This window comes from Alosa pseudoharengus, unplaced genomic scaffold, assembly GCF_046254945.1.
Source record: "Alosa pseudoharengus isolate Yale_2024_CS ecotype anadromous, Long Island Sound unplaced genomic scaffold, YU_APseudo_1.1 YU_APseudo_1.1_scf_2, whole genome shotgun sequence".
Taxonomy (NCBI): Eukaryota; Metazoa; Chordata; class Actinopteri; order Clupeiformes; family Clupeidae; genus Alosa; species Alosa pseudoharengus.
In genome coordinates this window covers 32,823,946-32,961,565 of record NW_027468663.1, presented here as the reverse complement: position 1 = coordinate 32,961,565, position 137,620 = coordinate 32,823,946, and the positions used below count along the sequence as shown (strand labels likewise).

Genomic DNA, 137,620 nt, shown 5'->3' with positions numbered 1-137,620 from the left:
ATGCACAATGTCAGCCATGAGAAATACTGCTCAGCTTCCGAATCAGGCCCCTGTTATCTTAAATATCAGATATTAGCATCAGAAAACTCAACAGCAGTAATATTCACATCAACATTAGGCTCTACTACACCATAACCACCATAAAACTTTATATTAGGCCTACAACTCCTTCCTGTCTCCACTTCCTAGAGAACTACACCCATCCGTCCACCCACCTAATTCCAAGAATGGAAACACTGACCAAGTAATTTTCTCTTCCTCTTCCATAAAGAATGCTAGTAACCATGGGGGCCTGATTACACATGACTCATCCTTTGCAGAAGCTGTGCAACATTTAGCATTATGCTGTCCACAGATGAATCAGTTGCCATGACTCTTGACCTTATATCTTACACCCTGTTCTGAATTGTGACATTGTGTCTACCCTTTTTTTACATTGTGTTTCTGCACAAACATAGACAGAGTCATTACACTGTCAGACTAGGGTGTGTAAGGACAGCACATTTAACCCCTTGCATAATGTCTACATGCAATATGACACACTACACACAAAAAAAAGAGTCATTGTTTGGATAGGAACATGAAAAAAACACTCTTAAATCTTGATTGCTCAAGCAACACCCAGTTTGTTACAGTACAGGTATACAGAGCACTGTCACCCACTGAAACCAGCTTTTTAACTGTGATACATTTTCTAGTTTAATCCTTAGTATAAGATTTCACCATGACTTAATTTGTGTACAATTCTAGTGTTAGGGCCTACTGGGTCAATTGTCACACTGATAAACTAATAAACGTATATGGCAAAAAGTGTTTTCACCATGGCAACAAGCAATGTAGCTTTGGTAGCTATAGTTTAGTGAATATTTTTGCTTCTCGTTCAGCTTGAGGATACACTGTCGTCCATAACTATGCTCATGTCTTCCATTAGCTCATTCTTGGCAAGCTTCCAATAAATTATTTGAGGCGATAACACAGCCAGACAGTGCAACAACTGATTTGACAGTGCCAGCAATTTAAGATGGGGAGAGGAGAGGGAGTAAAGTGAGAGAAATATGAGTGGGGGAACCATACACAAGAGATATCGCTGACCAAAATGATGATAGTTACATTTCATGGAGAATTACTGAAACAGCTCTATCCAGTTATGCAATGCCAGCAGACATGTAAGAACAGCTATAAGAAAAGTTGGACTAGCATTGGTGATGCCTGTGTAGAAAAGCTGCCTCACAGCTCACAGTTAACAGCCTTATATCAGAATAGCAATATCCACATGGCACATCAGAGCTCCTCAACCTTTTGGGGGCTAAGGCATTCCAAAAGTAAAACCAAACCTCCACACCGACTGATGGTTTTTGAATATGAAAAATGTCACAAATATTATTATAGGCCATAACAGCTGGGTCTTCATTCTCATATACCTGTATTTTTCCATGAGCTGAGCAAAAGAAAGGCAAGTTAGACATTATTCACAGATTGGGAAAGGTGATTTTACTCTTGCCCAACAAGGGCACACAGCCATCTAAGAGTCGTGAGATGGATCTCAGCTTCACATCATAAAGTCAAACTGAGAAGGCTATGGTAGCCTACTAAAAACCACATAAAAAAGTTATAAATCTCTGACTATACTGAAATCCATTTTTAATTAAGAAGCTGTGTCATTGATGCATGTAAAAATGCCCCTCTTGCCTATATGAGCCTGTACAGAAATGCATTTGGTTCCTCAAAATTCAATGGCACACCTCACTTTGCCTCACAGCACACCAGTTGAGACTGGCATGCAAGACAATAAAACATTACTTTCACGGGCATCAACAAGATATATTAAACACCAATGTTACACAATGAGTCACGCTGACGGTCATCATTATGATTGAACACTCAGACAAGCTGGCATCAGGAAAATCACTCTTTTATGTTATACACAGGAAAGACGGTTGGGAAAAAGCCATAGTGGCCAATGAACAACAAATCCCAATTAACTCAGCATGGCACAGGATACTAACAGAATCGCACAAGTGGATGGTGACAGCTGCACCACGTGCCGTATACTGTATCAGATGTAAAGCCAATGTCAGCTGCCAGTCAACAACCTATAGTTTAATCAATGTAACACAGCAGGGCGCAGGATACAACAATGTACAACTAACTGATGAGAGCTGTAACACACGGGATCTGTATAGTGCACTCTGAAAAGTTAAAAACAATAACATGGCACAACACCTCCAGAAGGCTAAAAAGTAGTGTCTGGTATCCTGGATCCACCCCCTTCCACATTCATGATGGGTTAGAACACATTACTACCAAAGGCGCCAACAAATTCAACCAATAATATTTCATGCCGTTGTGTTATTTCAGGTTAATTTATGACCTCTAGTCTGTGTGTGCCTCAACATAACCTCAGCAGCCTCAGGCAACTCCTGAGCAGGTACCATCACACTGGTGTGACAAGGATGTTATAAACTGAACATTCTAAACAATATTTGGGTTCATCAGTTTTAGAATCTTTTGTGAGAATGTTCAAAACTCCCTTGAAGACTAGAAATAGCTAGGTTCTAGAATAAGCGTTAGGGTTGATTCAGCTACAAAGCCTCTACCACCAGCCATCTCCACCGCCCTTGTGTGTGCTTGGCAGCCTTCTGCTACCAATTCTGTATATTTGACCTTCTTCCTTTCAAAGCCTTCCTCCATCAGATCCTCAAAGGGAATTGTTAGCCCAATTAGTACACAATGTGCTCACACTCATACACCGTGTCTTGTCTCATAGCAGCTATAACAATACACTGTGGAGCCAAGTTTCAAATCCCAAGCTTTGCGCCATCTGCCTATATGGTCTTCATGTGCACATTATGCACTTCTCTGCCCAATGATTAATGATTTGCTTTAGACACTGCTTGTTGTCTAGTTTCCTCTACCTGATAACGGACAAAGCTGGTTAACATCCTGTGCTGTGATGTAGCCTTACCCTATGCTTTCCAGTTGGCACCACGATCAACCACTCTTCCACTCTATATCTGTGATGACCCTGTGTGCTGTACCAATGATAAAGTAATAATTTCAATTTCAATTGAATTGTACTTATAGAGCGCCAAAACATTACACATGTCTCATGGTGCTTTACAGAGTGTTAGACAATCAGGGAAAAGAAAAGAAAAGAAAAGAAAAGAAAAGAAAACAAGGCCCATGGGTAACAGGGGCGACGAAAACCTAGAATTGGAGATACATATACAGTATATATGCCTAGGGTCAGATACAGGACAGTAAAGTCTGTATACATGACAAAAACAAATAATCTCCCATGATACAGTACTGTTAACAGGGCTGCTGTGATAAACCTCCCAACTGATTCACAAAATGGGGAAAAGGAAGATATTTGGAATGGAAGATCTAACAACATTCATGTGGAATGTTGCTCAACATTCTCCAAACAACAGATGGGATTTACACATTGGAGATAGAGAGGGATTTTTGTTGACACGCCAAATCCTCCTGTTATCACCAGTCAACCAGCTTCAAACCTTTCTAACAGCACAGCCATAAACACAGCATAGCCTAAAAATCACCAACACTCTCTCACTCAGCATCCCTCATTTCCTTCAGCCCATATAGCCATAACAAACTCAGTTGTAATGTAATTTAACAACAATGTGCCTTTTGTACTCTTTTTGTGTCTTTTATTGTTCTCCTGAACGGTCACATGCAGCGTAATCTGTTTGGTAGCATGTTTGTGATGATCACAAGCTTCAAAAATAGAAATGCAAGGTTACAATTTGGTTTGAACTTCCGCCCAACTTTGTCCACAAGACCGTTAGTCATAGCAAATGGTCTCATCATTGAAAAAAAAAACTTTCTTCCCTAATTCATTGACATGCCATGTGCCAACTCTCTTTGCTGCTGACATTTTCATTTTGGTTTGAACTTCCGCCCAACTTTGTCCACAAGACCGTTAGTCATAGCAAATGGTCTCATCATTGAAAAAAAAAAACTTTCTTCCCTAATTCATTGACATGCCATGTGCCAACTCTCTTTGCTGCTGACATTTTCATTTGGTAAATATTGAATGCAATTGGGAGTGACCATCCAAAGGTTACAGAAGTGAATATGAGGCATGCTCTCACTTCTCTTGGTGATCATATTATGTAAAGCCAGGGGCGGACCTGCCATTAGGCATGGTCAGGCAATTGCCTGGGGCCTCGGCCACCAGGGGGCCTCGTCATCCCCGTATCGTACCTATTTCGTTTTTTTTTTTTAAATAAATGATCACCGCATCCAAACAATATATTCTAATCCATAATAAAGATTGAAAAAATATTTTGCCTCATGACTGCTCATAAACTCATCATAAAATCAAATGACTGCAGGTCCACTTTCTGTCACCATAGCAGCAACTAGCTATGAACGAGGTCTTGGTGAGGTGTGGAGTTGAGCGATTGACAGCAGCCATGAAACGTTTCCAGAGTGGAAGTGATAAAAGAAAAAGCGAGGAGGAAGAATTTAGAAAGAAATTGCCTAAATTAACCAACTTCCAGTCGAAGAATTCTTCCACGGAAGAAAGTAATTTGGATAGCTCTTGTAGCTTAGGCCTACTACATAGCCTATTCTTCTACTGATGATGATGATGATGATTATGATGTTGATCTAGGCCTAAGTGAAACAGTCGTGAGGGATCACTGTCACTGCTGTTGCTGTTGGTGCTGCTACGGACACCATTTCAGTAGCAGAAGCTTTGGGTGCAAACGAAACCAGTACGTGAGTAGCCCTAACACAATACCTAACACTAGGCTACCGTTATCAGTGACGACCCTGCGTTATGGCCAGACACCGTCAGAGATGCAGAGCGAGTTGAAATCGTTAAAAAAAAAGGCCCTGTGCAAATTAAGAACTTTGAATTCCCCAAAAATGCAGATAAACCACCCAGAAGATTCACGTTTGAACATTATTACATGACCATGAAAAATGGAGAAAAAAAAACAGAAAATGGCTAGTTTATTCGGTCAGTGCAGACGCTGTTTATTGTTTTGGATGTCGGCTTTTTGGAAGATCGAACACCTCATTTAGTTCGCACGCACACACTCACTCTCACTCTCTCTCTCTCCCTCTCTTCTACACATAGCCTACACGGACAGACTCTCATACAGTACATAGCTACATAGAGTATATATTCACACACAGAGACGCCAAACCCCTAGCCTACTCTCTCTCTCTCTCTCTCTCTCTCACACACACACACACACACACACACAGACCATTCATAATTGTAATAGGCTACTTTCAAAGGTTTTTACTAATGTTTTTTGATTGTCATCTATGGCAATAAATATTTGTTGTATTTGAGTATGCCTCAGCGTCCCATTATTACAGAAAAAAGTTTGTTTTAGTTTTAGGGTTGTGGTGTGTGTGTGTGTGTGTGTGTGTGTGGGGGCTGGGAGGGGCCTCAAAGTGTCCAGTACCGCCCCTGTGTAAAGCACAACAAGAACATGGTAACAGCACTGAGAAAACATAGTATGTTTATTTATTTAAGTAGATAAAATAGTCTCTGGATAGCTGGAATAATCCTCTGGGTCTCAGGAGACTTCGAGGGGCCAGCCACCCCTCTTGTTGGAATGCTGGACTATGCTGCACGAAGTGGCCATATGCCCTGGTGCTCTCGCTCTCCCACTCTCGAGATTGCTGCTACCTTGGTCCAGGTGAAACCGCTCCTTGCGTACCGTGTAGGCTAGCTGGCATGCCTGATGTCGTCCACTAACAGGGTCTGGAAAAAGTGTCTCGCAGCAAACGTGGAAATCCTCAATGAAAGCGCACTTCATTATGACAATTGGAGTGATAACACACAGCAATTCACACTTAATAGGCTGTTTGGACAAGTTACCAAGATCCTACAGGCGTTGGCGTTACGTCACGACGGCACCAAGTGGTTGAACCTGGGACAGGGCTGGGGGGAACAGCAGGGCATTATGGCAGTCCGAAGCACTAACCAGTAGGCCACTGCTGCCCAAATACGTCACTTGGCAAGAGATATGCACCAGTCCCTATGAGATGAATGAACGGAAATTTACTATTATCCTTCTTTCCTTTGACTTGGCTGTTCTGTTGCTGCTTGTGGGAAGACAAAGCTGAAAGCCATAGCAGGAAACTCACCCCTCCCCCACCCCTTTTCCCACCCTTTCTCCTCATAACACCACAGGAATCTGTCCTCTGTTTCTAAGAGTTAAGAAAACACTGATCAGGATGTGTATGTGTGTGTTGGACAGAACATTGCGTTATTTGAATGGTCTCATACTTTCAAAGATACAACATACAGCAGGGCTATTCAATTAGTTTGTAATGGGGGCCAGTTCATGAAAAGCATCACAACTGAGGGGCCGGAGAAATGCGGCTTGAAATATGAGTCACATTAACAGCTGTAGATACAATGAACAGCAGCAATATGGGTGTTCAAATGTTGTATTTTGTACATGCATAACAACATCATTAGCCAGTTGGTGGCTAATATCTGAAATCTGTGATAATAACAGTAATGGAATCTGTGCTTTGCGCAGTAACTGCTAGGTCCAAGATTTCCAGTGAGTACAAACAGGATTCAAACACTGTTCAGGTGAAATAATGTGTAATCAGTCGCATATGTAGCTCTTCTGACTTACTTGTTACATTTGACATTCCACCATTTAAATGAGATGACCGTGACCTCTAGATTTTTTTTAGCAGTGGGGGCAGGCCAGTCATAATAGCCTAATAATAATAACACGGGGATCCGGATTTTTTTTCTTTCTGGTTGCTAATCACACTATTTTAACATGTTTTGAGAGGGACAGGCCCATCTTTTTTCTGACGCACGTCACGGTACCCCATGCACAGGGGCGGACCTGGACACTTTGAGGCCCAAGGCAAAAGATCCCGAGGCCCCTCCCAGCCCCCCCCCCCCCCCGCCACACACACACACACACACCACAACCCTAAAACTAAAACAAACTTTTTTCTGTAATAATGGGACGCTGAGGCATACTCAAATACAACAAATATTTATTGCCATAGATGACAATCAAAAAACATTAGTAAAAACCTTTGAAAGTAGCCTATTACAATTATGAATGGTCTGTGTGTGTGTGTGTGTGTGAGAGAGAGAGAGAGAGAGAGAGAGAGAGAGAGAGAGAGAGAGAGAGAGTAGGCTAGGGGTTTGGCGTCTCTGTGTGTGAATATACTCTATGTAGCTATGTACAGAGCAGGGCTGCCAACTTTTCAAAAAACCTTGGAGTGAGATTTGGTGGGGCCAACCAAAATTTTGCTGCGGAAATTTTTGTTTGGGTCATTCAGCATTATACCGTACAGTAAAAAAAACGTACTGGGCCCACATGTATTAAGGGCTCCCCACTAATTGTCGCATATGTGGAAGGGGGGTTTGGGGTAACCTGACTCTCGCCAGATGAATTTCGTTCCGCCTAGCTCCACTCATCCATCTGGGACCAATGGAGTGTTTCTTCAGAAGGCTGGGCCTAATCAAAAAATGCTTGCATATGATTGAATAAGCCACTTGTCCGTCATCTATTGACGTGCTACTTCAACCACTCACATCGAAGCCAACCCGTGACGCTGATAACAGTCTCACAGTCGCTTCTACGCTATGTCACATCTATGAAACTCCCGCCCTGCGTCCTGATTGGCTGTACCATAAAATCGGGTGCAGAAATCACTCTCAATGGAAGAGGTCCCAAATGGATGTGAGTGAAGCTAGGCGGAGCTAAGCGGAACGAAATTCATCTGGCAAGAGTCAGGTTAGGTTTGGGGGTCCTCCCCCAGAATTTCTTTCATTTGTTTGATGTGATTTCCTGTATTCTGGTGCATTTTGGTAGCTTGGAAATCTAGACACACCCTAACGGCAGCAAATTACATTTGCTTCCAGGGCTAGTCTAGCAACTCTCTGTTGGCTTGTGAGTTCGAAAAATTAAACTTCTATCATGCCAATCAAATCGTCTATAGAGTCGTTAGGGGGGCATAATGATTGATGGCAGAGTTGCAACGGTTTGGCTTGAATTCCCTGCTACTTGAAAACAAAGAAGATGGATATTGCTGTTGGCCAACAGTGTGACACGAGTTAAGCTTGTTTTGAGATGGCAAAAGTTTGAACTAGCCAACTAGCTCCGCTGGTGGGAAAACGCATGGGACTCAGTGCTGTCCTATTGCATGCAGAGGGAATTTGAAAGACAACGGATTATCCCGCCCCTCGGACTGAGCACTGCGAACGGTGAGTGCCCAGACCCTACATTTTGATGTGGGTCTGGCTCGTCAGGCTAGCATTTTGGGGATGGCCAATACTAAATTCAATCAGATTCATAGCCTACATCCTGATTTGTTGATATTGAGGCAATGATTCCATGCAAAGTCTTGGGCTTCAGGGCCCCCTGACACCTTGGGCCCCTGCCCGTGCCCGACCAGGGTCCCAGAGTTAAATGAACATTGGTATCAAAGGGATCTAGCCTACTACTAGGACCATGGGCGTCGGAGGCATTGTGAAAGTGGGTGGGACATTTCAGAGGGGGGGTATGGGGGTCCTCCCCCAGAACATTTTTTTTTGGACTAGATGCAATTTCCTGAATTCTGGTACATTTTAACAGGTTATTTAGATACTTCTATATAACAAAATAAAGCCAGCCTACGAAATTAATAAGAAGTAAATCGTGCATAATTTAAAAATAACTCAATAGGCTACTTGGCTACGCAATAAGGTTTCCATTTAGCACCGCAGCCGTTCAATGAACGCATGAAAGCGGATGGTTTGTTTGAAATCCCGACACTCTTTCAACTATATGGAACGTAATAGTGATCATCAAATACCTCCCCAGATTTCAGTGCCTATCAGTCCCAACATTTAACAATATAATCAAACAGTCCAAAAGTAAATTAAATATCAAACTAAACCGTGAATCCAATGAAAATGACAATGAAGCACTAAACAGATGCTGAAAACAGCACTGGTATTTCGCACAGCAAAAGTGAGGGGGTCCAAACTAACAATTTTAAAAAGTGGATGGGTGTTTTGTAAGAATTTAAGAAATGTTTGTATATTTTAACTTTTAAATGCATCAATCAGGTGCACTTTCAAAATAAATTCAGAGGTCAGACTTGCTTATTTTTATGGAAATATTTGTGCTGTAGCCTAAGCTATTTTGCACTTCAGAATTATAACCATGCGCACACAGGTGGAATAGTTAAGGTGATATTGCAATAAGTTCACAACCACAAAAACATATGCTACATTTCACAGTTCAGAAATGTTCAAAAATGTGTGTATATTTCAGCACTCCATGAAATTATGCAGAAGTGGTCACCTGTGTTATTCAGCTAGTTTATTTAAGATAATATATTGGTCATTGTAATGGCCATAGCCTATAGCCTACATCCTTTTTCAGGATGTACCCATATCTGCATGATGTGAATGTTTGCATATGGCTTATGTCAGGCTTTATATCAATATTTGTGTCTCGTTATTGTGTCACTAGGAAGCATGCCAATATAAATATATTCATTTATCTGTAATGGGATTGGCTGGAACCTGACAATATAAGAACCATGATAGTCTATAATCTATGGCTGAGCAATTTACAAAAATGTATGTAGGCCTACTGACAAATAGTTTACATTAGAATACATTATAATTTCGCCCCAATGAGGCTATGTAGAAATGTGTTGCAATTTCAAAACCGGATTACTCAGGAACCACTTATTGCACAGAGACATGCTCGTATTCGGTACGGTTTGCTGTTTATTGTGATATTGGGTTTGCCACGTGTTGTGTGAAGGGTTAGTGAAATATTAAACCGAGAGTAATGGGTGTGCACTGTGTGCAAAATGCAAATATGATTAGCCTAAATAGCAACGTTGGTTCAATGTTAATTTTCTCGCGAACCATTTATCACAGCAACTTGGCGCTAATATCATTGGAAAGCTTAAATTCCGCACGTTCACCTGATGTGTGATATCATATGTATAGGTTAAGTTTAGTTGAACCTCATCTGCCAGGTACTTGACCTACCAGGTTGACACTTCAGCGTAAAAAATACTCAATACTCAAAGCATACCTGAAGCCGGGGAAATGCGGGGGGAATGCGCCTGGGCTTCTGAAGTAGCATCGCAAATGAGAGAAAATTTAGAAAATTCCACAGACAGGGGGTGCTCTTGAACCCTCTCACCGTCTCTGAAAGCATAACCGTGGCTCAACAGGTAGATCTATAGATAGGCTAAAGTGAGAGTGAGTGTGTGCGTGCGAACTAAATGAGGTGTTCGATCTTCCAAAAAGCCGACATCCAAAACAATAAACAGCGTCTGCACTGACCGAATAAACTAGCCATTTTCTGTTTTTCATGGTCATGAAATAAAGTTCAACCGTGAATCTTCTGGGTGGTTTATCTGCATTTTTGGGGAATTCAAAGTTCTTAATTTGCACAGGGCCTTTTTTTAACGATTTCAACTCGCTCTGCATCTCTTACGGTGTCTGGCCATAACACAGGGTCGTCACTGATAACGGTAGCCTAGTGCTAGGTATTGTGTTAGGGCTACTCACGTACTGGTTTCGTTTGCACCCAAAGCTTCTGCTACTGAAATGGTGTCCGTAGCAGCACCAACAGCAACAGTGCGGACTTCGGCAGTGACAGTGATCCCTCACGACTGTTTCACTTAGATCAACATCATAATCATCCATAGATATATACACTAGATGTCGCCTTCTGCTTCTCAGCATGCGTCAACACCGCCGCCATCATGGTACAGGGATCTGAAGCGCTAAACTAGTTATCCTGTATTGTCAGCGTTACCTATTTAGCGACGTTTGGCCATCCCCAGCGATAGAAAACCTTTTTAGCGATTAGCGACAAATTTGGGAACTTCTCACAATGATGGCAGATCGGCTTCTTTGTTGTTGAAACGTAAGAAAATCACCTTTCTCATGGCTTTGTCATTTATGAATTCAGCTACATCTCGTTTGCCCATGGCACTGACCCATGATTATAAAAGTAACGACTGGCGTAGCCTATGTAGTAGCAGAGGTACATTTTCTACAGATCTACAGCAACTTCTGGTGAGATTACAACTTACATGAGTAAACGAGAAGAGGGGTATGTGGCCTCAACCAGAGCCTGTCTACGAAGAGCCTGTTTACTTTCATTGTATCGAACCTGGTTGCAGTTTACTCATTGTTCCTCTAGGGGCCGCCGCTAGCTAGTGCAGAATGAATGGGAGTCTATGGGGCTAGACGGGTAAAATGTATCTTTATTATCGTCTTAAGCTTAGTTTTCTCTAGACTCAACCATAAATACATGCCTGTCAGTTGGAACAACCCCAAAAACTAGATAATTGCTTGAGATTTTGACGATTTAAGGTGATTTTATTTTCGCTAGATCTTTGCCCAGATTGACGCTAATGCATTATAGAGGAGTGGATCACTGAAGCAAGATGGCGTCTCGATCGACGCATTCGTTCCAATGAACAGCAGTAGTCAAGGCGACATCTAGTGTATATATCTATGATAATCATCATCATCATCAGTAGAAGAATAGGCTATGTAGTAGGCCTAGGCCTAAGCTATACCTATCCAAATTACTTTCTTCCGTGGAAGAATTCTTCGACTGGAAGAAGTTGGTTAATTTAGGCAATTTCTTTCTAAATTCTTCCTCCTCGCTTTTTCTTTTATCACTTCCACTGTGGAAACGTTTCATGGCTGCTGTCAATCGCTCAACTCCACACCTCACCAAGACCTCGTTCATAGCTAGTTGCTGCTATGGTGACAGAAAGCAGCTTGTATAACAGTGTAAATGTACTGTCCTCTCAAAATAACTCAACACACAGCCAATGTCTACTGTAAACTGCTGGCAACAAAAGTGAGTGCACCCCTACGTGAAAATGTTCAACATTTCCCTCCCCGGTGTCATGTGACTTGTGTTACAAACTCTCAGGTGTGAATGGGGAGCAAGTGTGTTAAATTTGGTGTTATCCCTCTCACACTCTCTCATACTGGTCACTGGAAGTTCAACATGGCACCTCATGGCAAAGAACTCTCTGAGGATCAGAAAAAAATAATTGTTTCTCTACATAAACATATTTACATAACCTAGGCCCTAAAGAAGATTGCCAAAACCCTGAAACTGAGCTGCAGCATAGTGGCCAAGACCATACAGCAGTTTAACAGGGCAGGTTCCACTCAGAGCAGGCCTCACGATGGTCGACCAAAGAAGTTGAATGCATGTGCTCAGCGTCATATCCAGAGGTTGTCTTTGGAAAATAGACGTATGAGTGCTGCCAGCATTGCTGCATTTCTGTATTATAACAAGGAGGTTATAATACAGAAATGTCAACCTTTTGAAAAGAAATGAATTAATCTGACTAATTTGACTTATCTAAAATAGTTCATTTATACACTACTTGTTCTGGCTGCTTTTGCACAATTTACTGCATCAGTGTGACGTAGTATGAAGCCTGTGGCACTGCTGAGGTGTTATGGAAGCCCAGCTTGCTTTGATAGTGACCTTAAGGTCATCTGTATTGTTGGGTCTGGTGTTTCATTTTTCCCTTGACAATAAACCATAGATTCTCTATGGGGTTCAGGACAGACGAGTTGTCTGGTCAATTAAGCACATTAATACCATGGTAAGCAAACCACTTACTAGGAGTTTGGGCACTGTGGCACTGTGGGAGGAGTCCTGCTGGAAAAGGAAATCAGGATCTCCATAAAGCTTGTTAGCAGGTGGAAGCATGAAGTGCACTAATTTCACCTGGTAGAGGGCTGCATTAACTCTGGACTTGATAAAACACAGTGGACCAATACCAGCAAATGACATGGCACCCCAAATCATCACTGACTGTGGAAACATCAAACTGGACTTCAAGCAACTTGGATTCTGTGCCTCACCACTCTTTCTCCAGACTCGTAGGACATTAATTGGACCCTGATATCCAAATGAAATGCAAATTCTGTTTTTATGTGAAAAGAGGAGTTTGGACCACTGAGCAAAGGTCCAGTTCTGACTCTTCTTAGCCAAGGTAAGACACTCTAACCTGGTCTCTGATTCAGGAGTGGCTTGACACTAGGAATATGCCACTTAGCCCATTTCCTGGATACGTCTGTGCATGGTGGCTCTTGATGCAGACTCCATAGTCCACTCCTTGTGAAGTTCCCCCAAGTTTTTGAATTTACTTTGCTTGACAATTCTCTCAAGGCTGCTGTCGTCCTTGTTGTTTGCACACCTTCTCCTACCACACTTTTCCATTCCAGTCAACTTTCCATAAATATGCAGCACTCCGTGAACATTCCGCCCACGTGGCTTACCCTCCCTGTGGGGGGTGTCCATGAGTGCCTTCTGGACAACTATCAAGTCTGCAGTCTTTCCCATGATTGTGGTTGTGTTTACTAAACCAGACTAAGAGTTTAACGGCTCAGGAAACCAACATTTCTGTATTATAACCTCTATATTCTAAAAATGGCTTGAAATATTTGACTTTATATCTAATGAATCTAGATATGAAAGATCCAGGTTTTTAACTAAATTAGGGGGACAAATTAACTTTTTCACCACATTCTAATTTTTTGAGACCCACCTGTACAGTACTGTATCAAGGTCATTAGAACTCTCTCCCTATATTGTTAAAATGGAGACAGCTCATAAGAGGCACAACATTAGGGAAAGAGGGAGGGATCCCTAAATGAAATGGGCACTGGTATATTTCTTGGTGGCGGCTGGTGGTTTGAAACACTGGCCAAAATGTGTTTCCCATAAAGAGCTTGCGTACAGTAATGCTGCAGATATGCCAATAAAAACCCATTTTTTCCACAGTGGGCAGCAGTGCATAAGGAATGTCCAAACATCACAGTTAGTTATGCTGACCTAAGGCAACATTGAGTCACCATGCCTCATCATGTCACTACTACAAAAACAGAAGAAGTATTTTGAGAGAGAAAATTAGCTGTTTATCAGTGAGAAGTGTTTTTCGTCAACAACATTCAGGGCCATGTCCATCATCTTCACCCCACAGGCCACACAGGGCAACCCCAACTTTTAGTTCAATAATAGTCCATCTCAGTCAAACATGATAATTATGTAACAGGTCAATTGATAATAAATACAAAATGGGGAGATGTATTTGTTTGAGATATGCACGTGTGCTTGTGAACAGATACTTGAGCAGTGAGTATGTGCAGTGTGTTTGTGTGACTGAAGTGTGATCAATAATACAACTGACTGAAAAGAAATGAAAGGATAGATAGAAAGATATGGAAAGGACATCCTGTGTGAGTGAGGGTTGCTATCAGTAATATTTAGAAGCACCTATTTCCAGCCCTCCACTTTGTCCCTCTGATCCAGCAGATAAAAAAGAGCTATTGTGAATGAGGGACAGGGAGGGGTGGAGGGATTTACAGTGATGAGAATGCTAGAGGCAGATTAGAAAGAGAGAAGCCCTTATTCAGAAACCAGAACCCACTGCGGAAGAGGGGAGACAGAGGAGAGAGTATTGCCCCCCCCCCCCCCCCCGGCAATACAACTATTCAAGCAGGTGAACAGTAGGATTCTAAGTGTATCTTGAAGCACGCAAAGATCTTGTTCAGGGAACTCTTATGACGGAGGTGCATTGTCTAAACTAGAGGTAACCTACTGCACAGCAGGAATATGGCGAACACATAGGTGTTGTCATAGAGAAAATAAAGCAGAATGTCCAACTCCTCTCCATCCCCTACTTCTGCAATCCCTTGTGAACAGCAAGTCTTACATAGCCTGACGAGCCAGACCCACATTAAAATGTAGGGTCTGGGCACTCACCGTTCGCAGTGCTCAGACCGAGGGGCGGGATAATCAGTTGTCTTTCAAATTCCCTCTGCACGCAATAGGACAGCGGCAGCTCTATGATCCCATGCGTTTCCCACCAGCGGAGTTGGCTAGTTCAAATGTTTGCCAACTTAATAAAAGCTTAACTCGTGTCACACTGTTCGCCAACAGCAACATCCATCTTATTTGTTTTCAAGTAGCAGGGAATTCAAGCCAAACCGTTGCAACTCTGCCATCAATCATTATGTTAAGTCCACCTAACGACTCTATACACCAGCGGTTCCCAAACTTTTTTCTCCGCGGACCACCTTCTACATCCTGACTCGGCTCGCGTACCCCCCATCCAACACATAAAAAAGTAACACGTTCTATTGACGCATTCCAGGCATCGTGTTTAATTAGCCGCCCTATATGATAACATGATAACATTCGTTTTCTTCGCAGTCTTTTCTGTCTCGTTCTTTCTTTTATCCCCCTGCGCTCCATCTCCACCTTCATTAGTCTGCCCCCCATCCCATCGTTACCTGTCTCCTGCTCTGTTTCTCTCGCTTCTCCTCTTCGATCGCTTTTATTAGGCCTTTTGGACAGTGTCCCCGTTTTTAGCCAGTTTTCCATGTTTACGCAGCCTTCTACCTAGCATATACTTCAACGAAACTAACGCACCAGATATTCTGGCTGCCCACAGAAAATCATATGTGTGTAGCTTATTTTTTAATGAAACATTATAGAGTTTACAAATGATTTCCTTTAATTTCACGTTTCCATATCATTATAACCCGATTCGAAATTATGTATTATTTATGAATTAATTTGATTATTAATTAATTAATCATTTTTAACTCCTTTCCGCCATTGCCCTTTTCATCTCGCGTACCCCCTAGTGGCATCTCGCGTACCACCGGGGGTACGCGTACCACAGTTTGGGAATCCCTGCTATACACGATTTCATTGGCCTGATTGAGTTTCGATTTCTGGAGCTCACAAGCCAACTGAGAGTTGCTAGACTAGCCCTCCCAGATAGCAAACATACACTGGGACGGAACTGGGCCACACCTACCACAACGTCCGGCACGGATCTGCATAATGGACCTGATCCGGCGTCCAAACGCACATCGGTCCAAAACTGGTCTGGATCCGTTTGACGGATCTGGTTCCAATAAGGGCTAAGACTGGCCCAGTTCCGTATGATAGTCTGTGTTAGGCTACTGACGTGTTCCAGATCTGCTTATCATATGCAATACGGGTCCGCTTATTGTGTGTGGTACGGACCCGTTTATCAGATATCAGCTGGCTTTATTTGACATGTGAAATGTGATTGGTAGGCCAATTAATTATCCTGAAAAATGTGTTTGCTACACATTTGCTAACAGGTTCGTTATAGGTTCACCCAGGCTTAAGTTCGTAACGTTTTCTCAACAGCTCAACTAATAAACATAAGCTAGGCTACAAACACACAAAAAAAAACTTTACAAATAAGCGTCTTATTATTTTTTTTATTCAACAACCTGGCTGTAGAAGTGCAATCCCAGACAAAGTTTAAGTTGTGTTAATTCCACTGTTCCCATCGATATTCAGGCTGTCTTCCTCAGTCATCTCCATGGTCAATCTGAAACAACACAAAATAAACATTAGCCATTTATTCCTTTTTGAAAATAGGTCACAATTACACTCGTTTTTCAGTTTTCAGTGATCCTGTTAGCGTTATCACTGTTTTTTCCAAAATAGGCTAGTTATTGTGATGGCTGTTTTGCTCAAGCTAAGCTAGTAGCCTATATTGCTGGAAAATAATAGTGTAAAGTTATCAATCGCTCGGCTGCTTGTTGTTGTAATGAATAAACCGAACAGAGATAAAAAGCAGATAGCTTACCTCCTAGTCCAACCCAGGCTGGCAAATCATGTCAAAAGGTTGATAGTGCGCAAACCAAAGACTGCTTGGACTTCTGCATGTGTGGCAAGAATATGGGGTTGTCTCATAGCACTGTTTGATCTGACAAACAACAATTGACTACTTTTGCCACTGGTAGGCCTAATAATAAAAATAATGAAACGAGCATATGATCAATATTGAGCCAACTATATCTTCTTTTCCAGCCTTACTGTAGAAATGAAGTGGCCATGGGAACATAGTGCACCCCATGGTTTCTAAATGTATGCCATTCCAAAATACCTTTTTTTTTCTTTAGCAGCCAGTTGACAATGAAGTAGGGAAAGGACAGTCAATTTAGCAGAATCAGCACCTTAATTAATATCATTACCACCTGGGTCTGCTGTGAAAAAATGGTCCTTCGGCCCATATCCGTATCACAGGTTTGGGCCAAGTGTTTTGTATTTTAAACGCATTTCCTGACTTCCAGTTGAGTTGCAGAAATCGGACCTGGGACAAATCTGTAAACCGGTGATAAAACAGCATTACTAGCAGAGCTGAAACCTCTATCAGGAGCAGATCTGGCCCACAGCCAGATACCGTATGTCCGCTACAGGCGGATCTAAAGGCTTTTATGCGGATCCGGCCCAAAGGAAATTGCTATCTGCTGGCAGCAAATGTCTAGATTTCTAGGCTAAGTCTTACATGCTCTCCCCTTATGATTGCTTAATAAGGCGTACAACAGTATACAGTAGTCTTAACTGTTTGCAGTGCTTTAAAACTGCAAAACAAATTACTATACATACTTAGGCTATACAATAATGCTTACCACAAAATGGTAAAGATGAGTGAAAATGGTGAATTAGCTTATTATTATATCACACTGAAAATGTCTGAAAACTCCTAATTCATTTTGAAGGGGAAAAAAACATCCCTCATATAGCAAATACGCCACAATTATTGTCACCCCTTGAAAATCTTATAAGCAAAATATTTCAATCAATGAATTTCTGTTTCACTAAGATATACATATTAAATAACATGTAGGCCAAACGCCCCTAGACCTTTAACATGGGAGAGACAAGATATATTTACATTCAAAATTTCAAATAAGGCAAAAGTGTAGTCTCCATAAATCAGACAATGACTATAAAAATGCTACTTATTATCTCAATCAAGTAGAATTGTGACAAACTTGCCTGGACAAGGATCACCAAACCCCACCCATACACAAAATTAAAGTTCAGATCGATACAACACACAACATAAATTAAGCATCTGCCATGGCCATGTCGGTCCAATCTTATGAGATGCTCCAGGATAGGCAGACATCAGTGAAGGAACCATGTTTCAGTGAATTCACTTCAAAAATATCTAGATATGTGCTACCTCAGTTCAAAGAATGCTGCAATAATGCATTCTGTGGGTGCATTTTTACACCAGATATCTGGATACATCAGTCTACTTACGTAGACAACTGATTAAATAAATGCTGTCTGTGAATTTTAATATATGTGTGGCCTTCCACACTTCAGATAAACCCTTGTGTAATGAAATCATTATCAAACAATTAAAGATATAATAAAGCTACCATGCATTAAGGCAATGCTATGGCCAGAGTTTAGCGAGAGTGGAGTGTCAAGCAACCCACAACACTTAGCAACAGATTTCAAAGCACTTATTTAGCAAAATATGCTTTATTTCAATGTAGAACAGTGGAATACACCATACAAAGGACAGCATCATCGAGAGGTTTAAGAAACCCAATAGAATGTACATGAACGGCTTCAATTTAGTCATACATTCCTTTATAGCCTTTTTATTTGATCACATTAGCTCACCACATTAAAAGAGTAAAGTAAATTAAGGCAGAGTGACATGAAAATGGTATGGAATTTATACTCTATTGCAATCTAGTTCACTGCTATAATGTTCTCAATGTTCTGTTCTTGTAATGCTATTACTATTCTTGCACATGGCCCACTGTGTGTGTGTGTGCGTGTGTGTGTGTGTGTGTTTGTGTTTAGGGAGTAAATCACAGTGCAAGAAAAATTGAGCACATGCTAAGAAGTGTTGTCAGGAGAACAACTCCACGAGAGCTCATCCACTGGGTGGAGGATCCAATGTCAGAGTCCGTTGTAGCCAAAGTAGTGTGAGCTGTTGGAGTAGCAACCCTGGGGGTGTGGGGGAGGGGGGGGGGGTGGAGAGATTGTGATGCACGTTTATAAAAACATCCTAAGACAAAGTGCACTCATAGACACATTATGCATCTGGCCCATCTGGCAGGACCAAACATGATGATTAACAAAAAATGTTTAGTCTTATACTGATGTAAAAGTGTAGCCTGGTATAACCACACACAAATTCAATAGCATTGCAGTGATTGGCTGCTCTCAAATGATCATAATTGAGATAATGGTGTACTTCAAATGCTTTAAGATGGCATATTGTACAATGCCAGAACAATGAACATGAATGAAGCTCCTCTCCCACATCAAAGATTACATAAATAAAAGATCAAAAATAATTTCGGTTTTGGATAGGGCAGCAGTCACTGTTGTCACAAACATTTCCTGTTTTGACTTACCTGGGGAATAGGTAACAATCGTGATCACTCTTGAATCCTAAGGAGGTCAACACAATCTCCCTATTGCAGTCTGTTTTACTCTTCACATCCACCACTTTAAACAGCTCCACTGGGGATATTAACATTGGTACTTCGTCTAAAGCACAGACACGGTTTTCCAAATTGATCAAAGAACACGTGGTGATGTTAAACAGGGTTCCACCATCAGTACAGCCCTCCTCTGTAAAGCTTCGGTCAGCATTTGCTGATACGAATGCCCCAAAACGCACCTCAGCTCCTTTTACTGCATTGATGTCATCAAAAGTGCTGGAATACACAGTTCTACAATTTGTCCCATTGTTTAGAAGGCGCATGGCGTCCATCATCAGGAAATGTAGGGACTTAAACTGGAACTTGTTGGTGTAGTCGTCGACATTTCCACCGTTGGTCTTAACAGCTCCATTGACTTTTTTAAACAATTTCCGAGAATTACTAAAACTTTGCAATGCCCGAGTATGCTCATGTTGACCTCCAGAGATCAACTTAACGCAGCCCTTGGAACCGTCCCACGCTGACTTAAATTCACTGCTGTTGTCGAGCTCTGTCTGAAGAATTCCTCCGTCTTTGGCCAAAATTTTTTGCAGCATCTGCTCTCGGCATGCAGAGTAGGCATCGTCTACTGCATTTGGTGCCAAATCCATCTCGAATGAATTTGAAGATACCTATGATGGACACCAAACAAGGTCTGATCAATGAAGCTATTCCAGCTGCTTGACACTCCTTCATTTCACATATATAACAGAATGTATGACATGAGAGTGATGCACCCAGCATGTAATATTGACACAAATGTATACTGGATACAATGTTCAAGCATACAAAATAGAAACATGAAAGTGAAAAGGGAGACTTACTTTATGAGTAACAGTAGCAAAGAGCACAAGTGAGGTATACCACATTTCCCACCCTGCCATTGTAACCCTGCATATGAGATTGTGGGAAAAGGACAGTGAAAAACAAAGAGAAATGTAAATAGACCCAGACACAAAATGCTTCATAAACTAAAACCACAAACTTAATATTGATGCATCAATTCACATTTCTTTGTTCGTTTATCAACACTTTAAAACCCCCCAAAAATGTTCAAATAGTACCTCATTTAGATTTAGAACAGTGCAAAAAAGAGATTAAGTTTAGATTAAGATTAAGTCAATCAACAGATTTTTTGAACAATTTACCAATAGAACTGAAGGACCATTTAAAGACAGAGTCGTTAGCTTATGTCCACTCTTCCCAAGAAATCATCTGGCATATGCTGGCATATCTTCAGTTACCATCACCTCTTCCTTCCTCCAACTGCTTACAGGAAATACCACAGGCGAGTTTTCAGACTCGCCATGTGACTAGTTTGTCAGAAGAGCTGATTCAATAGCATTTTCTCATGAAATATTATTATATATAATTATTATAAATTGGTATTATTATCTACACTGAATGAGTGAATGAATAGCCCTGGGCTAGTGATACACGACAGACTTAAGTTTTCAGTTTTAAAAAAAAGCTACAAATTGAACTAAGCCAGCAGTAACTTTCACCTTAGGCTGAACAATATACTCTAAATTGTGGTGGAGTTAAGTAGTCATATCAGATATCCCCATACAAAGGCCTAAAAACAGTGTTAAGCAGCCCTAATGATGAAATGCTGGAATAATTAGATCTGTCTGGGATATTTTCATTTAATAAATACGTTTCTTTGTATTGATATTATGTGTTTTCTAAATGTTTGTCTAACTTAAGTATCAAACATGCCATGGTTAACTTTCCTTACCACAAATGAGAACATTCACACACATTTCTCATTCGTCTTAAAAAATAGCCCAGTTTTATTTGTTGTTAAACCTCCGTTTTACCAGCAATGGCATTACATTCATTAAGTTCATTACATACACACACACACACACACACATTCATACAGGAGCATATATACATACTTCACTTTCAAAAGTACTGCACTGACGTTTTTTTACATTCTTAAACCCAATGAGATTCCTCAGTTAATATGCCTGACTGCAAATATCATCTGTGAATGTGATTTAACCATAACCATCTGAAGATAACAGAAGAGTCAAATCAACAGATGTAAAGCAAGGCAACATAGCATGCAGTCAGCTGTTTAATTCCTTCAGTCCTAAACATTCTAGCCTTTGTCTACAACTGCACAGAATAAGATTTTATGACAAAGAGATCAACTCGCTACTGAATTAAAAAGTATGAATCTTGACTTCTTACCAGGTCGCAGTAGTCTAGCACAATGTCTTACTTTTCGACCCTTCCGTCATATACAGAAAACAACTCTCACTACCCTCCCTCTTCAAAAAAAAAAAAGAGATCACATTGGACACCCCCATTGGTTGAACATTATGCAGAGATCATAGACTTTGGATGCCCTCTGGTGGCGCAAAGACCCATTACACCCAAATATTGAAAATATGAACTCAAACAGTCAAATAAATAAACACAGCTCAGATAGTGTCCTCGTGTGACATCATCAATGTTACTAAATTAGTGTACTAAATTAGTGTGCATGTAAACCGATTTGAAAAAAAAAAAACTCATTGATACCCTATTCTCTATATAAAAATAAAATACACTTTTTGTCTTAGAAAAAAGTAGTCATCAAGGCATTCTCCAAACAAGACCAATATTGCTGTGAAGTCTTTGGTGCTCTTTGTTCATGAAGACAGGAGGCGATGTCCAAGGTAGCTATGGTCACACTGATTTTCCGTAGCAGCAAAGCATCTGCCTCAGGTCATAATAAGATGGTCTTTACTGAGGCGTCATAGTTGCGATTGCACGACAGTATTGACAATTACACTTGCACGGCCATCGGTGCTACTGGTCCTTTCAGGCGGAGAGGATTGTCTCGTAGGCGCAGGAGTGAAGGGAAAGGTATGTGACTTTTTAATAATGGGGATTTGGACACCAGTATGGGTGCTGCTATGGGGCATGACATCGGGACTTGTGTGGGGACTGACATCAGGCCTGATCTGGAGACGCCTGTAGGAGCTTTTTTTGAGATCAAGACGGGGAGGACTACTATGGGGGTAAATTTGGGAACTGGTCTGCGGATGGACACTGGGACGGACATCGGGAGAGACGAGAAGACTGCTATGAAAAGGCCGTTGGCGACTTGTTTCAGGGAGCAAATGAGAGCCACTCTGTAGGACTATGTGAGGGCTGCTTGGGTAAAGCATATGAAGACCAGCTTGGGGAACGACTGGTGAGGGGATTTGGGAACTGGTTTGAATTGCCACAGAGGGATGTGTTTGAGGGCACACAGGGGAACTAGTTTGTGGCCGCAAGCGTGGACTGGTTTGGACAGGCACATGTGGACTCCTCTGAGGAAACATGTGAGAAATAGTTTGGGCACAAATATTGATACTGGTTTGGGTAGGCAGCAGGGTACTTCTGTGGAAACGCAGAGGCAGATCGATTTCAGAAGTCGCATTTGGAATGTTTTCAGGACGCTGAAAAGGACTGGTCTGGGGACGCATATGGGAGCTATATCGAGGGTTGGCTCTTGGGCCAGGGTACACTCTAGTGGGCATAGGCCTAGTTGTAAGGTGAGGTTTCCACCAGGGACGAACGTTGTAGGCAATCATGGGGGACTCCTCCTGACAACTGGTCACCTTAAAGTTGGTTTTCTCTGAGTTGAAAAAGGTAGACTTGCTGGGGGGTTTACAGGACGGGAATTTCAGTACAGAGCAGGTCATCTGGGGTTCTGAGAGGCACCGCATGTCCCATTCCTTTAAAGATAAAAATAAAAGAAATTCTGTAAATTCTTTTTCCATGAAACCATGTCTGATATTACTTTTTAGGATCCCAGTTGAAAATTAAAAAATAGTTCCAAAATAATATCTTCCCTAGATATAACACTCATATCAAAACTGGCTATGCAAATTAATTGGATTCCTTTGGTGTCTGCAAGACTATGCACTTCATGTGGTTTGTAAGCACACTATAACCAACCTCCTTGGAATCTTCATCGCTGTATTCACTTTCAGCATCACTCTCTGCAAGGTTTAACACAAAAAGACAGTGTATAAAATTAACTTTTTGGCTTGTCTGCCAAAGAAAAACATTGTCAGAGAAAATATATATATATATTTTTTTTATCGGCCACAAAACTGTCATTATCAAAAAAAGATGTAGACCTAACCTAAATCCATGTTGCTGCCCTGTCCTAGATCTTTTTGTACTGAGTTAGTTTTGAGATGCATAGGCTACTTTAAGTTAGTCCCTCGTTTCTGATTTAGTGCAGTAGTTTCGTCATCCACACCCTGTGACATGCCTGCTGACTGTCACATAATACAAATCATAATATCCGAAGCATGTGTGTAACTAACGGGAGAAACATAAAGAATTCCCCAAAATATCAGACGTAATTGCACACACTGTAAATCAATTAAGACAGTTTAGCCCCACGTTTCTCCTTACTTCATCCTCCTATAAAACACCTGCTAGTCAGAACATTCTAATAACACCATGTTCAAAACCTTGCTTAACGACACAGTAACGATTCCCCTAAAATATGTGACATTACAAATCAAACAACGTTGAGCTCTCCAGAATAAATGCAATCACGAAATGGCATTGCATTAATCTGATCTGACTGACTAATGTTACCGTTAACTAACATGCTCGTTTGCTCCGACTAATCTATCGCAGCTGTTTTCCACAGCAGAAAAACAAAATGTGTGCAACATCAAGTTTTGCCTGAAGATATAGCGATGGTAGACATTGTCATTTAAAGAATTGCAAAACATAGTCTACCAAATGATGTAATGTAGACAAAGTCCGTAAACTCTCTTTTGCGGTGCTAAAAGTTCACAGTGAATTAAACGTATGTCAGCAACCTGCTAGAGGTGAATGACCTTATTTATTTTACTTGCCAGTGCAGATTTTGACTTGCTTTTGGCGAGTGACAATTTTAAACCCTGCAAAAAAAATCATATTAAGTGCTCCAAAAATCATCCAAAAATCGTCATTTTAAACCAACTAAAAACACACCACTGACCAAGAAAAATCTGGTCTAAAGCGAAAAAAGGCATACAAGCACAGCTATTTTGGAGGCACACTGTCAGGAAATGAAGGCAGCCCTTAGTCCCAGGTAATGACTCATCCACAGGATGAATATCCTTTGGATTTTTATTCAGTCATTCGAACATTACTGGGGTAAGTTTAGCTTTTTTCAGGCTATGTTTTTAATTGTAACCCCTTGTCAGTCAATCGTGAAAGTAAATAACTAAGTGTAAAACTCTTTTGTCGTTGCCTATGAGACCACGGTGAAGTTTCCGTTTGGATGAGTTCAAATCATAGGTGAGTGCAGATGCATGTAGGCTATACTTTGCTAGAAACACACACGTTTTTGTAAAGCAAGGTTTGGTGTAATCCTGGTGTTGTATACACTGTCTGGCGTGCAAACAGATTCCTTCAGATGGCTGACTGTTAAAAATCCATCCGTTTCAGGCAGTGTGTTTCAGATCACTAAAATAGGGTCCTTAGTAAGTAAACTCCTTTTCTTAAACATTCCTGATTACTAGGCCACCCGTAACCCAACCTACCTCCACAAGATGAAATTGGAGAGACTTGCAAACGAGGGTAAACAGAGCTTGAGGTGACTGGTGGCACCTCTCTCTCAGTAGACACCTGGCTGTCCAAAACTCCCTCATGCTCAGTGGTCACCTCCACCACAGCACACACATCAGACATTTCACTTATCACCAAGTGGTCCTCAGCAGAATCCACATTGTCTGTAAGGTGGGGAAAACAGGAAATTACTCACTATATTAAAATGTTCTTTTCAGTCTGTACCATGTCATGTATGTTTCATTTTTGACTGAGCCATCACAAAACAGACAGCATTCTGGTGAAAACCTGCATTTAAAAGATTTATTTTAAGTATTTAAAGGATGACATGACCCTGAAGATATGACTAATAAAGCACAAATCCCCAATACTGTTTTTTTGAATTAACAAACCACTAACTGCATTTTAACCTTTACAGGTGTGACAAAATGAGCAACCTATATGTAGCAAAACCATCATACACAACCATGGCATGGAAAATATCTTATTACATTTACAAAGCAGCATCACATCTTGTAGCTGCTCCCTCAGATTTTACAAGAATTCAGGCCATATGGATCATGAACATATAGGGCAGGGGTCGCCAACTCATTGATCATGGTCGACCTGTAGATCTTTGGGACTTTCCCAGTAGATGCCGAGAATAGCAGGAAACATAAAAACAAAGTCACCAAATTCCTGCATGTTCGCCAAGGTTTACGGGGGTTAAATTTCAGCGCGGGATTGCAGGTAAATCGCATGATTTAGTTTAATCTTATTATTATTTAAAAGTCCCGCAACTCTATAGCCTAGAAATCTAGACGCACCCTAGCGGCAGCAAATTACATTTGCTTCCAGGGCTAGTCTAGCAACTCTCTGTTGGCTTGTGAGCTCGAAAAATTAAACTTCTATCAGGCCAATCAAATCGTGTATAGAGTCATTAGGCAGGCTTAACATAATGATTGATGGCAGAGTTGCAAAGGTTTGGCTTGAATTCCCTGCTACTTGAAAACAAATAAGATGGATGTTGCTGTTGGCAAACAGTGTGACATTTGTTAAACTTTTATTAAGTTGGCAAAAGTTTGAACTAGCCAACTAGCTCCGCTGGTGGGAAACGCATGGGACTCATAGAGCTGTCCTATTGCGTGCAGAGGGAATTTGAAAGACAACCGATTATCCCAAATTTGTCTGTTGAGGGTGGAGAACCCCAGGGATTGTGTGTGCATTGCCATTTTTCTTAAGATTTTCACAAGTTTTGCCAGGTTTAGCCTCAGTTATGAATTAAAATGTGTTTAATGCAATAAATATAAACTGTAGAGATGCAACCTGGTCATTAAAATGATTACAAATGGGATTTTTTTCCCAGGTTTTTTTTCTCTTTTTCTCCCCCTGCCCCTTTGGCGGCCCTCAGTTAATGTTGGGTTCCTGAATTGGCCCTCACCAATGAAAACTTTGAGAAACCCTGCGCTAGACCCCTCCTTAGGTCGTTAATTGCCACACCCCTTGGCGCATTGCTCTATAAAAGAGATGGGCATGGCAAAAAACTTGAGTGTGCGATAGGAATACGCTTTGCGTCGTGATGATTATACGCTTTGCGCCGGCGTTTTAGACCATCATGACTAGGGTTGCAAAATTCCAGGAATTTTCAAAGTTGGAAACTTTCCATGGGAATTAACGGGAATATATGGGAATTAACAGGAATAAACGGGAATTAATGGGAATAAACTGGGAATTTTTTATATGGCAAGTTAGTCTATAACAGGGAACTTAAATGTAATGGACAAAACCCCATCTTGCAGTTTAATATTAGTTAAAACAACCTGATTTAATGCAATTTCAGTCGAATTTCTACCCTGCACATATGTCAATCACATGCACACAGCAATCGCCATAGGCTGCTAGACATAAAGGAAACCTATGGTGCGTTCATATGCATGGGGAAAAAATGTTCCAACCAATCGGATTTTGTTGTTGAGTGGTATGGTGTGGTGTATCTTGGGCAGTTCAGTGTTGCTAGTTTAGCACACTAGTAAACCATAGGCAGAGAATGTGATTCCCGCTAGCATGCTAGCTAGCTTTGTATGCTAAGCTAAGCGAAAATACGAACATACAAATCATATTGCTTATTACGAAACAAAATGTTAATGTTTGTATATGAAACAGTTTGTATGAATTACCCAAAAATCCCAGTTAATTCCCGTAAATTCCCATAATTTCCTTTAATTCCATGAAAGTTTCCAATTTGGAATATTTTCAAAATTCCCCAGCTTAACTTCCCATGGTAAGTTTCCGGAAATTAACCGGAAATTTTCCACCCCTTTGCAACCCTAATCATGACACCTCAAACGATGGGAATCAGCCCGATCCGACAAAATTTTCAATCGGATTGAGAAAGGTGATGTATTCTATCTGATAATCCGATTGATTGAAAAATCCACCCATGTAAACGGGTCCTCTGATTGTTGGAGTACATTTCTTCTTTCTGTGCAGGTGCTCCCTATGTGGTAATATTGCAGTGACGTAAACAAATGATTTTCCATGGCGGCAATACAACTACGAGCTTCTATGATTAAATGCTTGTTCCAACGCAGATAAAATGCCAATCAGTTTATTTAACATTCATGAAAACAGTTAGGTTGAAATCATGAATCAGATTAATTTCAATCTGACTGAAAAAAATAAAATAACGTCCATATAAACGAGACTACTGATTCAACAGTTTTCCGTCATTCTCATTTAATTTCATCGATCAGACAACGAATGAATTAATCAAGAAAATAATCGAAAAATGTATCAATTATAAAAATAATTACATTTACAAAGCCTTAACTACAACGTTTTCAACAGTTATATAAAGTGATCAGAGACTGAAAATTAATCTGGAAAAAAAACAAGACCAGTGATGGCAACAAAAATATTACTTAGACATCCATGGACAAAAGCAAAACTAAAAGCTTAAAAGTCATAACTACACATTACTGCTTACCTATGGTAACTGTGCTATCAGCCTCATGCTCCACCTGGTCTTCCTCCTCAGCAACTGGTTCGTCAGATCCCTTAGAACTGCCATCGTCACCAGAGTTATGCTTCTGTGAGATGGCACAAGAAATCAGTGGAACTTTTAGGTTCTGAAAGACAGGATTCTTTTTCCTCCACAGCGCAAAACAGCCGACTTGTGGGTCAGACTAGAGGATTTTAAGAATGAGTCCCAGGCACTGTTTTGGCTTTGGCAGCTTATGCAATAGGCAAAACAATGTGAGAGGCATCTGCAGCAGGCACAGACATAGGCTAATGGCTTGTATTCACCTTGATTTATTATTTATTACTTATTATTAAGTGTCATGATGTACTGTAGTGATATGATGCTGACTGTGACTGCATGAGTTTTGAGAACAGTGTACATTAAAGGAACCTAGTGAGGTACCTGCAGAAGCAGCAGTATATCCTATTATTATGAACAGGTTATGACTATGTTTAAAGATAAATTCCAGTGTTTAATATTCCACAAAATTACAAATAGTTACTCAAATGGTTGACTGTAGGCTATAGCGCTCAACTTTGAATTTATTTAGGCTACTTATAGTAGGGAGGGCTACTTCACCATCAGAATTTCTATGCTCTGGGTGATACTGACTCAAGTGACTCAAAGGACTTAAGGCATACATGGGCAACATACGGCCCGCGGGCCACATCCGGCCCGTGGGCTTTCCCTGACCGGCCCGCGTAAGGTCCGTGAAAGAACAATAGTCAAGAGCCTAGCATAGATATAATGCATGCAAATCAATATCGTTGTTTTTAATTTTAAAAAATGACTGCTATTTGTACGCCCATACATTTGTGCGTGGATGCATACGACGTAAACACCCTCACTGATGTGCTGGTGAATAGAATTTATGCTTCTGCGTCGACACAATGCAGTTGCCTTTACGTCGGCGCAAACCTTTCAAAGTTTTGTGTCTCTTATGTCTGCGTCGCTCACCACAGCAAAGGTTGTTAGAACGAACTCCTACTGCTGCTCGTTGGCGATACGAAGTGTTCATTTCAAAACGTTACTGGCAGATAGACAGTTTACAATCGGATAACCCTGTAATTGTAACCAAAATATGTCTGAGTGTATTTGCAAAGCTTATGTTAGCGAACTAGTATGATGCTACTACCCACAGGTTGCTTGAAGCAGCCGGCTCAACACACAGAGCGAGTTGACCAATCACAGTTATGTGCATAAAGTTAAAGCAAAAACATAGCCTACATTTTTAAAATAGTTTTCTTTGTGCATGTTGATTAACTAATGACAGCCTACTATTGTCTGCTCCACATTTTCATAGTCTAATTCTGCAGAGTTAATTTAATGATGGCAATGATTTAATGATGAAATATTGCTGACTGTTGATGAAATGGTGGCACAGGCCTATCGGTTGTACTGACTCCTTCACATTTTCATGACCTAGCCTAATTATATAGATATTGTAGTACTTTTTTATATCAGTCTTTGAAAACTGAAAAAAATGTCAATGTCAAAAAATCATTTTTATGGAGGATTAAATACTGGACATAGATTCAATATTGCTGTTTTTCCTTTGTCTCCCTCACATTTTCATCTGTTCTTACGACTAGTAAACAAAACCATGATTTACTTAATGTTATACAAGAACAGAATAGAATTGAACAGAATTGAGTTCAGACTTGAGTTTGGTATTTTGGGTCCGGCCCTCCTTAACAGTCCCAGTTTGTCATGTGGCCCCTTGGGGAAATTAGTTGCCCACCCCTGACTTAAGGGGTCTGGATCTGTTTAATGAGTGATCCAGGATATCATGAGTCTGTAAAAGGAGTTGAGTTTACCAGCTATAATACAGAGTGTACTTCTTTGGGAAGAATAGATTTAGCAATTAAAAGTGAAGAAAGAAACTAACTTTTGCTTTATTTTGTCTCTTCTCCAACTTCTTTTTTTCTGAAAAAAGAGGAAAAACATTGTGAAATTGAGGGAAGGAATAAACTGGCAATGCAGGACAGGTAAATAAGGTGGCCTTAGGTTTAAACCAATTTGACCTATTTGACCAAAGAGAGTCAAATAGGTCAAACCAACTATTACACTATTGAAACCACTCTAATGGAATGTCACTCATTCATCCATTACTCTCGACCAATCACCTGCATTCACCTGTCTTATAACAACTGTGAAACATTCCTTTTTTTGTAAGTTGCTTTGAATAAAAACCTGCTCTGCTGCCTAATGATGTCCCCTCATTCCTCTCCACCAAAGACCTTTCGTTCTTTAAGTACCAGTAAATCTACATAATTTAAATTGTAAAATTCTCTGTGAATTAAACCTTGGAATCTTTCTGAAAGAACTACTTCTTTGTGACCTGGAAGATTTCCACAAACCAGCCTTTGTGAAGTAAAAAAGGTCAAACCTTTAATCACAGCCCGCTCAGCAGCCGATAACATCCTGTAAACTTTGAATGCATTGTTGCCTTTCTTAATACTCTTGTCCTTCACTTCTTCAATGTCAGGAAGAGAATTCATTGCACAACGGAAGTTAGCCTTCCATGTCTTTGGATCAGGCTGGTCAACTCCTGGATGGTATTTCCCTAAAACGAACAGGAAAATTGTTTGGAAGAATGACATTAGACATTATGGGAGTGTGGACAAAAAAGTTATTCAAGTATCTAAGGAAGAATGCTTAGCATCAATATCAGTACACAAAGAGCATGGATTTCAAGAGTAGGATGTGGTGTGATGTACTAATACTACCTTATAGATTGATGGATTTAATCATTAAGGATGTGTACAAATAAATGACACTTTCAAAATATAGCGTCAAGCGGTGATGTACTGAAGCACCTACAGTTCCACAACCCATGACAGTTTGTAATACAACAATAAAACTCTGAAGATCACCTACAAAAAGGACCCAAAAGCTGACACCTTTGGCCATATAAGGAGATCAGGGTACCCTCTTTGTCCATATAAGGAGATACAGATCTCTTTATATGGGCAAAGATGGCAGCATTGGGTCCTTTTTGTAGGCTCCAGAGGTCTCCACCCAATCAAACATGTAACACCACAAATCTTTGACACTACCATGCTGTGTCCACTATGTACTAGGGTTGCAACGGTACAGTGTGCCCATGGTTCGGTATGCATCACGGTTTTTGGGCCACGATTCACCGATTAACTATATATTTTGCCTATAGACAAAACAGTGTGTGTGTGACTGAATAGGCCTTGTTTATCTCTGGGGTATCTCTTATTTGTTTAAAATTTCTCTCACTAATGTTTTATACAATTCAAGAAGTTACTTTGCTGCCTAAATGTATGCAGAAGGGGACATTAAGGGGACAGCCTTCCTTGGAGATTAGGTTGTGTTTTTGGTGCTTTTTTGTTACTTTATCTTTCTGTAAAGACGACGGCAACCTACTGACCAATTTCCATGAAACTATTTCGAAAGAATTAAACTTAAAAGCAGATCCGACGTGTCATTTCACTTTCACTAAATTTGAGCGATGTGGGCCTTAGTAGCGAACAACGCTGCTTTGGTTTATTTTTATCACAAATTATTGCTGACAGGCAACAGAGAGACTGGCTTGTTTTCTCTAAGAAGCAGACTCTCGCTCTGCACTAGTAACAATGAATATACCAATATGTGACTAGGCTTAGGCTACATGAGTAATGGCATGATAATGGCATGTCTTGAGATATTAGTTGGAGCACCTCCTCTAGACAGAATTTCACATCACAAGAGCATGTTGGCTTTTGGCTGAATTTTAATTGGTCATTGGCGACCATTTTATTGAGTGAGAAAATGAAACTTAAGGAACTTTATGGGACAAGGTATTTCCTGCATATAGAGTACATGCACACTTAACCTGAAACAATCTGATGAAACAGGAATCGGATGAATTTGTGGAGAAGTACATCAAAATAAGTTCCAAAACCTGCAGTGTGTTGAACATTCATTGGGGCTGGCTCCAAGAGTGGGTGTGTAAATATAATCTGTTAAACTTTAGACAATATACTATGCAATAATACAGTTGTTGTAACAAACAATAATGTCTAATGTGATGTATGAGTTGTCTGTCAGCCAGATAGCCTATTAGCTTATGTCAGCTAGAATTCCAAACATAAGGGAATGCCATAGAATCCCCAGATCACACCCAGGACCAAGCCTTTGTCCCTGAGTACTCACTTAGATAACCAATGGGAAGTCTGATAGAATGAAACAAATCACAATAAGAAGAAACCTTACGCAAACGATACAGCTTTACACCTTCGGGGCAGGCCACAGCCGACACCACTTGGTCCTAGTAAAAATGGGGTGAAATGATTGCTAAGCTTAGAAATGTTAATCAAACCAATACCTGTGTGGATTGCCCAGTTCATAAACAAGGGTGCATCTTTATCAAGATCCCATCCGTGGCGTGCAGCATGCATCCATGGAATTTGGAAAATCTTCTTTTGCTGTTGGAAGAATGTTGCCGTTTCTGTAGTGTTTCATGACAGGCAATGTGCAATAACATATCATACATTAAAGTATGAAGGTTTGTCTATAAAAATAAAAATACTAAGGGCCATATTCTCCCATCTGGCATAAATTCTTTTTCAGCATTTCCAGTTACGCACATTTGAGTTACACACATTTTCCCTTGAGCATTCTGTTCAAGCTCATAGCATATAACTTCAGAATTGAGGTGGCCTTATGAAATAGGCATGATTTATTTAAGGTTGCCTCCACACTTGGTCCATTTAACTGGACCGAACCCGAGTGAGATTACTCCCCCAACCCTGCCCTGCCCCAGCTGGTCTCCCTTCACATTACATTTTTTTCATCATAGAAATGTATAGTTAGTTTATGTGCTGTTTTGTTAATATTTATGTCAACCTGGCATCAGTGTCAGTTAGGCACTTTCACTATGCCATGAGCGCGTAGTGTAGAATGAGAGTGATGAGGAGATCCATGCAGAGACAGGCTGTAATGAGAAATGAATGTGCAGCTTTGCTTACGGAGCTGGAACATATAGCCTATGTGTGCCCTCAAGGTGAGCAAGTTGTGTGGTTAAGCTATATCACACTACTGCAGTGTCTGTTCAAATATGCTATTCCTGTATAAAACATGTAGCCCATTTACATGCCTGCATGTAGGAAGCCTAACGGCTGTTGTGAGTTAAGTCTATATGTTTAGCCTTCTGAATAACTTGATGATAAACAAATCCTTTTGTGGAATGATACATCATCTGAAATGTACAATGATAGAACTTAAAAACAATCTTTTGTAGCCTACATCACGCTCTATCTGCCACTCATTGTCTATAGTTGATCAAAATGACATTAGCCTAAAACTTTGAGTTAAGGCTATGGGCCCTATCTTGGCGATCTAAAACTCAGTGCAAAGCGCATTGTTATCACGACGCAAAGCACATTCCTATCTTACACTCGCCATGCGCGTCTCTTTTATTGAACAATGCGCTCAGGGGTGTTGCAATTAACAACCTAAGGTGTGGCCTAGCGCATTATCTAAAAATAGCTATCTTACACTATCTAAAAAGCATTACGCCACTGACCAAGAAACCTGGTCTACAGCGAAAGGCGCATATGAAGCACAGCTAAAGACGTACTGTCACAAGATGTAAGCAGCAACTCCTCTGCAGAATATTTGTCCTTAGGATTTTTATTCAGTCATTCGAACATTATTGGGGTAAGTGTTGCTTTTTTCAGGCTGTTTGTTTTCGATGGTAACCCATTGTCAGTCAATAGTGAAAGCAATTAACTGTGTATAACTGTTTTGTTGTTGACTATGACACCACGGTGAAGTTAGTTTCACTTTGACAATGAGTTTAAATAATAGACGAGTGCAGATGCATGTAGGCTATTCTGCTAGGTTTTAGTAAAGCATGGTTTAGTGGAATACCTGTTCCATACGGACTCACGTGCAAGCAGATTCCTTCAAATGCGCCACTGACTATCAAAATACCGATACGCTGTTTGAAGTTGCGCTGTTTGCTGTTAAAGGTTCCCTGTGTACTGTTTTCAGTTGTTTGTTAAAGGAGAATTCCGGTGTGATTTTGACCTAAAGTGTGTTGAAACATGATACCGAGTGTGAACGTATGTCTCATAGCTCATCTCGGCTTGTCCCCTGCACTCAGAAATCTGGCGCTAGTTTTTCAACAGTTTTTCGATGGGTGTGCCTCGGGCATCGGCCTAGCCATGCAAATAAATCACTGTTTTACACCATTTACGAGGCTCAAAGTAGCTCCATACTTCATTGGTAGACTTCCGAGGGCCTTGACATTTAAAATGAGACATTGAGAACTTTGAAAAAGCACTGGTTGTTTATTTACAAGACGATTTATACAGACAGTACCATAAGGAATTTTACCGTTTGACGCCATCTTGAATTTAGTCACGATAAGTCGAGCGACGAGTACGAACGACAGGTATGATAAGGGATCAGATTCCAAAAATAATTCAGTGGAAATGCATGGACTCCAGTTGCTTCCAGTAGCAGCAACTGGAATCCATGCATTTCCACGGAATTATTTTTGGAATCTGATCTGAATCTTCATTTACATCTACATAGTGTGGGGACGACTCTCCATGTACGTGCACCATTTTAAAATAATGGTGGCCAGCAAGGTACATATGCGAAATACAGCTCAGTCTTTGCCGTCTGCATGCATAGAAAAAACATTAGCTTGGATTCATCTGCATAATTTCCCTACATTTAGCAATGTAAGTTACGAACCCATTTTCTACAAGCCACATGTCTTCCTAACATTCCGACATTGAAATTGTATTTTGTCGTCTGCTCTTTCTGGTAGTGTGCTTAGCAATAAGTCTCTAGCAACGTGCTAGACACACAGCTAATTTTTGTCCGATAGAGAACGCGTTCTTGAACTGGTTCCGTTCAGAATTCGTTGAACCTTGGTGCTATCATGTGAACCGGCCCGCATTTCCACCAGCTATACTTCTCTGCGTTCACCTGCGCACCCATTACTGTTGTTTGAATTACTCGCAAACCCGTGATCGCATGGAGATATGGATAAAGAGGAGACACAGGGCTATCCATTGGTACCATGTTTAACGATCACTTATAAAAACAGACGAAGTGACTGCAAAATTATAACGTCATGTACACAAACCAACGCTGCACACCCATTACTCTCGTTTGAATTACTCGCGGACCCGTGATCGGATAGATATGCCACGCATGTCAGATGAAAGAGGAGACTCAGAGCTATCATTTGATACCAAGTACATCCTTCTGGGTTATAAAACAGACGAAGTGACAGCAAAATAATAACTTCATATAGCTGGACTTACCCCACGTTTTTGTCTGTTCTTGTGGCAAAGCATGTTTATAATCCAACGCTATCGTGTGTTTCTCTATGGCAAAGCATGTTTATAATCCGGTTTTCAGATCCTAGCAAATTCCTGCATGGCATCCAATTCAAGGCTCACATTGAGTCCCAATTTGTTCAACAAAGAAACACCTTTTTTGCCTTTACTTTGTTCATGGCAATGCAGTAAAAAGTTGAGAATCAATATGACTGCATGCCATAGGCACGCAGGCTAACACGCAACCTCGGGTCAAGTCAGGTCAGATCAGCGTAGCCTATGCAGATTTAGCTTCGCTTCGCGGCAGTCATAAATATATACTTAAAATGTATCCTGACCCGAACATTATAGAAGGTTTGATGGCTGAATCTTTATGTCCCCCCTCAGATCTAAGCCCTGAACCCTCAAAGACTTAACTGATATCCATTGATAAGTGGTTGAGTTTGAGAGATTGTAAGGGTCCAACATGCAGGAATTAACAGGAATGGGACATCACCAAAAATGTATAGCCTCCCTTTGGATAACCATGTGTTTCATATCACATTTCTTATTAATTCTCTTGGGTAAATGGTAAATGGACTGCATTTTTATAGAGCTTTTTGACTCCTCTGAGCACTCAAAGCACTTTACATTGTCATGCCTCACATTCACACACCGATGGCTGAGGCTACCATCCAAGGCGCCAACCTGCTCATCTAGAACAATGGGGTTAAGGGCTCGATCTGACAACCTTCCAGCTGCTGGACGACTCCTCTACCTCCTGAGCCACTTCTGGTAAAATGCATAAATGCTGACTTATGGAAATGGCATGGAAAGGGTGAGAGTGAGCCCTCATTCACTTCACAATTTCACAGTGGGACAGCCCTAAGCCCTATCAAAGTTAGCGGGAATGTGCATCAAAGTCTGTGAGGGGGGACATTAAGATTCAGCCACTGTGTGTTAGCAGAACATTTAACTGGGGAACATAGGACCCTGGGAACATAGGTATGCTCCCTGTTAAATGCCAGTTAACGTCTGCAGTGTAGTGCTACTTGACTTGTTTTGTTTACTCATGGCAACAGTTGATATGGACCACTTTTAGCCTTCTCCCCTCTGAAGCTCCGAACCAAGGTTCCTCGTTCTGAACCGTTTTTTGTTTGGTCAATATCTTCCGAATGGTTCAAATGTTGGTTTGCGAACAGGAACGGGAACTGAACCAGTTGTCTGTCGGTGGAAAAACAGGGCTTATGACCATACACCTGCATGTGCCACTGGTCTGGACGAAAAAACTGTCGTCATAGTAATCATTCATATTCTCTCATTTTTTCTCTGTCTCTAGTTGTTTTCAGAGGGTGGCTGGTATTGTTGTGCTAACACAAAGCCATCATGGATATAAAACGTTTAAAAAAAAAACAGAAAGGATGGAAGCACCAAACTAGACGAGTTATCTCAGCTGGGCATTATCAAATAAAAAAAAACTATGACCTGACAGGATGCGATGCAAGCAAACATTAACGATAAAATCCAAAATCCAATTACATTGTTTTCAATTGGAGTGTGCTGACTGCAAGCAAGCGACCAGCGCGATGCAACGCAACGTTTTGAGAGAACTTTTGTCAGACGCCACGTTTCTATTTTCTCTCTGTCGCTCACGTTGCTCTGCTATTTTGAATGTGAAATGTGTCGAATAGAAGGATTTTAACGGATTCAGTGTAGACAGACATACAGTGTAGACAGACATACAAGACAATTGCTCGCTCGGATCCTATTAGGACATGTACACCGTGTTCCACTGCTGCCACTGTTAAAAAAAAATCTAGCGGAAACACTGGTCATACACATTATATTTTTGTTTTTCAATTAAACTCATGGATGGTATTGTGTCTCAGGGCTCTTTGGATCATTGAAATCAATATCAGACACCTCTGATAATTAGTTTGCCAGGTGAGCCCAATCAAAGGAAAACTACTTAAGAAGAAGGATCTCTCTGCTGCTGAAAAGCGTGAAATTGTGCACTACCTTGGACAAGGTATGAAAACATTGGATATTTCCCGAAAACTTATGTGTGATCATCGTGCTGTGAAGAAATGTGTCGCTGATTCAGAGCACAGACGGGTTCGTGCAGACAAAGGCATAATAAGGAAGGTTTCTGCCAGACAAATTCATAGGATTAAGAGAGCAGCTGCTAAAATGCCATTGCAAAGCCGCAAATAGGTATTTGAAGCCGCTGGTGCCTCTGAAGTCCCGCGAACCTCAAGGTGTAGGATCCTCAAGAAGTTTGCAAGTGTGCATAAACCTATTCGACCACCCCTAAACAATGCTCACAAGCAGAAACGGTTGCAGTGGGCTCAGGAATACATAAAAACTAATTTTCAAACAGTTTTGTTTATGGATGAGTGCCGTTCAACCCTAGATGGTCCAGATGGATGGAGTAATGGATGGTTGGTGAATGGCCACCATGTCCCAACAAGGATTAGACATCAGCAAGGAGGTGGCGGAGTCATGTTTTGGGCCGGAATCGTGGGGAGAGAGCTGGTAGGCCCCTTTAGGGTCCCTGACGGTGTGAAAATGACCTCGGCAAAGTATGTTGTTTCTGACTGACCACTTTCTTCCATGGTACAAAAAGAAGAACCGTGCCTTCCGTAGCAAAATCATCTTTATGCATGACAATTCACCATCTCATGCTGCAAAGAATACCCCTGGGTCATTGGCTGCTATGGGCATAAAAGGAGAGAAACTCATGGTGTGGCCCCCATCTTCCCCTGACCTCAACCCTATTGAGAACCTTTGGAGCATCAGCAAGCAAAATATCTATGAGGGTGGGAGGCAGTCCACATCCAAGCAGCAGCTCTGGGAGGCTATTCTGCAAAGACATTAATTCAATTCAATTTATTGTGCTTATAGAGCGCCAAAACATAACACATGTATCATGGCGCTTTACAGAATGTAGGCAATCAGAGAAAGAAGGAAAGAAAGGAAGAAAAGGAAAGCACCATGGGTAACAGGGGCGAGGAAAAACTCCCTAGAATTGGAGATATATATAGGAAGAAACCTCGAGCAGATCCACGACTCAAGGGCCTGACCCATCTGCCTAGGGTCAGTACATGACAGTAAGGTCTGTATACATGACAAATGCATATGATAGTCGGGATTAAAGCAGAAACTCTCCAAAAACGAACAAGTTCAATGGATGCAAGAATTGTGAAGGTGATATCAATGAAAGGGTATGTTAACATGTAACTTGGCCTGTTAAGATGTTTTTGATTGAAATAACGTTTGATTTAATTTATATCACCTCCTAATGCTGCAAATCCAACAAATTACCATTTTTAGTTCTTTACAACCTATAAAATGTCTTGAAACTCTGTTGTGCATAATAATTTGGAACGAGTTTTGAGTTGGCATGAGTTTTTTATTTTTGAAAAAAATACTGTTATCATTGGGAGGTTTGTTTAATAAAATTTGAATTATACTCTAACGGTTGATGACTTGAAAATTATACTGACTGTCATTTGAATCAACTATTTAGGAAAATCTGAGAAAAATGTAATTTGCATAATAATTTGGAATGCAATGTATTTATGTCCGTCTCATTGCGATTGACGCATTTAATGCTGACAGCCAGGCCTATTTTCCCCATCCCCTCAGTCTTAAACTTGGCTTTCACAATCAACGTTTCTTCCTTGCAGTTGGCCAGTTTGGAACAAGCCATTTTCACACTTTCAGTCTGTAGGCTACAGCTGAAACGATCATGACCAATTACTATCCACCGCCAGTAGCTTAAACTCTGGTTTGAGTGAGAGAGCGATGTTGCTGTTATAGTTGCTGTGATTCGACCAGCCTCTCTAGCTAACAGAAGAAGATGAGTAGAACTAAAAAAAACAGTGCGGAATCATACAATATTTGGCAGAAAATTTAGTGTAGGTTGGTTGGTTGGTTCATTAAATCAGCCAGTGTTGTAGTCAAGTCACTATGCCTCGAGTCCGAGTCCAGGTTCGAGTCCTCAGTGTTCAAGTCTGAGTCAAGTCCAAGTCATTAAAAAAAAATTCCAAGTCAAGTCCGAGTCGAGTCCACTACTCATCCGAGTCAAGTCCGAGTCGAGTCACTATTGATCCACGTCGAGTCCGAGTCGAGTCCCTATTGATCGAGTCGAGTCCAAGTCCAGCACTAAAGTAAGCATAGCCTACATGTCGTTCCATTTTTTTCCATTGCAGATGAAATCCTTAAAAGCAAAACGGACAATCTTCTGTCTCCAAGAGGTGCCATCACTTGTGTGAAAGTAGTATTGCCAAATTTCTTGCCAAACCCAATGTGTTGTATTTATTATATCGGAGAGAATACCATACCATAGCTATACCATAGCCTATAGGCCTACTCATAATAAATGAGCAATCCACATCCCAATCACACAGGCCATTAAGTCACATTATGCTGTTACTGACTGCTGACAATTGTATAGGCAGTGTTGTAGAAGTTCATACTTCACAAGAGCTAGATGGACGTTGGAGTAGGCCTATTTTGTAAGAGGTAGTGTGGATCATAAAAGGGTCTCCCCCGGGTATTGTTTTAAAATTCTGGCTGTTAAATAGCCTACACAATTTTAGCGCAGTTTGGGAGGGACAGGAGCAGGGCCCGTCTTGGTAGCTTCTTTCTGACTCCCGTGACGTGAACACTGGCTACCGGCAACTGCATAATTATGTTATCACTTCACTGACACTATGGAGACATATTTCACGTCAACAATAGAGATGAAAACTAGCTTTAGGTTAACGAAGATGTAGAGCATCTGCCTAATTAATTTATTTGTGCAACAGGCCACGTTCATTTCAGCGAGATGAGTGAAATAAATGTTTTTTTAAGCTGCCATCGCCATACTATTTGCTACGATATTCACCTGTTAGAAATAGAACACGTTGCTATTTCCTTTTTTTTCCTGCAGTGGATTAGGCTATCAAATCGCTCGTTTGAACAGTAACAGTAATCCAGTTCATTCGTGGTTTTAAATATAGTTGTTTCTGGCCTACCCACGAGAGGTTCAGTTTGTCAGTTTCACTTGCGCAGACACGTAGGCCTACATTGACACTACATGGACACTCTACTAGGCAATTTAATGTTATGCTTCTATATTTTATGACACCAAAATTAAGAAGTATGCTATATCTTGATCGGGAAAACGTTTAGTTTATTTTTCTTTCATCCGATAATAGCCTGCTGCAAATTAACAGACAGAAGCACGGCAGGGCACGCCCCGAATGAAAATGAATGAATGGAACCTCGCTTCTCGCGTCAGTCAGGGAAAACACTGTTCACCAAGTCACGATGATCAGCTATCCAGCAGCAGTGTGTGTTGTTTAGCCTAGGCTGAGTGTAATCTTAGGTAATGTTATGTCATGTATGAGAACTAATATTGCCTGGCAATAGCCTACTATATTGAAATAGCGGCGGCCATATCTCCAGGCATTTTGGTGTTAAAGTTTACGTTAGTTTGCTTTGCATGTGAACATGATGTGACTTGCGATGTAGCCTATGACACGAAGCAGTAGCCTAACATTCCCTTGAACTAAAATTAGTATTACGAATAATTTAGATATTAAAATCATATAGCAAATTATAGCCTAATGACATACTAAAATTATAGCCTTATGATATATTACAAAAAAAAGTTGAGTCCTCGACGAGTCATCGCGAGTGCGAATGCACGAGTCCGAGTCCAAGTTCGAGTCATCAGTGCTCAAGTCCAAGTCAAGTCACGAGTCTCTAAATTTAGCTAATGACTCGGACTCGAGTTCGAGTCTCGGACTCGAGTACTACAACACTGAAATCAGCATAACAATTATGTGGAGGTCTGTATAAAATGTTGTTTGGGTCCGGATGTGGACTGGAGTCCGCCTACGGAGTACCCCTGGTGTAGGCCATGCAACACCAGGATTCCACAAATACTTGCTTTACTCAAATCTGTTTGTGACTAGCAAAGTATAGCCTACATCTGCATCTGCACTCGTTTATTATTTGAACTCATAGGGAAACTGAAACTTCTCGTGGTCTCATAGGCAATGACAAAACAGTTCTGCACTCAGCTATTTACTTTCACTATTAACTGACAACGGCTTACAATCGCAAACATAGCCTAAAAAAAGACACACTTGCCCAAATAATTTTCGATTGACTAAGTAAAAATCCTAAGGATTTTCATCCTGAAAATGAGTCGTTGCCTCGGACTTGTTGCTAACATAGACGCCAAAAATATCTGAATATCTGCTTTATGTAAGCAAGAATGTACCTTTACAAAATATGACGGCTTTGTAAATATTTTTATGAACACCATACACACCTGACTGGCTACATCAGTGCAGTGATGGGCAGTAACACGTTAGAAGTAACGCGTTACTGTAATCCAATTACTTTTTTCAAGTAACGAGTAAAGTAAGGGATTACAATTGCAAAAACAGTAACTATATTACTTTTACTTTCCTGCAAGCAGCCTGCGTTACTGCGTTACTAAACCGTGATTTTGCCATTGCCATAGACAGTAAAAGAATTTGGGATTTTGCCATATTCCTTTGTGAGACTGTCTCGTGACAATGACGTAGGCTATAGCGGCGCTACCTAGATGTAAACAACAGACACACGTGTGCAAGTCAAGACATGGAGTGCGGGAGAGAGCACGAACTTGGATCATTTAATTCATGGAAGTTCAGAAATTACTTTGAGTTTGACTCGGTAAAAGATGATAAAAACATTACCGTCCGCTGTACACTCTGCGTGGGAAGGAAAATGTTATCAAAAATTCAACCTCAAATTTGAACAAGCACCTAGCAAGCCGCCACAGGAATGTTAAACTCGTTGAGACACCCCCAGATCCCGACATCACCGCTGCAGCAACAGAGGGCCCCTCTCCTGCTAAACAGGTGAAAATAGATTTAAGAACGACAGGACTTAGTGCTGCTGAACTGAAGAAGCTTGTCGCTGGCTATATTGTGGAGGACATGTTGCCCATTTCCACCGTAGACTGATTCATTCCGACGCATCATAGAAATAATACCGACCAAAAGCGGTGTCAAGCTGCCGCAGAGAAAGTCATTTGCAGGATACCTTGAGAGAGAATACGACATAATGGAGGCTAATTTGAAGGCTGCACTCGGAGATGTAGACTTTGTTTCCACTACTGCTGAAATCTGGACGATGAATAATAAAAGTTTTATGGGAGTGACGGTTCATTGGATTAATTCAACTTTACAGCGCAACAAGGCCGCGCTAGCATGTAAAAGAATTAGAGGCAGGCACACCTATGATGTCATTGGAGCAGAGATTGAAGAAATTCATTCATCATATGGACTGCATAGCAGAGTTGTTGCCACTGTAACGGATAATGCATCAAATTTTGCCAAAGCATTCAGAGTATATCAGCCCTGTAATTTGGAGTCTGAATCTGAAAATGATGAAGCAGGTGATGACGAGGAACCGACTTTTACAGATGTCATTAGGGCTGAACGATTTATTGCATTTGCGATAATATCGCGATAGGATGAAACGCGATTTTCAAACCGCAAAGGCTGCGATTACGCTTCGTAATATGTGACGTCACCAAAACGCATTTATACTTGCGCTTGCCGACGCGCCACGATTTTTCACACCGACCACTGAAGAAGCAAAAAACGTAAACAAGAGGACCAGCTAACAGTGTCAAGAAAGGTCTGATCAGTAGAGCTACTTTGGTTAAAACTAAACCTCTTCATTACCTTTTGCTCAAACCTGCCATGTCCCTGGTTCTAGTTCATAATTCCCCTGTGCTGCTACTCTGGCTGGTAACTTCGTTCACCAGCTGATGATTAAAACTCCACGAGTGTTTAGGCTGCACAGCAGCCATTCACCTGTGCACTGGGGACTTTGTTTACTGGAGTACAGTGACAGTGGGGGCATTTGCTATATCCAAGGGGGTTGGCTGCGCAAACATTTCATCTCACAGGTAATGAATTGATGCATAATGTTATCCGCAAGTAGTTGACACAACCACCATAAACCCAGCTGTTCCAACATTAGCTTACCTACTAAGGCTCTAGGCTACATACATGCTGCTAACTGCTGCTAACTTTGCCTGTTTAAAGAGTTTTGTCTCCGCGATTGGCTTTGTTGTGATATAAACAAACTAGTTAATTTGCATGCATGCGTATTGCGCTGCGGTGTTGATGATGCTAACCTTTAGTTAACACCGAGCGGACCGGTCATTTGGCCGCATTTATTTGTGCTGCAACAATCTACAGTAGTTTGTTCCGATTCACGTGCAAGTAGCCAACAGAGGAGAGGAGCGGTTGTGTGTGTGTGTGTGTGTGTGCGTGTGTGTGTGCGCGCGCGCGCGGAGAGCACAGGACAAGGAGAAGCCGTGTCAGTGCCACTGCATGTAGACCTAACTGTTAACTAACGAAAGAAGATCATATCTACATAAAATAGAAACGTATAAGAATCATTAAATGTTTACAAGGCTGGAAGTTCAACAAATATAGGTCTACTAAAATGATTAAAATAGTTAAATAAAAAATATTTCATTCATCAATCTTATTCAATGACCTAATGCCATCATAACATAGGCCTGGGCTCCAGGAAATAACAGTTTATGTTTAACTTATCTAATTTTGTGTTAGGTCTACTAATGTGATTAAAATAGTTAAATAAAAAATATTTCATTCATCAATCTTATTCAATGACCTAATGCCATCATAACATAGGCCTGGGCTCCAGGAAAGAACAGTTTATGTTTAACTTATCTAATTTTGTGTTGGTCATACTATATTGCTTGTCTTTGTTGAATAAGACAGAAGATAAAGAGCTTAAAAATAATCGCATATCGCATCGCAATCGCAATATTGGTGAGAAAAATCGCAATTAGATTTTTTTCCAAAATCGTTCACCCCTAGATGTCATAGAAGCTCTTTCATCTGGTGATGGACAGTTTAGCCTCCCTCCACACTACAGATGTGCATCACACACAATTAATCTGGTTTCCTGTGCAGACACCAAGGCTGTATATAGGAGTAGTATTTCAAAATGCACCGCTCTCTGGACTAAAGCAAGTCGATCAACATTGGCCTCTGAACAGGTGGAGGAAGTCAGCCGCAGGAAGCTAACGGTACCCACATCCACAAGGTGGAATTCCCTGTATGAGGCTATTTCCAGAATCATCACAATTCCCATGAACGAGCTGAATCCCCTGTGTGTAAAACTGGGAATCAAGTGCCTTAATGAAAGGGAGTACCTATTTTTGCAAGAATACTGCACCGTGATGAAGCCCTTGACAGTAGCACTCGACATCTTACAAGGGGGTGAGTGCACCTATGGGACTTTACTACCAACACTCACAAGCCTGATGTCAAAGACACTTGCCCTGAAAGATGACCTCTCCAGAATGACAACCAGCCTTCCAGATCCCATTGTAAAGGTAAGATTATTATTTGATAATTGATTTGGGTGGTTCTGTTGAATTTATTATACCATTCATGGTGGGCAGATGTTACACTTTGTTTGTTTTAAGCAATGAGTACAATTACTAAAATGATAAAAGATACATTTCAGTTCAATATCAGGGATATTGATCATCATTAATCATGAATATTTATCATAACATCAACAGAAGATTAAAATAAAGAGGTTAAAATAACCTCAATGATAATTAAATTTCATACAGTATTGATAATGCATGAGATGGTTTAGGTCAGTAAAGCTCATAGAATAATTAAAATAACAGATTATATAGAAAAATAAATGTATTCTTATTTATATTTATATTTACAGGCCATCAAGATTCGTTTTGATCCTGTACTGGATAGCCAAGAGGGACTTCTTGCAGCGGCCACTTGTCCCAAGTTCAAACTTAGATGGCTGAGAGATGAGCATAGGAGAGAGCATGTGAAGGAGCTTCTGATAAGAGAGTGTCGTGAAGTTGCTCCTGCAGCTGACAATGCTAATGTGCGCCAACTGCCAGCCAGCCAAGATGAAATGGACTTTTTTGATTTTGAGAACCAACCCACAGACAGCTTCTCAGCAGAGAAAGAAGTAACTGACTATTTAAGGTCTGGGTATGAGCTTGAGATTCTAAATCAGTTCCCAAACCTCAAAAAGATGTACATGAAATACAACTCTACAACTCCATCAAGTGCACCAGTGGAATGGCTGTTCAGTTTGGGTGGATTGGTGCTTTCCCCGAAAAGGAACAGGCTCTCTGATGGGAGGTTCGAAAAGCTTCTGCTGATGCGGTATAACCACTGTTTCACTCCGAAAGAAAACAAAAAAACATAGGGCCTTGTCATAAATTGAGACTACACTAACACCTGCAGATATATGACAGGGGTCAGATCCCCTCCACACACACACACACTCCTATACAGAAGCACTCCCCTCCACACACACACATACAGAAGCGCTACCCTCCCCACACACACACACACACACACACACACACACACACACACACACACACACACACACACACACACAGTAACAAATCCCTCTACATACATACACATTACATACGTAGAAGCAAACCTCAATCCCACACACACATAGAGGCAGTCCCCTCCGTATACACACACACTGACATTCACATCCACTCAGAGAAACACATCCTTACACACACACACAGTTCAAACACTCTGACATTAGAAAAAGCCTAAATGTGGCATGCAACAGCATTTTCTGTTTTTGTAAACGCATTACCCCTCTCTGCACTTCAACTTGTCTTTGGTTTTAATTATTTTATTGCTGTATTTTATTTACATTTGAATGAAGGAGTATACACAGCAAAAATATTTTTATTTTATGTGCTGGAATATGCAGAGATATAAATTAATCAACAATTTTCTTTAAATCAGAGACTGTTGCATTTCATTTATGTTTTTTATTTGATGCAATGTGCATAGTTAAGAAGATTGAAACTAATAAAAACAAGTTTTAAAAAAGCGTATTCAGGTTGTGTATAGTTAATGTGTTTTTGAACAGTAACTAAGTAAAGTAATTAGTAAATTAACTAATTACTTTTGAAAATAAGTAATCAGTAAAGTAACTGGATTACTTTCTTGGAAAAGTAATCAGTACTCAGTAACTAATTACTTTTTCAAAGTAACTTGACCAACACTGCATCAGTGTGTGCAATGATGGCACAGTTTGAGAACTGCTTCTACTCACTGTTGGCTAATGCGCTTTCAGCTGGAAATCTGATTGGATAGGCTATATCTTGTGATGTCCACACGAAATGTAATTTCTGTTTATAAAAACACAGCAAAGTGGGTTTTTTCTAGTTTCTGAGTAACCTATGGCAGTGTCAATTTCCCCTTGTGACTGAGTTAAACTGTCATGCATACGTCTGGACACTGGGAGAGTGTTCAAGAGTCAAACGATCATGCATGCGTGTTTCAGGCATAGTGCAGGCTCTATTCAGTGACTGAAAGTGTGCAGAAATGGTGCATTTACTTAACAGTATTTAAGAAAATTCCCAGAGGGTAGCACCCCCAGACCCCTGCAAACTGTAGGCTATTAACGTAATAAGAGTAGCCTAGCTTATATGTGTGCGTGTTGTCCGCTGTTGATTTCCGAAGGTGCTAGAAACAACTTTCTCAAAAAAGTAGTACGACAATTAATGTGAGGTTTTTGGCAATTGGTATTGACCATTTAATTGTTTGAGCACCCACCGACAGAAACATAAATCGGTGCCTATGGTTACTAAGGGCTGCTTACATCTCATGACAGTATGTCTTCTCTGCTGTGCTTTATAGGCTATGCACTTTTCACTATCCACAATAATCTGTAGCCAACAATGGGTGTCGCCATGACACCTCAGTATTCAGAAATCCGGTTTTCTATTTCCGGCCAAAGATGTGTTGGACTGATTTTTATGTGGTAGTAGACAGTGCTTGACGTATCCTAAGCCACGTAAAAGCAAACTTTTATATTTTTCTGTCAGTCATACATTATAAAGAATACCCATATTGAGTGTAGAATTGTCAACATTTCGAAAGAAATAAGTTTAAGCAGATTCTAGTTAGCCTGCTGAATCTGCACTAATGCAAAATGATATTCTTTGCTCAGTAGATAATGGTTCTTGTGCCCTCTTAGCACTTCTTGACCTTAGTGCTGCTTTTGATACCATTGACCATAGCATCCTGTTAAAACGTCTGAAGGATGAAGTTGGTCTGCAAGGGGTGGTGTTGAAATGGTTCACATCATATCTGAATGATAGAACATTCTCTGTTAGATTAGGTAATTGCTCTTCGTCCATTGCTCCTATCAAATGTGGTGTCCCTCAGGGTTCCATTTTAGGCCCTCTGCTATTCTCCCTATATATGCTGCCTCTTGGCTCCATTTTTAACAAACATAACATTCAATATCACTGCTATGCTGATGACTCTCAATTTTATCTGCCATTAACAGCCGATAGTTCCTACACCTTGGAAAGCCTGTTTAACTGCTTTAATGACATAAAGAGTTGGATGGCTGCAAACTTCTTACAATTAAATGAAAAGAAAACAGAGATAATTATTTTTGGTCCACTCAGCTCTGTTCCTAAGATAAGAAATGCACTTGGGCCATTGGCTGTAAATTGCCACAGTGAGGTCAGAAATCTAGGTGTTTTCCTAGATTCCTCTTCGAATTTCAATAAGCAAGTCAGTAGTGTGGTTAAGGGAAGCTTTTTTCAAGCCCTGGCTCTCATATACTGACTTAGAAACTGTAATCCATGCTTTTGTTACATCTAGGCTGGACTATTGTAACTCTCTGTATTTAGGTCTGAACCAATCTACCCTTGCTAGACTTCAGTTAGTCCAAAATGCAGCAGCTAGGCTTCTTACTGGAACAAAGAAACATATGCATATAAGTCCTGTGCTGGCCCAACTCCATTGGTTACCTGTCAATAACAGAATTAATTTTAAAGTTTTACTTTTTGTTTTCAAAGCCCTAAATGGAATGGCACCACAGTATATCTGTGACCTTTTAAGTCCCCACTGTCCTTCTAGGCCACTGAGGTCTTCCTCACAACTTCTTCTATCAGTCCCAAAGGCAACCCTTAAAACTAAAGGTGATAGAGCTTTTTCTGTTGCTGCCCCGAGACTCTGGAACAATCTCCCTATAGAAATTAAGTCCTCTCCCACCATCAGTAGTTTTAAATCAAATTTAAAGACCGATCTATTTTCTTTGGCCTATAATGTCCATTAATTTCTCCCCTTGTTTGGTTGTTTATTTTATTTTATTATTATTTATTTAATCTTATTTCTATTTTTTTCTGCATTATATTAACTGGCATCTAACTTTACTGTACATCTTTCTCTAGGCCTATAGTAGTAGTAGTTTCAGTAACCATATGTTTATTTTTATCTACAATCATAATCTGTTTATTATTATTATTATTATTTTGTATTTTCATTTATTTATTTTATTTTTTGTCATTTATGTCTTTATTTTATGTTTTTATTACTGTTTCTTTTTTTTTTTTTAATTTATGAGCACCTTGGGTCAATAACATTGCGTTTAAGTGTGCTATATAAATAAATATGACTTGACTTGACTTGACTAAGTTATAATTAGGGCTGTCACTTTTGTGAAAAAACCTGTTAGATTTTTGAGACATAAGTGTTCATTGAATCGATTGTAAAATTGATTTTCCATGTCTAAAGACGTTTCCATTTTCAACGCCAAATATAGGCCAATCCACAGACAACTAACAGGCATTAGGACAAGCGTAAAGTGGGCGCTTGAAGACGCAAAAGCCAGCAATATTTCTGATGATTTATTGGTGTGAAGGTTCATGCACAATGATAAACAGGATAAACATTCTCGAAAAACAATAAGCAGAGTGGACTGCCATAACATCAGTGAAAAACATTATTGCAGGCTTCAACGTGGCTGTGTTTACGATTAGAAATGTCAAACAAATTTCGCCTACATAGGAACTCACGAATGCACAGTTTGCATACCACTTTGTCCTTCTCCATAGTTTGATCTACCCAAAACCGGAAGTTATTAGGGCTTATCACTCGTCTCTCTCATGTCGCACAGGTCACGTTGTCCTCAGTTTTTTGGCAAAACACCAGCAGCACAGCAGCCGATTAAAAAAGCTGTTTCCGGTGCGTAAAATTGGTGGGAATTTTCTTTTTAGCTTTTGCAATGCCTACTGCACTTTCAGAATTCTTTATTTTCTTTTTCTGCTCGTTTGTGAGTTTTGTTACATATATCTTTTTTATTTGTTATTTCGTTTTAAATTATATTTGGTTAAAATCGATTCCCTATTTTAGTTTTCGAAACTTGTGTTGGTTGGTCCAATCGATTGTGCAATCTATTTTCTAACAGCCCTAGTTATAATGTAAACAGAATACACGAAAGATGACTGATTTCCGGTTAAATGAATAAGGTGGATAAGGTGGCGCCAAGTTGCGCTGAGTGTACGATATAGCCTATGCTGTTTAACCCTTTAGGCGCCAGGGTTTAAAAAAAAAAAAAACAACACTGGATTTTGACATTAACTTTTCAAGAGACCATTGCTTGAAAGTGGTCAGAGACAAAGTCCTACTGTAAATGAAAATCATTCAGTAGGATCAAAAGTTTATGAAGGGGGTACATTTACTCATCTAATTTGCATATTACGTCGTCACTGGATGGCAACCACTTTGAATTATGCACCTTTCAGTAAATACTGGATATTGAGCATTTTTGAGCAGATTGTTTTTTTTTCTTTTTTGTCATTTCATCCATAATATGACAAATGAAAAGGACAACAGTCAAATGTAAACCAACATTAGTAAACTATTACTATAACCACAAAGCCTACTAAAGTCTACCATAAAGCAGGCTAATAAATCTGTTCCTATCTCAGGTGACTTTGTAGTTCTTCAGAGACCTATTTTTTACTATCCTTGCTGTCTTTCTGGGGCAGCCGTGGCCTACTGGTTAGGGCTTCGGGCTTGTAACCGAAGGGTTGCTGGTTCGATCCTCGACCCAGTAGGATAAATGTGGGCGGGGGAAGTGGTTGAGCACTGCTCTCCCATGCCCACATCCACGGCTGAAGTGCCCTTGAGCAAGGCACCTAACCCCTCACTGCTCCCCTGCTCCCTGAGCGCCGCTGTAGCAGGCAGCTCACTGCTCCAGGTTAGTGTGTGCTTCACCTTAGAGGGTGACAATTTTTCGGGACTCCCGCGGGTCACGGTATTCCCGCGGTAGTCCTGCGGTATGGGAGTCAATTTCACTGTGGGTAACGTGATAGGGACGGGACGGGCAGAAATCAACGGGAGTGGGCGGGAGGGGAATGGAGCCGGAGATTAAATTAAAACATTGAGTGCACCCAAAGATTGCTAGGCATTTCTAGAAAAGAGAACCACTTACAACTCACAATAAGTTTGTATTACCTACTGCTAGCCGCAGAGTAGCCTATCAGAGCAATACAAAGCAGCTGCCCTGTTCACAAGCCAATCAATCAGCGTCAGCGACTACACCGAAAACTTAAGGTGTTTTCTATTGCCATATCAACGTGAGCTAATCGCTAACGTTAGCTGAGATGCTACTGTGTAAAGGCAGGAATAAACACACATACAAAATCAATCGAAACATGTGTAGCTTTACTCAACACATTAACACTATGATACAGTGTAATTGTCAAGTTGTATGGCTCACTGTGTTCAAAGTCGACTATGTGGTGGTTGTTATGGGAAACTAGCTAGTAAAGGCCTATCTACAATTGAAACTATCTGCAGCCTATGACGCAAATAAGCCTTATGTCCGGTCTATGGATGTCTGCTTTAGCCTATTGTTGACAGCAGGGTTTTTTTTACAATTTAAAATGATACTTTCTAGATTTTAATGGGCCATGTTGAAGAGCTGATGTCCGTTATTGTTCGTGCAAATATAGACTGATTCATGTCCCTTGCATTTTGCAACTGTGAGGTCCATGGTAGGCGCCCGACAGAAATATTATTTCATTTTGCGAGGGATATCCACGCTCTGGCGGTGTTCACCCCCGTTTCAGAGATTCTTAATGCAAAAATGCACAGAGGGAGTTCCTAAGCTATAAGCTAGGCCTATTACACAACATAAATTGTCACTATGCTGGCGACCCAAATAAAATCTCCTACGAGATAGGGAACGAAACGGGACAGGGACGGGATTCGGGAGCCTTTCTCTCGGGATTTTGCAGGACAGGATATTTTGGAGGCAGTCACGTGATCGGGATATGACGGGAGTATTTGTGTGGGCTCAGGATGGGATGGGAGCGACAATTGATTCCTGTGTCACCCTCTACTTCACCTCACTTCACCTCACTGTGTTCACTATGTGCTGTGTGTGTTTCACTAATTCACGGATTGGGATAAATGCAGAGACCAAATTTCCCTCACGGGATCAAAAGAGTATACTTACTTACTTTACCACGTCCATTACAAACACTAGCATCACGTTTACCACTGCCACATCCAGCTATGTTGGACAAAGGATCGAACTAAACTTTGTATGCTTAGTGGACACTGTCGTGCATATTCAAAGACGCACCTCCATTCAGATGCACCGTGACTATAATAGAGGATCAATGTCATCTCCAAAAGTCGGATATTCTCCTTCAGAATTAGAATAGGTGAATAACAGATCCAAGTCTTCATCACAAGTGAACGTTTTATTCACCATTTGGTGTATTTCTGCTTCAATTTGCACAAATACGATGGCCAGAATCGCTTCCGTTTCAATATAAACAAATGCACGTATTCTCCGGTTTTGTCACGTTTGATTGTTCTACTTCCTCTGCACTTTGAGAAGTGATATCGGGTTTAAATCGAAGCTCTGGGTGTTTATCTAGTGGGTCATTCCACGCCAACTCAGCCACCAATGTACATGACACCTCTCAGATTTTGCTGAAAAGTGGTGAATATATGCCTTGTTACCAAACAAAGGAATCTGAAGTTTCAGGTCAATCTCTCAAATGGTTTGCCTGTGGCGTTCAATTGAATTTCGGGTGCCACGGCCCTTATTGACACATTGGAATTTCACATTTCATCTTTTGCCATCATCAGAATCAATATTCCTTACTGTTTGGGTGAGAGGTGGGTCACCAAAGTCCTAAAAAATGTTGACGGCATGTGTGATTTTTCACTTTTTGGGTGGCCCTAGCACCACAATTAATGATCATATTTATTCTAAACAGGATTATTTGTTATATGTGGGAACCTTGCTCTTGCCAAAATTAATTTGAAGGGTATGGTACTACTGGTGGGGGCTTCATGGGGGTCCATAAACCCTCTCCGGCAGAGGTGACTCTTTTGGAACCCCATATTTGGACCCCAAAATGACCATGTGGGTACTTGATGATCCTAATGGGATTTATACCAGATAAAGATACATATTTGTTCTTTCTTTTAATGAAATAAACATTTTGACTATGAAGGTCCATAATATGAATTTTATTCTTCATAATGCACCATTTTGGACATTGTTTCCAGAAGTCTGGAATGTAGATCAGGGAGAATTTAATGATGATAAAGCATGAAAATAGTGGAAATAACTTTTGAGATATTGACCTGAAACTTCAGATTCCCTCGTTTGGTAACATAAGGCATATTTTCACCACTTTTCAGCAAAATCTGAGAGGTACCATGTACATAATACCCCGATATTGGCTGTTTACACATGGAATGACCCTAGTGGTAAAGAGTACAAATGAGATTTTACACTGTACTCGGGTCTATCGTCTGTTTTATTCAGTAATGAGGCTTGTCACAATTTTGCGACTTTGGCAGTTAGAGGGTTAAAGACACTCTAAAGATTTACTAAAGATACATTTTTAGGGCTGCATAAAGTTTGCCAAATTAATATACACTCTTCTTAGATGTTGAGGTACAATGTAACCTGAAACCTGATATTGGGAAATGGCTAAATATTAATAACGTAACCCTTTGAATGTTTCGTTGTGGGAGTGGGGGGTAGATGTGTGTGTGTACCATAACAGGCAGCTTTGTGTTGCTAGGGACTCTGCAATTCATGTGTAGACTGCCCCTGCCCCACTAGCAGAGTGCTGAAAGCCTGCTCTTCAAGACAACAGTAAACTTTAAACTTTCAAAGCATCTTTTAACTGTTTGACTTAGCTGAAATATTGCCATACACGTTGAAAGTGGAAACGCGTTGCGCTATATGTGCTTGCAACTATAGCTAAGCAAGTTTGTGGGTCCAAATGGAAAATGCGAATGATAGATAGATAGATACTTCAGTGTTTCCCATACATTGACTAATCTGTGGCGGGGCGCCACGAAATCAAAACCGGCCGCCACACGTTAATATTCTATGTTTCATTTAATTCAATTTAATTTAAGTTAAATATACGGTTAAATCCTTGCATTGAGCTGCGCTTTTTACGCACGCAGCCTTTCCTTGCCCCGCCCTCTCTCGTAGACCGCTGCCCCTCCTCTGCATGTGCATTTAACAAAATATTCATGATTGTTGAAGGATTGTTGTTGCCACATAGAAGCATTGCATAGAAGACGTCTGGCTAAATTGCTATTAAATCCGCTTAGCATCGTGACCATGCTGCGCAAATTTGTTCAAAACTGCTGCATTGAAGTTAACTCTGCTAAGGTCTTATCACAACATAGTAGGCTACATTGAGGAGACTAAACTAAGTTAAGTTATGCAATCAAGCAGTATCTCAAAGCTAACATTAGAATACTGTTTGGATGTCGAATTTAGCATGCTTAGCCTACTTACAGCTGCTTGTCAATTTCGTTGAAGGGCTCATTTTATTGACTCAGACACTGAATGTTTGCAAAATCCCAATGTAAATGGAAAAGTGTTTTCCAAAATTCAAAAGTGCTTGTCCCAAGGAGAAGTACGAACCTTTATTTTAACTATGTTTATTATACGGCTCTTCACAATGCTAGTAGAACGCTCCATTGACTTGGGACGCTCCATTGAATGGGATTTCCCAAAGTTCTAGCGGTAAGATATATTCATGTAATTACCGCTGCAAACATATAATTACCGCTGTCAATGGCAACGGGTTTTGTGCTTCTGATACGTCTTTCATATCACTACACAAGGACGGGAAGCAGACGGTTGATCAGCTGTGTTCTAAAGAATGTTTGATTCAAGTTCAGCAGCGTGTGTTGTTGCGAACTATTTGTTTCTCAGCAAATGCCACGATGAACCGTAACAAATAGGCTAGGTTATGTAGGCTAAAGTCATATCGTGGGGAGTTTATTATTTCGTTTTGGCAAGTAGCCGTATAATAAGCAGGATAATGTATAGAACGCCAGTCATTACTGTGAAAATAAGTCCCTTCAGGGCGAAACAGTTCGCCCTGTCGGGACTTATTTTCCCAGTAATGACGGGCGTTCTATACATTATCCCTTACTTAAAGTGACAGGCACTCAATTAGACAATGTGTCTGTGTGTCTCCCCCCTCTCCCTACTTCGAGCTGGGCGGAGTTGCAGAGATATCAGAGCTTCAATGATGAGAGACGTTTTATAAGTAGTTGAATATTAATTTGTGTTAATGTTGATCATGTACCAGACATAAGTGCACCGTGTATGCCTTACTTGTGTTTAGAGCCGTTTGCTGACGTTATCATTATCAATCCAGTTCAATGGTGGTTGAGTTTTTCAGTCTGCGTCAGCTACCAAACAGAAGTTTGTGTGTGTGCCTGGTCTGTCTCACTCAGTGGGACACGCAACGATATGAGAGTGCTGCGCTACCTGAAGGAGAGCTTTTAAAACTTTGAGAGATGTTTTATACGTGGTTGAATATTTATACCTTTGTTTAGAACAGAAACATCACGGTATTTTCCTCTGCTGATTTATGTTCTGTGGCTGACCAATCTAGACATATACAAATGTAAACCATGCAGTCTTAAATTACAAATCAAGCACTTTATTTCAATAGCTACTTTTCATGCTTTTTGTTTTCTTAAATTATTTAAATGTGTTGACAAAGGACATTTTGTGATTACCTGAATTATGTCTTATAATATGTCAGCAAACAATGCATCATCAAGCCTGTGTTGTAAGATGTTGATGAAAGCCTTTTACCCTTGCACAGTTAACCATATGCAGTGCACCCATCCATACGTTCAATAATGTTCCTTTTATAAATTGAGACTTATAACATTTGTTATCATCATTTGTGTAATTATGTGTCATTTGTATTATGTAGGGAGCAAAAGCAGTATCGGCTCCAAATATCGGCTCAAGAAAATTGGCAGCCCGTATCAGTCATCGGCTAAGGCTGATGAAAAAAAATCGGTATCGGCACTAAAAAATCCATATCGGTTGATCCCTAATTAGTTCGTTAAGTCATGGGTAGAACAACCTACAGTATGCGTTTGCTGAAAAGCACATGGGAAAATATGGTCCTTAATGAGTAGACCTAAATAACAAATGAATAGGCTACTATACAAATATATTGTTTCTATTTTAACATATTAATACAATATACAGTTTTGAGGCCTGTATAATGCTCGTTTTTTTGCTTAGCCACATTATTTCATGACGGTCAACAAATGTGCAACACATCATACATTTAAGCATAATAAAAAGGTTTGTGTTTCAAAACGAAAACACTTCATTTAATAAACAAGAAATTGACACACTTGATTACACAGAACAGTGTAATAAGACCGTTTTTGTCTTATCCAAATTCAGTTGTTTATATAGGCTGATCTTAATGTCAAGATGATCTGATCATTCTACCAGGTTACCAACATACCTTATTAATCCACATGAGCCCCTTTACTGAATCGCTGTTGATCTGTTCTTCAAGCCAGGGGCGCATTCGCATCCTATCCACCGGCATGATGGCTTGGTATATTGGACTAGGAAAAGACAAGGACATAAAAAGGCATCGTGTATATGGTTGTATTCTGGAGCGAATCGTAATAGTTTTTTTTCTCTTTAAAATATGGATAGGTGTTATTTCAGATTTAGCAAGAGAACACTTATGTTATTACCTTCCAACGTAGATGATGGAACGTGTCGCTGTGGCTATAGGGACTTTACTGCTTTACAGGACATCGGGACATTGTTTCTAGAACATGCGAGACACAGCAAAGTCCACTTGGAAGACTACATCGAATTCCATGTTCGGTGTAGAATTATATTTTCAAAACATCAACCATTTCCTTTGGTAAACTCGGCCCAGTGTCTAACAATAGGCCTAACTAAAAAACGATAGCATCTAAATCAACGTGCGTGTAATCGACTGCGAAACACGTTTTATAGCCAATTTATGCTGCCTATCTAGAAAAACCAGACAGACGAGACTGAAATGTGGAATTGTACATGTTCTTGTTTTTATACAAGTATATCGTACTTTGGATTTATTTGCTCATTTCTGTCTTTGAGAGGCTGGTGTGCTTATATAAAGATATTAAACATAATGTTCGAAAAAAAATAAACACTGTAGCCAAACTAGCGCGCTACGTAAGCGCTACGGTTACTTCCATGTTGATGCAACCTCCACCTAAATGGTCGAAGTATCAATCAGTAGCCAAGTCTAGTTCACTGTCAGTTAGGTCCACTGTACACAGGGTCTTTTCTTACCATTTAGTGCCAATGAACGTCCATTACGCCGAAAAGAAAGCAAAACTTAGCCTAACACGCAAAAAACGAAAGTGTATGCGCATTGTATAACGACGACATTTTGGGGGCGTGGGATAAAGTCGGAAGACGCTGCTCACGTGTTTGTCTGCTAGACCTACTCTAAAATCCAATTGGTTTATGAAAACATCAATCATGGCAGACCATCGTTTCACTTTCTATTTCCCTTAATCCCATGTTAAAAATCGGAACATGTAGGCCTAAATGTTTTCCTATGTTACACGCAGGCTACAGTGGATTTGTTTGAACGTTTTGTGTGAAGTATAGTTTTAAAACTTGTCTACGGATAGTTGATTAAGTCAAAATAGGACTCGACCTAGTTGAGTGTAGCAGTTGTTGTTAACACAGAAGGTATAACTGCTGAATCTGTCTCCTCTCTACTGCATTGCTAGTCTGACGTCGTCATAGGCCTATTCAATTCTACTCAGAATTTGAGTCTGATACTGCTCCATCTCACCTACAAAAAAGCAAGTAGGCCTGGCTGCAGCTTGCAGATCGGGGCTGGGCTCAAGAGCTGCACAGTCCCGCCCACAGCCAAAACGCGGTTAGGTGCCGGATGTAAGATTCCCATTCATTTGTCCCATTGACGTTTGGAAAAATCTGTATCTAAAGAGTTTTACAGCATGTATTAGGCTAACCAGCTACGGCATAACTCATAAGCATACAACATATCATTTCGAGTGGAAAAACGAAGAGAAAATCCAAAAAAAGTCAAAGGTACAAGACTGTGTACATATTTTCATTTCCGAGCGAAGGAACTACTCATCCCATAAACCACCGCGCCTCACTGAATAATATATAAGCAATGCACGAACCAGCGCGAAATCATTTCCAACCGGGCGACAGCATGCGAACCCTTTCCTCCAAACAGTGATTTTTATATAGTGAATGTGCAGTTAATAGCAGTTATTTCAGGAGTAATCGTGTAAATAATAGTGTTTTGATATTGAATTTTATATTTATCATCGTGTATTTTATATCGTGTGTGTGAAAGCGGTTAATGTTAACGGCAGTGCTTCATAACGACTCATCCTATGCTGTCATCACTGCTCAGTCGGGCTGATGCATGGACTGGTGCATGGTCTGCTCTTGGACCACCATATTCAGTTTATTAATTTGCCATGAATTATTACACAAAATGTTCATTAAATGCACAAAGTATTCCTAGGTTAATGATTGATATGAATCATACAGTATGAAGGCTACAGTAGTCTAGCTAATGTTAACTAGCACTGCTAGCAGCATTAACGTTACCAACCTCCCTGCTTAACTCACCACAACTTTGTAGGTCTTGTCCCTAATGCTGGACCTTACAAAACCCATAAACTGACTCTCGGACACACAACAGTCAATAATGTGACCCGATTTAAAGTGGCTTTCACCCCTTTGGACACTCACTAAAACATAATATATTTCATACCTGTGTTGCAGCATGTAGGCTAATGTTAGCTGCATTATGTAATGACATACAATGTCGGAAATGCTAAAGGTTAGCCTGTCGGCTGCCTGAAAAGATTGAGTGTTTAAACTAACATTTACAGTGGTCTATTTGATAGTGTATGGGGCCCTGACTGAGTTCGTGTGATGTATAAACCCCAATCCTTGTTGATACAAGTACTAATATTCGTCAAGAACGTTTTTAATCACATTAAGATTTTCGCCATAGGCAGTAAAAGGCCGCCATCTTCGTCAATAATTTTCGCTGATAAAGTTTCAAACTATGACCAGAGAATGTCTAGACCATAACAGCCTTTCCACCAATCAGAGGCATCACTGTGGGATTGTGGGATTGTTCAGGATTGTGGGTAATGAAGTACTTATCCAAGAGATCGCGAATAAAAGGCATTTAAAACAAGGTTAGTGCCCCACGTACTCTTGGTGTCTATAGGAGCATATTATACAATCGCTTAGTACAACCGTAGCTGGTTTTAAGTCTACCACGTGCAGTTAAGTTTTTATGGCTTACACCGCAATTGTCAATGGAGAAATTGCATTGAATTTTTACATCCGGCATCGGCTGTGGGCGGGACTGTGCAGCTCTATGTGGGGCGGAGCGCAAGTTGAGCTCAGCCCAGCCCAAAATCAGCTCGTCATCCAAAAAATAACCAAAGCTGCCATCTTTGCCCATATAAGGAGATTCGGGACTGAGGCGAACAGTTTGATATTTGATATTCGGATATTCAACAGATATTAAAAAAATGTTTTAATGCGGCCAGTTTCACCCCGTGTTTGCAGACAGGCCTACAAACAGATGACCTGTGTAGGGGAGAGCTGGGACAGTTGAAACACTTTTTAATTAAACGTAATTTACAAAGCGATCGTACCACACTGAAAGCTAATATTTGGTCATTGGTAACCTAGGCTACATCTGTCCTCTGTCAAATATATTTTCAGCTTTGAACAAAACCGTTCAGGAATTATTACAGCAAAAGTGGGACGTGCGTAATGTTTCATTCGTTCCTCCTGGTCGGGACAGTTGAAACAACATAACGAATGAAACATACCGTTTAAGTGATATAAACGTCCCACAACTTCAAAATTTTACTACATATCATGAATGGTACTCCCAATAGGTGTTATTTTAGACAGATTGTTGCAGGGCTATACGTCTTCGTGCATGTCTGTTAACAACTCATTTCCATCATCGTGAAGCAATGGAACGGTCTCCTTTTTTTCAATACCTCACAAGCCATGTGACCTAATGTGAATAATGTATTTTCTTTAAAATACATTAATTATTGAAAAAAAGAAGACCATTCATATATGAAATAATGTATTTTCTTTAAAATATTCATATAAAATACAGTGTGCATACAGTGGCTATAAGAAAAGGTGTGTCTGATTAGTCCCATATAGGATAACTATTCTGCATTGGTTTGAAGTCACTAGGTCACATGATGTCAAAGCTTTTGACAAAAAAAGACTATGATGGTAATTCAGAAGGTACTTTATAGACGGTCCCTAAGTAGGTCAGCTGGGAGCAAGTAGACGGCCTATCTGTTTGTACACTGTCTGCAAACACTGGGTGAAACCGGCTGCATTAAAAAAAATTGAATATCTGTTGAATATCGAATATCAAACTAACTTCACCTCGGTGGATCCGGGTGTTAATTGAACCTAACTACTGTGTTGAGCAAAACGTCTGCATTTCAGACTTCTTTGTGTTTAACAGGTGTGATAGGCTAATTCAAAACCCCTATGTTATAGGAAAAATCGCAAGATACCAGATCAGATGGTAACTTTTTGGTAGGCTAACTTCAGAGGTCTATTGGGGCGTGATTAGCAACGACCGTGAGCTGTAGGAACACCACCCAAATCATCCTCCTTCTTCACAAATGCCTTAACATTGTTTTCTGGTAGTTTTTTAAAGTTATTGGGCTGTCAATATCTTGTACAACATCCGGTAGTGAAATCTAAGACAACGAAATATGTAGCAGGGTAGACCATTTCCCCTCCTTCGTTTTTAAAAATAATTCTGTTCACACCGATGCTAAAAACAGCTGGGGAAGGGTGTCGCAAATGCAAACCCCTCGAGCAAACAGGTGGAAAATCAGAGATTTCAAACAAACCAGGACACAACATGTGACAATGCAAAAACACTGTTTTCCCTTAAAACCTGAGTTTTCCCACATATTCACTTTGGCTGGAATTTTCAGAAATAATGTTTTTTTAGTGATAAAACCTCCATTTTCATGTAAATTAAAGGCCAAACCGCATGCACATAATATGCATTTTTCCTGTGTTAACAGGGTCTTAGAAGCCATCTGTCTTGCTTCTAGCCACAGAGTTTTTGTTGCAAACAAGGTCAACATATGACGTGAAAGACGAGGCACTGTTGCTCATCTGTCCACCGTACAAAGCCCAATTTGACTGGTCCAAACAGTTCTGGTTCGGGCATAGTTGCTCCACAACAGAATTCCAGACCAAACTTTCCGACCTCAAATGTTGTGGGCGGGGCTAAGTTCGGCTGCATGGCATCCAGTCTACTGAATTGCAACTGTCTGCATTCATCCTTCCCACAACCAGTAGGCTAGCTGAGAGATAGATGTAGGCTAACCTATTTAACTTTGAAAATTGAAGTGCATCATGCAAATGCCAGTGAAAAACATCTGGGTAAAAATGGATGATTTGATTTGATTTAATTTAACCAAAGATTTAAACATGATGAAACATGTTTCATCCTTATCATTCTTTCACAACACAAATTACCATTTATCATTGATTTAAGGAAAGTGGCTTTAAGAGTGGTAGTGGTAAATATTAAAAAGAAATCGGTGATAAAAAATAATGTACATGCATCTAAATAGAAAAATAGAGACCTATAGGCTGTTCCATTAGCAACTTCCAGTTAGTTCTTCGGGAAAGCAACTCGGCGACCGACACAGGCAGACAAATGGAATGAAAAGGGTTCTCGACTGCACTCGATCAGCAACCATTCATCCAATGTTGCAAAGGGACATTATGTTTACTAATCTGATATCATTTTAAAAGGCTAACTGAGAAAACATTTGAGAACCCTTTTGCAATTATGTAAGCACATAATGTAATCTGAAAACTGCTGCGTCCTGAGTAAAAAAAACATTGCAAATTATCTCAGTATTCTATCTTTAATGGAGTGGAATGGAAATTTTTAAGTGTCTCCAAACTTTTGACTGGTAGTGTATTTTAACCAAGGACCAAACAAAACACACCAGAGAGGTAGCTCACCCCTCCCTCCCGTATTCCCAGAGAAATTCCACACAGGGTTTTGTTTTTGTGTGGGGGACAGGCTGCCCCCACTTTATGGAGATGTTGATTTCCTTTTCCAGCGGGACCTGGCACCTGCCCACAGTGCCAAAACTACTAGTAACTAGCTTGCTGATATGGTTTGTGCTTGATTGGCAAGCCAACTCGCCTGAGGAAAATAAGAAACGGAAGACCCAACAATACGGACTAGTTGAAGGCCGCTATTGAGAATGTGGAGTTAAGTCATTATTTTTTCGATTGCGTTGCATTTAAGGAGCGATATACCATATTGTGTGGTAACGCTGATCGGTTGCCATGATTATTTCCGATGGAAATACAGAGAGAGGAGTTGATATGGGTTTGGCATATTTGTCTTATTTACAATCCAACACAGAAGTTGGGATGTTGTGTAAAATGCAAATAAAAAGGCATAATGAGCTAAATAATGCTTGGTAAACAAAGTTTTCATAACCATAATTGTTGTATTTGTATATGTAGATCACTTGAACTGATTGTTGTTGCTCATTTTCATGCAAAAATATATAGGCCAGCCACACTATTCTCTCTAGTCAGAGTTTCTTGTTCTACCAGCTGCGCAGTGGCACATTTCAGCCGTTTTCCACCACTGGAAGGTTTGTCCGCATTCCATTCTGTCTGTGACACGTCGATCGAGTTGAGCCACCACTCTGCTTCCATTCCACCATCTGTGCAGCAGCATGTTTCAGAAGCATCCCAGAAGTACACTGTGCTTCACTTCAAATGCACATAAAGTCTATTTTTTACCGATGTCGCTTGACTCTTCTGAAAACAGTTCAATGGCCAATCAGGTAGCCCTTTACTCATTGTAGCTTCTCATAGAAACGAGAAGTTAACCCCATTTGCCCCCCGCAGGCCTATCACATCAGTATATCAATATTATAACTACTGGCACCAGGCCAGCAGTTATCACCTTCTCAAGGATCAAAGATCGAGGACATAATCATTGTCTTTGAGGGGAAATTTGTTTTTCAGATAGCAGTCTGTCGGTCTGTCAGTAGTCTAAAATTTTGCTGCACACCATCACTATGCTCTGTTACCTATTCTTGTTTTATGAGGTTGAGAGACCTGTATCAGATGACAAAGGAGAATGTGACAAAAGACAAGAATAAAATTCACATAAAAGTGCTATCAACATTACAACTGCAGTTTACAGTTCATTCAGTTTTAAATGAACATACACTGGTGGGCTTTGCTGCACACAGCATCTGTCTGAAGTTCAAACGTAAGCTTGTGGTCAATACTGGTGCCGAGGTAGTACTGCACATGCTCAACAGCCTGATTGTTTACTACTACAGGATTGGGGATGGTGGATTTTCTTCTCAAATCTATGAACATTTCGGTAACACTTTACATGATGGGTGAGTTCATAGCAGCTGTCATAAACTGCACATAAAGCATTCATGACTGTTTCATGAGACATGACTCAACATTCATACTAAACCTTTCATGAATGTGGAAGACAGAACAACGACAACTTGTCAAAATAAAAGTCCAACAATCGCAACGCATCATTGCCGTTTTTGTTCCAAACCTCTTACCTGATCACGTCACATCTGAGTCAATGGGCTACTCCAGTGCCAAAAAGACAGAACATGGTCAAGCAAATAATTTTTGTTTGATAAAAATGTATTTGTTTTATGATGTAACCTTTGCAGATGATCTCATATTTTACTACTGGGAATGTCCAACCATTCCAGGTTACACAAATACGGGTCAGCTGAATGTACAGTAGGCTAGTTTACCTCCCAGTGTTAAACTCAGTGAATACGAATACTTCACAACTTGTATAGTAAAGTGACATTCGATGTAGACTTCTTAAGATATTCATGAAATATTTACAAAGGCTGAAGAGGTTAAATTAATGGTATCCAGGTTACACAAATACGGGTCAGCTGAATGTAGGCTAGTTTACAAAAACGGCAATGCTGCTTTGCGATTGTTGGACTTTTATTTTGACAAGTTGTTTCATTCTGTCATTCTGTCTTCCACATACATTAAAGGTTTGGTATGAATGTTGAGTCATGTCTCATAAAACAGTCATGAATGCTTTATGTGCAGTTTATGACAGCTGCTATGAATGTGTTATGAACTCACCTGTCAAGTAAAATGTTACCAACATTTCTTTTGCAACATTAAAGAAAAATTCAGTTTTTTAGCTCTTTGAGTCCCTTTTCTGGTTTGTTTTGGATGAACTAGAGTGGTGGACACCGAAATTTTGATGATTGGTCCTGTCTCGACTTTCCTGACTCGTTTTTGAATCGCCTTTGACTGCTCAGAGTGGCTGCCAACAGGCATACTGTAGGCTACTCAAACATGTCCTATATTCACTGAACAAAAATGCTAATGTGGTACATGAAAATTTAGCTACAAATGTGGAGAATGCAATGCAATCAAGCATTTTGGACGATATATTTGCACAAGCTGGCAGAATAGGCAACATGCAGATGTGCGTTTTATTTGGAGACTGTGCGTTTTGCGAGACAGAGACTGAGTTTGCTGCTGATATTCTGGGGATAGGCTACAACATAGCCAATATAGGACTTTAGCCTTTTAATATATTTGCTGCATTGGATCAGTCTTTCTAGAACAGGCAACAGCTTTCTAGCCTCACGTCAGCAGCGCAGCATCACCCATATACATTAAAACAACCAGCGGATGGTGGGCGGGTGCGGTTTTGAAAATTGGTCAAAAAACTTTGGTGCTGATGGATGGCGGATGAATGATAAGTTTTGCTATGCAGTTATGGTTGAAATAATAGCCCATCAGCTCATCTTTAGTGTATGTGTGCCTCTCTCTCGCTCAGAGGGGAGGGGGAGGCGATCAAGCATGGATTCTAAACTCTGTGGTGGATAGGATCTACAATTAGGTGTTAATTAATATTACTACGCTAGGTCGAAGTACTCCCAAGTGCTATTGCGCCACACATTGTAGTTCTCCTGTTTATTTGCTTGGAAAATCACCACGTTTCATGTTGTTTGACCGTAGACATTTTAATAAACTACTTGTGTAACTGTATTTAAGTCGGGAAAACGTGGATGTTTTTGATTACTTCTACGTCTGGCTACGTCTGAGCCCGCTAGCATAGCAACATGCTAACACATTCGCACCGCGCACCAGAGCGTTTGAGTGCACGTACCGACACGGGAGAGGTATGACTCAACTCGTGAAAGTTAAGGTAAGAACATATATTACTACTGACATTGGGTGGCGTGTTCCTTTAACATTCGTTTTCAAAACTGTGCAACTCACCAAGTGGTTAGTGGTGTTCGTTGATTATTAAAAGCAAATATATCGGCGCAATGTATGATTTCCAGCCGTCTTATTTGCTAGGCCTATTGTGGAACTCAGGGTTCCTACGCAGTATGGAAAACCTGGAAAAGTATGGAATTTGATTTTAGTAATTTCCAGGTCTGGATAAGTATGGAAAAAAGAAACAAGGGTATGGAGAAATATGTGTGTTTCCAGACTATTGTATCTACAGTACTAATCACTTCACTCAGGTCATAACGAACCATTCCTACTGTTGTGTAGCTTAAAGGCACACTATGCAGCTTAAGCTATACACTTAGCTTAATATGGAAGTTTTTTAGCTTAATTTACCTTCATTTAACAGCTTCAGAGTCATTGGAATGGTTATATGACTTTTTTCGGGTTGAATGGTGGCCGTCTCGCTTCCACCTAGCGCCTGTGAGTGGAAAAACCACCCTTGCAACTGTGGGCCGGCGGGCCGACGGCCTCAGTGTCAGGAAGTATAACGAGTGTAACGAATTGCTTTACTGCATTCAAATACACATACACGTCAGGCACCGGCTAGAAAAAAGTAGTGATGATGTTTCTCAGACATTCATCATGACAGAGCCAGCGAAAAAGAAGCAAAAACCGAGAAAACAGTAAGAAAATTGCCAATACTGCATAGCTTACCTTTAACTGTCAGTCCCCATCGTCAAGATACAACTATGATACAACTAAGATACAACTAAAAATGACCCAGCTAAATGAATGAATATTAAGTGTCATTTTTTAATTCACTTCAGTTGTCCATACTTTTGTTTTCACCGAGTTATCCCAAACCAGATGTGGCCGCAATGTCGAATATGGTCAGAAAAATCTACCGAGAAGTTTGGAAATTTGAGTATGGAAAAAGTATGGAATTTTGAAATGGAAAATGTGTAGGAACCCTGGGAACTATTTATTCAGACACCTCACAAGCGCGTATAAACTTCCGCTCAATATTTGAACCTGAAGCATAGACGGTGGTGCAGTAATATCAACGTGCAATGAGTCTACCAACAGAAATCAATGGGATTTTACAAAATGCCAAATAAAACACGACAGAAACTATATTTCGCTACGCTACTTGTTTTGGAACATCAACGAACACCACTAACCACTCGGTGAGTTGCACAGTTTTGAAAACGAACATTAAGGGTTGTTTTAGGACATGTTTGCGTAGCCTACTACAGTATGCCTGTTGGCAACCACGCTGAGTAGTCAAAGGCGATTCAAAACGAGTCAGAAAGGTCGAGACAGGACCAATCATCAAAATTTCGGTGTCCACCACTCTAGTTCATCCAAAACAAACCAGATAAGGGACTCAAAGTGCTAAATACCGGAATTTTCCTTTAATGTCCCTGAAGGATGATACCATTCCACAAATCCTGCAACTAAAGAGCCATGGTCAGGGTCCTTGCTACTAAGTAGAGATAGTCACTGAGACATCAGCTAATTTAATAATATGCTATACCCCACATGTTGGCTACAACACTCATTTGTGTTCAACACAAATAAAAGATGTGCGAAGACCCACCACCGTGGCAATACTGTGGAGGAAAGAACACCTGAAAAGATGCTCAGAAAATGTTTCACTGTCGAAACATTTCATGAGCAGAGAATAGAACAAAAACTTGACATAGAGGACGGAATGATGGCCAAGATGGATTCAGTGAAAATGCAAGTTAAGAAACTCAGCAGGAATTCATTACACATCCAAATTCTGGATCATAAGGATTAATTCACTACACATCAAACACTGGGTCAAGGTAATTATTTTACTACGCCTGCAACTGGGATCACAGTAACTCACCGACCAGGAGGTGAATGCACCACACACACCATGACCTCAGCTTCAGCTGGCCCATGTGAAGCGGTTTCACACACTAAAAGGCACACAATGTTATGTAACAGATGTAGCAGCAGACACAAACAATGGTTACACAGAACTTCTGTGTCTCTGTATCCTGCTAAGTATAGGAACATGTATGTAACACACATTTGTTCATAGCCTGTTTCAGTCTCAGGTTAGGACCCAGGTACACTTTAACAGACTGAATTACAGACTGAGTAACACTGAGGCTGTGTGTATAGGGATAAGTGTATAAGTACTAGTGGAAACTTAGGTCTTTCAATGTGTACAGCAAGATACTGCATATCTTTTACCAGTCGTTTAGTGCAATCTTAAAGGAGGGCGGGCTCTGAGATGGGGACTACCGTGAGCCTTTGGAATTGGTTGTTGAGAGAAGGCTGTTACAAAAACCGTTCAGCATAATGGACAACACCTCTTATCTCCTACAGCAGAGTGTTTCCAGATGGAGGCTCGGTCAACTTTGATGCAATGTTGTTATTTTCTCCCCCTCCAAGTCTTTGTGCAAAAAAAACGTAAGGAACTTGACATATAAGTATATGGTCCAAAATTCCCCAAACCTGATGTGCTGCGCCTAGGTGTCCCTCCAGTTCAGTGACCTATGAAATCTGAAACATCTGATGCGTGTGTCAAATTTCACATTGACATTGAAAGCACTACTCTCTTATTTTCTGATGGTGTAACATATATAGACTTTTCACATGCAGATGACATTAAGGTAAATATGTATTTTCCCATGAACAATGTAGTAGGTTTTTAAATCATACTATACATATACAACTTAACTACTCTTTTTTCAACATCAAATTCAAGGACCCTTTTCCCACATATTCAAGGACCCAGCACGGCAAGACATGGATCAAAGTAAATTTTTATCAATGTGACAACTGATATGGTTGTCACGGTTTCACGGTGATTGCATTGTGACCACATTGGTGGTACAGTAGTAAGCTTTGCTGCAGACAGATTTGCTGGCTTTGCTGGTCCCCTACTGCCTGATTTATTTCATTCATGAGGGTGAGGAGGACCTTGTATGGTCTACACTTACTAGGCCAATGTGGCCACTAAGCCTGAAGCTTGCTGTAGCAGCTTGAGGTGCCCGCATCCAGCAGTAGCATAAAGAGTTAAAATTGGAGGGATGCAAGAAACAAAAGCTTCAAAGAGGGTACAGTTTTTTTTCTTCCAATATTTTTTTTTCTTTATAATTCTGGGGGCTAAATGTCATTTTTGGTTTCATACTTTTTGAATATCAGAAAACACAATCTGACTATGCCTAGCCCCATCATACACAAATCCTGTTTCTATTCAGCACTGCATTAGGATTTCAGTCTGGTATCATCATACTCACTTTGTGAGAATAGTCTGGGTACTCTCCATTGGTAAATCTTTCCAACCCTAAAATTGTAATGGGCACAGACTGCAATAATTTTACTTTAAAAACTTAGCCTAACCAATCACATTGACAAAGGGTTCCTAACATACTTGCTGGCTTTACAGAGTGTTAATAAACTACATTGGCAGTCATATTTACTTTTGGTGTCTTATGTTTGCAGGTATTGCTGCTACCGTTTACTACTGCCAGTGATTTTGTGAACGCAATCCCCTCTCATTGCTGATTGGCCTGTCATTCTGGTGGCTAATGTGGAAAATAGGAGGAGCCAAACTAGTATCTAAGTGAGATGAAAATGAGCCAAAACAGAGGAAGGTAGGGCAAGGCTACTAAGGCCAATTTGATGGTAAACAAACTTGTAATAGGGGAATCGTTCACCTAGCATAACCATACAGCATAGCTGTAGCCAGTCGCTAACGAGAGAACCAGCCATGTAACTTCAAATTGGCCTGAAGACATCTTGTGAGAATCGTCAAACATTACCTTGTCAGTAGATATAGCTGGTTTGGAGATTGTTTTTGCCTGTTGTTAATCCTTCGCCTCCACACCAAAAGCATTTTCATTGTGTACAGGGGGAACAAGCCACGAGGAGTAGGCTATTTACAACGGCACAGTAAAATATAAATATTTCGCCACTCTAGGGGGAGCTCTACAGTCAAAATACCTGAAACGGCATGTTATACCTTTAAAATCATAAGAACAGGGATGCAGATTAAGATATCTTTTTTTTTAATAAAAAAATATTTTTCACATGATTTAAAAGAAAGACATGATTTTTGGTTAAAACAACCTAAAAAAAACAAAATTTCATTTGGGAGCAAATTACATTAATTGGAGGAGTTTTGAACTAGATCTTTTGGTTTACAGCTTGTAGCAGCGGGCATGTAGACACTTAAAAATAAATCGCTAATCACTGACAAGCCTCGTCAGTGGTTTGAAAATAGCAATTTATTTTGATGTGTCTACATGCCTGCTGCTACAGGCTATAAACAATTTTGGGTAACACTCCATAATAAGGTGCCATAATAAATAGCAAACTAGTAATTACCTAACCCTTTGTTAATATTTGTTAATTGTTAAAATATCTATTTGGCACAAGTTAATAGTTTTTTCACCATTAATTAAATATTAGTTGTTTGCATAAAATGTATGTTAATGTTTTAACAAATCTATTAACTAATATTGTATTAATATATGTTAATAGTTAACTAAATATATTTTTTGGCACTAATTAACAGTTATTTCTTACATCATTTAAATGTTAAATGTTTATTTACAAACTATATGCTAATATAAAAGTTAATGACATATTATTATTTATCTAGCTTTTCTGATTAGCTTTGTGGAGAATTTATGGAATTTATGGTTTATGGCTTTAGGGTCTTGTGGGGTATAAGGCTATAAGGCTGTTAAATTCCCATAGAGACAGGCAGATTTTTATTTTTAAAGGCCAGTTATTTCATGGATCCAGAATACTGTGCATCCTGATAAAGTTACCTTGGCCTTTGGAATTAAAATAGCCCCACATCATCACATACCCTTCACCATACCTAGAGATTGGCATGGGTGTTATTTCAGTTAGCCTATTAGCTGGTTTGATTTGCATTGAGCTCAATGAGCATCAAACCAGCTAATAGGCTAACTGAAATAACACCCTTGGCCTATTTTAATTCCAAAGGCCAAGGTAACTTTATCAGGATGCACAGTATTCTGGATCCATGAAATAACTGGCCTTTAAAAATACAAATCTGCCTGTCTCTATGGGAATTTAACATAGGGGTGCCAATACTTATGGCCCCTGTATTTTAAGGAAGAACATTTATTTATTTATGATACATTATTCATTCACTAAAATTGGTGTCCTTAAAGGTTAGATATTTCCTCATTTTTCACTTAAGGCATTAAGATCAATTTCCAAAAGATGATTTTATATTCCTCTTTTCAGTCAACTTTAGCATGGGTGCCAATACTTTTGGCCAGCACTGTATATAGGAATGATGCATGTAATAAAGCCCATTCAACTACTTAACTTTTCCTTAAGGAATAAATGTGATAAGCCAGTTTTGGTCTCAGTTCCTTCACCGTCTGACTAATTATATATTACTAATATATTAATCAAGCTTAACCAACTTTATTATAAGGGTCCCCCATACTGATAGTAATATATTACTAATATATTAATTAAGCTTAACCATCTTTATTATAAGGGGCTCCACACTGATAGCTATATACAACTAATATATTAATTAAGCTTAACCAACTTTAGTATAAGGGTCCCCCATACTGATAGTAATATATTACTAATATATAAATTAAGCTTAACCAACTTTATTATAAAGGGCCCCACGCTTATAGCTATATACTACTAATATATTAATTAAGCTTAACCAACTTTATTGCAAGCGGTTCCGGCGCCGACAACAGTGGCAGCATGTCAAGGTAGCTCTGTGTTTTTTTCTTGAATTTTCCCTTGGGGATCATAAAGTATCTATCTATCTATCTATCTATTGTAAGGGTCCTAGGCATGGAGAGCGGTTCATATTGGGATAGGCAGAAGCACAATTTAATAAAAATTAGTTAAATAATAATAAGTCATTAACTTTTCTATTAACATATAGTTTGCAAATAAACAATTAACATTTAAATGATGTAAGAAATAACTGTTAATTAGTGCCAAAAAGACATTTAGTTAACTATTAACACATATTAATACAATATTAGTTAATAGATTTGCTAAAACATTAACATACAGAACAACTAATATTTAATTAATGATGAAAAAACTATTAACTTGTGCTAAATAGATATGTTAGAAACAATTAACAAATATTAACAACGGGTTAGGTAATTACTAGTTTGCTATTTTACTATGGCACCTTATTATGGAGTGTTACCCAATTTTGTTTATGGTCAAACCTTCCAATTCCAATTCATTCAATGATGCTCATAGATGCAGGACTCTGCTTCTCATAAGACAGCGTATAGCTGGATCCCTTGTGATGTGATGGATCCCTTGTGATTTGGATAGCGTTCATTCCTGCCATGCACATCTTGAGCAGTTTTGTTTTGGGAATCCAGGTGTGATGCTTCTGGATATGTAGTGGAAATCCTCCCAATCCTTATGTCAATTTTTTAGCCAACACTGATATTCTGAGATGAGGCTGCCTAAAGAGAAATTAAGCAGATGGTCACATTAAAATGAAGGTTATTGGGATCCTATGAAACAGCCCACATATAAATTCTATAAAGATGAAATACTGTGGCAGGGTAATGTACAATGCAACCGGAAAGTTTTCGGACCACATTTTGTTTTGTTTCAGACTCATCTTATAATGGATTCAATTTATTTTTTTCCTCATCAATCTATACACAATACTCCAACATTTCACAAAAATCAGGCGTTTGGAGTGTTTTGGCGTTTGGAGTGTTTTGTAAATTTATAAATAGTTGGAACCGTATCTACAACGCACACACAAAGAGACACAAATAGGTCTGTTGATTTTATTGAACGGTCATCCAGCCAATCACATCAAGTTAGCCAGTGAAGAACCTGACGGCTCTGATCAAATTCAAAGTGTGCATCTTTCAACATGTGCTGCTGCTGGGGCTGCATTATAACGTCTGCAGTGAGCAGATTTCAGATTTACAATATTGAAATGATAATTGTTACCGCATTATGCTAATTTAGTAAACCAAAATTCACTGTCTGACTGACAGTTTTTGTCACAATGTATAAATGCAGGGAGTCAAAGTGAAAGCGGGGGTGCGCGTACCAAGGCACTTGTTTGTGCAGAAAGACCTTTGGCTACTGTTCTCAGAGCATTATGCTTTCTCTGTCTATGATCTGCAGCTTTTCTCAAACTATGGGCCTCCTCAACAATTAACCTACTGGTCCACGTAGCCGCAATATTAAGTTATGCCTGGTGCTTCACACGTCTGATATGATTTCACTGTCAATGTGTGTGTCGTAGTGCTACGTCTTAAATACGATCGCGTTCCATTTAGAACATCTTATTTTGATCTTACAAACGGAGGCGTCAAGACACATTTGAGTTCTACATCTGAGAACTAAGATTTTCAGCATGTAGAACTCAAATAGAACGCTTAGAGCGCTCATGCAATGTGTGTGCCCCTGCAGCAAGTGAAACTGGAGGTAACGTGGGCTAGAAGCAACAATAGTTTAAACAACAACGTGGCTTCCTGTATCAATGGAAGAAGCATATACTGCTAATCATAATCTTTAAATTGACATTAATTAAGCTGGCTATATGCAACACAATTTATTTATATTCCCTTTGTTTGGGTAGACTTCAAACATTTTTGAATTTGAGCTTACAGTTCTGTCACTATTCTGTGTCCTTTACATTTATTTAATATTAGTGATACCTCGAAATTAGGCTGCTGTCTGTTAGGGCAATTTATTGTAGCCTGCTAACCCATATGCACAAAACATAATTTCTGAAATGATTTTTTGATTTATAACATGAGATATGTCTCCATGTAGGGTAGTGTCAAATAGTGAAGTGATAGCAGGTAGATCATGTAGGCCTACATGTCACATGAGCCACACATGAGGGGCGCTGCTTCTTCTGTCCCTCCCAAACTGCATTAAAATGGTGTGTTTAGCAATCAGAATTTCTAGAATTTCTAGGTAGAAACTGCCGGACACCAATATAGTCCGCACCCCTCTCTGAAAATACTTACAACGTCCCTGTAGGGAGTTATTTATAATTTGGCAAGATTGTTTCATTTTCCTATCCCACAACCCCCACACTTTTAAAAAGCTTGATACGCCCCTGGATAGCTTGCGGACCACCGGTGATCCCCGGACCACACTTTGAGAAACACTGGTCTACGAATATGACAGTGGTCCATTCAAATCTTTTACTGTCTATGGTCAAATCCCAGCCGAGCTATGACTGTAGCTCGACTTACCTGTGCATGTAAACATACTGACCGACAAAAAATCAGAATGAGTAATTATAACAGACGAGTAGCCCTGTGGACACACAATATTGTTGGAAAATTGAGATGTGTGAAACACTATTTGACTCAAATGGTAATCAGAAATAATTTGTTATAAAAAAAAGACTAAAATGTGTTGACTAAAACTGACTAAGTCTAAGATACCTTTAGTTTTCTTTTGACTAAAACTACACTAAAATGACGAGACTTTTAGTCGACTAAAACTTGACTAACAAAAATGATATTTGAATGACTAAATATGACAAAGACTAAAAAAGACATTTCGTCACAAGACTAAGACTAAGACTAAATTAAAAATAGGTGACAAAATTAACACTAATGGGTGAATTTGAATTTTGTGCGCTGTCACTTTCTCCACTGCATAAAAGACTAAATTAATTTGCGCTGTTTCAAGCTATTTCAAAGTTCTGTGATGAGGGAGATTTCACCCCCGGGAATTGTTTTAAATTCTGGCTGCTAAACAGACCATTTTCACGAAATTTGGGTGGGACAGAAATACCTTTACAGAGCAAGCAGCTCTGGCCATATCGGCTCTGGCTCACATGATGTTTAAATGCTTTATCGCTTCACTACCCAACACGTGAACAAGAAAGAAAAGAAAAAAGAAACCAAGGAGCTTATGTCGCGATTTCCGATAGGCCTAGGCCTAGAGAAAAGACAGCTATGGTAACCTAACAATTAGGATTTGCTTACACTGCTGTTTGGTTGTCCCAAACTTTGACGATCCATAGCCTACTTGCATTAACTGAATCTTATCAACCCGAACTGCGATGTTCCAAACGGAGTGACTGTAGGATGCAATGCCTAATCTCACTGCCTTCGGCATAACTGCTAACAGTGCGCCTATTAGGCTACTGTTAAACACCTGAAAAATATTAAGCTGCTGTTTTCTTTTCATGACGAGAACTACGCTTGAATGATTTATGACTGAATGGAACGTTGCGTTTTTAAGCGCCAGAACTGCTTATCACGTTGTGACAAAGTTTACACCAATCATCATCTTCTAATGATGAAACCAGGCTGATTGGTTATATCAGTCTGGTTTCAGAGCTCACCACAGTACTGAATCAGCCTTAGTTAAAGTTTTTATTGACCTCCTCATCGCTGCCAATAATGGACACATATCTATATTGGTCCTCCTGGACCTCAGCGCTGCCTTTGACACCATAGACCACGACATACTACTCCACAGGCTTGAACATTTGATAGGCATTAAAGACTCAGCACTCGCTTGGTTTAGATCATACCTTTCTAACCGCAGACAATTTGTACAGGTTCACAATAAACCGTCTACCCAGACTATGGTAAAATATGGGGTGCCTCAAAGCTCAGTACCAGGGCCCCTGTTATTTTCTCTCTATATATGCTTCCCCTAGGCTCTGAAATCAGGAAACATGGCATTAAATGTCATTCTTATGCAGACTAGGGCTGAAACGATTCATCGAGTTACTCGAATAACTCGATTGCAAAAATTACTCGAGGCAAAAACCCTGCCTCGAAGCCTCGTTAAATTACTATGACGCGCACTATACGCAGGGATCTGATTGTTCCACACGGACCGTTGTTCAGGAAGCAAACCACTAGCGCGTGAATCGTGATACATTCTGAATTTAGCTGGCGCGATGGCGGAGTCAAGATGGCAGAGAATGTCTAAAGTTTTCAAGTAAAGTTTTGGGATCATTACATACTCAAAAAGTAAAAGAACAAGCATCTGAACCGAAAACATCCACTCCATGTTGTTTCACCAAGCGTCAATAAAGTAGGCTATCTATCAATCTATCTAGCCTATCTATCATCTATCTACGTAGCCTATAGTCTACATTGATGTTGGCTGATTTTAATCACATACTGTATTTGTAGCGATGTCGTGATATAATGTTTAGCTTTGATGTTTTTAAGTAGTAAACTTATTCACGTTCAATTGCAAGAAAGTATGCCTAAAAAAGAACCCCTTCTTATACCGTATGCACCCTCATCTTCTGTCACGCACCGCACGCGTGCACACACACAGGTTGCTAGGTTACCATAGCAAATAGGCTCACCCCAGAAATTATTTTTAGTAGCCTAATGGTAGGCTATTTTTTAGTAGCCTAATGGTAAAATTACTTGTTAGTATTTGTTAGTAGGTGTAGAAATCTACATAAAACAGATATTTACTTTAATGTCAGGTCTAGATTACAGCATGAAACTTGTTGTGCATATTAATACATTAAATTGCATTCCCTCTTCTCCCTCCCAGCACTTCACAACATAGTATGGACAGCTAAGTCATGCACAAGAGGCTGCAATTTTACAGAGAGCATTTTGAACATTATTTAATTGTTGGCACTGACACTTATAAACACTAAATGGGTAAATTGCAATAAATGGGCTTAGTTTTGGAGCCAAATGTTGGAGTTAGAATAGGCCTAAATACCTCTGTGCCAATTGCTTGATCATTTTACAGCCATGTCATTTTCGTTATGCATTATTTGTTTTGGTTGTTTAAAAATGCAAAAAAAAATAATATTTTCTAAAAAATTAGATTAATCGATTACAAAAAGAATCGATAGCTGCAGCCCTAATGCAGACGATACACAACTATACCTTTCCATAAAACCTGACGAATTAACTCCGTTAGCCAAACTTGACACATGTATAAGAGCAGGGCTCGAATTACGTGGGAGCCAGAGGGAGCCGAGCTCCCATAGAGTGAGGACTGGCTCCCATGAAAGCAACAAAGTCAAAAACCTGAGGGGGTCTCTCATATCTGAAGGTGCCTGGCATTGTAATTTAATCTTAAACAACCGCTCATTATCCATCCCTGTGCGATCTCTTACCATTAAAGACTATAAATTAAAATATAGGCTACTACGGGACGTAGACCTACACTACGCTCTTGAACGCAGCATGACACTTCACCACCACACCACTAGACTATATGAGCAAACCGTATCAATTTGACAGCACTCGCAAATCTGAAGAAGTCACCCTGCTTTGATGTGAGTGTTTTGTCTATTTGCATAGGCGTTCATTGGGCTAGCCTACGTGGTTTGATACGTGCTGAAAAGTCCTGTTTGCTGTTGAACTTGCGCTTCACCTATTCTATGTTGATTGACAAAGCCATAAATTATGGCCCATAATGCAGCCTACAATGATTGTGTTGTCTGATGATCTAGCTATCCTCTGCCATTCAGAGCTCCGGAAAGTTCCCAGCTATTTTGAAACACCTGTTAGCAATCTCTGATGTCGTAATATTCAATGGCTACCCGACAATATCTCAGTGCAAACTCCAAAATTGTTCGTCTATTAATTTTCCACGGTTCAACAATTAGCCTACTAGAACATAGTTTGGCTGGCTTTATTCATTTCTGCCAGTTAGTGCTTTTTCCCCTGTGTATAAGTTACACTACATGCATTATTGTGTTTGACACTGAGGATAGCCTATCTGAGACGGTGGTCTGGTTTAAATGAGTTACGTTGTGAAATTGAGAATGGCACAGACTAAATCGTTTAGTCTATTTCTTTGTATTGTGAAATTGAAATGAGATATGGACTATTACAATCAATAATATGTTGAAATTAATTAAAAGTAATCGATTTCTATGAAAAATCTATGTCTGTTGTGTGCGTGTGTCAAGGTAAAGCCTAGGCCTACCGTGCACATATACTGTACTGCGCAAAAGCGCCACTTGCGCCTAGGCTATTTCATTGTATCGCCTTGTTAGGCAATGCGCGGGGTGTGCACTTAAAGACAAAAAGATAATTCGAGCCCTGTATAAGAGACATAAAGACATGGATGACAAATAATTTCCTGCTTTTGAACTCTGATAAAACAGAAGTCATGGTTTTAGGTCCTAAAAAAATGAGGGATATCTTATCCTCATCACAGGCTACACTTACTGATCTTCGACTACCTCATCACAGGCTACATTTACTGATCTTCGACTACCCTCATCCACAAGTGTTAAAAATCTAGGAGTTACAATTGACCAAGACCTATCACTAAGTAATCACATAAAACAGATTCATCATTTTATCATTTAAGGAACATTTCAAAGATAAGGAAGTCTTTATCCATACCAGAGGCTGAGAAATGAATCCATGCTTTTGTCACCTCAAGGATTGATTATTGCAATGCTCTATACGCTGGCTGCAATAACACCTGTCTAAAGAGCTTACAGCTTATACAAAATGCAGCTGCTCGCATACTCACTAGAACTAAAAAATATGAACATATTTTCCCTGTCCTGGCATCTCTACACTGGCTGCCTGTTAAAAGTAGCATTGACTTCAAAATATTACTTCTAACATACAAAGCCATTAATGGCCAGGCACCAGAATATATTAAAGATCTCCTAGTCCCATATAACCCACCCAGACCGCTACGATCACAGAATACTGGCCGCCTTGTAATTCCAAGAATCTCAAAAACTACAGTAGGAGGCAGAGCTTTCAGCTATCGCGCACCCCTCCTCTGGAATAATCTCCCTTCCTCAATTCGACTAGCAGACACCCTCCCTATTTTTAAGTCTACACTTAAAACATACCTCTTTACTGCCCCCCATAGTTAGGTATGGTGCGGTGTGGAACTTCACCCACCTCAGGGATTTTTGGAATGGACCACCCTGCTGAGTCCTCATGTGACAGGCACCCCAGTCACGCGTGCGATGGTGGCCACTGACCATACCTGCGCTGGTGTCGACTACCCCTCACCATACCTTAGTTATGCTGCTATAGCATAGTGCTGTCATGGACTTTTCATGTACCACGCTGTACAACCCCCCCCTCTCTCCCCTTCTTTTTCTCTCTCAACTCTCCCTCTCTTGCCTATTGTCACTATGGTATAATGTAACAATATATAGTACCACTGATTACTTATTGACATTAACCATTTTCCATTTTTTTTCCATTTTCAGTCATACTAACCCACTCTACATCTCTCTTTCTTCCCCCTTACTGTACCTCACTTGTGAGGTATATCATCACCAGTCATCAACCATCCGTGTGTTTGGCCCTCCTCTCACCCATCTCACCTGAAGTCCCATCCTCGACTGCCCTATTACTGTACCCCTATCTGGATTCCTGGCCCGTACAGCCTAGCGACCCATCACCTGCCTATGACAACTCTGCCCGGATTCCTGGCCCGTCTGCCGACCCACCACATGCCCCTTGACAACTCCCTTCCCCTGGACAATTCCAACGCTGGATTATTTGAACTTTCTGTCACTAAACCAGGATTAATGCATTATCATACCGGATACGTAATCATCCCACCTCTTTAAACACCATGTCCTATTCTCTACACCTGACTATCATATGCATTTGTCATGTATACAGACTTTCCTGTCCTGTATTGACCCTAGGCAGATCAGGCCCTTGAGTTGTGGATCTGCTCGAGGTTTCTTCCTATATGTATCTCCAATTCTAGGGAGTTTTTCCTCGCCCCTGTTACCCATGGGCCTTCTTTCTTTCTTTTCTTTTCTTCCTTTCTTTACTTTTTTTCTCTGATTGCCTACATTCTGTAAAGCGCCATGATACATGTGTAATGCTTTGGCGCTCTATAAGCACAATAAATTGAAATTGAAATGAATGTATCCTTATGTTGTACACATGACAGTACACAAGCTATTTTTATTGTTGTAATATTGAATGATTTCATGAATAAAGCGTTGAAAAAATTGTACACACAGTGTGTACAATTTCAGTAATACTATAATTTGTGCTTATATTTACTCTTTTACCTTTTATTAACCCCTACTTTTTTGCACTTTTCCACTGCACTGATTACGTATGATGGCGTTACACTCAGAAACATCGGAAATGAATTGCCTTTTTTGTTTCGGGATGTTTTAATCGACGATTCTACCTGGCCGACTGAGATTCTCCGAGATGCATCAGGGAACCATGGAGACGCATCTCGGCGCAGAAGGAAAAAACACAGAGGAAAACGAGCCGGGGCCCGTAACAGATTGAGGAATAGAGCTCATAGGCCTCCACTGCCTAGCATTCTCCTAGCCAATGTCCAGTCTCTTGTGAACAAGATGTATGAACTGAGAGCGAGGATACAGTTTCAAAGAGACATCAGGGACTGTAACATTCTATGCTTTACTGAGACATGGCTAACTGAACTTGTACCGGACTGTGCCATCACTCCGGTGGAGTTTTTCTCTGCTGCTCGCTCTGACAGGACTGAGGAATCTGGAAAATCGAAAGGTGGCGGTGTTTGCATCATGACGAACAGCAAGTGGTGTGATCCTAGAAATGTCACCGTTCTCTCAAAGTCCTGCTCGCCTCATCTAGAACATCTAGCGACATCTAGTGAGTTTACTTCGGTAATATTCAACGCTGTCTACATTCCTCCACAAGCCAACACAGATGCTGCGGTTTCAGAATTGCAAGAAGTGTTAAATAGACAACAACACACGCACCCTGAAGCTGCGCTTATTGTGCCCGGTGATTTCAATCAAGTACATCTGAACCGGTCCATGCCTGAATTTATTCAACACATTCACTTCCCTACACGTGGTGACAACACACTGGATCACTGCTACACACAGTTCAAACAGTTACAAAGCGAAGTCTCTACCAACTTTCGGAAAATCAGATCATGCCGCTGTTTTCCTACTGCCTATGTACAAACAGAGAAGTCATACGGATACCCCAGTGACGAAGGAGGTCAAGCGCTGGACTGACCAATCGGAAGCCAGGCTACAGGACGCCCTTAGCAACGTTGACTGGGAGATGTTCAAGACGAACTCTGCTGACATCAATGAGTTTACGGAAGTATCATTGAGTTACATCAATAGGCTAACTGATTCCATCATCCCAACTGTAAAGATCCGAAGCTTCCCTAACCAGAAGCCATGGGTAGATAGAGAAGTGAGAACGGCATTAAAGACACGCACCATGACTTATAATGCTGGGCTTATTTTAGGGGATATGACGGATTACAAAGCAGCATCTTATAGTTTACGTAGAGCTATTAAAGATGCCAAGCGGTGCTATAGAGACAGAGTTGAAGCTGATTTCTTGGAGGGTGATCCAGCACGAGGGTGGAAAGGACTCCGAACCATCACTGGCTTTGAAAGAAAGTCCCCTCCTATGATGAATGTGAGTAAAGCCCTCCCTGATGAACTTAATGCTTTTTATGCTCGCTTTGACATGAAAAACATACTATCTTGCACTAGCTGCAGCATGTGAAGCAAATGAGGATGCACCTTTCTGTGTCTCTGAGGTCGATGTGAGCAATGCCTTTAGGAGGGTTAATTGTAGAAAAGCTGCTGGACCGGATGGAATTTCTAACAGGGTTTTGAAATCCTGCGCTGCTCAGTTAGCTCCTATGTTCACTTATATCTTTAGCACATCATTGGCTCAAGAGACAGTTCCTACTTGCCTCAAGCAGTCTGTAATTGTTCCAGTACCGAAAAACAAAAGTCCATCATGTCTGAATGACTACCGCCCAGTAGCCCTGACGTCTACAGTGATGAAGTGTTTTGAGAAGCTTGTGAAAAACATTATCTGCTCATCCCTCCCTGCCTCCTTCGACCCCCTCCAATTTGCTTACAGACCCAACAGGTCTACAGAGGATGCCATCTCAAACCTCATGCACACCACCTTAACTCACCTGGAGGAGGGGAATGGGAATTATGTGAGGATGCTGTTCATCGACTTTAGTTCAGCATTCAACACGATAGTACCTCTCACCTTGGTCACAAAGATGAAGGCCTTAGGACTGAACTCCACCCTGTGTCACTGGATATTTGACTTCCTCACCAACCGTTCACAAGTGGTTAGAGTGGGGGGTCTGACATCTGACTCATTAACCATCAGCACTGGTGCTCCCCAAGGCTGTGTTTTGAGTCCACTGCTGTACAACATCTACACACATGACTGCAAAGCTTACAGTAGTCATACCTCCATCATCAAGTTTGCAGATGACACAGTGATCTTGGGCCTGATTAGTAACAACAATGAACAGCTCTACTTGGATCAGGTTGATGAGGTGGCACAGTGGTGTTAATCTAACAGCTTGACACTGAATATCAATAAAACCAAGGAAATGGTAGTGGATTACAGAAGGCAGCAGCAGAACTACAGTTACACCCCACTAATGATCAGCGGGCAACCTGTAGAGAGAGTCACAAGTTTTAAATACCTTGGTGTCCACATTACTGAAGACTTAACATGGACTGTTAACACTCAATATGTTCTGAAGAAGTCCAGACAACGACTCTACTTCCTTCGTCAGCTAAGGAAATTCAAAGTTTCTACATCCATCATGAAGGCCTTCTACACTTCAGCGGTTGAGAGTGTTCTAACTGGTAGCATCATCACCTGGTATGGGAACTCCACAGTTAAGAGATTGTAGTACTCTGCAAAGAGTAGTGCGCTCAGCTGAACGTACTATAAGAACTCAACTCTGCTCTACAAGATATCTATTGCAGAAGAGTACTCCTAAGAGCCCAAAAGATTCTGAAGGACTCTTCTCATCCTAACAATGGATTATTCCTACCGCTGAAATCAAGAAGACGCCTATGTAGTCACAAAGCCAGAACTGAGAGACTCAGGAGAAGTTTTTATCCCCAGGCCATCCGAACTCTGAACTCACACTATACTGACTTTGCACACATTCACTCCTCAGCACTCTCAAACATTTCCCAACTCTGAACTCACACTATACTGACTCTGCACTCATTCACTCCTCAGCACTCATGACCCCCCCCCCCCCCAACCACACACACACACACACCTACAAGACTTTTAGCAGTTTTACATCCCTCTCCCTATGCTACAGACCTTTTATTTATTTTCTTATTTCATCACACGTCAAAACACACACACACACACACACACACATATCTGACTTTCTCCAACTTTTGCACATCTCCATAGAACTTTTTATTTATTATTTTGATTTCTCCTCCATCTACCCATGTCCTTGATTGCCTAGCCTTTCTGCCCCCCCCCACCCCACCCCCATCCCCAACACACACAAAAAAAAACACACACACTTACATCATCACTGTCATCACCTCACACACATACAGCACACTGTTTGCTACAGTAAGCCTCCTCTACATACTTGCTGCACACTGCCCCCCCCCCTACATACACAGCACATTGTCTTCAGGATCGATCTTCTCCAACACACATCCTCTACATACTTACAGCACACTGCCCCCACCTACCCACACACACACTACACACACACACACACAGTCACTGCTCCACTCCCCTCCCGCCCACACACACATCTTCACTGTCATCACTCACATACATCATACATACAGTACTCTGCTTGCAATAGTAAGTCCCTTCACCATACTTGCAGTACACTGCCCCCCCTCCCCTACATACACAGCACATTATTTCATTAGGAAGCTTCTCCAACACACATCCCCAACATACTTACAGCACATTGCCGCCCCCCCCCCCCCAATACACAGCACATTGTCTCATGAGGAAGCTTCTCCAACACACATATTGCACACTGCCCTCTCCCCCACACAGCACGCTATCCCATCTCCCCTGTCATCCCCCCAACACACACACCAAGACCCCTGGCAGTTGGGTTAGCCCCTTGAGCCGTGGATCTGCCCAAGGTTTCTTCCTTGGTAAGGGAGTTTTTCCTTGCCCCTGTTGCTCTTGGGTGCTCCTTGTTGGTGCCCCCCCCAATCCCAATCCTCCCCCACCTTTCTTATGCAGCCCTTGCCAGTTAATCTACTAAACCCCTCTTCTACTGCACTTTTTACCCCCCCCCCCCCATAAATGCACAAATAGGCTGACACCAGACATAATTTCACTGCATTTCTTACTTCCAGTAACTATATGCATGTGACAATAAACTTCCTTGTATCCTTGTAACTTCCTTGTATCCTTGTACAGGATTACGGCTGGCGGCGCCACTGACCAAGGCCACAGTAGCCTGATTTTCAAAGGGGAATCACGGCCAACGCAGGGGGCAACTCTTCTCTTCAATTTCCCTTTCAAATGACTTTTTTATTGTCTGAAGACATCGATCGCGAGAATCTAACATTCTAAGCGACAGCAAAGCAACTTCACTTGCATTTGTAGGGTACTACAAATGCAAGCTAACCAAAGTGCAGTCGGTTCTCCCGCCATGGTTTTGGAAATCACACACCTGCTGCATCTGAAGGCCCACGCATAATAAGGCCAACGACTATCACTCTACACGCCCCCTGTTGTACGTCACATTTTAATTTGCTAGCTAATCCTGCATCCTGGCTCCCCAAAATCATGTGAACAGATCAGCAGGCCGGCAAATTTTCACCTCGTTTTCAGACAAACGTTGCGGCAAAAAGACGTCTCCTCTTCCCACAAATTTTGCGTGATCTCTGTGTGAAAAGGCCTTATGTTAGTTAACTCATAAGTTCACTTTTTACTGTGCTACATGGCGACCTCTGGACAGAGTTAGCCTACTGGCAGGCAAACATCTTTAATACAGACGTAACCGCTATCTCTAAACTCGGTGTACTGTTAGCAAATAGGCCTACTGCTGCTTTTATAGCCTACGTCAGACAGATCAAATCATGTTTCTCTACTCCGCACGGGTTGACCCCGCCTTCACCTTGACACCACCCCTAGCCCCGCTGTAGCGCCAAGTGGCCCAACGTTTAGGTTGGGTCAGAAATCAGGGGTCAGTAGCACCAACATAGCCCCGAAGTGGCACCAGTTAGCACCCGCACCTGAAGTTGTGAAAGCAATTAGCCCCGGCACGGCCTGGCCAGAGGCTCTGGGCCTGGCTAGCTCGGCTTTGGCTCAATTAGATCCAGTGTGTGTGTGCGTTTATGTGTGTGTGTGTGTGCCTGCATGTGTGTGTGCATGTATCTTTATGTGGGTGTTTGCGTGCGTGTGTGTGTGTGTGTGTGTGTGTGTGAGTGCGAGTGTGTGCGTCACAGTCACTAAATGTAAACATATATTCATTTATTGTATGGTCCCCCATGAACGAAATTGGCATGCATTCAGAGGGTGTCATTATGATCCGACACTTTCGTGCAGGGGTGAAGGATCAAAGCGAAAAACAATGGTTCCGTGTCATCCTTGCGGGCTACATGCCCACCAAGTTTTCTGCACCCTGGTCTTTAAGTGTCCCGGGAATCGTTGACACAAAATTACTGAAGAAAAAACAACTAACTAAGATTCACTGCGCAGCGGTCATAATAAATGTGCCATATTTTCCACCGGACATTCTGTCCATTTATATTTTTTTCTGCTGGACAACTACACATGAAACCGGCTGTAGCTGGCTAACGTGAACTCTGGAACCCCCATACCATAATGGATGCTGGCTTTTGCACTGTGCTCTCTTCTTAGGCCTGGTGTGGAGTCTATGATTTCCAGGGGGAATTTCAAATTTTGATATCAGTTTTCCACCTCGCCTCAGTCCATCTTAAATGAGACTGAGCCCAAAGAAGACAGCATTTCTGAATCATGTTTATATGTTATTTTCCTTTGCATGGCAGAGTTTTAACCATCATTTCTGTGATAAAACTGTGTTCACAGACAATGGTTATCGGACATTTTGCTGAACCCATGCAGTGATTTTGTTTACAGATTCGGGTCTTAAGTTATTATACTTAAGTTGTTGCACTAGCTGCTTTCAGACATGTCCTACTAGGAGGGGAGTAGTGTAAGAGCCGGCTAAGTTCGGAGTTCCAAATGCCTGGTTATGTTGTTCAGATATACAGCCCAACCGCTTGATATCCGCAGAACATGCGGACTAACGGTACGTGTCCATTATTGCGGCGCGTAGACGCTTGCAGACGCCTAGCCCTCTCTCCCGTCGCCACTTGTGGGCGTGTATAGGCTAAAGTGTATGGTGTAACGTTTTATGTAATTACACAATGCCAGCTAACGTAGGCTACTAAAGTGGAGGTAGCCTACTACTGTTAACATATTTTATTGAAACGCTCACAAATATCACTGACATGTTCCTCCAAAGCACATTCTGTCTTGGTTCAAGTCACCAACAAGGTCTTTTTGATAGGGTGCAGTGGCGAACTTGTTCTAAACTTAACGGCTTCGCCACTATATATCTTAATATATTTTCCTAAAACCAACACGATTATCAGGCAGAACTAATATTTCTGGCAGGCTATTGTTCCGGACCGGAAGACTAGAGCAAAGGACAGAACTTGTTTACCGAAGATGTCCTTTCATTGGCTAACCGCCTCGCGTTAACCGCTCTCATTTGCATAAAGTTCAGCCAAGCCCAACTTCTTGACGCGCCGCCTCTGTTCAAATGGCCGCGTCGCCTTCCCAAGGTGCATTGCGGAAGCGTAAACCACGCCTTGCCGCTCTCCATAGGAAATGAATGGGCTATGTGCGGCGCGGTGGGCTTTGACGCGATAATGGATACAAGCCGTTACTTACACCTATGTCTGAAAGCAGCTACTGTTTGCTGATGCTGTGTTTCAGTGTTTCCCCATCTTTACTTCTGGGAGACTCTGCCTCCCCGAGATGCTCTTTAACTCATTAAGTGTCAAAAAGGTAATATTAAGTTTTTCCTTCCCATGCGTTGAGTGGCAAAAACGTAATATTACGTTTTTAGCTTTTTTTTTTTAAATTACGAAACTAGACACTCTAACACACCTTATATGTGATTTTGGGAACTCTGTGATGAATGGAAATGAAATATATGACGATCGAAAACTCATGAAAACGCACAATCTGGACATTTTATCTGGACATTTTTTGGGTCGAATCAGTGACGCATGCACGTCAGCTCAAAACCAGGCCATTTTCGTGGGTCTATCACTAGGTGGCAGTCTCGCCAGGTCTCTGGCCAATATCTGTGGCGGTAGTGGGATAGCGTAACGGTTGGGCGCCAGGTGGATTTATCCATCACCACTCAGACAGAGTGAAGATAAACTAAAGTTAAGAAATAATAACTAAAGGGCTTTATAAAGCACCACAAAACATTAAATGATTTTAACTCTTTAACTAAAAAGACTTCAAGAAAGGCAAACAGGTGTGTTCAAAATGGAATATATTGTTCAGGACACACATGAACACCACACAAGCAAACAAACAACCACAACAGCAGTATCAGTCCATTCAGCCTATTTTTAGGTCAGGCCACTAGGAGGCGGTAGGCGGTAGCCTCGACAAACAACGCAAAAAGGCAAGACGCAAAAAAGTCCAAAAACGAGGGGGAAAAAGTATCTTCAGTCAAAAAAGACCTCTTCAGCCTAAGGCCACAATAAACCCAAAACAGTATGCAGTAGCAGGTTAAACAAATTATGCTGCTATTATAAGCTACTCAAATGCAGCACAGACATTTTATTTAGGCTATAACTAATTGGCTTACTACAACATAGCCGACTGCTTCAAAGCTCCCAGTGTGGATAAACCAATAAATACAAAATAACAATATATAGCAAAATCACGGTAACAAAAAGAAAAGCTCTCCAAAACTAGAGCACAAACGTGATTGCTTTCAGTTTACAGTTTAGATTAGATTACAATAAAGATAGGCCGGCGCCAAAGGAAAGGAAAATGTAGAAATAAAAATATCCCCAAAAGACAAAATAATAATCCCCAGGAAACCCTCCCCAGTAGCCTATGTCCTAATCTATATTCAACTTAAAGTCGCTCACGACTAAACAACAAGAGCGCTTTTAAAGAGCACGGGACAAAACAGAGAAGTGGGCCAGCTGCTACAACCTCGCTACTGTCGCGTTCTAATGCAAGGAGATCACAGAGTGAATGGAGTGCACACCAAAGGACCAAACAATTCGCACAAAACTACACTGTGTGCAGAATTATTAGGCAAATGAGTATTTCGACCACATCATCCTTTTCATACATGTTGTCCTACTCCAAGCTGTATAGGCTTGAAAGCCAACTACCAATTAAGTAAATCAGGTGGTGTGCATCTCTGTAATGAGAAGGGGTGTGGCCTAATGACATCAACACCCTATATAAGGTGTGCTTAATTATTAGGCAACTTCCTTTCCTTTGGCAAAATGGGTCAGAAAAGAGATTTGACAGACTCTGAAAAGTCAAAAATTGCCAGATGTCTTTCAGAGGGGTGCAGCAGTTTGGAAATTGCCAAGCTTTTGAAGCGGGATCATCGCACAATCAAGCGGTTCATGGCAAATAGCCAACGCAAGAAGCGTGTTGAAAAAAGAAGACGCAAAATAACTCCCCATGAATTGAGAAGGATCAAGCGTGAAGCTGCCAGGAAGCCATTAGCCACCAGTTGTGCCATATTTCAGAGCTGCAACATGTCTGGAGTGCCGAGAAGCACAAGGTGCTCAATATTCAGGGACCTGGCCAAGGTAAGGAAAGCCGAAAAAAGGCCACCTTTGAACAAGACACACAAGACAAAACGTCAAGATTGGGCCAAGAAATATCTGAAGACTGATTTCTCCAAGGTGTTTTGGTCTCATGAAATGAGAGTGAGTCTTGATGGGCCAGATGGATGGGCATGAGGCTGGATCAGTAAAGGGCAGCAAGTTCCTTATCGACTCAGACGCCAGCAAGGTGGAGGTGGGGTACTGGTATGGGCTGGTATCATCAAAGATGAGCTTGTGGGACCTTTTCGGGTTGATGATTGAGTCAAGATCAACTCCCAGACCTACTGCCAGTTTCTGGAAAACACCTTCTTCAAGCAGTGGTACAAGAAGAAGTCGCCATCATTCAAGAAAAACATGATATTCATGCAGGACAATGCTCCGTCACACGCATCAAAATACACCACAGCGTGGCTGGCCAGAAAAGGTCTAAAAGGAGAAAAAATAATGACATGGCCCCCTTGTTCACCTGATCTGAACCCCATCGAGAACCTGTGGTCCTTCATGAAATGTGAGATCTACAGGGAGGGAAAACAGTACACCTCTCTGAACAGTGTCTGGGAGGCTGTGGTGGCTGCTGCACGCAATGTGGATCGCAAACAGATCAAGACACTTCCATCTATGGATGGAAGGCTTTTGAGCGTCATGGTGAAGAAAGGTGGCTATATTGGTCACTGATTTGTTTTTTTTTTTGTTTTTGAATGTCGCAAATGTTTATTTCTGAATTTTGAGTTGTTATATTGGTTTACCTGATGAAAATAAACAAGTGAGATGGGTATATATTTGTTTTTTATTACGTTGCCTAATAATTCTGCACAGTAATATTTACCTGCACACACAGACATCCTCATAAAATGGCCAAATCTAAAAAAAAAAAAAACTTCCAAAAATATGAAACTTTGATATTAAGGAGTCTTTTGGGTTGATTGAGAACACAATTGTGGCCCAATAATAAAAAAATAATCCTCAAAAATACAACTTGCCTAATAATTCTGCACACAGTGTAATAGCTTACCCACGTTGCGTGACTCCTGCAAACCTGCAACTCTTAAGATTTCGTCTCTTGTAATCGCGAACAAAGCCTCCTGATTTGGAGCTTGAATAAATTCCTCAAGATTAAACATGACGACGCAAAAAGAGAAGCCAAAACAGTAGCCTACAATATAGTACGAATAACACTGGGATCAACAAATCACTCAATAAACTATGGCGTTTTCCTAATCACACACGAGGAACAAAGAAGAGTGCGCAGTGCGCAGGTAAGCTGCGCGCACCCTATAGGCAAACGGTGCGATAACAAAGGGAAAAGTTCCCACGACGGAAAAACCAAACTGGTCTTAAGGCCAATTCGACCAAAAAGACAGTAAGACGTTCATAACCGGAAAATCGAGCCCCCATTTATGTTACGTGACCATAAATCATAAAGAATGGTTCAACATAACATAAGGAAAGCCATAGAGTCGGCGTAGTGAAAAGTTAACAAATGTATTAAAGTAAAGCTCCCAGACAGACGGAATAACGTGGCGGCGAAAATAATACAAAATGTAAAAGAAAACCCTTGGACTAACTAACTTAGATGGAATTAACTTTCTGCTCACGTGGTAAAACAAAATACAGAAAAGTTGGTGAGTCTTCCGGTGTCTTCCTTCCCTACTCTAACTAAACCTATCATGAACACCGTTCTACTCCCCCTACAGGAGGAACAACGTAACAAATGATAAGACAGTTACAGACAGAAGACCCGACAGGCCATGAACAACAACTTTGCTGCCGTGATCGCTTGCTGAACAATGATAAAACAGTTCGTTATTGCAAATCGATCACGGAGCTCGGTTTGGACTAGACCAAACACGCACAAAACTCTGAACAACTCGGTGGAGTTATCAACCTGCCGAACAATGAAAAGACAGTTCTTTGAGGCTAGGCAATACTCACGGAGCGTCCGAGACAAGGACCAAACCAGGCCGCTCTCACAAGGCAAACACTCTACCTGTCGTCACATTCAGCCTACGCAGGGAAACACCAGCGAACCAAACACACAGCAGATGAAACACCGGTAGAGGGAAACGAGAGAGGCGGAGACAGTGCTGGGCTGTTATTTATAGACGCTGACCATCTCCCGTATGTAGCCGCCATGTTTTCATTATATTATTTTATTATGGGGGGGTTAGGTTTGATCGCCACACTCTTCTCCCCTTAAAAAAAAGGACAAAAGTGGACCACCCATATTACAAGATATTCAATAGGTGTCTATACCTAAGAAAGAACAGAAACAAGAAAAGTTGATCTTAGGAGGACATCCTAAATGAAACCTAGGAACTCATCAACGTCTGGTTCCGAAAAGATTTTCAAAAGTTGCTCCCGTTCTCTACGGTCAACTTCAGCAGCAGTGGGGAAGCATTGCTTAAGGCGGCTCACAAGGACTGTACGCAAGTCCTCCCCAGAATCTTCTCTCACCACTTGATAGTTGACAGGTCCTAACTTTGACACAACTCTATAGGGTCCAACCCATTTAGGAGCCAACTTTGCCGAGAAACCACGAGACGCTTGAGACAAGGGATAAGCTCTCATCCACACTCTCTCTTTGTTGTCGTAGGTAATTTCCCGACAAGTTTTGTCGTAATTCCTTTTCTGTTTTTGTAGCGGGGCTCTACAGTCAAATTGTTGAATGAACTGTCTGGGGGCCGGGTTCGTGTGTGTGTGTGCATGTTTGTGGGATGTTCCTCCACAGGTGCTGCCGATAATGGAGACAATTGGCAGGACCCGCGATTGGTGGCTGGAGGGGATAAAAGCCGACTAGGCCCTCTCATCGGGGCGTTCCCTTTGTCTGCAACAGGCGCCCGGATACTTCACGCACCGCAACCCACGAGAGCGAGACGTCAGGATTACCGCCTCTGACTTCCCAGCTACAACGGCGAATCGACCAAACATCCACTCGGACACAGTGAAGGCCGCGAAAGGATTATCCAACGCACCCAATTCTTCACGTGAAGGAAAGTAATTGTCCCGTTGTCTTGTGAGTGGGTTTTACCCCGCGATTTGTTGTGGATACTCTGCTGATTCACTTCCTCCTCCTCGTAGTTCCAGGTGGAGTGCCGACTGTTGACATTCAAGAAGGAGCATTGGCGACGAGAGGTGCGAGCTACCCTGCTTCAGTGCGAGAGGCAAAGAGGCCGAGACGGAGACGGCGGCGACTCCCTGGTTCCGTGTTGTGGATTACGAACTGTGGGCTGGGTCGTGAGTGGTTGCTGGACTATTCATTCATCCTCCTTACAAACAATTGTGTGTTATTAGGCTGGCTATAGTTAAGATAGAATATCGGGCTGCTCGCTACAGTTTCTTTAGAAGTGTGTGCAGGGTGGGGGAATCCATTGTGTAAACAGGACTTTAACGTAGTAGCAATTAACTGTGTGTGCGTGTCACCCTTTGGATTATCGTGTTGTGCTAGTTTGATTGAATACTTCCACTATTTACATTTGTGACTATTCCGCCCTTGTTTTCAACATAGTGTGATCTTTTGTGTGTGCGTGTGATGTGATTTGTGCACGAGTGTGAATCACTAGTAATAGGCCTACCGGCGTTAGAGTAACTGCGACTATAGGACTTCCCTCCCCTCTAGAGGGCGCCATACCTTCCACACTGGTTTGAAGCAGTAGCGTTTAGCCACTTGCATTTAACTAGCTGCTATCCTTAGATCTTTCATACTGGTTTGAAGTAGTTAACTTGCTACTGTCCCTAGATCCTCCACACTGGTTTAAAGCAGTATTGTGTAGCTGCTGGCATTTAACTAGCTGCTATCCCTAGATTTTCCACACTGGTTTGAAGCAGTAGCGTTTAGCCACTTGCACTTAGCTAGCTGCTATCCCTAGATCTTTCATACTGGTTTGAAGTAGTTAACTGGCTACTAGCCCTAGTTCTTCCACACTGGTTTCAAGCAGTATTGTGTAGCTGCTTGCACTTAACTAGCTGCTATCCCTAGATCTCCCACACTGGTTTGATGCAGTTAACTAGCTACTATCTCTAGATCTTCCACACTGGTTTGAAGCATCAGTACCTAGTTGCTTATATATATATATATATATATATATATATATATATATATATATATATATATATATTGTGTGTGTTTTTATATGCCTTTTTTTTTTAAATATTGTAATAAAATTGATTTTTATATATATCCAGTTTGTCTGTTGTTGTACCTCAAGAATCAGTAGCATAATTCCTGCTCACGTTACAATTTTGGCGTAGTCAGGCAGGACCCTTGACGTACACAACAATATGAGTAACCGCGAGCAGCCTCAGGTAGCAGGTGCACAGCCACAAATGGTATCTGCACTGCAAAAAATGAATTCTAACCAAGTGTTATTGATCTTATATTAAGATTAAAAAATTTATTTGGTATTGTTTTTAGTATGAAAATACTTACCTAGCGCCCTCACAAAAGATAATTTTGACTTATTTTAACTTATTATAACTTTAACTTATTTTAAGGAGTCTTATCAAGACAAATTTGCTCAACGCACTGGCAGACAAATTTGCTTGTTTTTAGGACAAATTTGCTTAACGCACTGGCAGACAAATTTGCTTGTTTTCAAGATGAGATGTCTTAAAATAAGTATTTTTTTTTTAATTAGGTCAAATGATTTCACAAGAAAGCGCTAGTTAAGTTTCTTTATACTGAAAACAATACCAACTAGTTTTTTTTATCTTGATATAAGATTAATAACACTTGGTTAGATTTTGTTAGATAAGCAGTTTTTGCAGTGTGCATTCATGCCATGGTTTATGGGCGGGCCATGGGTCCCTAAGTTTAGTGGAGAAGGGGGTGCATCAAAGTTTTTAGAATGGAGAACACAGATTGAACCCTTCATCCGGGCCCAGGGGCTGAATGCAGAACAACGGGTGGACTTTGTACTAAGCGCGTTGGAGGCAAATGCCAAAAGAGAGGTGGTGCTGTTGGCAGTAGATAAACGTGATACTGACACTAAGATTTTAGAAGCCCTAGGTGAACTGTATGGAGGCCAACAACCACTAGCTCAGCTCAGGGCCCAGTTTTTCAGCTGCAAACAGGAACCGGGGGAGGTTGTCAAGGATTTAATTCTCCGTTTGCGCGAGCTGCATTACAGTTGGAGAGCTAGGGATCCTCTCAACACCGGAACCGATGACGAGCTGCTGCGGACACAGTTTTCCATGGGCCTAAGAACGGGATCGTTGAAGCAGGAGCTACAGAGGCAGCTCCGAAGGACCTCAACCTTTGTGGAGGCTTGTGAGGAGGCAAAAGCTTTAGAGCGGGAGCTGGTCCACACAGAGGAAGCCAGTGCTTTCCCAACCTTTGCTACAACATCTCAGCCACGGCCTACTTTCCCAGCCACCGAGTTTCAACAAATGAAGGAAGCCCTGCGGGCTGAGTTGCGCCAAGAGTTGAAGGAACAGGTAACACTTCTAGGAAAGTCGATTGTAGAGGAGATCTAAGGACGCTGGAAGCCACCGCCGGAGACTGAGACAGCCCCTCCACCATCTTGGCATCCATTACCCAATGCCCCCCAATGTCAACGCCTGGGATCAGCCCCTCCTGGACAGTCCTCCTACCAGTGGGATGCCCAAGGCCGAGCTATCTGCCGTGACTGTGGAGATGCTGGACACATCCAAAGATTTTGCCCACGGCGACGCCCAGCCCAGACGGGTTTTCGGTACCCCCGGTCACAGCAGGGCGAGTGAACCGGGAGGGGCCGCCAACTGCACCCCAACAAAGGCCCGCCATGGTTGGTAGATGCCCAGAAATTGAGGTATTCGTCCAAGGGCAACGAATTCCCTGCATACTAGACACTGGCTCCCAAGTCACCCTTTTTAGCCAAACACTTTTCCAGCGCCACTTCGGTGATGAGTGTATACAGGATCCTAGCCGCATATCATGGCTAGCCTTGAAAGCGGCTAACGGCCTTCACATTCCCTATGTAGGCTATGCAGTCCTAGACTTTTGCATTGGGGGACTAGATGTTAAGGGGAAGGGGGTAGTTATTGTCCGTGACGACTGCATTAATACCAAATATGGACTCTTGGGAATGAACGTTGTGACAGATTGTTGGGCCGGAGTCTTTCAAGGTGGGCACCCAGGAGTCGCTGCATTCAAGTCTGTGTTTTCCCCCTCTGCAGAAAAAGTCTGGGATGCAGCCTTCGCTGCCTGCCAGAGGGCCGAAGCATCAGTGACTGGATTAGAGCTGCAAGGTGTGGCTAGACTCCAACGGCAGCCCCCGGTGGTGTTGCCTCCCTCTGCCGAAATGATCATCTGGGCCCACGTACCGCAAGCGGCTGGCCTGCCCGATTGCCCTGTCCTGATTGAAGACCTGGAGGACCATGGATGTGAATGGCGAGTGGCTAGATCATTGAGCTGGACCCGGGGAGGGAGAGTCCCCCTGCGTATCTGTAATCCAAACCCATTTCCCATGGAACTACCTCAACGATGCCCCCTGGCCACAGTCACCCAAATCGACCAAAAGGATGTAAAGGGACAGACGGGACTAGTTTTACGGAATACTGGCCCCCAAATCATCGAGGTCGATGTACAACAGGTGGGACAGACCCTTAGTGATGACCACCCAGCTCTAGCTCTGCATGGTGAAGCGCTGGACATGGACCAACAGGCCCAATTGAAAGCCCTCTTGAAGAAGTGGTCTCATGTTTTTGCAGCCCATGATGAGGATTTTGGCAGAACGGCAGTGGTCACCCATCAGATCCCCACTGGCATGGCACCCCCGATCCGGGAGCGCTATCGCCCAGTTCCTCCAAACCTCTATCCAGAACTAAGGGGCTTGTTACAGGGCATGCTCGACAGTGGGGTTGTGAAGGAGAGCTCGAGTCCATGTGCTGCTCCAGTGGTCCTTGCCAAAAAGAAGGATGGCTCGTGGAGATTTTGCGTTGATTACCGCAAGCTAAATGCAGTAACCCACAAAGACTCCTTTCCTCTACCTCGCATTGAGGAATCCCTCACTAGCCTGTCCAAGTGTGAGTTGTATTCCACCCTTGACCTCGCCAGTGGATACTGGCAGGTAGAGGTTGCACCAGAAGACCAGGAGAAGACCGCTTTCACCACCCCCTTTGGCCTATATCACTTTGAACGTATGCCCTTTGGCCTCTGTAACGTTCCAGCCACATTCCAGAGGCTGATGCAACACTGTCTGGGGGCACAAGTGTATGACCATCTCCTCATCTATCTTGATGATGTCATCGTCTACTCGCCCAACTTCACCACCCACGTGCAGTACCTAGAGCAGGTTTTTGGCAGCCTCCAAGAACATGGCCTGAAGCTACAGCCACGGAAGTGCCACCTGTTCCAGAGGAAAGTGGCATACCTGGGACACGTGGTCAGCAGCCAAGGGATAGCAACAGATCCAGACAAGGTAGCAGTTGTCCGTGATTGGGCCACCCCTTCGACTGTGAAGCAAGTGAGATCTTTACTGGGCTTTGCCGGATATTATCGACGCTTTATCTCAGCCTTCTCCAAGGTAGCGGCCCCCCTCCATCAACTCCTACAAGGCCAAGCCAACAAACCCTCTGCCCCTATCCAATGGACACCTGATTGCCAAGTGGCCTTTGACCACCTGAAGCAGGCCCTTCTTAGCGCCCCCATCTTGGCTTAAGCAGACCTATGGCACTCGCATCTGTATAAACAATGAAGGTGCAGTCAGTGTTAGGATGACCAAGGATCGGAGGAGCAGTCAAATGTTGTTTGAGGGTGTCAAACGACCTCTGACACTCAGCTGTCCATCTAAATGTCATCCCCTTTCTCTTTAGAGCATTTAAAGGCTCCGCAACGACAGAAAAATTCGGCACATACCTATGGTACCATCCAGCTAATCCAAGGAAGCGCTGAACTTTCTTCAGATTTGTGGGAACTGGATAGGCTTTCACCGCTTCGGTTTTCTCAGAGTCTGCTCTCACTCCCTCCTTACTCACAACATGACCAAGTAACTTGATTTCTGGCATGCAGAAGTGACACTTCTTGAGTTTAAGGGTGAGGCCGGCGTCTCTGAGACAATTAAACACAGTCTGGATATCTTCAAAGTGTTGGTCAAGGTCAGCAGAGTATAAGATAATATCATCAAGATACACAAAACAGCATTTTCCAAGACAACTTTGTAGAACTCTGTTCATGAGCCGCTGGAAACTAGCAGGCGCGTTTTTTAGACCAAATGGCATTTTCTTGAAAGAATAGAGGCCAAAAGGAGTGATGAAAGCGGTAATGGGACGACTGGCAGGTTCAACCTCCACTTGCCAATAGCCGCTATTCAGATCTAAAGAGCAGACCCTGTCAGTGATTCCAGGATCTCATTCACAGTAGGCAATGGGAACGAGTCTCTCTCAGTGTGGGAATTCAAACGACGATAGTCAACACAAAATCTAGTGCTACCATCCTTTTTGGGTACCATAACAACAGGTGAGGCCCATGGGGAATGGGAAGGCTCAATGATTCCCTGAGAAAGCATGTCTTCAATGTGAGCCTTTACTTCCTGACGTTTGTGAACAGGCAGGCGGTATGGCTTTTGAGTAACTACAACATCACCCTTCAGCTTTATTTTGTGCTGCAGCAAAGAGGTGTGACCCAGTTTGGTGGTACATACCTCAGGATTTACAAGCAGAAGAGTCTGTAACTTCTTTCCATTTTGACCACTTAAACTACTCTGACCCACAGCAGCTTGTAACAGCGACTGCAGGTCCTCAGCAGGAATAGACCTACTAGGTTCTGCCAAACTGGAGTGGAGGCATAGTGGTTATGACAGTGGCAGAAGTCGGGTTAGAGAGGATGGCGGGTGCAAGCCCCAACTAATGTAGAATTCATCAGCAGGAGTAAAGCTACTAGGCTCAGATGAACAAAGGGAAGATGGTGGCAGAGAGAGCATGAGTGAGGCAGCAGTAGTGGTTGGAGAAGACTATCTCTGGGTCTTGCCATGACTTGAAAAGGGAAGGCTCTACCTTGTTGGTCCCCCAAAATAGAATACGCTTGATCTCTCACATTAAGCTGCATTCCACTAACAGAAATGAAATCCAACCCAAGCACCAGAGGGTAGGCGAGGACATTAACAGCAAACACCGCAGTTAGAACACTCCAGCTATGTCCATGCATACTGTACTCTAACACCTTGCCACCTACAGGATGGGTATTTGTACCGTTTGCAAGATACAGGGGTCCTTCATGCCATGGCTCAAGTTTCTCATTTGGAGCTTTAATTGTGTTCCACAAATCAAAACTCATTAAGCTATATGTAGCTCCAGTGTCTATCAGTGCCTTGCCCTGGCAGCGTCTGACTGTGACTGGCACTGCCAGCAATACTACCACTGGACCAGACTGGGGAGGCATGGAGTTTGTCTTAGGCCTAACAACAGGCTGAGACTTAAAGGAGGGCTGGTTACGACTCGTAACCGTGGAGACATTACCCTTATTGGGGTTAGCCTGACGAGGACCAAAGCTTTTCACTGGCTGATTTTGAGCTTGAAACTGCGGACAGCTTCCAGGAGGGTGTGCGCTTTGGCAACGCCAGCACAAGAGAGGAGCAGGTGGTTTGAAATCAGCTTTTTGACTTCTCTTTGACAGTTCCGAGACGTGGACAGGGGCTTCAGTTTTAGGAGTTCTAGTCATAAGGACCTTCTGCTCATACATTCTTTGATGTATTAGATCTTTCTGTCGGATTCTCTCCTCTAACTCATCTGCATAGTCTTCAGGCAAGAACGATTCTAAGAACTGCCTCTCAAACTCAACCCAAGTGTGCACCTTTTCTCTAGTGATGGGCAAATGAAGCTTTGGTGAACCACAGCAGTGTGAACCTAGCGACACTAGCTGAAAAGCAAAAAGATGGCCGCCACACATACATTTTTCAACATAAAAGTCCTTAGCAAACCAATATTTTTGGTTACATATACTGATTTGGGTAAAGACTTTTATGTTGAAAAATCTACATGTGGCAACCATATTGGATTTTTTCATTAGTGTTGCTAGCTTCACACTGCTGTGGTTTAGTGGTTCACCAAAGCTTCATTTGCCCATCACTACTTTTCTCTGGCTATCTCCCACCAGGTACGTGCTGTGCCATGCAAGACATTCCTCATAGTGGCTAAGATCTCAGAGTTGGACATGGGTCACAGAGCAAGGAAGTCCTTACACTTAGAAATATACAAAAGTGGGTCAGTGTCATCATCTGAACCACCGAAAGAGGGAAAAATCAATTTGATTGGCAAATGCTGATCACCAGTATGGAGAACTGAAGGTAAAGCATCAGGTTTGGACTCAGGTTCGACATCAGTAGAAGACCTCTGTTGATAACCGATACCAGTAAGAGCTCACGACTCTTGAAGGTGGATAAGTTGGTGTAAAATTCAACTCATTAACTTTTTCAGCAAGACTTTCAACTGAATCTTTGATGACACAAATCTGTAACTGCAGGTCCTGCAGCTCAGGCTTAACTAGATTCATTTGGTCAGAGACAGAAATAGAAAAAGAATCCTTTTAACAGGGTCTGGAACTCAGTTGATGTCTGCTTAGAGTTCCACTGAATGTGTTCTATACATTTTGAGTAGGGCTGGGATAAACTATTATTTTTTAAACGATTAATCTAGCGATTATTTTTTCGATGCATCGATTAATCTAACGATTCATTTTTTCAGTCCGATTCGATTTTGATTCGATTCGATTATCGATTATCTCCCCACTAATTGACTAATAGCAACTTATACATGTTGATTTACATATTTGAATGAAAAAACATGAATTCTTTAACATTGCAATATATGTTTATTGCTCTTAAGATTCCAAAATAAAAGACTATACAAGTGCAAAGTAATGCATTCTTAGTCAGAGGTAGCATTCAATAAAGTTCAGTAATGTATAGGTCTAATTGAGAGCCTGTCACTTTAAGAGTTCGTGAGGGAATCCTTGCAATTAACATTAACACATAGTTAGTTCAAATAACGGTTCGTACTTCTCCTTGGGACAAGCACTTTTGAGTGTTGGAAAACACTTTTCCATTTACATCGGGATTTTGCAAACATTCAGAGTCAATAAAATGAGCCCTGCATGAGTAACGAAATACAAGCAGCTGTAAGTAAGCATGCTAAACTTGACATACAAACAGTATTCTAACGTTAGCTTTGAGATACTGCTTGATTGCCTAACTTAACTTAGTTTAGTCTCCTCAATGTACTATGTTGTGATAAGACATTAGCAGAGTTTACTTTAACTTTAATGCAGCAGTTTTGAACAAATTTGCGCAGCATGGTCACGATGCTAAGCGGATTTAATAGCAATTTAGCCCGCTGTGTTCTATGCAGTGCTTCCATGTGGCAACATTAACGATTGGGCGCCAGGTGGATTTATCCATCACCACTCAGACAGAGTGAAGATAAACTAAAGTTAAGAAATAATAACTAAAGGGCTTTATAAAGCACCACAAAACATTAAATGGTTTTAACTCTTTAACTAAAAAGACTTCAAGAAAGGCAAACAGGTGTGTTCAAAATGGAATATATTGTTCAGGACACACATGAACACCACAAAAGCAAACAAACAACCACAACAGCAGTAGCAGTCCATTCAGCCTATTTTTAGGTCAGGCCACTAGGAGACGGTAGGCGGTAGCCTCGACAAAAAACGCAAAAAGGCAAGACGCAAAAAAGTCCAAAAACGAGGGAGAAAAGTATCTTCAAAAAAAAGTATCGTCAAAAAAGACCTCTTCAGCCTAAGGTCACAATAAACCCAAAACAGTATGCAGTAGCAGGTCAAACAAATTATGCTGCTATTATAAGCTACTCAAATGCAGCACAGATATTTTATTTAGGCTATAACTAATTGGCTTACTACAACGTAGCCGACTGCTTCAAAGCTCCCAGTGTGGATAAACCAATAAATACAAAATAACAATAAATAGCAAAATCACGGTAACAAAAAGAAAAGCTCTCCAAAACTAGAGCACAAACGTGATTGCTTTCAGTTTACAGTTTAGATTAGATTACAATAAAGGTAGGCCGGCGCCGTAGGAAAGGAAAATGTAGAAATAAAAATATCCCCAAAAGACAAAATAATAATCCCCAGGAAAACCCCTAAGGAAACCCTCCCCAGTAGCCTATGTCCTAATCTATATTCAACTTAAAGGTGCGCCGCTCACGACTAAACAACAAGAGTGCTTTTAAAGAGCACGGGACAAAACAGAGAAGTGGGCCAGCTGCTACAACCTCGCTACTGTCGCGTGTCTCCTGCAAACAATGGTAAAACAGTTCTAATGCAAGGAGATCACAGAGCGAATGGAGTGCACACCAAAGGACCAAACAACTCCTGCAAACAATGATAAGACAGTTACAGCGCAAGGATATCACAGAACGAATGGGGCAAGACAGAAGACCCGACAAGCCAGGAACAACAACTTTGCTGCCGTGATCGCTTGCTGAACAATGACAAAACAGTTGGTTATTGCAAAGCGATCACAGAGCTCGGTTTGGACTAGACCAAACACGCACAAAACTCTGAACAACTCGGTGGAGTTCAGCCTACGCAGGGAAACACCAGCGAACCAAACACACAGCAGACGAAACACCGGTAGAGGGAAACGAGAGAGGCGGAGACATCGCTACCTGGGCTGTTATTTATAGACGCTGACCATCTCCCGTATGTAGCTGCCATGTTTTAATTATATTATTTTATTATAGGGGGGGTTAGGTTTGATCGCCACACTTAAGTTGTTGCACTAGCTGCTTTCAGACATGTCCTACTAGGAGGGGAGTAGTGTAAGAGCCGGCTAAGTTCGGAGTTCCAAATGCCTGGTTATGTTGTTCAGATATACAGCCCAACCGCTTGATATCCGCAGAACATGCAGACTAACGGTACGTGTCCATTATTGCGACGCTTAGACGCTTGCAGACGCCTAGCCCTCTCTCCCGTCGCCACTTGTGGGCGTGTATAGGCTAAAGTGTATGGTGTAACGTTTTATGTAATTACACAATGCCAGCTAACGTAGGCTACTAAAGCAGTGGTGAACTTGTTCTAAACTTAATGGCTTCGCCACTATATAGCTTAATATATTATCAGGCTGAACAAATATTTCTGGCAGGCTATTGTTCCGGACTGGAAGACTAGAGCAAAGGACAGAACTTGTTTACCGAAGATGTACTTTCATTGGCTAACCGCCTCGCGTTAACCGCTCTCATTTGCATAAAGTTCCTCCAAGCCCAACTTCTTGACGCGCCGCCTCTGTTCAAATGGCTGCGTCGCCTTCCCAAGGTGCATTGCAGAAGCGTAAACCACGCCTTGCCGCTCTCCATAGGAAATGAATGGGCTATGTGCGGCGCGGTGGGCTTTGACGCGATAATGGATACGAGCCGTTACTTACACCTATGTCTGAAAGCAGCTACTGTTTGCTGATGCAGTGTTCCCCGAGATGCTCTTTAACTCATTGAGTGCCAAAAATGTAATGCGTTTTTAAATTACGAAACTATACACTCTAACACACCTTATATGTGATTTTGGGAACTCTGTGATGAATGGAAATGAAATATATGACGATCGAAAACTCATGAAAACGCACAATCTGGACATTTTATCTGGACATTTTATCATAACTCGGTTGCCGCTTTGGGTCGAATCAGTGATGCATGCACGTCAGCTCAAAACCAGGCCATTTTTGTGGGTCTATCACTAGGTGGCAGTCTCGCCAGGTCTCGTAGGTCACTTCCCGGAAACTTTACAGGCAACACTTCATATTTCATGAAAGACGTTATATCTCCATTTCTAGAAAAAAAACAGCGATTTTGATGAAAACTAGCCACTGTTTAGGAACAGAAGCGTGTAGAAATACACGGTTTGCACCCACTGAGAGAGCTTAAAGTTTCACCTTTCAAACGAGTCAAGTCAAGTCAGATTTATTTGTATAGCGCATTTAACATGCACAGAGTGCAACCCAAAGCGCTCCACATATAAGACATTGTCATTGACACAGACTAACAAAGAAAATAGATGCCGGACGGAGCGGCGTAGTCGCCAGCGTACCCGTGACACCAAGACATACATTTAAGAAATAACAAACACAAAAGATGCCGGACGGAGCGGCGTAGTCGCCAGCGTACCCGTGACACCAAGACATACAACAAACAAATTAATAAATAAAATAAATAAAAATTAAAAATAAAATGAGTCCAATTTCCAACCGGCTGAAAATGTCCAAGGGCAAAGATGACCCGCGTGAAAACTGCGCACAGCTGTGTCTTCAGGATGCAACACCAACAAAGTTCTTTATAACTGACCAACCCGGAGAATTCACTGGCAGTCTGGAGAGCACTGGAAGGACGCAGTCCGAATTTGTGATGGGCGACCCTGCTGATTATCAGCTCGGTGGTCCTAGACAGTGACCGTTTGTTGTTTGATGGTTGACGCTGTCATCAGAGTTTCTTAGCACTCAATCCAGACTCCAGTAGATGCTAGCATGGCAGCTCGCATGTCAGCCGCAGCTCGGTGGTCGTGGCAGCTGCAGATCTCTTGCAGATTGACGTTAGACAGTAGGCACCCTTGCTGAGCAATCCCTCCGTCCAGACATTGGATGTGCAGCGTCACGGATGGATGAGGGACTTCAGAGACATAAGGCAGGCTAGCCAAGGCGCTCATCAGCCCAATGGAAGCTGGTTAACGTTAACTTGACGTTGATGGTGTCAGCGGAGTTTGTTAATCAGAAAAAAAGGACTAAGAATAACACAAAAAAGATCGAAAATAACATAAATAAAGAGTGATTACATTTAACTAGAAAAATAAATACAAAAAATTAACAGAACATTACATAAAATTACGAACATTACATAAATACAAACAAAAACATGATGCCAGACGGAGCGGCGTGTCTCGCCAGCGTCCCCGTAACCGTAACACGAGCCATTGTATGTGTTCATAGCTATAACACAGAATATGCTGTGGCAGGCAGCCACTTACAACAACCAGACAGACATAGAGGAGTATACAGACACTGTAACCTCTTACATCACCAAGTGCATTGATGATGTGACCCACACAAAAGACATCATCACTCGGGCTAACTGGAAGCCATGGCTGACAGGGGATGTCCTCAGGCTGCTGAGGGCCATAGACAAAGCCTACAGAGCTGGGGATGAAGCTGGCATGAGAACAGCGAGAGCCAACCTGTCCCGTGGCATCAAGGAAGCAAAAAAGGAATACACTCACAAGATAACCACCCACTTCAAAGACAGCAGGAACGCACAAAGCCTATGGCAGGGCATTCAGGCCATCACGGACTACAAGCCCGCCCCACAGAGCTGTGAGAGCAACATCCCTCTGCTCAACAACCTGAACCGCTTCTTCGCTCGCTTTGAAGCACAAAACAGAACTTGCCCACAGAAGACCCCTCCCCCTCCACACAAGCAGCCCCTGTGCCTCTCTGTGACAGCGTGAAGAGGACACTTGCTGCTATCAACACCCGTAAAGCAGCAGGCCCAGACAACATCCCAGGTCGTGCGCTGAAGGACTGCGCTGAGGAGCTTAAGGATGTCTTCACAGACATCTTTAACACTTCCCTGAAGCAAGCCATCGTCCCATCATGTTTCAAAGCTGCCACCATCATACCTGTGCCGAAGAAAACTGCTCCATCCTGCTTCAATGATTACCGCCCCGTGGAACTGACACCCATCATCATGAAGTGCTTTGAGCGGCTTGTCATGTCACACATCAAATCCATTCTCCCCCACACCCTGGACCCCTTCCAGTTTGCATATCGAGCCGGTATGACCGAAACGGTCCACAGAGGATGCAATCTGCTCTGCCCTCCACCCAGCCCTCACCCACCTGGAAAAAAGAGACTCATATGTGAGATTGCTGTTTATAGACTTCAGTTCTGCATTCAACACCATAATACCACAACAACTCATCTGCAAACTTGACAAACTGGGACTCACTACCTACCTCTGCAACTGGCTACTGGACTTCCTCTGTCAGAGGCCTCAAGTAGTATGTGTTGGCAAGAATATCTCAAGCAGCATCACACTGAGCACGGGGGCCCCCCAAGGCTGCGTGCTCAGTCCGCTGCTCTTCACCCTGCTGACGCATGACTGCACTGCAACCTACAGCAACAACCACATAGTGAAATTTGCTGACGACACAACTCTGGTGGGTCTCATCACCAAGGGCGACGAGACTCAATACAGGATGGAGGTCGACCTTCTGACCACGTGGTGCAGGGACAACAACCTCCTGCTGAACGTCAGCAAGACCAAGGAGATTGTTGTTGACTTCCGGAGAGGTCACAGCCAACACCTGCCACTGACCATCGACGGTGCTGTGGTGGAGAGAGTGAGCAGCACCAAATTCCTGGGGGTGCACATCAGTGAAGACCTCTCCTGGACCACCAACACTGCATCACTGGCGAAGACAGCTCAGCGCCGCCTGTACTTCCTGCGGAAACTCAGGCGAGCAAGTGCTCCACCAGCCATCATGACCACATTCTACCGAGGCACCATTGAGAGCATCCTCTCCAGCTGTATCGCTGTGTGGGGCGGAAGCTGCACTGAATACAACAGGAAAGCCCTGCAGCGCATAGTGAACACAGCTGGAAGGATTATTGGCGCTTCACTCCCCTCCCTGAAGGACATTTACACCTCCCACCTAACCCGCAAGGCGACCACAATTGTGAGTGATGCAAGTCACACCGCTCACAATTTTTTTGATCCACTGCCCTCTGGGAAGAGGTACAGAAGCCTGCGCTCCCGCACCACCAGACTCACCAACAGCTTCATACACCAGGCTGTTAGGATGCTGAACTCTCTCCCCCCTCCACCCTCAGCCACATAACATCCTGGACTTTTGGACCCACAATGGCTGCCTTGCACTACTCCACTTGTACTACTCCACTTGTACACTTGCACACTTTGCAACTTGTTGTTGTTGTCCTGTGTCCTGAAAACACTTCTGAACACACTTCTGCTGCTCTTACATAACTTGCACCACTATGCCACTTGCATACTTAGGTCAAACAGAACTACCTCAGCCATTTATTGGCCTGACTTTTGCACTATTATATTGACTGTCTACTGTATGCACAATTGCACAATTTCAACCCATTTTTTTGCTGCTCTTATTTCTTCACTGTATGTGCCTTCTTATTTACTTTTTATATTGTTTAATTGAATGTTATGTTTTGTCTGTGGACCTAATTGGTAAAATGTCTTGTCTCCACCGTGGGATAGTGGGAAACGTAATTTCGATCTCTTTGTATGTCTTGACATGTGAAGAAATTGACAATAAAGCAGACTTTGACTTTGACTTTGACTGTACAAAAATCATCAACAATGGTCTAGATTGCTGGCACTCTAGGACATACATGGGCAACATACGTCCCACGGGCCACATCCGGCCCGTGGGCTTTCCCTGACCGGCCCGCGTTAGGTCCGTGAAAGAACAATAGTCAAGAGCCTAGCATAGAGATAATGCACGCAAATCAATATCGTTGCTTTTATTTTGAAAGCGACTGCTATTTGTACGCCCATACATTTGTGCGTGGATGCATACGATGTAAACACCCTCACTGATGTGCTGGTGAACAGAATTTATGCTTCTGCATCGACACAATGCAGTTGCCTTTAAGTCGGCGTAAACCTTTCAAAGTTTTGTGTCTCTTATGTCTGCGTCGCTCACCACCGCAAAGGTTGTCAGAACGAACTCCTGCTGTTTGTTGGCGATACGAAGTGTTAATTTCAAAACGTTACTGGCAGATAGATAGTTTACATTCGGATAACCCCGTCATTGTAACCAAAATATGTCTGAGTTTATTTGCAAAGCTTATGTTAGCGAACTAGTATGATGCGCTACCCACAGGTTGCTTGAAGCAGCCGGCTCAACACACAGGGCGAGTTTACCAATCACAGTTTTGTGCATAAAGTTAAAGCAAAAACATAGCCTACATTTTCAAAATAGTTTTCTTTGTGCATGTTGATTAACTAATGACAGCCTACTATTGTCTGCTCCACATTTTCATAGTCTAATTCTGCATAGAGTTAATTTAATGATGGTAATGATGGTAATGATTTAATGATGAAATATTGCTGAGTGTTGATGAAATGGTGGCACAGGCCTATGTTGTACTGACTCCTTCACATTTTCATGGCCTAGCCTAATTATATAGATATTGTAGTACTTTTTTATATCAGTCTTTTCGAGAAGCAATAGCCTATTGCTGTTTTTCCTTTGTCTCCCTCACATTTTCATCTGTTCTTACGAGTAGTAAACAAAACCATAGCCTATGATTTACTTAATGTTATACAAGAACAGAATAGAATTGGACAGAATTGAGTTTAGATTTGAGTTCGGTATTTTGGGTCTGGCCCTCCTCAACAGTCCCAGTTTGTCATGTGGCCCCTTAGGGAAATTAGTTGCCCACCCCTGCTCTAGGACAAAGCTTCCCGAAAACAGCTTGGCATTCAATGAGTTAAATACCCAACCATGTTGCCAATCAACCTGCCGAGGTGTATATACAATGTATATACAGACTAAATGGACGAGGCGGAGGCAAAGAAATTCAAGACACAGAGCGGAGTGGAGTTTCCTCCACCAAGTCTATTAATTCTGCATATCAGGACACCTCGGCAGCCTGCCAATCAGAAAAGGGTATTTCATGTCTCCGGGGATAAGAGTTTTTTATTGTGTTCACTTTGTATCTACATTTTATAAAACATCCTAACTTCTTTGGAATTGGGGTTGTATAATTCTCAAATTGCTGTTAGGAGAGGGCCAATGGTGACAGTAACACTTAAAGAAGCCTTATGCAGGTCTGGTTATTCCTTCGCTGTTTCTGGGTTTTCGCCTGATTTGGGCTCGCATTTTTCACGACATAGCTCCCCCTGCAGCTTCGGTAGCAAGTGACTGCTACGCTAAACCCCCACTAGCTAGCGAGCTAGCCATCAAGAAACCAAGCTAAACACATACAGGGCTCACAATAAAACGGTCGAGCAAACACATTGTTTAAGAGACTATCAAACCACATTACAAAAACGAAGTTCACCCAAGGGTAGGCTACTTACAATTTCAACAGCAACAAAGCCAAGTCGGAGTCCGTTTTGCAGTCTTCTTAGAAACTACAATCTGACTACATTTTCAAGGCGCGATTGGATACTTCCGCTGAGTCATATCCGGATTTGTTCTGGAGACCAGAAAGTTGCATATTCGTTTTTTCCGCGGAGAAGCACTAGGGGGAGACGAAGCACCCACCAAAAAGTGACCCAAACGACCCAAAAAGTGTTGTAGAACCATCAGAACGACTCTCAACCTGCATAATTAAGGTCATTTTTGCTAACATTTTTGCATAGGGCTTCTTTAAGACATTTAAGAACAAAACCATAAGACAAAACAGATAACTGCTTACCTATGGTCTCTGTGCTATCAGTCTCTTGCTCCATCTGGTCTTCTTTAGCTCATTAGATCCCTTGAGGTGGCACAGGAAATCAAAGATAATAATTTTTAAGCATTAAAAGACAAGGCTTTCAATTCAAACAGTTGCCCCCGTTTGTGAATTATATTAAGTGGTGCTACAATCTGCTCAATATCTTACACACTATTGAGTGTACTTGCATTTGATACTAAAGAGAAAAGTCATTTACCTTCGGTTTCTTCTCCTTTCCTGAAAAAAAAAAGATTCTGCATGTTCATTAAATACCTCAAATCATTACTTTTGTTCTTTTGGTTAACTCTGAGAAACAGTGTGCCAGTATATGACAAGTTAAACTAAATAAAATGGCTTTGGTGTTAACTAAAACCAGAAAGTCAAGTTGAGTGAAACAAACATGGATTGTTGAAATCATATGCAACAACACTGCATCCTTAAAACTTTCAAATTGATTTCCACAATTTGATTCCACAAATGAATTTCCATATTGATTTTCAGCTTTATGAGATTCATGAAACAAAAAACTCCCACCTTTCTTTACAGGCCGCTCAGGTTCCACTAGAAACCTGTAAACTCTGAATGCATTGCTTTTTTTTTTCATATGCTTGTCCTTCACTTCTTCAATATGAGGAACAGAATTCATTGCACAGCGGAAGTTAGCTTTCCATGTCTTTGGATCAGGCTGGTCAACTCCTGGATGGTATTTCCCTACAACAAAAGAGGAAACATGACTTCTTGCGAGAAATCAGTATTTAATTTACTTTCTAAATGGGAGGGGGGCAGGCAGCATTGATTTAAAACAACTAAACTGAAAAACACAACATTAATGGTAATATCAAAGTTGAAGAGAGTGTCAAAATGGACACAAAAACATTTGCACATACTGTTGATAACCAACAGTAACAAATAGGCACTAGTGAGTTGTGGCTACATCCCTGTTTACATCCAGTGCTGAATGCCTTAATTTCAAAACTGGGACATTTTCCTGTCAGAGGTTCTGAGTTGACTCTTTGCAGTAACATTAGTGAATCCTTCAACCTTTCTCCAGAAAGGCTGGCATGCACTGCACTCAGAATAGAGACTACACCCCTATTTTATGTGATTCTATATTTTAAGCAAGCATCATTTGCAAGGGTTTTACCTGTGTTGATTGCCCAGTTCTTGAACAATGGTGCATCTTTATCAAGATCCCATTCATTACTTGATGCATGAGTCCAAGGAATCTGGAATATCTTCTCATCCTATTGGAAGAAAGTTTAGTTTCTGTAAAGTTGTGGTAAAACTATGGTAAGCAACATGCAGTTACACATCTTAAAGGGTCATAGAATTTAAAACTATGTTTACCTTGGCATAGTTCAATATTGAACTAGATGTACCGCATAGCGGTACAAAATATGACCGCCGCTCAGTCCTGTCCATTCCGCGAAAATAAATCATATTAATGAATTTGTCTCCATCTTCTACTCCATCCCCCACTCTTGAAACTTTTGTGTATGCTTGTTTGGAATGTGTGTTTGCACACATTCCGCACACAAAGTAGCCTACTGGCACTGCAAAGGTGAATAGATTTGTTTCTGGGCCAAAAAATTTGTAGCATTGTTATAAAACCTTTAAAATCTCTAAACAATCACAAGTAGGGCAGTTCATCACAGTCCATCCATTGCAACTGGACTGATGAAAGGTACACCTGTAGGCTACATTGTATGGGAAAAGCAGAAGGTAGCAGCATAATGTATTTATTTATTTATTATTAAACAAAACAATCCCTGTCAGTTCCATGCAGTTTTCAACAGCTATCAAGAAGAGAGGTCATGTCATGGATTTTTGTGAATGTTTCTTCTTCTACATATGCATACATTTAGTCATCTAGTTCAAATGATATTCAGCTTTATTGTCAATGCACAAATTAAATACCAGTAGTCTAAAACAAAATGCCGTTTTACCCAGTGGTGCAAATAACTGACATGTCCAAAAGGGCCTTCATGAAATGCGTTGCGAGACTGTTCATATACATTTTAACGGGCAAAGTTGAAGAGCTGTCCGTTATTGTTTGTGCAAATAATATGCTGATTCATGTTCCCTTGCATTTTGCAACTATGAGGTCCATGGTTAAGCTCAATCTTTTGACTTTCACCCAGCCTAGTCCATGGTATGCGCCCGATAGAAATATTGTTTAATTTTGCGATTGAGATATCCACGCACTGGCGCCCCCCCTGCGACGTGTTCGCCCCCCGGTTTCAGAGCTAAATGCAAAAATGCATAGAGGGAGTTATGACAAAACCGTGACTGTTAACAAACTATAAGCTATATAAGGTAGGCCCTATGCTAGGCCTATTACACAACACTTGTCACTAGGCTATGTTAGCGACCCAAATAAAATCTCCTTTGGAACCAATGGCTTACACCTTACAGTATCAAGCTGTCACCTCTTGGCGAATCACGGAAAGGGCGAATGAAGTGGACACTTTTAAATGGAACCCAACCCACTGTACAGTAGCTCAAGGTCTGTGGCTAAAGCAGCCATAATGAAAGCGTTATCATTGTTTGGATACTTCACACACACGTGTTTTTTAATCGCATAGACTAACTACCAAGCTGGAATCACATCGACTCCCCTCTCACACCCTAAACACGCACTTCGAACAAACAAAAAGCGCCTCAGTCTCACGGAATAGCCATAGGCAAAACTGTATCTGACCGGTGTAATGTTGGTACTAAATCATCCATCGCAAAGAATGATTTTTGTAGCACGTGCAACAAATATGTGTAGGTACAGCCCTGCCCTGAATACATCTCAACGTGCGCTCTAAAACATCTGGTTTAAATGGAGATGTAGATCATCACGGGTGCGTTAAAGGAACCGTATGTAAGAAATGTAATTCAATTAATCATAAAATGGCCCTGATTTGTCACTAGACATTAGGAAATAATGCTAATTTTAAATACTTATATCACTGACAACAGTAGTCCGGCCAGGATATCGTCATTTAAAAATGTGAAGTTGCAGCCCTCAACTGATGTTGATGTTTACATATTTGTGTTTTAGCCTGATCCGCCACCTTCCACCTATCTAGTAATCACAAAGTCAGTAATGTTTCGGCATCTGGGTTGCCAGATCTGCTCTAGTTGCCACATCTGCGGTGTACACCGCTCTACAGTATTTTGAAAGTGATTGTAGTACCAGTTTTGGCCAAAATCCTACATACGGTTCCTTTAATAAATCTACATTGCGGCGAGTTGACACAAATTATTCACTTTGACGAATTTATGTAGTTTCAGTTACTTTACTTTGAGCCATGCTCTTCCTTACTCGAATCACCTTTGAAAATAGAGGATTGAAGTAGCCTATATGGGTGTTTGGGAATTAACTTTGACTCAGATGCTTTTTGAGACCTTGAGCAGAAATGTCCCAGCGGTGTTTAGGATGCATCATAGACAGGTTATCTTTCAGGTAGCCTATATATTTTCCATTAAAAAACCATCACGTAGCGAACGTGTTGTGGCTAACTCACTTAGCTCCTGTTAGTAGCCTAGGTTATGGTCATAAGCAAATGAGATGACAGTTCAAAGATACAATTAGTGCTGTTATCGATTTGCTTGGTAGCCTATAAACGCATTTATGGTTTTCTACAAATACATCAATAATCAAATTGGCCTCCATCACTCAAACATGCTAACGGTAACATTATTTTACCTACGTTCTGCTATTGATGCTATTGATAGGATTAACGTAGCCTACCTGCAGTAAAAAACAAGCATGTCCAATAAACATTCTCAGATTTATTTCGGCTTCAAGAGGAAATGGGAATTACATGTCATGCAGAAATCATCCTACCCTTAGACGTTCTCTGCGGTAAACTACTGTAGCCTACAGTCTTGTCCTTGTAGGAAGCGTAGTGTCTTTCCAACCCACTTTAGATTAACTTCCAACAAAATTACGTCTCACTGCAACGATGCGCCATCTAGTGGACAAACGACTACGTGACGCCAATACTGGAAATGCAGCCAAATTATTATTATGATGAATATTTGGTTTTCCTTTAATCTTACTGAATTTGTAATTATGTATCGGCCGTTCTAATTGCCGATACTGATGGTATACGTGCCTGTGTGTGTGTGTGCGTCTACAGGCCAATGAGTGTACAGTCACTAAATATACACATAACTTAATTTTTTAGACCCCCCCCATGGATGAAATTCTACGAAACTTGGCATACCCCCAGAGAATGTCAATCATACACATAAAATTTGGTGCAGTTCTGAACGTCTTTACTGAAGAGAGGGGCGATGAAAGCAGAATGATATTGCATTTTCATTTTTTACCGGGGGGGTGCAAATCACAAATGAGTGATTATGGGCTAGGTTGACATACCATAAAAATTTCGTCATCCTCGGTGCCACGGTTCAGGTAGTTATTTAGGAAAAACTGCATTTTTTGGGTTTCGGGGGGCCCAGCGTGGAGGGGGACATTTTTCCGTAAAAGTCTAGTGGGGCCACATACCCACCAAATTTCATGTGCCCCGGTGTTTCGGTGCCCCGGGTATCGTTGACCAAAATTTCAGGAAGTAGATGACGGGAAAAAAAAAAAAAAAAAAAAACTTTGACAATCCCTATATGACCGCTTCGCTAGCTTCGCTAGCGGCGGTCATAATAATGGTATGTGAAACGGATAGAGTAAAACTTAAATCCCATTGTTGCCTATGCACATCCCACAACTTGAAATTACCATAATAAAACAGGAAAATCTAAACAAAGCCCTGGTATGTGGTTATCTCCTAAAATGTACATACACCAGACCAAAAGCCCACGCAGCTCAGCTACAGGAATTACAAGGAAGGACATGCTGAAAGTTTATAAACAAAAATAAAACAGGTGTAAATGCCCCAGGTAGGGTTGTAAAGGTACACATATTCGTACCAAACCGTTTAGGTACAGGACGTTAGGTTCAATACAGATGTGTACTGAATGCAGTCTTAAACAATAATCAGCAGTAAGCTTTTTTGTATGTATACTAGGGGTGTGAAATTCTCATGTAAAAGACGATACGATTCGCATCTAGATACATGGGCACGATTCGATACAAGAAAAGATACATGTTTATAAAAAACGATTCAGTACGATTCGATGCGATGCGATTCGATGCAATTCGATGCAGTTCAAGAATGGAAAGCATTCTGAAAGATTTTTTATAATTTGCTCAAGGTTTCATTCATTTTATATTATCAATTATCATGGTCATGGTTGTCAATTAGGCAACAAAATGTGTGAATATGATTATCTAAACTGAGGTTTGTTTCATATACTGTATTGAAATGAAAAAAAGAATAGTCTACATTTCAGTCAAGCACAGCAGCCAAATACAACATAAAAATACATTTTCCTATTTTATTCTTGTAGAGTAGGCTAGGCCTATATGAGAAAAGGCCAAGAGTGTCTTAAGCACTGTTTTATTTTATTTCGGTATTGTCTTACCTCAACAAGGCTACAGCTCCATGAAAACAATCAGATATAACTCTGTAAAATCTGTAAAGTCTATAAAAAGGCCTACAAATCAATGAACTCTCTGGGCTTATTTTGTTCAGTAGACCTAATGCAGAAACCTAAAATGCCACAAGTCTGAGTGAATATGAACAAAATCATTGGCTAATAATTTATGCATCGTTTTAGCAGCAAGGGCCAAATTATTATTTAACATTAAGGAAATCCCTTCATCAAAGGTAAGGCTACTCTACAGACTATCGTTGCTGTTTAGGAATGCTATAAGTGCTTCATTTCGCGCTGGATTTCGAAAAACAAAATGAGGTCATTTGACAACTTTGGGCAATGAATGTAACCAAAAACGAACTGCATTACCCACAATTCCATGCCACGTATAGTTTCAAAACCGGAAGTGGGATGAACGTGCTGCTTGGCATAGATATATATACCAAAGATTCTAGAACAGAGCTAGAATGACTAGATGTCGCCTTGACGACTGCTGTTCATTGGAACGAATGCGTCAATCGAGACGCCATCTTGCCGCGGAGGCCCACTCCTCTTTAATAGGGAGGGAAAGTAATCTCATCGCCATCTAGTGGTTGCGTTCCTAGAGTTTAGCGGAGGGGATGGGATTTTTTTTTTGAAAAAATATATCTCGGTGCACATTGGGATCTTAATTTAATGCCTTCCATATGTTAGGCACTGGGGTCACCTCTTCAAGTGGTCATACCTTATTTTTAGGATCATTTGAATTGTTTTGAGTTTTTGTCGTAACATGGTGATAACAAACTACAGTTGCATGTGACGTCACAGATTTGGGCGCTTAATCTCTAACTGATCAATACGGCAATTTGCTTAACTGGCTTACATATTTTTGTAATAACGGAAGGTGATGTAAACCGCGTGGTGATAACCTTTATGTCTGGATAACTGGTGTTGTGCTTCTACTCACATGAAGAGCTGGCAGTAAGTGTTAAGTGGCAATGCTAAACAGGCTAATAAACAAACCATGCTGCGTGAGTAACATCGAAGGGTAAAGTCACGTGGCTTTTTTGTAGTTCGTTTATGAAACAAAAGGAGCAATTTCGATTTTTTAAAATAAGGCAAAATAGGGTCTGACATTTTCACAGTTAGAAGATTATTACTGTATAGACACTGAAAAATATTTTTTGTGGATAAGATCGCTGATTTGGCTTCACAGTATTTTTTTAAAAATAGGTCTATGGGACTTAACATTGGAGCTGCTCTTCGATAGGAACGCAACTACTTGGGGCGCTGGTTTTCACTTTCCCGTCCCTATTAGGGTTGGGCGAATGAAGCCCCATGAGGCTTTGGAAGGTTCTTCCTGATTGTATCGTAAGTGTTTCGAAGTGTCAAAGCATCGAATACAAAAAAGTGACATCTGGTGGTTAGCAGACATAACGGCGGCTCTCATTAGCGATTAAACAATCACAGACGAAGCCACATGCCGACCAAATGGCCCTTCTCTAACACTGGTAAAAAAAAAGCGGAGAGACAACGTGTTCTGTTCCCTTGTGAGTAAAAACTATTAGGCCTACAGTCATTGGAATAAACATTATAGTTTTGATATGCTTCTAATAATTCGAATTGAAAATGTAATGTGCTTGGTTTTAAATAATGCTATGTTTCCGTGAAAATCTTAAAATGGCCTTGGGAGGGTGGTAGCGTGTTCGTATACCACGCGCGCGACCGCGGTTCAAATCCCGCCATGTTCATAATTGCCATGAGTTAGCATTATTTGATATTGCATGCTTCTCTATAGTGGTTGTGTTTAAGACTTAATTTGATGTTTTGCAAAAACTAATGGCAAAATAACGTAGGCTAATTGCTGCAGATGACCACAGCAGTGTCAGATAACAGAAAACATATAAAGGGCATTGTGAAAACATGGGGCATTGTGTACAGTGGGGATTGTGAAGTGCTTGTGTAGGGCTACAATTTTAGAAGGGTGCTTGTGCAACAAAACATATGTGTTGGGGACGGGTTTATCGAACCCGTAACGCTTTAGGGGTTTGATACAAGCACCGGTGCCCCTGTGTCAAATGTCCCATTTAAACTTTTCAGTGACGTCCGAAGCTTCGTACGTCATCAGTCACGTGACCTTACAACTTTGATACGCGCTCCGATACATTGTGCCGAAGCAGATTGCTTCGCGGAAGTGATATGAGCTTCGGTACCTCGGTGTCAGACTTCCCATCCCTATCTATAATGCATTAACGTCAATCTGAGCAAAGATCTAGCGAAAATAAAATCACCATAAATCGTCAAAATCTCAAGCAATTATCTAGTTTTGTGGGTTGTTCCAACTGACAGCTATGTATTTATGGTCGAGTCTAGAGAAAACTAAGCTTTTGACGATAATAAAGATACATTTTACCCGTCTAGCCCCATAGACTCCCATTCATTCTGCATTAGCTAGCGGCGGCCCCTAGAGGAACAATGAGTGAACTGCAACTAGGTTCGATACAATGAAAGTAAACAGACTCTCCGTAGACAGGCTCTGGTTGAGGCCACATACCTCTCGTCTCGTTTACTCGTGTAAGTTGTAATCTTACCAGAAGTTGCTGTAGATCTGTAAAACATTTACTTCCGTGCTTTAACGTGGTCTGCTACTTTATACGCCAGTCGTTACTTTTTTAATCATGGGCCAATGCTATGGGCAAACGAGATGTAGCTTAATTCACAAATGACAAAGCCATGAGAAAAGTGATTTTCTTACGTTTCAACAACAACGAAACCGAGTTTGCCATCATTGTGAGTATTTCCCAATTTGTCGCTAATCGCTAAAAAGGTTTTCTGTCGCTGGGGATGGCCAAACGTTGCTAAATAGGTAACACTGACAATACGGGAGAACTAGTTTAGAGCTTCAGATCCCCGCTACAAGATGGCGGCGGTGTTGACGCATGCTGAGAAGCCGAAGGCGACATCTAGTCAGTATATATATCTATGGCTTCTTGGAACGTAAATGAGTCTGAGCCATGGTCTGAGCGAGCAGAAAAGGTTGTGCACCGATTCATAACAAATAAATCGTTATAACAACCGGTTCATTTAATTTTTTTTTCAGATACGGGGCTTCACATATCGATGTAGCCGTACACATTAAAAACGGATACCGATACGTATCGGTTAATCTTTACACCACTAATGTATACCATGTTTCCAATTAGAAACAAATATATTAGTGGTGAACCATATATCAGTTTAGTTGTTCATCACTTAATATTCATTTCTATACAAACCAAGTCGGCGGATCTCTAAAGAAACGCAAGCCCCCACCCCATAAGTGTACCTAAATTAGCTATGTACCAAAAATGACATTTTACCGTGACTTGAAGCTGTAAACAGTGTTGTAAGGGTGCGTGTACAAATCCGCTTGGAGCTCCAGTGGAATTTTGATTTCGTAACGAGAGTTCTTTCGCAGAGTGAGTGGGCAGAAATAAGGCACCCACCAGCCCAGCACCAAACTCCGAGCACGGTAAACAAAATCGGATTTTTAAGGCAGTAAAGAACCAAACCGTTAAGAACCAAACCAGATTTTGTTAAAATCTATACACACATGGCTACTGAAAAATGTAAGGTTCATTTATCAAATGTTATTTTGAAGTATTAAAAATCATCTTTGTTTTAGAATTTTTGAACAAAAGGAGTGGAAATTGGTGCTTTTACGATACGTTTGTTGTTTCCAGCAAGTTTCCTGCCTGGAGTTTTCGCGTCGCTCTGCAAGCGTCACCCACCTTCGTTGGTCAGATTGGTGAATGACTATCCAATTGCATACAGAGTCATTTGAACTATGCCTGTCGATCACGCCTCTTGTGCAGTAGAAAATTTAAACTGTTGTGAATCAGAATCCTTTTTGTAAATGTAGATACTGTGTATTTCTTGTGCCTTTTGTGATTTTGTGCCCATGTGTACCCTGTGTGTGTCTTTGGTCTGTATGCAGTGTATCCATTGTTTATCCTTGAATGATTAGAATTCAGTAGGCACTGTCTAGGGGCCTTTTGGCTTATCCTCAGGTGACTCTCTATTGTATACACTAGGGAGCATGAGGAAGCAGACCTCCTATTTTCACCACTTGGCCATGAGCAAGTTGGTGCACTAATGGGTTACAGGGGGTTGGATGTAACAAGGAGAGAAGAATAAGTTAATAAAGTAACGTGTGCTGATAAAGTATCATCATTGTCATCTTTGTCGTGGTCTATTAGTTAAGCTCACACTGCAAACATTATACATGGTGTCAGAAGTTGGTGATAAGGATCCGTGAGTAGAAAAAGTCTACAACAAGTAACCAGTCGAGAAAAGACTGTTTTGCAAGCAGTAGCAACTTAGCTGCTAAACGTGAGCCAGTTAGCTTGTTGTTCGCCCATAACGAAAGGAGAGGGATAACGAGAGGATGGACCAGATATTCGCGATATCACCCCCGGGAAGCTTCAACTTTGATGAGCCAAATGGTTGGACGCAATGGATACGACGCTTCGAGCGATTTAGGATAGCTTCTGGACTAGGTGAAAAGAGTGAGGAGTACCAAATCAACTCGCTACTGTACATCATGGGGGAGAAAAGCGACGACGTTTTGAACACGCTGAAATTGGATGACGAAAAGAAAAACAAATACACTGACGTGTGCACAGCCCTGGGTGAGCATTTCATTGGCAAACACAATGTGATATATGAGAGAGCCAAATTTAACAGCAGATATCAGCAGCCAGGAGAAACAGTGGAAAACTTTGTCACTGATGTTCATAAGCTCGCGGAGCATTGTCAATATGGCGTTCTGCTCGAAGAGATGATTAGAGATAGGATTGTGGTGGGAATCAGAGACGCAAAACTCTCAGAAAGATTACAGTTAGATCCAGATCTTACACTGGCTAAAACAATAATTAAAGTGAGACAAAATGAAGAAGTTAAGAAACAGCAACCACTAATTAGACGAGAAAAGACAGAAATTAAAGAAGCAAATGTGGATGCAATAGCTGCAAGAAAACCAGGGAAGTTCAAAATGGCGGGGCCAACACAGAAAAGTTACTTTACACAGAAAACAGAAAACTGTAAAAGATGCGGGAAAAACCCTCAGCACTCATGGAAACAGTGTCCAGCTAGAGAAGCGGAGTGTCGAAAATGTAAAAGAAAGGGCATTTCGCAGCAGTGTGTCGAACAAGCCAGAGAGTGGAGGCAATTGAAGAAAGCCATGAGATGGCAGAATGCGCATTCATGGGGACAATTCAAAGTCAGAAACAAGAAATCTGGAAACAGAACATACAGTTGAATGGAGAACTGATTAATTTCAAGTTGGACACGGGTGCGGCGGTCACTGCCATACCAGAGATGGTGAGTTACAGAATGCACAAAGAATGATAAGCGGTGCCAATAATCAACCACTTACTGTACTGGGTACATTCAAAGCATGTTTGAAAAAGGGCAAAAAGAAAACAGAGCAGGAAATATTTGTAGTGAAAGATCTAGTAATGCCACTGCTAGGTCTCCCTGCTATTCAGAGTCTACCACTGCTGCAGCAGGTGGCAGCAGTACAAGCAATGGGAAACAAATTTAAAATCATGTTCCCAAAAGTTTTCTCAGGTTTAGGAAAGCTACAAGGTAGCTATAAGATTGAGTTAGCCGATGGTGCAATGCCTTATGCCCTGTCAGCTCCTAGACGTGTAGCATTGCCCCTTATGGATAAAGTCAAGTCAGAGCTCCAGAGGATGGAAAACATGGGTGTCATCCGGCAGATCCAAGAACCGACTGAATGGTGTGCAGGGATGGTGGTTGTCCCGAAGCCTAATGGAAACATCAGGATTTGCGTGGATCTGACCAGGCTCAATGAAAGCGTGCGCCGTGAGCGACATATACTGCCTGCTGTGGATGACACACTTGTAAAAGCTAGATGGAGCAGTAGTATTTTCAAAGCTGGATGCTACATCAGGATTTTGGCAAATCCCCATACATGAAGACTCTGAGCCCTTGACAACATTCATAACTCCTTTTGGGAGATATTGTTTCAGGAGACTTCCTTTCGGAATATCCTCAGCGCCTGAACATTTCCAGCTGAGGATCTCTCAGATTGTTGCAGGCACACCAGGTACACTGTGCCATGCCGACGACATCTTAGAGTTTGGCAAAGACCAACCTGAACACGACGACAGGCTGTGTGAAGTTCTTAGTAAGTTTGAGAGTGCAGGTCTGACCCTCAATGAGAAATGTGAGTTCGGAGTGAGACAAGTGAAGTTTCTGGGACACAGACTCAGTGCCCAAGGAATTGAGGCTGACCCAGACAAAATCAAAGCTATTCTCAACATGCCCGAACCGCAAAACATCGAAGGAGTGAGACGCTTTATGGGAATGGTGAATTACGTTGGCAAATTTTCCCCTCACCTGCCCACTCTCACAAAACCTCTGAGAGACTTGTTGAAAAATGATAGCACATGGACATGGGACATGCAACAAAAGACTGCTTTTGAGGCAGTGAAGAAAGAGCTGAGCTCGCCAGCCATCTTAGCCCAATACAGCTCCAAGCGTGAGACTCTTGTCTCAGCCGATGCATCGTCTTATGGCCTGGGAGGAGTGCTAATGCAGAGACAGCAAGATGGAGAATTCAGACCAGTGGTGTACATATCCAGAAGTCTAACGCCCACTGAAACTCGATACGCACAGATCGAAAAGGAAGCCCTCGCCGTGAACTGGGCATGCGAACGACTGAGTGCCTATCTCCTGGGATTAGACTTCACTCTACGCACAGATCACAAGCCTCTCATCTCGTTGTTAGGCACCCGTCCACTGGACGACTTACCTCCACGTATCCTCAGATTCAGGCTGAGAATGATGAGATTCAGGTACAAGATCATTCATGTGCCAGGGAAGCAGCTGGTGCTAGCTGACACGCTGTCACAAGCGCCACTTGGACCTGAAAACAACACAGATTGTGACACGCTGGAAAGAGAGTGTAAAGTCTACATAGATCACATTATGGACAACATTCCTGCAACCAAGACGAAATTGGAACAGATTAAAGACTTACAGAACAAAGACGGAACCATGAAACAACTCAGAGTGTACACAGAGAAAGGGTGGCCTGAGCACAGAAAAACAGTTCCAGAGAATCTCCTGCCATACTGGTCATATAGAGCAGACATACATGTCGCAGAAGAGATCCTCCTGAAGGGAGAACGAATCGTCATACCAACAACTATGCGCAGAGAGATGCTGGAGAGAATCCACCATGGTCATCAGGGCATGACTAAGTGCTATGCCAGAGCACAACAGTCTATGTGGTGGCCAGGGTTAACAAGGGACATCAGAGAACTGGTAGAGCGATGTGAAGTGTGTTGCCAGTATTCTAGTTACCGCACAGAACCGCTACTCACAACCCCCTTACCTGCAAGACCATGGCAGAGACTGGCTGCAGACCTCTTTCAGTGGGGAAAAGGCCATTACCTAGTCATAATTGACTATTTCTCAAGGTACATTGAGGTAGCAAACCTGCCAATGCTCACAACTGCGACCACAGTGGAGAGGCTGAAAGTCATCTTCGCCAGATTTGGCATCCCAGAGGTCTTAGTGACTGATAATGGACCGCAGTTTGCGTCTTCTGAATTTGCAGCATTTGCTAATGAATATGACTTTGACCATGTCACTAGTAGTCCCAGATATCCTCAGAGTAATGGGGAGGCGGAGAGAGCAGTCAGAACCGTAAAGCAGATACTGAGCAAAAATCAAGATCATCAGAAAGCTCTCTTGGCCTACAGAACAACACCGTTAGCTCATGGAGTCTCACCTGCCGAACTCCTGATGGGAAGAAGGTTGAGGTCAACAGTTCCGGTTCCTCAGCAAACTCTCAAGCCAAAGTGGCCAGACCTCCAAGCTTTTAAAAGGAAGGACTCAAGGCTGAAAGAAAATCAAAAGAAAGCTTATGGAGCAAGACACAGGGCAAGAGAGTTGCCAATACTTGAACCTGGTCAGAGAGTATGGATCAGGACAGCCAAGACCACCGGAACAGTCCAAGCACCATCTTCAACTCCAAGAGCATATGATGTGGAGACGGAGCAGGGAACACTGCGCTCAGCTTACTGCTCTTCCAGAACCTGTCCAGCCCGACTCCAGTGCAACTGTGACCAGATCCGGAAGAATCTCCCGTCCACCAGAAAGACTGGACTGGTAACACTCACACTTTAGCTTTAGTAGGCCTGCTGTTAAAAGGACAGAATAAACCCCTAAGGCAGAGTCAGAAGGTTCAGGTAGTCTACCCTGTCCTTCAGATTAGGAAAAAAAAAAGAATGGTATCGTTCATGTTTGAAGAAAATGTACAATACTGAAAGTGTGGTTTGTTCTGTAACTGTGACAAAGGGTCTGACATGAGTGCCAGATTGACATTTAGTAATAATAGAATCAGCCAATCAGAGAGCGCCTCCTCCCGTGCACGCATGTAAATGAAGCGTGTACAGTAATATTCCAGAAAGTTTGGGGAGAGGTCGCCATGTTTCACTGTTTAATCCACATGCTTAGTTTGTAGTTATTTCATGCATCTTGTGTCTTGTGTGCGTCCAGAACTGTAAGTACGATTCCTTATTGTTGTTTATATGTTTCATGGTGTACATTTAGGCAGGATTTATGTCTCAACTTTGCTTGATTTCAATCGTGGAGGTAAACTTTTACCGCAAATTATTTTGCGCGACTTTACCCGTGAGGTTACAGTGCTTTATATTTATCTGCCGTCTTCTTATCTTGTATAATCATGCTTATGGTGTTGAGATATCTGTAAAATGGATGTTTGTAATCGTCATTTGGTATATTATGAGGGGAAACAGTACTGTTTTGACAAGCTATCTTCATAACTATTAATGGAGCATTTTGTGTTAGCTTATTGTAGGCCAGGCTATTTCATATTTGTATGTTGGCTAGGCTATGGATGCTAATTTCTTATAGCACTGTATTTAGGAGTAATTATTCTCCTTTGTCATTTCTGTTTCCCTTTCAGAAACCACACACACACACACACCAATAGATACAATTATAATGTAATTACTGATTTATTATTTAATAAATACCCAAGATCTCCCTTGAACATCTTCAAGAGTGCATTCTTACCGATGCCCTTCAGTGGCCACAAAATTCCTTAAAGAACTTATCATTCATCATAACAAATTGGAGGCCCCAGCGAGAATAATGTGGTCTCCGAGGATTATTGAAGATGTTTCCAGTCCAGAGAAGGAGCCCGCCGCCTGCAGATGTGCGTCCCCGCCGTACAGTAAGGCAGCCAGCCTGGATGGAGGATTATGCTGTCTTCCTTCCAGCCCTACAGCGGTCCAACTACCCCCCTCATGATGCAGCTTACTTACCAGGGCAACAGCGCTATCATAGCATGGAGGGAGCTTCAGAGAGATTCGCCAGGATGACGCCTCTCACACCTCCAGCTCTGGATGAAGAGTGTGGCGCAGCACAGGCATCAAGAATACAGCACTCTGTCTACTTACCTGAACCAGCTGCCTCGACGCCAGCGCTGCACTGCCGCACTTACCGCCTCAATGGCCATCTGCTCCTCCTCCTTCTCTTCAGTGGTCTGCCCCACATCCAACACTACGTCCTATTAAGCAGGAAAATGATTGGTCCCAGTCCTTTGGACCGCCACCACCACCGCCTGCTCAACCCAGTGCATATGTGTTGCCTCCAGGAGATGACGGTGACTGGCCCCTGCCTCCACCTCCGATAACAGAGGAAGCGGAGCAGCTAGCCCCTCCGGCAAAGGACTTAATTGAAGAGCTTACGACGCGCCTGAGGGAAATGCACCCCGTTCAGTCACGTCCAGTGCTGCCTCAACCTCCACCGCCAATACCCAGGGTACCAACCCCAGGGTATTGTCAACCATACACGCCATCAGAGTCAGAGTTTGGTGAGCCAATATCTGCCCCCCAGAGGGAGACTGTGTACCGTGGGCCAAAGGCAAAAATCCCTCCATTCACTAAAGGTGACCCAAGGGAGTTCGCGAGGCTGAAGGATGCACTGGAGAATCTGCTGCCAAAGGACGCAACGGAGCGTTTTAAGTTCCAGATACTGGTCGATCACTTAAAGCATGAAGACGCTCTGCTCATCGCCGATTCATACACCAACTCCCCTCAGCCTTACACGGATACCATGGACAGCCTAACAGAGCACTACGGACAGCCACACCAGCTAGCTCTCAGGCACATCGCGGACCTGATGGATGCCCAGAGCGTTGCACATGGCGACACCAAAGGCTTCAAGAGGTTCGCACTTCAAGTAAGATCACTGGTGGGCCTGTTGAATCAGCTTGGGACGAGTGGACAGACCGAACTCTGCTGTGGCTCACACGTATCCAGGCTTCTGTCTAAGTTGCCTCACGACATGAGGGTGGAGTTCAAGAGGTTCCTGTACCCGCAGCGCATCACAATACAAATCCTCCTGCACTTCTCTGACTGGCTCAATTACGAGTTGAAGATGCAGCAGTCAATGTGTGAGCCTCGGGAGCATGAGGAGAAGGGCAAGGCAAAGTCCAGGACTGACCGTCGCCAAGACAGCAAGGGTGCCAAAGTCACTAGCATCTTGCACACCATGGATCAGCCTGAGAATGCCCCAGCAGCAGCCACGCCAACCTCCAATGCCAAGCAGGCCGAGAAAACCGCCTATTGCCCCTACTGCAACAACAACCAGCACTTCCTTGACCATTGTGCTAACTTCAAGTTGCTCACGGTGGAGCAGAAGACGGCGTGGATCAAGACGAACAAAAGATGCTGGTGTTGCGGCAGACTGCACCAGGCCGCCCAGTGTCGTCTGAAGATGCTGTGTCACAAGTGCAAAGGCAAACACCTGCAGGCACTGCATGACGTGAACGCCAAGTCTGCCCCGCATGATGGGAATGCGAAGCCTGCCACAGAGAACCTAGCCTGCTTTGTGAGCACACCCACCGTCAACGACGTCTTGTACTTGGACAGGCGGTCAGGCTGCAATCAGGTACTCCTGAAAGTGAGCAGAGTGTTGCTGCGGAATTGCCCTCATGCCCTAGAGACGTATGCCATCCTAGATGATGGTTCGGAGAGGACCATTCTACTCCCAGCAGCTGCCCACAGCCTCAAGCTCAAAGGCCTGCCCGAGGACCTGGCCCTGCGGACAGTCCGTCAAGATCTCAGAGTCCTACATGGCACTACTGTGTCGTTCTCCATCTCGCCAGTGGACCAGCCGAAGAAGTCCTTCAAGATACTGCGGGCTTTTACAGCCGAGCAGTTGAGTCTGGCCGAACACTCATACCCAGTGAAGGCGCTTCAAAGGAAGCACAAACACCTGAGAGGGATCCCGATCAAGGCTCTAGATGGCGTGCGCCCTCTGCTCTTGATTGGGTCTGACCACCCTCACCTCGTCACACCAGTGGAACCAGTGCGCCTGGGACCCCCCGGGACTCCAGCAGCGGTGAAGACGAGGTTAGGCTGGACACTACAAGGGCCAGTTGTGCAGAGGAAGCCCCAGACCACTGAACAGAGTTGCATGCACCTGTCAACCTTCTCCCCGACTGCTGAGCTCCTGCAGAGTGTGGAGAGACTGTGGCAGCTGGATGTTCTCCCCTATAGGAGTGAGAAGCTGGTCACTCGTTCCAGACAGGATCAGGATGCTATCCACCTGTTGGAAGAGAAGACCACACGCATCGACGTAGATGGTATCCAGCGATACGCTACTCCACTCCTACGGGTGAAGAATATGCCACAGCTGAATGCACCCAAAGAGGCTGTGTTGGCTAACCTCCGCAGCACAGAGAGACGCCTCTCCAAAGATCCAGAGCGCACAGTAGTGTACTGTGCAGAGATCAAGAAGCTGGAGAAGGCCGGCTATGCAGTCAAGGTGCCAGAAGAGGAGCTCAAGAGTGCAGCAGAATCCTGGTACATCCCACACCACATGGTGTCCCACAATGGCAAGAACAGGATTGTCTTTAACTGCTCATTCGTGTACAAAGGAGACAACCTGAACGAGCTGTTGCTGCCAGGCTCTACTCTGAGTTCCAGCCTCATCGGTGTCCTACTGCGCTTCAGAGAACATGCCGTTGCAGTAAGCAGCAATATCAAGGGCATGTTCCATCAGGTGAGGCTACTCCCCAAAGACAGGCCCTTGCTTCGCTTTCTGTGGCGCAACATGGAGACAGAGAAACCACCAAACACCTACGTCTGGCAGGTCTTGCCATTCGGCACAACATGTAGCCCCTGCTGTGCTACCTTCGCGCTACAGAAACACGTTGTTGACCACAGCCAGCAAGATGAGGATGTACGGGTGGCCATAGAGAGGTCGTTCTATGTCGATAACTGCCTCCAGAGTCTCTCCTCTGTGGACGAAGCTCGACGGTTCGTGGACAAGATCACCTTACTCCTGGCATCTGGAGGATTCGAGCTGCGTCAATGGGCCAGCAACATCCCTGACTCAATCAGCCATTTGCAAAAGGAAGCCAGGTCAGAGAGCAGCGAGCTATGGCTCAACGAGTCCAGTGCTGACCCACAGGAGCTAGCTCTAGGGCTCCGTTGGCTCTGCAACTCGGACACCTTGAGGTACAAGTACCGGATGCCAGACCATCCTATACCCACCATGAGGAACATTTACAGAGTCCTGGCCCGCTTGTACGATCCCTTGGGATTCATTGTCCCTTTCACGACCCGAGCCAAAGTCCTAGTGCAGCACTTGTGGGACAAGCGGAGAGAGTGGGACGATCCCTCACTTCCTGAGGATGTGCTGCAACCCTGGCTGGAATGGGAAGAGGAGCTGTAGCATCTCTCAGAGATCTCCTTACCCCGGTGCTACGTGAGCCATGAGCTGGACATCTCAAGCTGCAAGAGAGACCTGCACGTCTTTGCAGATGCGTCCGAAAAGGCTTACGGTTCTGTAGCCTACCTCAGAACTAAGAGTCCCGACAGCCGGGTAGAGGTGTCCTTCTTATCTGCAAGATCGCGAGTGGCCCCAAAGAAGCAGCTGTCAATGCCCAGGCTCGAGTTGTGCGCTGCACTGACAGGAGCCCAGCTGGCTTCCCTTCTGCAGCGAGAGCTCACCTTGCCCATCAGTGAAGTCATGCTGTGGACCGATTCCACCACAGTCCTTACCTGGCTCCGTTCCGACTCCTGCCGCTATAAAGTATTTGTCGGGACACGAGTCGCCGAGATCCAGGACCTGACTGATGTCCATGCGTGGAGGTACGTGGATTTGGCTAATAACCCAGCTGACGACATCACACGAAGCAAGACACTGCTAGAGTTGAGCCACGACAGTAGGTGGAACAAAGGCCCAGGGTTCCTGCAGCAATCACCAGAGTTCTGGCCTATGACACCTGCCACAGTGGAGCTGGAGGACACTGCTGAGCTGCGTAAACCTACAGTCTGCTGCCTCAACACGACTACTCAGAGCTCATCGTCTCCTACTGCTCACCAGTTCTCCTCCCTCAAAGACATGGTAGAAGCTGTTGTGCGATCCCGCCACGGGGCGGCCACCGACCAGGCCAGTGTCTCGGCCGAGGACTACAGGGATGCAGAGCGAGAAGTTCTGAGACAAGCCCAGCAGGAGAGCTTCCCGGAGGAGTTTGACCTGCTACGTGCCGGCAAGCCAGTGTCAACGACCAGCCGGCTACGTGCTCTAGCCCCAGAGTACGATGACACTGTGTGTCTTATCCGTGTTGGAGGGAGGCTTCGTCGCAGCGACCAACTGGACCTGGATGCCATCCACCCAGTGGTCCTGGACCCTCAGCACAAAGTCACCCGGCTCATCATCCAGGATGTCGACGAGTGTCTACGCCACCCAGCGTCAGAGCGCCTGTTTGCGGAGCTGCGTCGCAAGTACTGGATCTTGCAAGGCCGTGAAGCTGTCAAGCGCCATCAGCATGCCTGCACAGATTGCCAGATGTGGAGAGCTATGCCTTCCGTTCCCAAAATGGCAGACCTCCCACCAGCAAGGCTACGGCTGATGAAGCCCCCATTCTTCTCAACGGGAATGGACTGCTTTGGCCCGTTTACAGTGAAAGTGGGTCGTCGTCATGAAAAGCGGTGGGGCATCCTGTTTAAATGCCTCACAACCCGGGCAGTGCACCTGGACATTCTGTCCAGCCTCGACACAGACTCCTTCCTAATGGCCCTCCGCAGGTTCATTGCACGGAGAGGCAAACCTGCAGAGCTCCTATCGGATCAAGGAACTAACTTCCGTGGTGGTTCTAGAGAGCTGCAAGAAGCCTTCAAAGCCATGCATCCTACCCTCGAAGATCACCTCGTAAAGTACCAGATCCAATTCCAGTTCAACCCTCCAAGTGCTCCACATTTCGGGGCGTGTGGGAGCGGGAAGTGAAATCTGTCAAGACCGCACTGTACACCACTATTCAGACTCAGCCTGTCCCTGAAGAGGTCCTTAGGACAGTGCTGATAGAAGTGGAGGGGGTGTTAAACTCGAAACCTCTAGGCTACGTCTCCACAGATGTAGCTGATGTGGACCCCGTGACACCCAATCTGCTCCTCATGGGGCGGCTGGATCCCTCACTCCCTCAAGCCATCTACACAGAGTCTGATCTGCTGAGCCGCCGCCGCTGGAGGCATGCTCAGGTGTTAGCAGATCAGTTCTGGAGCCACTTCATCCAGCGCTACCTCCCGTCACTGCAGACCAGGTCCAAGTGGCACAAGGACCCATCGCAGCTGCAGCCGCGAGCCGTCGTAATGGTGGTGGACCCGCAACTGCCAAGGGCCCTCTGGCCTGTTGGTCGGGTCACCAGCGTCATCCCAGGGACCGACGGACGAGTCCGCACCACTGTCATCAAGGTGAAGGAGAAGACCTACACCAGGCCCGTGGCACGCCTCGTCGCTCTTCCTGACCTTCCTGACACTTATCAGCCCCTCCGCAAGTGACAAATTTGATGGGACAAATTTGGGGGCGGCTGTGACAAAGGGTCTGACATGAGTGCCAGATTGACATTTAGTAATAATAGAATCAGCCAATCAGAGAGCGCCTCCTCCCGTGCACGCATGTGAATGAAGCGTGTACAGTAATATTCCAGAAAGTTTGGGGAGAGGTCGCCATGTTTCACTGTTTAATCCACATGCTTAGTTTGTAGTTATTTCATGCATCTTGTGTCTTGTGTGCGTCCAGAACTGTAAGTACGATTCCTTATTGTTGTTTATGTTTCATGGTGTACATTTAGGCAGGATTTATGTCTCAACTTTGCTTGATTTCAATCGTGGAGGTAAACTTTTACCGCGAATTATTTTGCGCGACTTTACCCGTGAGGTTACAGTGCTTTATATTTATCTGCCGTCTTCTTATCTTGTATAATCATGCTTATGGTGTTGAGATATCTGTAAAATGGATGTTTGTAATCGTCATTTGGTATATTATGAGGGGTAACAGTACTGTTTTGACAAGCTATCTTCATAACTATTAATGGAGCATTTTGTGTTAGCTTATTGTAGGCCAGGCTATTTCATATTTGTATGTTGGCTAGGCTATGGATGCTAATTTCTTATAGCACTGTATTTAGGAGTAATTATTCTCCTTTGTCATTTCTGTTTCCTTTTCAGAAACCACACACACACACACACCCACACCAATAGATACAATTATAATGTAATTACTGATTTATTATTTAATAAATACCCAAGATCTCCCTTGAACATCTTCAAGAGTGCATTCTTACCGATGCCCTTCAGTGGCCACAAAATTCCTTAAAGAACTTATCATTCATCATAACAGTAACCATGTTGTGTAGATTTACCAGAGTTAAAAAGAATATGGTTAATGACTAAAAGGGGGGGATGTAATGGAATGTCAGGGCCCTAGGAGGCACTAATGGGTTACAGGGGGTTGGATGTAACAAGGAGAGAAGAATAAGTTAATAAAGTAACGTGTGCTGATAAAGTATCATCATTGTCATCTTTGTCGTGGTCTAATAGTTAAGCTCACACTGCAAACATTATACAGTTGGGATGCTAAAACAATATGTGGCCAGGCCTTTGAAGCTTAATTAAAGAATAATAAAGCTGACCAGGCCTGATGACACAACAACAAGAGACCACATCCCCACACCTTTATATTGCATATTCATACTAGGTCACTCCTTCTCTTTGTTTGTAACTTACTTAAGGTTAAGATTTATTTTGTATAGTCAGAGAATAGGGATGCACGATATATCGGCGGCCGATATATTATTAGCCGATAAGTGAAAAAATGAAAATATTATTATCGGTCCGATAACAGAATTCTGGCCGATAATTTGCGCCGATATTTTTTAAAGTCCTAATTTAGGCCTACGTAAGGTCCGTCTGACTACACTGAGCTACTTGAGCTTGGTTGGCTATACTTTTTCCTCAATATAATGTCAGCGGTGTGAATGTATTTCACCACTCTAACAAAATCTGTGGATATGCGTTCATTTGGGAATCTGTGCATCTCAAAATCCTCTCGTGAATGATCCACCATTTAACCTTAACAGAGCGGAGCTCAGCCCTATCTAGAGCCATCTTGTGCTGGTGTGTTTGCACTTTACCGCGCTGGTCGGGGAAACAAATAAACAAACTCGTTAGTGGGACGAGTACATAAGTAGGCCTAGTTCTAAGTTGTGTTTTAGTATTATATTTGCATTACTTTAGCTTGGGTTTTGTATTATTACCTAGAAATATGCTAACCGTGCTTCAGTTCCAGACAGGTCATCATAATAAGTTATTAAAACCTTCGGGGCTAACTCCTTTAATTTCTGCTGCAGCAGGTTGTGCGCAACAGAGTAGACGGACATAAGATACAGTCTGAGGAGTTGCAGCTTTATTCAGTTACCCGCAGTTGAAACTAAACCTAAGTTTCCCTCACAAACTCTGATTTGGTCGCTATACTGTAGCTTATTCCAAGCTGAGCCGTTTATGAGCGTTTAGTCCTAAATGAAAACGATTCAAACTCTCTAGCCACTCACTCGCAATTCACTGACGTCAGGTTCACTTAAAGGAGCCACACATACTGTAGGGCTAGGCTACTGTTATGTTGTTGACTGCCGTACTATTGAGGACTATTATGAGTTCTGTCCATCATTTGGTGGTAGGTAAAATTACTGCAATAAAATTTTGCTTATTAAATGCTTTCCCCAAATCACTTTTCACAATTTTTTTTCAAGAGTAATATTATCGGTTATCGTATCGGTATCGGCCACAACAAACCAATAAATATCGGTTATCGTTATCGGTTCGTTATCGTTACCCTAAAATTCCATATCGGTGCATCTCTATCAGAGAATACTGGTGAAACCCATGATGGGGTGACACAAACATGTACCTCTCCCTTGAGGGGCACTGGCCCCTCATTGAAAAGAATAAAAGCCTGTATCCTGACTGAGTCTCCAGAGAAATATGGTAGTAAAAAAATGACTATCAAAATACATAGCAGACTCTCCAGACCAGGGTAGGAATTTCACGGCGGCCACGACGGCCATGGCCGTCGTAGCCCCTTGCGTTGGCCGTGAAGCCCCTTTGAAAATCATAGGTTTACAGGCCACGGTGGCCTTGGTGCCCCCTTCTTTCAATATTCTGCTTTGTCCTACTAATAGTCCTACTTTTTATTTAGCCTGTGGCCTGTCAAAATAATCTTAGCATTCACAGCGCAAATTAATTTAGTCTTTTACGCAGTGGAGAAAGTGACAGCGCAAGAAAGTGCGTCCAAATTCACCCATTCTTCTCAGTTGAACTACTCGCGAAGTAGCTATTCATCACACAGACATCACAAGTATCACATGAAAGAACTTTTTCTCAGCTTTTGTTAGCCGATAATTGCAGTGTTAAACGGTTCGCGAGAAAAGTAAATAATATAATTCAATTTAATCATACATTCTACTGAAGGTTTTGCGTCCATGATCTCCCTACCCATTCATCTCGGTGGAATACTTCACGAACCCTTCTTTTAACACATGACAAACCACATATCAGAATAAACAGCAGACCTTACCGAACACAAAGGTGTAAAGCAGTCCCCTGTACAGTTAGCCGTTCCAGAGTAATCCAGTTTTGAATTTGCAGTAAATTTCGACATGCATGGATGTCTCCAAATTTGGACTTTAAGTTTTACAATGTGTTTAAATTGTTCCACATGATTTCATAACGGGCCAAATACAAAATAAATGTTACAAATATCGCCTAGATATTGGTAAATCAGAGGACAGCTGACCAAGAGTTTGTGAAAGTAGCCTTAATGATCACAAAATGCTAAGCATGCATCTAGGCTATTTGAGTTTCTTAAAGCTGAGCTGTGCTACATTTAAATTGTTCAATACATGATTTCATAGCAGGCCAAATATAAAATACATTTTATATATAGCCTAGATATCTGTTTTTATTAGATGATCAGATGATTTACAGTTACATGTAATATGTCATGTTTCATGTTTTTGTAATGTTTCATACAGTGATGCAGGTCTACTGCAGTGAATAGGCTAAATACAACTTTGATCATTTTTATAGCCTACTACTGTATAGTTAACTTTGGCCTTGGTGCCCTGACATGTGGCCTTTGTGCCCCCCACCAAATATGCCCAACTGAAGGCCAAGTGGCCTTGCCCCCAGAATGGTGAAATTCCAAGCCTGCTCCAGACCAATGTTCAATCTTAAAAGATTGAGCTTGGTCTGGTGATAGCGAGACTAGGTTGTATGGGGAATGTCAGCACTTTGCATAGCCTTCCCAAGGAACTGAACGGGCATGGTTGATGTTGTAACAGGATCCTGCAAGGCTTCAACCTTAATTGACTGTTTGTTTGAACCATTTCACCCCAGACTATAACTCGAACTTTGGACAATTTCAAACAGGCTTCACTTAGTGGCTGGCACTGACTTATAACTCCTACACAAAGGAGGTAAGACCTAATCAGGGGTCTGTTTCTAGAAAAGTTAGCAATGACGTTGCTCAACCACTGTGGTACGACGCAACTTGCGATCAGACAACGACGTTGTAACACCCGTTTCCAGAAAGTATTGTACCTGTGTCGCAATTCGCTACATCCAGCGTTCAAACACCGTAGGCTAGTTCCAAGAGTGTTGTTGATGATGCAGCGATACATATCATTGGTGGAAACAGTGGCAACGTGTAATACCCCACCCCCTAGAAAATGTCAAAATTTTTCTAATTTAAACCAAAGGTCATTAATGCTGGCATTGTCATTGTCATCAGCAAAAACCTAAACCTATTGCAAGCATATAAAGCAATTTACTTAAGCCGAGCAATATGTGTCATTATTTGTGTTAAATATATATAGCCTAGACGAATTTCAGGGTATCGCAAGTTTTATTGTCTCTCATGGCTTAACGTTAACGGCAGCGCATCGGTACTCTGCACGCTCTACCAGAGTTTGCATCCTCTCTCTCCTTTTGACTACTGACTAAGAGTAGGCTTTACGAGACACAACAATGGTACACCTTCTATGGTAACATCATTTGGTACACCTTCTATGTTAACACTCTGTTCATCAATTCTATGGTAATGTAAAGGTCTGCCTGTCTAAATGAACACTTGAATGAATGAATACAACAAATAGATGCACGTAAATGTCCAACATATACAAAATTAAGAGACTAAAAATTAAGAGACCACTGCAAATTTGAATATGACCGTCAACTCATTCGCATGTCACTCAGCAACGGTAGGATAACATCAGAAAAAATTGGCAGTGGTCTCTTCATTTTTTCCAGAGCTGTATTGTTTACACAGCACTCAGTTTTTTCGTGGACATAGGCCTATGTCATTTGGCAGCATGGAGCTTGAATACAGCAAATCAGCATTGTCCAGACACATTAACATAAATCTAATTTCTTGATATCATCATGTAGTAAGGCTGTGCAAAATTCAAAATTGAAGTGAGAATGACTTGAATTTCAATTACATTTTTAGTTTAATTTTGAATTGAGGTATATGGCATCAATTTCATGCCTAATGTATTAAGAATCAAAACCCAGAATCCGAGAACGAAAACATTCCATTTTAATATTTTTTTCTAAATAAGTCAACTTCTTTCAAGGTCCTGACTGTGTGGAATTTATTTGAACTGCAATGAATTTAATTCCTTTTTTTCTCATTCCAATTAAAATTCCAATTCCACTTCCTGTGGGATGGAACCAATTAAATTAAAAATTCCAACTCATTAACTGAATGGAGGCCAAATAAAATTATGAATTATGCACAGCCCTATCATGTAGGGTTACTAACCTTATTAATCCACACGAGGCCCTTTATTAAACCACTGTTAATCTGTTCTTCTAGCCAAGGGCGCATTCGCATCCTTTGCACTGGCATGATGGCTTGATACTACCCAGGAAGAGAAATACGAGAACAGGTATAACTGTATGATCTCATTGTGTATTCTTTTTTTTAGAATGGTGCACTTCAGTTTGGTTTCTGATCTAGCATGTTGCAAGCCACCATACATTTCACTGCAATGGATTTAACATGTACCTGATGGCTGTGAGAACTTCTGCTACACCACAGCTGTAGACAATCTCTTATTTCTGAAAAAAATGGGAAACAGAGCAGCTCAAATCAATATCTTCACTTGTGGAATTAAATCTTTTTCACACCAGGTACACATTTTTGGATTAAATATTCACACAAAATCACGCAGGCAATTGCATGCAAATGTTCTTGTTAGTCTTATTACACAGATGACATGCAATCAGCATTCTAAAGTTAACTTAAGGCTTGATATAACTTGGCATAACTTAACTTTGTTTATAGTCTCCCCAATTTACTTTGTTGTAAGACCTTAACTTAAATGCAGCAGTTTTAAACAAATTTGTGCAGCATGGTCACGATGCTAAGCGGGTTTAATAGCAATTTAGCCCATCCACAAGCACAGCTAAGCTAGCTGGCATCCGTTACACTTCCTTCAACAATTGTTAATATTTTGTTAAATGTACATGCAGGGGCGGGTCAATTACAAGAGAGCAGGCCCAGAGCCCGTCTACGGAGAGCCTTGGCACTTCCTATTAAGCCTCATTGTATCGACATTGGTTGCAGTTCCATTAGAATCCCACTGGGGGTGATCGCGGGCGAGTGCAGGTTGAATGGGGGTCTATGGAGCTAGACGGCTAAATGTATCTCTTTCACCTGCTTGTCGTGGAAGAATCGTAGATTTTATTGTAGTTTATGCAAGTTCAATATAGATTTTAGATCTAAAGTTGAATGAACGAGTACTTATGTCCTTTTCATTTCTTACAGGTTGGGTCGTTGTTGCCCATATCACGCTAGCATTGTGCTAATGAATGACGTCATTGACATATTTGAAAGGCTTTTTAGAAGACTTACGTGACTTCAAAAAATATAACAATAAACAGTGTGTATTTTCTTTGCCTCTCCTAGCGAATGCAACATTCAAATTACTACTCAAAAAATTATATCCAGAGAAAAGTGGATATTGAGGGGTAAAGCTCCATAGACCTCCATGCATTCTGCACTCGCCTGCGAGCGCCCTCAAGTGGAATCTGAGGAGGAACTGCAACCAGTCCAGAAACCGGAAGTAACCAGACAGTGCCAATTCTCTTCCTATTATACATTCTCTGGCAGGCCTAGTAGTAGGCCTACGCATTGCGTTCAACCCAGCATGCATCACATCAAGTCAGATTTCAGCAGCGCTGCATGAAGTCGAGTAAGCTAACAATAGCGGCAGGTTCAAACACACCTGGCTCTACAGCAGGGATCTCAAACTCCCGGCCCGCGACCTAATGTCAAAATAATAATGTAATTCGGCCCTTGAGGGTATTTTTAATTGCGACAAACAACAACACTGGTTAAAATAGACGATAGATCCAAGTACACATCCCATTTGTATTCTCCTCCACTAGTTGCTAGACATCCAGAGCTTCGATTCAAGCATGGTTCTAATTACGGGGGGGATTGGGGGGATCCGACTCCCCTAGATGAGACTTGGACCCTCCCAAATGGGATGAAAATAATAGTTTAGGGGGTACTGAAAAAATGTAATAAAATGTAATGTTATCATATATTGCATATAATCAAATGTATTACCATCACATACCAACAATTCAGGATATAATCTAATGAAATACGATTTTCAAACCCTCACCCCCATTGGGCTGTACCATTTATCTGGTACGTTCAGACTGTGTTCTTTGCATTGATATAATACTGACGACGAATTAAAACAAATGCACAGTGTAGGCTGCAGACGCCTAAATGGATTGACAAGCGGTGGCCAACTGACCATACATTTGTCTAATATTTCACTGCCTTTGTAAAACATATTGATAGTAGGGATGTAACGATTACCGGTATAATGGTAAACCGCGATAAAAATGTTGGCGATAATAATTACCGTTTTCATTTCAAACATCATGATTATCACTGTTGATTACCGCGTGTGGAAACCGTGTGTTTAATCCTTCCCAGCTTCATCCGAGCCTGCATTTGACATACAGTAGGCCTGGTACAATGGAACAAAACTGGTACCCTACTGATTCTGTTGTCTAATTGATGGTTTTAACTACGATTCGGATTAAGCTACACCTGATTTTAAAAGCCGGAACTTTTTTACCACAAAATGTGCACTGTATCATGTAGCCACTCTGCGTCTTTTTATGTTCGTGTCCACATTAAATCCATTCCACTCACGTTATCAGGAGAATACAGTAGCCTAAAGTTTTATTTTGAACGCTTACTTCAGTCTCACTCATTGCATCCAAATAACAGAAATAGCAAACTCCAAGTTATGGTAGGGTAAGTTAAGCTATAAGCACATAGCCAAACATTAAGAAAAAAGTGAACGGGACACTTTTTGAAACTATTTCAGCTTGTGTAGGCCTATCAGTGCTTGAATCATATTGAACACACTCAATCATATTGAACACACTTTTAGAAATACCGTGATAATACCGAAAACCGTGATAATTTTGGTCACTATAACCGTGAGGTTAAATTTTCATACCGTCACATCCCTAATTGATAGCCAACCTTAGAAAAACATTGAGTGTCTCCCTTCACTCAGCGGCCACGACCATCGCTGCTGCTTAGCTTAAAAATCAGGCCTACAATCACACGCCATAGGAGGAGTTCCATAGATATACAGACACGGAGAGAGGTTTAATGAGGCGATTTATCATTCTTAATGAACAAGAGGGAATCTGCACTAATATTCAGGGAATTTCGCATGTAGATGGTTCTCAACCTTTTTTAAGCAAATGCCCATACACCCATAATTGCAACGTTACCTGCAGTTTGTTTGAAACGCTAGGTGAACATATAATAATAAATTGGACCTGAAATGTCTTTCTTTGTTGCTATTATTAGAGATCAGCCTTTCTTAAGCGTATTGCTGCACAAAAGTTTTGTGATAGAACACCAGGCGCACAATCCACTAGGCTACATTATATGAAATGCCTTGGCTAAATAATGTGAAGATATTTGATTTCCAACCGTGAACAAGTCATTTTTTTATTTGCTTGACGTTTGGTAGGCTTAGCTATCCAAGAAAAAAATAATTAAATGAACCAAAGGCAGGCCTTAGGCTACGTGAACTTGGCTATTAAACGGGAGACTTTCTGTGGCCCATCTGTAAACAATTCTGGGTCTTAAATTAAGTAGTATGTTTGCCATTTCCGTGCTATTGGTCTATGCATGTCCATGTTTGCATTGCACTGCTATACCTTGAAACAATGTTTACCCAAATTCAACCCTTCCCATAACGTGCAAGGTATATTGTGCTTGCTAGTATGATTAGGCCTAAAGTAGTTTCTTTTAACTTGTCGACCAGCCAGCCATGGCCATATGACCTATATTTCGAAGGAAATTTGACTGTGAACCACAAGTGTGAAATCATGTGTAAGCCTATATAAAATGGAAAGTGACATCACCAGTCGAAATAGCTGTACCCCCCGAAGCTCACGGTATAATTCGAACACTGGATTCAAGCCCAAATTCGCTGCACAAACTTTTCAGGAAATACTACGCGTAAAACACGAACACGTGCATTTGTTTGTAATGACGCGGAAGCGATGCAGGCCATACTTTTGCACAAATTGAAGCAGAAATAGGCCGACACCAAATGTTGAAAAAACATTAACGTGTGATGACGTCTTGGGTAGGCTATGTTTTTCACCTATTCTGATTCTGAAGGAGAATATCTGCCTTTTGGAGATTATGATCGTAATATGACAAAAAAGAAAGTAAACCTGCTCAAATATGTTCAACATCCAGTATTTACTGAAAGCATAATTTGAGGTGCTTGCCATCCGGTGGCAAATTAGATGGGTAAATGTACCCCCTTCATAAACTTTTTGTTTATACTCAAAGATTTTTATATTTACGGTAGAACTTTATCCCTGACCACTGTCAAACCTTTTGAAATGTTGATGTCAAAATCCAATGGTGTTTTCTTAACCCTGGCACCTAAAGTTATGAGAGAAAAATACCTATGCACACATTATGCTTTTTGTTTGTTTTTATAATTTGCATTAATTTATTTGATCATTATTTTATTTATAATCTAAGGTTGCTAGTGTCTAAAAAGAGATAAAAAGACTTGCACTTTCTGTTTGCAGTTTTGTGTAGTATAGCCATTCTTTTTTTATTAACACTGACGTGGCCCCTCCAATCAGATGACGTTGGCAGAAGTGGCCCCCAGCTCATTTGAGTTTGAGACCCCTGCTCTACAGGAAACAAACGAGCTTACAGCGAGCCTTTCGTGCACGTATCCGCAACTGCGTTTTCGCAAACGCACAGAAGTATGGAAACGAGGCGGCCACTTACGCTTCACGAACAGAGCGTTTCAGTTGCGCGCTTCCTCGCGTGCCTTAGGTTTATTAAATAGGCTACTCGTTCCTTTTCTAAGCTCTTGTAAATCAACCGAGACACTAGGTAGGCTATTATAGGTTAACACTTGACTTTAGACCGTAGGGCGTAATAACGACGTTACTACCCTACATGATACAAACTCAATTATGTTAAAGATAGCTTGTCTGTAGATAGTCTGTAACACCACTATTTGCGGTCAATAGACCTACTTTACTCTCAGTTGGACAATGCATAATAAACACAACTTAAACTCATTTGCTGTCTCTTTTTTTACCTGTTATTGTTTATGTCGAGACCACCAACCGACCGACCACAAAAAGGAAACTTTTGCGTTTCTTCTTCTTCTTCATTTTTCTGTGGCAACCAGCTTTTTGGCGCATTTCCGCCACCATCTGGACTGGGGTGTGGGTGTGAATGTCTCATGTAAAAGACGATCCGATTTGATACAAGAAAAGATACATGCTCATAAAACGACGATTTAATGCGATGCGATTCGATGCAGTTCAAAAATGTAAAGCATCCTGAAAAAAATGTTTATCATTTGCTCAAGGTGCACATTCATTTTACATGATCAATGCG

At 41.9% G+C, this 137,620-nt stretch overlaps 3 protein-coding genes across 10 annotated transcripts; all 3 read right to left on the bottom strand.

Moving 5' to 3' along the window:
• Positions 1-18,346: 18,346 nt before the first annotated feature.
• On the bottom strand, positions 18,347-20,572 carry LOC143134333 (ecto-ADP-ribosyltransferase 5-like). Of its 2 annotated transcripts, none has more exons than XM_076294657.1 (4): positions 20,473-20,572; positions 20,149-20,215; positions 19,256-19,956; positions 18,347-18,842 (listed from the first exon to the last, which is right to left on the bottom strand). In XM_076294657.1, the coding sequence occupies exons 1-4, from the start codon at positions 20,490-20,492 to the stop codon at positions 18,704-18,706; spliced, it is 927 nt and encodes a 308-aa protein (XP_076150772.1). In that variant the 5' UTR covers positions 20,493-20,572; the 3' UTR covers positions 18,347-18,703. The 2 variants fall into 2 exon arrangements, with proteins under 2 accessions (XP_076150772.1, XP_076150773.1); XM_076294658.1 differs by lacking the exon at positions 20,473-20,572 and adding an exon at positions 20,389-20,408.
• LOC143134332 (interferon regulatory factor 2-like) lies at positions 20,499-56,973 on the bottom strand. 2 transcript variants are annotated; one of them, XR_012988636.1, is made up of 10 exons: positions 56,125-56,973; positions 55,884-55,989; positions 32,221-32,320; positions 30,274-30,450; positions 29,773-29,810; positions 27,849-27,951; positions 24,859-25,047; positions 23,264-23,307; positions 21,524-23,040; positions 20,499-20,590 (listed from the first exon to the last, which is right to left on the bottom strand). XR_012988636.1 is itself a non-coding variant. In XM_076294656.1 (10 exons), the coding sequence occupies exons 3-10, from the start codon at positions 55,968-55,970 to the stop codon at positions 22,072-22,074; spliced, it is 1,707 nt and encodes a 568-aa protein (XP_076150771.1). In that variant the 5' UTR covers positions 55,971-55,989; positions 56,125-56,201; positions 56,717-56,973; the 3' UTR covers positions 21,094-22,071. The 2 variants fall into 2 exon arrangements, 1 of the variants encoding a protein (XP_076150771.1); XM_076294656.1 differs by lacking the exon at positions 20,499-20,590 and having other exon boundaries at positions 21,094-23,040; positions 56,125-56,201; positions 56,717-56,973.
• Positions 56,974-70,933: 13,960 nt separating this feature from the next.
• LOC143135234 (interferon regulatory factor 2-like) lies at positions 70,934-137,394 on the bottom strand. Of its 6 annotated transcripts, XR_012988862.1 has the most exons (9): positions 137,316-137,394; positions 132,692-132,744; positions 132,446-132,544; positions 107,910-108,009; positions 107,300-107,476; positions 106,983-107,002; positions 106,748-106,807; positions 106,407-106,570; positions 70,934-71,232 (listed from the first exon to the last, which is right to left on the bottom strand). XR_012988862.1 is itself a non-coding variant. In XM_076295944.1 (8 exons), the coding sequence occupies exons 3-7, from the start codon at positions 132,530-132,532 to the stop codon at positions 106,748-106,750; spliced, it is 444 nt and encodes a 147-aa protein (XP_076152059.1). In that variant the 5' UTR covers positions 132,533-132,544; positions 132,692-132,744; positions 137,316-137,394; the 3' UTR covers positions 70,934-71,232. The 6 variants fall into 6 exon arrangements, 5 of the variants coding, with proteins under 5 accessions (XP_076152059.1, XP_076152061.1, XP_076152063.1 ...); XM_076295944.1 differs by lacking the exon at positions 106,407-106,570; XM_076295946.1 differs by lacking the exons at positions 106,407-106,570; positions 137,316-137,394 and adding an exon at positions 133,914-133,953.
• Between the last annotated feature and the right edge of the window lie 226 nt (positions 137,395-137,620).

Bases quoted from the DNA above. Each gene is read 5' to 3' on its own strand.
- LOC143134333 (XM_076294657.1), bottom strand. From the start codon at position 20,492: ATGGTCCTTCAGTTCTATTG. The intron at 19,957-20,148 runs GTAAGTCTCCCT...TGTCCATCATAG, and splicing joins TTGCTACTGTTACTCATAAA to GTATCTTCAAATTCATTCGA. The intron at 18,843-19,255 runs GTAAGTCAAAAC...CCACACCCCCAG, and splicing joins GATTGTTACCTATTCCCCAG to GGTTGCTACTCCAACAGCTC.
- LOC143134332 (XM_076294656.1), bottom strand. From the start codon at position 55,970: ATGCCGGTGGATAGGATGCGAATGCGCCCCTGGCTTGAAGAACAGATC. The intron at 29,811-30,273 runs GTTTGACCTTTT...CTCTTTTTTCAG, and splicing joins TGAGCGGGCTGTGATTAAAG to AAAAAAAGAAGTTGGAGAAG. The intron at 23,041-23,263 runs GTTGGTTATAGT...TTATCTTTAAAG, and splicing joins GCGATGAAGATTCCAAGGAG to GAATGGGACATGCGGTGCCT.
- LOC143135234 (XM_076295944.1), bottom strand. From the start codon at position 132,532: ATGCCAGTGCAAAGGATGCGAATGCGCCCTTGGCTAGAAGAACAGATT. The intron at 107,477-107,909 runs GTAAAACCCTTG...CTTTTGTTGTAG, and splicing joins GAACTGGGCAATCAACACAG to GGAAATACCATCCAGGAGTT. The intron at 107,003-107,299 runs GTGGGAGTTTTT...TTTTTTTTTCAG, and splicing joins TGAGCGGCCTGTAAAGAAAG to GAAAGGAGAAGAAACCGAAG.